The 120,085-nt window shown below is 42.1% G+C and overlaps 11 protein-coding genes across 20 annotated transcripts; 6 read left to right on the top strand and 5 right to left on the bottom strand.

Moving 5' to 3' along the window:
- Window positions 1-433: 433 nt before the first annotated feature.
- On the top strand, window positions 434-11,501 carry LOC147151865 (uncharacterized). Of its 2 annotated transcripts, none has more exons than XM_086021105.1 (7): window positions 434-584; window positions 1,455-1,568; window positions 2,599-3,773; window positions 6,300-6,929; window positions 7,923-8,027; window positions 10,350-10,710; window positions 10,806-11,501. In XM_086021105.1, the coding sequence occupies exons 2-7, from the start codon at window positions 1,466-1,468 to the stop codon at window positions 11,057-11,059; spliced, it is 2,628 nt and encodes an 875-aa protein (XP_085877231.1). In that variant the 5' UTR covers window positions 434-584; window positions 1,455-1,465; the 3' UTR covers window positions 11,060-11,501. The 2 variants fall into 2 exon arrangements, with proteins under 2 accessions (XP_085877231.1, XP_085877222.1); XM_086021096.1 differs by having other exon boundaries at window positions 6,300-6,971.
- Window positions 11,502-12,214: 713 nt separating this feature from the next.
- On the bottom strand, window positions 12,215-15,128 carry cryba1l1 (crystallin, beta A1, like 1). Of its 2 annotated transcripts, none has more exons than XM_086019988.1 (6): window positions 14,951-15,128; window positions 14,701-14,786; window positions 14,491-14,609; window positions 13,873-14,014; window positions 13,667-13,809; window positions 12,215-12,710 (listed from the first exon to the last, which is right to left on the bottom strand). In XM_086019988.1, exons 2-6 carry the CDS (start codon window positions 14,773-14,775, stop codon window positions 12,563-12,565), a joined length of 627 nt encoding a protein of 208 aa, XP_085876114.1. In that variant the 5' UTR covers window positions 14,776-14,786; window positions 14,951-15,128; the 3' UTR covers window positions 12,215-12,562. The 2 variants fall into 2 exon arrangements, with proteins under 2 accessions (XP_085876114.1, XP_085876105.1); XM_086019979.1 differs by having other exon boundaries at window positions 14,947-15,125.
- Window positions 15,129-16,064: 936 nt separating this feature from the next.
- Window positions 16,065-17,743, top strand: crybb1l1 (crystallin, beta B1, like 1). Its single transcript, XM_086019966.1, has 6 exons — window positions 16,065-16,134; window positions 16,247-16,341; window positions 16,420-16,538; window positions 16,629-16,761; window positions 16,860-17,002; window positions 17,099-17,743. The coding sequence occupies exons 2-6, from the start codon at window positions 16,252-16,254 to the stop codon at window positions 17,268-17,270; spliced, it is 657 nt and encodes a 218-aa protein (XP_085876092.1). The 5' UTR covers window positions 16,065-16,134; window positions 16,247-16,251; the 3' UTR covers window positions 17,271-17,743.
- On the bottom strand, window positions 17,505-38,020 carry cabp2b (calcium binding protein 2b). 3 transcript variants are annotated; one of them, XM_086019952.1, is made up of 9 exons: window positions 38,011-38,020; window positions 35,270-35,439; window positions 33,439-33,717; window positions 22,560-22,763; window positions 19,806-19,836; window positions 19,575-19,709; window positions 19,379-19,488; window positions 18,661-18,808; window positions 17,505-18,580 (listed from the first exon to the last, which is right to left on the bottom strand). In XM_086019952.1, the coding sequence occupies exons 2-9, from the start codon at window positions 35,372-35,374 to the stop codon at window positions 18,555-18,557; spliced, it is 1,038 nt and encodes a 345-aa protein (XP_085876078.1). In that variant the 5' UTR covers window positions 35,375-35,439; window positions 38,011-38,020; the 3' UTR covers window positions 17,505-18,554. The 3 variants fall into 3 exon arrangements, with proteins under 3 accessions (XP_085876078.1, XP_085876058.1, XP_085876068.1); XM_086019932.1 differs by lacking the exons at window positions 22,560-22,763; window positions 38,011-38,020 and having other exon boundaries at window positions 35,270-35,440; XM_086019942.1 differs by lacking the exons at window positions 22,560-22,763; window positions 33,439-33,717; window positions 35,270-35,439; window positions 38,011-38,020 and adding an exon at window positions 24,742-26,993.
- Window positions 38,021-41,357: 3,337 nt separating this feature from the next.
- Window positions 41,358-50,372, bottom strand: LOC147151861 (nuclear factor 7, brain-like). Its single transcript, XM_086024454.1, has 6 exons — window positions 49,809-50,372; window positions 46,568-46,663; window positions 44,570-44,803; window positions 44,411-44,433; window positions 42,674-42,789; window positions 41,358-42,588 (listed from the first exon to the last, which is right to left on the bottom strand). Exons 1-6 carry the CDS (start codon window positions 50,352-50,354, stop codon window positions 42,020-42,022), a joined length of 1,584 nt encoding a protein of 527 aa, XP_085880580.1. The 5' UTR covers window positions 50,355-50,372; the 3' UTR covers window positions 41,358-42,019.
- A 4,768-nt stretch (window positions 50,373-55,140) lies between these two features.
- LOC147151860 (endonuclease domain-containing 1 protein-like) lies at window positions 55,141-58,131 on the top strand. The gene is made up of 2 exons (XM_086023076.1): window positions 55,141-56,465; window positions 57,396-58,131. Exons 1-2 carry the CDS (start codon window positions 56,160-56,162, stop codon window positions 57,999-58,001), a joined length of 912 nt encoding a protein of 303 aa, XP_085879202.1. The 5' UTR covers window positions 55,141-56,159; the 3' UTR covers window positions 58,002-58,131.
- Window positions 58,132-58,634: 503 nt separating this feature from the next.
- Window positions 58,635-65,679, bottom strand: LOC147151859 (uncharacterized). Of its 4 annotated transcripts, none has more exons than XM_086024506.1 (6): window positions 65,630-65,679; window positions 65,241-65,470; window positions 64,063-64,381; window positions 62,690-62,997; window positions 61,286-61,397; window positions 58,635-60,025 (listed from the first exon to the last, which is right to left on the bottom strand). In XM_086024506.1, the coding sequence occupies exons 3-6, from the start codon at window positions 64,352-64,354 to the stop codon at window positions 58,989-58,991; spliced, it is 1,749 nt and encodes a 582-aa protein (XP_085880632.1). In that variant the 5' UTR covers window positions 64,355-64,381; window positions 65,241-65,470; window positions 65,630-65,679; the 3' UTR covers window positions 58,635-58,988. The 4 variants fall into 4 exon arrangements, with proteins under 4 accessions (XP_085880632.1, XP_085880630.1, XP_085880633.1 ...); XM_086024504.1 differs by having other exon boundaries at window positions 65,241-65,491; window positions 65,596-65,673; XM_086024507.1 differs by having other exon boundaries at window positions 62,690-62,994; window positions 65,241-65,491; window positions 65,596-65,673.
- A 948-nt stretch (window positions 65,680-66,627) lies between these two features.
- On the top strand, window positions 66,628-69,027 carry mif (macrophage migration inhibitory factor). The gene is made up of 3 exons (XM_086024472.1): window positions 66,628-66,851; window positions 68,522-68,694; window positions 68,795-69,027. The coding sequence occupies exons 1-3, from the start codon at window positions 66,744-66,746 to the stop codon at window positions 68,859-68,861; spliced, it is 348 nt and encodes a 115-aa protein (XP_085880598.1). The 5' UTR covers window positions 66,628-66,743; the 3' UTR covers window positions 68,862-69,027.
- Window positions 69,028-73,361: 4,334 nt separating this feature from the next.
- On the top strand, window positions 73,362-77,352 carry LOC147151857 (uncharacterized). 2 transcript variants are annotated; one of them, XM_086019919.1, is made up of 5 exons: window positions 73,362-73,469; window positions 73,821-74,053; window positions 74,128-74,210; window positions 75,764-75,866; window positions 75,979-77,352. In XM_086019919.1, the coding sequence occupies exons 2-5, from the start codon at window positions 73,858-73,860 to the stop codon at window positions 76,926-76,928; spliced, it is 1,332 nt and encodes a 443-aa protein (XP_085876045.1). In that variant the 5' UTR covers window positions 73,362-73,469; window positions 73,821-73,857; the 3' UTR covers window positions 76,929-77,352. The 2 variants fall into 2 exon arrangements, with proteins under 2 accessions (XP_085876045.1, XP_085876035.1); XM_086019909.1 differs by having other exon boundaries at window positions 73,363-74,053.
- Window positions 77,353-77,492: 140 nt separating this feature from the next.
- LOC147151856 (serine/threonine-protein phosphatase 2A 55 kDa regulatory subunit B gamma isoform) lies at window positions 77,493-103,226 on the top strand. 2 transcript variants are annotated; one of them, XM_086019925.1, is made up of 14 exons: window positions 77,493-77,832; window positions 78,137-78,240; window positions 78,489-78,687; window positions 83,616-83,768; window positions 84,031-84,372; window positions 87,280-87,436; window positions 93,866-93,963; window positions 94,221-94,386; window positions 96,235-96,347; window positions 97,142-97,319; window positions 97,895-98,059; window positions 98,642-98,811; window positions 100,462-100,553; window positions 101,598-103,226. In XM_086019925.1, the coding sequence occupies exons 6-14, from the start codon at window positions 87,355-87,357 to the stop codon at window positions 101,893-101,895; spliced, it is 1,362 nt and encodes a 453-aa protein (XP_085876051.1). In that variant the 5' UTR covers window positions 77,493-77,832; window positions 78,137-78,240; window positions 78,489-78,687; window positions 83,616-83,768; window positions 84,031-84,372; window positions 87,280-87,354; the 3' UTR covers window positions 101,896-103,226. The 2 variants fall into 2 exon arrangements, with proteins under 2 accessions (XP_085876051.1, XP_085876052.1); XM_086019926.1 differs by lacking the exon at window positions 87,280-87,436.
- A 340-nt stretch (window positions 103,227-103,566) lies between these two features.
- Window positions 103,567-113,167, bottom strand: wfs1b (Wolfram syndrome 1b (wolframin)). The gene is made up of 10 exons (XM_086019896.1): window positions 112,985-113,167; window positions 111,718-112,011; window positions 111,159-111,235; window positions 110,910-111,054; window positions 110,657-110,830; window positions 109,635-109,715; window positions 109,317-109,480; window positions 109,006-109,242; window positions 108,797-108,915; window positions 103,567-105,686 (listed from the first exon to the last, which is right to left on the bottom strand). The coding sequence occupies exons 2-10, from the start codon at window positions 112,007-112,009 to the stop codon at window positions 104,150-104,152; spliced, it is 2,826 nt and encodes a 941-aa protein (XP_085876022.1). The 5' UTR covers window positions 112,010-112,011; window positions 112,985-113,167; the 3' UTR covers window positions 103,567-104,149.
- Window positions 113,168-120,085: the final 6,918 nt, after the last annotated feature.

The raw sequence follows: 120,085 nt of genomic DNA, 5'->3' as shown, positions 1-120,085 counted from the left end.
AAACAATCACAAAATTGTGAGGTACATGCTTTTCATTTGATAGTGACAATTACCTGGAATGAATTCAGTTGATACTTTCCAAATTAATGGCGTTTTCCTTTGTTCCTTTATTTTGTGGAGTCTGTATTGGAGACTTCTGCTTCACACAGAAAAAAAGTTGTTGTGTAATTTAGATTTTGTCTATTTAATTTGTATTTGACTTATTATTTTCCACTATTGGAGCAGTTCTGCTGATGAATTGAGATTTTGTGCTAAATACTGCACACCTTTTCTGGCACGAGAGTGCAGCCACAACAAAAAAGGTTTTTAAAGTTTTAAAGATAGAAGTGTCCCCTCTTGTTTTCGAGGTTGGCTGTGTCATCTTTGGTTTGCCTTTTCTCGCTTGTACTCTTACAGGGTGTTAACGCTACTACCATCCAGTGGTAAAGATGAATACTACAGCGACATGACCGCGGAACACGTCATCAAAACGAACAGGGGAAAACAGCGGAACACAAGAAAGTGAACGTTTAGTGTAACCGTAATTTTTTTTTTTAATTGTGTTTTATTCATTTTAAATAACGTGGCTTCCCAGTGAAAAAACGGTGAGTGCTGTTGCAATTTCCACGTTTGTTGACTTCAGCGTATCATGCAAAGGGAAGCTCACAAAAACATGTGAATTAAGTAGTCCGCATGTCATTTCCAGGTTGTATTAAAGTCGTATTTGTGCAGTTCATGACTTGTTAATAAAGTGAAGTGACGACATGCGACACCCGCTTAATGTGACTGCAGAGCGACCTGCACGCTAGCTTGTTAGCAACGATGCTAATTGGTATTTTGCCATAAATAACTTTTGAGGTTTTAAATTGTTGTTTTTTTTTTTTACACCAAAACTCGCCTGCGAACTGAATGAATGAGGAAATGAAATGGAGTGTGTGGCCCTGAAAGAGGGGGGAGACAATTATTCAGTGACCATGCTGTGTTTTTATTTGCGGGTTGTTTTCTGTTGTTTTTTTGGAGGTGGCAGGGTTAGTAAATAAGATCAGTGAAAGGTGTTAGAAAGCTTGACATTTGATCTTAAAAAGTCAAGAGTGTTATTAATTGTAAAAGCCAACCTAAAAAAGTGGTTGAAAAGAAACCAAATTTGTGAGCACTAATTTTAAATCCAGCTTCTATGTGCCCTCTTGTTAGTGTTATTATTATATTTTTTGTTTTTGTTTTTTATGTCACTGATGTGTCAGTTCTATGTGCTGATTCCTTTCTGTCCTTCTATTTATTGGTGTTGTTATTGTAATGTTACTTCTTTTGACCTGCTAGGGACTGCAGATGGAAAGTAGCCATTGCCTAATTCTGGCATGTTTACATGTAAATCTTCATTAATATGCATTGACCCTTTTAAATAAATAAATTACAATTTACAAAGGCACAACGAGGATTACATGTGAATATTAACTCTTCTGTTTGCTCCTCTCCAGTTGATGGGGAGATGTGGTGCTACCAGAAGCCAGGATTCGAAGCCCTCCTCGTGGCCGAGTTGCAGAGACAGCAACAGCGCCGACAGCTCTGTGACACTGTGCTGCGGGCAGAAGGTATCAATAAAACATAGCTTTAATTTTTAGTTTTAGTTACTTTTAGCTTTTTTGTTACCCTCTGCTAAAAAGGTTGTTATGTTTGCCTTTCGTTTGTTTGTGGCCCACTTACCAATAACTTTAGTTGGCATGGTATTCTCATTGAATCACTGTCAGGTTCATCAATTCGACATTTCATAACACAACCCCAATGAAGAGGAAGACACTCGGTTCCTTGTTACCAGCTCATGAGGAAAAACGGAGAAATAGCACCATTTCTGCTTCCCGCTGTCCTCGTGAGGAGAACGCCCCATACGTTCTCACCTTATCTCTCCGTTACCTCTCTTTATTAACTTTCAGAATTCCCTGGTTACATGGGTGTTTCCAAACTAAGGTGCGGGGAACTTATGCAAGCCATTGGAAACACTTGGACTTGTTTCTCTATGTGTGTGTACTTGAATGAAAGATTACTGTCCATGCGCCATAATTACGCCAAAGCATTACATTGCAAAAACATTCAGTCACATCCACAACCTTCTAAAGTTTATTAGATGGTGTCAACATGTCTGCTATTGATAAATATGAAGGCAGAAGCCATTTCTTCATTGCGAGCACAAACAAGAGCGGAAGCAATATTCTTCTTTGCAGGCAAATATCACATCGTTCTTATATTTAGTTTACAATACACATATATATTGTAAACTAAATCACTCAAACATATGTTCATTTAGCATAATCAGCAAATGTGTGATAACTATTTTATAATTATTCCTTCAATCACAATGACAAAATTTAGAAGATATACAGCATGTACAATTTGGTGGTGATCCAAAAAAGGATTGTTCATCCTTGGTGAATAGTGTCTTCTACCAAGGGAATGAAACAATTTAGCTGAAAAATTATTTTTAAAAACTGTAGTTTTAGCTCTTCTTCATTTACATGGAAACCATAATTTCTATGCGGCCCACGTTGGAAGAGTTTGGCACCTCTATCCTGAGCAATGACTAACCATGGCCATACTTCTCCCACCCTTGATCTCTTGTCACTTCAGGTGTTTCGGTGCCAGCACACAGTTGTGTCCTTTCGGCCATCAGCCCCCAGCTGTCAACCGCTCTGTCCTCACCGGCGCCCCCAGCTGGACGAGAGCATCTGGTGGACTTTGGGACCATGGGCGCCAGCTCTCTACTTCATGTGGTCAGGTTGCTGTACTCGGGGGAGATGGCCGGGGAGGGGGAGAGTGAGAAGCAGGAGGCTGTGTCGGCAGCAGCCAAGTTGGGCATCCTGGGGCTGGTGGAGGTCACACGGAGGCAGTGGCGAGACGGTGTGGGCACTGAGGTAGGTGTACAGACTGACCCGGTGGAACTCGGTGAGAAGGAAGTCACATGCTGGAGGCGGGAGGTGAGTGACGGCAGCGCTGTTCTGGGGAAAGAGCCGCTGTCAAGCGGCAAAAAAGACACACTGACCGGGACAGAAGTGCAAGCGAGCTCCGCCCCCTCTTGTCAGTCCGTGCCTGCCTATGAGACCATTGACATGGCTCTGTTTGAGAGTTTAGAACAGGCTGACAATCATGTTGTCCTACAAAATGTTCCGACTCCCCCCATTTGCTCACGAGATGATGCCCAAAATCGTTCAACTTCCTGGGTGGCTGAACACCCGCACACCCCGTGGATTGCTGACTCACAGAGCTACTTGTTCAACAACCCTCAGGCAGAAGCCAGCATTTTAGATGGTGAAAGTGCGGAGGACGAGCACTTTGAGCAGTTTCGTGACGACATCCCAGGATTCATCAGCCACTTTTTTAACATTGACTCCGAAGAGGCGTTGCCCACGGGGCGAGCTAAGAGGAAGCCGCTTGGCAGGCCCAAGAAGCGCGGAGGAGCTGTGAGACCAGCTCGGAGGCCGCAACCTCGCAGGGGAGGGAGGGGGAGAGGTGGCTGGACGCAGACGGTGGACGTGCAAGAAGTGGGCGTGAGCAGGCAGCATAAGTCGCTCCTGCAAAGATACGGAATGGCGACCTCTATGAGGACAGGCCGAGGGGGAGGGGCCACAGGCAGGAAGTTGCACCTGATCAATCGACACGTTTTGGGGTTGCCCTGGAGCCCTCAGAGGAGACGAAGGCGACCCAAAGTATGGGAATTTTGTCTGAGTGGACAAAGTCACAGCCGGAAGTGGCGAGGGGACAACGTGAAGCGTGGCAGGAGGAATGATACACCCCAGCATAAACAGGTAACGTGAAGACATATCGCTGGCGTCGGGCCAAAACCTCCTAAATCACATTTTGGTGAATTTCATATTGTTTCAAAAATGCTATCGGGCGGTTTGCATGCGTGGGTGTTATTTTTACACATTATTGACCAGTCTAAAGTCTAAGTTGAAAATGGCTTGCTCTTCACGATGCAGTGCTAATGGTCGAACAAACTTGCCATTTTTAAAATTGTCTCCTGAAAGGTGACAATTTTGGATGTGCAAGGTTTTAGCCTGCAGCCAGCGAGATACATATATGTGCGTGCACACACACACTTTAAAAAAAAAAAGAATTACAAAGCAAGTGTGTTTATCACATTAAATAATTTGTGGTTCAATTTTTTATATAAATAATACAATTTTTAAAAACTTGTAAAATAAACCATTGTACATTTGCATTTGAAATGTATCATTTCTGATTAATTGTAATTTGCGTTTGTAAATAATGAAATAGAAAATTAAAAGGAATTATTATTTTATTATTAAAGACACATTGTCTAAAATTTAGAGCCATCTAATGGTGAATTAATAGAATGCAACGACCTAAGTTTGAAGCGCGTGCATTTTGAAGCACACGCACTACGGTGCCTCAGAGAGACCACACGTTGCAAGCCTGCCAACAGTTTCTTCAGCAGAGGTGCAAGAAAAATGTCATCACACAAGACTTCTCGTATTAACATAACTGCATTGCATTTGTTACACATGCTGTAGTCTTGATGCGGGGGAACTACATTCGCTAAGTTTGTCTCCTTCTGGTATTTGTAACAGAAAGATGGCAGCGAAACATGACAGCCTCCTGTAGGCTATGTAATATAATTAGCAATTACATTTTTTTTTAATGAACATTGAACAATCCAAAACATTCTACACACTGTCCCTTTAAAATTAAGGATTTAAAATCTTTTTATTTCCAACATTCATGCTTATACTGTATGCGATTGGCTGGCAACCAATTCAGAGTGTACCCCGCCTACTGTCTGAAGACAGCTGTGATAGGCTCAAGCACCCCCGCGACCCTCATGAGGAGAAGCGGATCAGATAATGGATAGATGGATTCATCTTTATATTCATCCATATTTTTTTATTTTGCCAATTAGTTTTGGGCGATATGGCAAAAATATATCACATTTGTAAAAAATAAAATCACAATCATGATTTTATCATGATTCTTTTTTTACATTGTTTTTTTTAGACTAATTTGCAAATTTTTGCCCATTTTCCTCTTGTTAAACATATAAAACATATTTAAGATGTATATAAAACCCTAAAAGAAAAAAAATGACATTTTGAGCCAGCTAAGCTTTCTGAACAAGTTTTAATTTGAATAGTGCCAATTTTTATCAAAATGTGCCGTGAATGTAAACATAAAAGGTAACAACGTAAACATAAAAACACAGCTCGTAACGTGGGTCTTGTACTTTGAAGAGTCTTTTAAAGCCCTCGTTTTCCACTGTTTTAATGGGGATCATGTCTTCAGCAAGGTAATAAGTCACTGCCTCAGTTACTTCTTTACCCTGAGTTGCGTTAGCTTGGAGCTAGCGACTGCCTCTGGCTACCATGTGTCTGATCTCCGTTTGCTTTGGCTGTCGGCGTAGTTTTTTGGGTGCTGTCTCTGTCTCCGCAACTGATTCAACAGGTTTGTCGCTTTGCCATCTGACGTCCGAACCGAGTCTCTGCAAACTTTGCAAATAATTGGTTTGCGCTTTCTCCTGCGAGGAAAAGCCAAACCAAATCGACACTTGTGGATGTGGAGTTTCTTTTCGGGACCAACTGAGCTTCCTGGTGACTTTTCGCTATAGCTTCCCGCTATACAAACAAACAGGGAGCCGGGGAGTGTCACGTACTGTACACTGTGCGTGCTGTGATTGGTTGGTTGGGTATGCGTCAGCGGCTTTGCGCCGCCAAACAGCTAAACTGTATAGAACGTGCCATGTAGACGATCAAACGATCTTTCGGCTTTATGAGATCGTCAACACGTTAAAGTCCTTAACGATCTAATATCGTCATATCGCCCACCCCTATTGCCAATTCACTTATTGGCAGATTTCATATTTATTTATATTTTATTGGCCTATCCTCTCTTTATCGATCAAAATCGGCTTAGGCCAAATCACAGTCAAATTGTCATGTGTCATCTTCCAAACCGCTTATTCTGTACAAGGTCGCAGGGAGATGCTGGGGCCTATCCAGCTGACAATGGGCGAAAGGCAGACTACACCCCGAACTGGTCGCCAGCCAGGCGCAGGGCACACACACACACACAGACACCGTCACTGAGCAGGAATCGATCCCACGCTGCCCGCACACAACTCAGTTGTGTGTACCACTACGCCGTCAGTGTCACAGTCAAATTTAAAAATTGTATTGCTCGGGTGCTATCTTGTGGCATCTTAGTGTCACCGTGCAAACTAACTAACTAATTATAAAGGGGCGGGGGGGTCATTTGTGGATTTTCATTTGCCGCAGGGTTCTGTCTTTTTTGCATTTCTAACAACCTTGTTCTGCCAGGTGTCACACCCTGCCCCACATCCTGCACCTCCGCCTCATGTGGACCCGCCAGAGCACTTTGATCATCTCTTTGAGGAAGTGATGAGGGACATGGAGGTCAAATTGAGCAGCAGCACTCCACGGTCCCAGCTACCTCCAGCAGCCCAGATTTGCACTTGCACCATCGCCTCCTGTGATGGTGACATTGACCTTCCTGCTTGCTCATGTCTTCATGGCTTCACGGGGGGCGTCACTACGGGACGAACAAACGGCGAGTTGGTCCATCTGGAGCCACAGGCGGAGGTAGATCTGACAGCTTTGTTGGAAGACTTCCTGCAGTCCTTGGAGACACTAGAGGAGCAAGATGGCACTCGCTTTGCCCGCCCACATCGCACGCAAGTGGAAACAACGTCCTCACACTCCAGCACTCGAAGAGCAACTCCTCTCAATACCGCTCGGAGAGTAAAAGCCGCAAGGAAGCCCAGAAGAAAGAAATGGCATCCTGTACAAGCAGAGGAGCGCATCCAGGAGGCAGTGAGGGACATAATAACACAACTAGATGATGGTCGAGGAGACAAGAGGTTACGGTGCACGGCGGTGGAACTCCATAGGAGTAACGCTCTGCATCCAGTCAGCTGTCAGGCAGTCAAGGTGTCAGGCAGACCGGGCTCAACTCACATTCTCGATATACAGGTTGTCCCAAAAACTCACTCCTTGACTGGACATGACTGTGTTCATTTGACATAGGTCGAAGTTGAGTCCAGTCTTTCCCAACCTTTTTTTGAGCCAAGGCAACCATTTTAAATGAGAAAAAAACCTCATGGCAACCACAATAAAATGCTTCAAAAAGTCAGAATACCTAAAGAATAATTTAGTGTAAATTTATTCCCAAATCGATTAGTCAGTGTGAAATCTGGTCCCTTTGAATTGAACACAAAGCTGATACACTGGAAGGAAACGTGACTTGTTTTCTTGTATCAATGGCAACAGCTTAGTTGTGCCTTCTGTAATCTAACAGAAAAACATTTACTTGTGCTGCCTGGTGCCATACATCGCTGGCATAAGTAAATACACAAAGGTATATTTGTAATTACTGAAAGGTTTTTCAACAAATAAAGTGAAATTAGGCAATTTCTCGCGGAACCCGGATCGCCTACAGCATCCTAGTTTACCACAGCACCTTGGTTGGGAATCACTGGTCTAGGCTCTTTCATGTGTGCATGTTTGCAAGTGTCCAAAGCTGATAACCTGGACCATGGGATTTGACAACGCTTCTTCTGTCTTCCATTTTCTTCTTTCGAGTCTTTTGCGAGATAAGAATCTTTTAAAAAAATCTGTTTAAAAAAAAAAAAAAAATCCTACGGCATTTTGTCTGGGGAACATGCAGGGAATTCGTTATCTGGATCCATTTCATTTTCATTCCATCTTTGTTTTTGTACTTCCAGTAACATAAGTTAATCGTACGTTTTCTTTTCATTAAGATGTTTTTGTACTTGAAATAGAACTAAAGATTACATTGTATTAGGCAGTCAAGGAGTGAGTACATTTCTTGAGACATACTGTGTATACGACATACATACCGCATATTCATATTCATATATGAAAGATGTTCTGTTTATTGATCGAGCTGTGATTCCTCTCCAGAGTCCTGCACTATCGAAGACCAGGTCATCATCAAAGCTTCAGCCAGTCTCCCTTATCAGAAAGACTTATCCTACCAGGAGTAGATACAAGGCAACCCAGAACACAGTGAGTCGGCTTCTCACTTACTTTTACCTGTGTTATTGCAGTGAATGAACTCTGTTTGAGTGAAGTGATGTTTTGCAATGACAGCTACATCAAGCTGTCACTCTAGTCTATTGTTTGACAACCTTTATTGAGCCAAGGTGCATATTTTATAGTACAAACATCTCACAGCACACCACCATTCAAAAAGAAAAACTCCCGCAAAATTCAGCCAGTAGGCTCACCCAAAAAGGTTTGTAATTGTCTATAGATGCCACAAGAGGGCGACAAAGCACTTTTCTTTGATACGCAGGTTAAATGTACCTTCTGCCCACTTAAAGCGGAAGTCAACCGAAACATATTTTTTTCAAGAATATGTTCCCAGCAGGCCCACTAGTTGAAACACGGCATTCTGATTCATTTAACGTTTGTGGAGTATAAGTTAAGAAGCAAAATGCACTCATTTTAGCCATCTCTGGGGGCGGCCATTTTGTCTTCTGTCGACTGAAAACGATATCACAACTGCTCACAACGACCAATCACGACTGACCTGTTTTCTGAATCTGAGCCGTGATTGGTCGTGAGCAATTTGTGATGTCATTTTCAGTCGACAAAAGACAAAATGGCCGCCCCCAGAAATGGCTAAAACACTTATTTCACAAACGTAATATTTATCAGAATGCCCTGTTTCAACTAGTGGGCTTGCATAGAACATATTGAAAAAAAAAAATTGGGGCGTTGACTTCCGCTTTAAGCTTGGTTTATGCTTGACGCATCTGGAAGGTCTACGTCAGGGGTGTCAAACTCATTTTTGTCACGGGCCACTTCATAGTTTTGGTGTGCCTCGGAGGGCCGTTAAGATTGTGAACCCGTATAAATGTATGGTTGCCTTATATTATGACATATACATAACAAATCGATGGATAACTAGTTTTGAAATCAGAAGCCAATAAATAGTTTGTTCAACAATTTTTCAATGTATTTTAAAGGAGGGATTTCTAACAAATGTTTTCAATACATGTTTCTTTCAAACTGCCTTCACTTTTAACACTACATATCAGTATCCAGTGTTAAAAGTGAAGACAGTTTGAAAGAAAGATGTCAAGTCAACACATGATTTGCCTTCACGGGCCACATAAAATGATGTTGTGGGCCGGATCTGGCCCCCGGGCCTTGAGTTTAACATCAGTGGTCCACGCGGTGAAATTATGTCATTTCAGCAACCACTCCGCACGGTCTCCACATAACTTAAAATTTCCGCACAGCTAAAAAAATGTGTGACTACGCGGACCGTCCCACATGGGAAAAAAAAGCTAAAAGAGCAAGAGGTGTTGTTGTAAACCACAGTATTTTCTACTTCCTGATGCATTGTTTTCATTTATTTTGTTAAATGTATGTAGATCGTTCAGCCTTAGATTTTATATTGCACCTGTAAATTATTGATGCCAATTACGGTAAGTTTTCTACCTCTATTATAGTGTAATACTGTTCGTATGCTGTAGATGCTTTACACTGACACCTATGGACTGCGAGAATATCAGATGACAGCTGGGGCAAACTGCACAGAGTACGAATTCTGCAAAAGCTGTGTCGCCTGATTTCCAGCCTGATTTCCATGCAGAACATACAGTACATGCGTCAAGGAGAAACCAAGCTTCAGTGGAAGAGCATTAGACTGTTCAGCCTGTCACTACATGTCACTGGCATAGCTTCATGAACAATACGTCCATGTCAAGTCAAAATGTTTCTTTACAATATGTATGTATGTCTGTCTTGCGCACTGTGTTGACTGACTTCCACTTTAAGATTGACTTATAAAATCTTGGGCAATTGGATTTGCACAAAAAGCACACTTTTGGAGCGAGGAGGAAACTGGCTGCTTCATTCATGTGGTGAGTGACATGAATATTAAGTGTTTTATTGACAGCTGAACGTAACAAGTGGAAATTGTGTCCATTTGAGTCACGATGCCGTGTGTCGCCTTACACAGCGGGTTATTCAAGCAACTCTGTCCACTCAATCATGTAAACGGGATATTCAGAATGTTTCAGAATTCGGAATTTGGACTTGAACCCGAATATTGACTGCATGTAAACGTAGTCACTATGGTGCTGGGGGCAAAATGGAGGAGGAGGCACAGGCGTCATTTTATTGTTATTTTATTATTATTATGAAAACCCCGACGTACTAGAGAAAAATATAGAGCCGATTCGGAATCAGCACAAACAATCCATCTGCCAAAGTTTACTTGCATCTCTGATTAAAACGTTTCGTAAAAAATTGTTGACCGGTGTAATTTCCGGACGACTTAAGTGAGTGATTTCCCTGACATTGTCTCATCAAAAGGATCAGCCACACCCGGAAAAAACAGCGCGACAGTTGAGCCGTCAGCACGGACGACCCAAGAAGAAGACACAGCTTCCCTGTGAAGGTGATGGTGACTGTGCACCTGAAGTGCTTCAAGAAAACAACGCGGCTGAGGAGGAGGCATCGAGGAGGCCGGCAAAGAGGCGAGCCCAGCCAGAGGAAGGGACTCGGGATTTCGGCAGTGAAGCCAAGAGGAAACACTCGGAGCCAAATGTGCCGCTTGCTGTGAAGTCGTCTGATGAGACCAGCATGCCGGCCAACACAGGAGATAGGAGGAGCGCATACGAAGAAGAGACAAGGGTGGTCGAGCACAACAAAGAGCCGGACTACATGAACACAGGTGCTGATTCGGACTGCAAGGAATGTGCAGAAGAAGGAAGCTGGCAAAACAAGGTGACTCTATGTGTTTGACCGCCTTTTTTTTCTCATCAACAGAGGTCAGCCTGGGAAAAGGAAGCGAGGAGGCGGAGGAGGACGTTGACGTGATTGGAGCGTTGGGATCCATCCCCGATCCGGTCACCATCACCTGGTCACTGTCTTCACAGAGCGCGGAGGAGGACGAGGCAGATGAGGAGATCGACATCGTAGGAGAAGCAGACTTGACTTCTTCGCCAGTGGCCTTCACTGTGAACAATGAATTCTGTGGACAGGGTGTGTCCAGATGCCGAGGGACCCCTATGCTAGTTTAGTAGCTCTGCTCTCTGTTTGAGTTGGATTAGTGACGCTGATGGAGTTAAATATTGACGCTAACAGGATCAGATTTTATCATGTTTATTGTGAGGATAGTTTAATACTTGACAGCACTTCGTAAGTCGCCTCAATTATCACAGTAAAACTGCTTTGTTAGGTAGCTGCTCTTCAGTCGACCAACTGGATTGATACTGGCATGTTCAGTCATTTGTGTCGCATATAAGGAAAGGTTGAGTTGAAAACAACACTAGTCGTATTGTTTAACAGTTGTTCATTTGTTGTAAATTCAAGTGGCTCAGTTTAATCCACAACCATTTTTGCTTCAATAAAAGTTAGTTTTGATCTTTCATGCTTGATTATGTACCTAGATGCCACTGAGGAGAGTTATATCTTTGTGGTGAGTCCATACCTGTCGGAATAAAACTTTCATTTAAAAAACAATTGCAATCGTTCATGAATCTCAATGGGTGGGCAGTCTGTGCACAGGCCCACCCATGGCTCCGCCCCTGATTTGGGACACAACTAGAGGGAGCCCTCATTCCACTTGTGGTACACGCACCACACTTGGAGAATGACAGTATAACAATATATAAATTACAGTAGCATTTTCATATCAACACACATTGTAGTATGTCCACTATGTTTGCTTCGTTTTTCTCAGCAAGGTGCAGCTAAAAAATGCTTCAGTTAAAATATAACGCCTTACTGGATGTGTATTTTGTACTACTTCCTATACCAAACTCTTGTGGCATCAGGTGCACGCTCATGTTAACATGTTGTCACCAGGTCCCTTTAGTCCCCGTCGTGAGTGATGATATTGGGGGAAACGGGAGGGCTTTGTGGGGCTCCCCCTGTGAAAATGAATCAAATAAAATATCACTCAGCACCATGTTGACAAAAGGTGCAAGGGAGGCCCCGGCCAGCTATTTGCTAACGTAACATTATTCACGCTTCAGGATTTATTCTGGGGGTGCAACACCCCCTGCTCTCTGTTTTTTGATGATGCTGATTCTATTGGTTAATTTCCTCAACATTGTCCACTTCATATGACAATACTTGAGTCACTGCTAGAGAAAAGCTGTTCCACACTTTTTTGGGCCATATTTAAGTACTGCATATGGCAAGTATAGGAAAAAAGTCAAACACTCCGCGTATTTGAGGTGAAAATGACTTTATTTGCTATCAACCTGTGAGTCGACCCCCTCCACACAAAACGAGCACACGTGAGTTGCGCCACAACTTTGAAGTTCTCCTCCAAGTGGCCTTCAGTTGCAGCTGCCTTTGTGAGTCGGGCCCTCGTACCAAATAAAAAGACACCTTACCCGAGGTGTCATCTGTGTCGGCGTGTGTGTGTGGACTGGAGAGTTCCCTGTGCTTTAGCAGTGCCATATTGTCTCTTATCACACTCATCCGTGAAACAGCATGAACAGGAATGAAGAGGAGACAGAAGGAGGAGATCATAGGTCGGAAGGAGCTGCTGCGTCAGTCTCGCTGTCCTCCTCTCAGTGCTGGATGCGCCTGATGGACTGGATCTGGGGAGTTTGGCAGTGGGAGCCCCAGCTTTTGCAGTGCTGGTAGTCCCCACTGTGTCTCTCGCACTCCATGATGTACTGCTGGCCCCTGTAGCCAGGGAACTGGTAGCACACAAAGCTGTGGGAGCAAACAAATAGCAGGACTTCACTTTTAGTCATAAAGCCAAACGTTGACGTCCTGTACATGGAGCTGCTTTTGAATCACAATTCAACTTGACCATCACAGAAAAGTCTTCTCACACCTTAATGTTTACGATAGATAGAACGATAGATAGAACGATAGATAGAACGATAGAACAATAGATAGATAGATAGATAGATAGATAGATAGATAGATGGGTAGATAGATAGATAGAAAATCACCACCACAAGACACCGCCAAACAAAATTGTCACAAAGAGCATATAGAGGCGGTCCTCGGGTTACAAACGAGTTCTATTCCTACGCTGCCGATGAAACACGAATTTCCACGTAAGTCGGACGTTAACATTTTGATACTCACTAAATCGCAAAGTAAATACCAATGTTCATGTGCGTCTGGCCTTTCTCGGACCTTTTGATGATATCCAGCTTCATTTCCATCATAATGGCTAGAAGATCCTGCTTTGTTTTTTCCACACACATTATTGGGCTGGAGACAAAATGGCGGACGAAAGTCGGGCGGCGTAAAGTCGAAACGGCGTAGGTTGAGTAGCGCGTAACCCGAGGACCGACTGTACAGCCGTAGAAAAATTGGCCTGTCCGTTTTTATTTGATGGTGTGTTGTGAGGTCTTTCCTTTTTTAAAATGGGTTCCTTGGCTCAATAAAGGTTGGGCAGCACCGGTCTAATTGAACTTGCCAAGATAGGTCGAATTGTGAGGCCCACCCCTTTTAGAGGGCACCGGAGGAGGAGTAAAAAAAAAAGAACATAGTTAGAACTTGCTTGCCATGTAAAAGGCCAAACGGATCAAGTAGGGCAGCCGAGTTCTCTGCGGGGAGGCTCGCTGTGTCAACTTCAAAGTCAGATTAGGAAAGACAGCTCTCTGGGAAGCGTTGTTGGCGTCTATGGAATTTCACCAGGTGCATAGACTTACGCGCCACACTGCACATGCATGGAGCCCACTTCAGGCGTCAGCCAGCCCATGGCCTGCAGAGAGGGGTAGTCGTCACAGACCTCCACGCTGCGCCCCATGAAGTTCTCCTTCTCGAAGATGATCATGCGGCTGCTCTGGTGAGACTGGAAGGACGCAGCTGGTCTTGGATCAAGAGGGACTTGATTCTGAGTGTATCGTGTACTTACGGCGCAGTGGATGGGACGCAGAGACATGAGACGTTCGACGTGGTAAGAGAGGGAGCCGCTGTAGGAGTCCCAGTGGGGGTATTCTCCTCTCTCCAGGATCAACTGCTGGCCTTGGAAGTCATGGTGCTCGAAACCGACCCAGCTTCGCAAACAGATAGAGGACACTTGACGCGATCAATCAAGCCATACCGTGCAGGACAACCATTCACACTTGCATTTGAAATCTTTAATGATCCTAACGTGTTTTTTCAATGTGAGAAAAAGCTGAAGGACCTGGACAGAACCCACTCTCGCACACGAAGAACAAGCCCACTACCGGTACTTAACCCGAAGGTAACAATTCTTAAATCCTAAAATTGTAAGACTACGCTATCTTGGTGCGCCAGGTCCACTGCAAATGGAGTCATGTCTGTTACTCTTTTCATTTTTCATCATTTCTATTACTGAACCTCCTTGCTATCAGGCAGCCATGCTAACCACTCTCAGGTACCGGATTACTTCATGCACAATGTACCTTGAGAGACAGAAACTCTCCTCATGTACAGAACGTGAGCATTTGAAGGTGCTGATAGGGATGATCCATTTCTGTGGAGGTGAGGAAATGGCGACGAGACTTACGCGCCACTTTCTACCCTGATGGAGCGGATGTTGTCCAGACCACACTCCTGGATATTACCACACTCGGAGGTGAACTCCAGGCACTTGCCCTGGAAATGCTCCTGCTCGAACACAGTCACCTGTCGAGGCAACACGAGGTGAACGTGAATGCCAAATGTAAAAAAAAAAAAAAAAAAAAAAAAAAAAAAAACGCCACGCCTTTAGCGTTACCTTGAAGATGGGGGCCAGGCCCAGTCCTGAGTTGCCCAGGGGTTGCATCATTGGGGACCTTGTAGTTCTGAACATCTTTCTTACGCCTTTTGCATGGTGAAGACAAAAAAATGGATTTATGAAGGAATGACCAACAGCAGTTACGCTACGAACAAAAACATCAATATATTTAGTAGTTTGTCCTTTATTCGGTCATACATTCTTTGACACACTGTGCTTGTAGTTGGAACAGAGACAGGACCTTACCTACTTTATTTTTGGAAGAGCTCTGGAGTACAACGCACCTACCGCCTGCCTCGCGCAAAGTTTTGGGAGCACCTGGCGCTGCAGTTTTATATGGGCAGGCATGCCGTGCGGGGTGGGGAGGTGGGTGAGGGGTGGTGCATGGGTGGGGCTCTCCTGCAGCTGCACGTTCACGCGAGGCCACGCGCACTCTTGCACTATTTGCAGCCCGCAGAGGGGCGCGCCCCCGGGCCGCCGGGGGCCGGCTGTGACCAGCTCAGCACATATCATAGAGAAGAGACAAAGGCGCTCCGGTATGTTCGGACCCCGGTCAGCAGTCCAGTGTGTATGCCTGCACAAAGGGCCGCTGATAAGTGCGGAGAGTGAGCAGATTAACAGTGGAGCACAGGGGCACCTCTTCAATTAAGGCCGGGAGGCGAAACGCGACCATGATTATGAATGGAATGTGTACCATTTATAAAATGTTGAACATATGGTATTATCAGCTTTAAAACCTACTAGACATCTCAAGTTTTAAATGACAATGTTGCGATTACATATTTGTACTTCTGTTCTCTAAACAATATCATCTTGTCTCGCCCAGTATAATAATTGGGTGTTTTTTTTTCCCCAACGCAATATGAATTAGATATATAGTTGCTATAATAATTACATGGCATATGGTACAGTATAAGTAATTCATTTGTGGGTTTTTTTTAATGGCATCCACGTTTTTTCCCACATTTTATCAACAGATGTCTATTAGAAAAGTTCCACATGGATTAAATTCAGGTGAATGAAGTGACTTTATGTAGAGCAGTCTATGTTTCACATAAATATTAGACTTATGTACATAAGTAGATCTTAATTAGAAAGCTTATTATGTTGAATATTTTATCCATACGTGTACCCACACTTTTTCAAGTCCATTAGACACATTTTTAAAGACATTTAAGTTCAATTGAGCCAGGTGTGTACACTGCATTGGTCTTGTTTGTATACTGGTATATCTCCCACCCTGCCGCACTGGCTCCGCCCATATCCTGCCCGTCCCCCCTTTGATGATGTGGTCGTTTCTTTTGTGTCGCGTCTCTGACCTCAGCAGGTTCGTTTCTCTCGCCTTAATCCCTCCCCTGTGGGCGCCAGAGTATAAAAGGGAGGGGTGCACCCGGGCCGCACACACTCTTGAGTGAGGATCGGCGTAAGCATCAGGTAAGGTGAAAAACACGCACAGTACACACACCCTCGGTGCTGATATGCGGACACTTTACGGCGGCTTTGACAGGCCGGATTATGTAATTTTGTCCCTTCTTTTTGGACCCAGCAATTATGTCAAGTGATAAATCCAAATCCTCTTCCCAAACTGATGGGAAGGCCGCTCAGAGCAAGAAGTCAGATTTCGGCCTGACTTCTTACAAGGTGAGGGCCTCTCTCGCGTAAACCTCTTCTGCGGAAGCTGAAATGTGATTATGCGTTGCCACTTCCCTCTCTCTGTAGATGTTGGTGTTCGACCAGGAGAACTTCCAGGGCCGCATGATCGAGATCAGCAGCGAGGTGATGAACATCTGTGAGCTCGGCATGGAACGTGTGCGCTCCCTCCGAGTTGAAAGCGGCCCGTAAGTGCACAGCCCCCCCACCCCCCCCTCGCCCTCCCTACCAACTGCTGTCTTTGCGGTGAGGCTACATAATGCCGTTTGATTGCGCAGCTTCGTGGGCTTTGAGCAGATAAACCTCTGTGGTGAGATGTACATCCTGGAGAAGGGCGAGTATCCTCGTTGGGACTCCTGGAGCAACTGTCAGAAGAATGACTACCTACTGTCCTTCAGGCCTGTTCGAATGGTAACCAAAACAAACCAAAAAAATCACGCACTGTTTTGGGTTCCCCTTCTCAGCGAGCCACCACAGCTGAGCTTCTTCCTCTGGCTCTTTCCCAACAGGACCCTGATAAGCACAAGATCTGCCTGCACGAGGTGGGTGAGTTCAAGGGCCGCAAGATGGAGATCATGGACGATGACGTCCCCAGCCTGTTCTCGTACGGATTCACCGACAGAGTTGGCAGCATCATCGTCAGCTGTGGAACGTGAGTGCAGCTCACAAGTGGAACCTTGGAAGTCAAACACCGGATTTCCATTGTTCACTTATGTGTCGCACCCCCAACCCCCTCCCAAATTTTCAGCTTTGTGGGATACCAGTTCCCGGGCTACCGTGGCAGCCAGTACCTGCTGGAGAAGGGCGACTACAGGCACTTTAACGAGTATGGCGCCCGCACCCCTCAGCTGCAGTCCGTGCGCCGTATCCGCGACATGCAGTGGCACCAACAAGGCTGCTACACTTTGGCCAGCAAGTGAGGCTCAGGGAAGGAGAGAAAGAGGAAGAGCGGATGTGAGGGAGAGGGGCGCAAGAAGAGGGGAAGGGGAAGAGATGTCTGAGGTCTTACCTGACTGCCTTTAACGGCCAAAAGGGGGAAGTGTGAGGGTCTTCTAGACCTGGACCTCATCTTGTGGAAAGGACCTCCATTCCTCACTGTCCATTTTTCTCTTTCTCCCCTACGGGCTGAGCTTAGATTTCCCCCCTTTCGCTCCTTTTTTTTTTTTTTTTTTTTTTTTTTTTTAATTTTTAGTGTCTACCTTCATTCGCTACAAAGCCCTGAAGAAGAAATAAGACACCTATTACCGTTTCAAACCAGATTCGTGGTTCAGGGTACAGTGCACTGTGGGAAACTGAGTCCTTAGCACCTCCTGCTCTGACCCCCGTGCATTGAACACACTCTCTGCTGTACAGAATCCTGGCCGAGTTTTCAATAAAAGCGATGTTTCAAAGATGTCGTGAGGTGACTTATTACTTGAAAACCACATATTGACATAAAATCTTCTCATGACTTTAAATGCAAGGTGCTGAGAACGAATGTGATGTCAGCAACCACTGTAGCGCTGTGTGATGACAGTTGGATTGTCTGTAATTGAAGCAAATATTTGCCTCATATGCGTTTTAACATCAAATGTTGGTCTATTAGAGGAAAAAGACAATGAGTAAAACCACAGTGGGTGCATCTATACTTTTTTTTTTTTTTTACAAATCATAACAGAATTTTTTTATGTACAAAATGTGTTTTATTACAGTTTTACAAACGGAATATTACACTCAAACATTTGATGGATTTAATCAAAACACCTTCAGAAAGTCAGCAATGTCGTCCTAACTGTGGACATACACCAGTGTATGGACATAAGTATTAGGACACCTGGCCATGACACACTATGGGAAGTGAAACTGGACAATAGAGCATTTATCCATCCAGCCATTATCGATACCGCTTATCCTCACAAGGGTCGCGGGATAGAGCATTTATTTGTTTTGTTTTTTTATGTGAGAGGATGAGAGGAGAGTATTTGCACGCATTGTATGTTTTTGTTTATCCTAGATCGCAAATTCTTTCACACCAAAGTCATCCAAGCATGCGTTTGGTAGTATTGCTATTATAGAAGTTATTAAAAAAAAAAAAAATATATATATATATATATATATATATATACACACACCCACACACTATACAGTAGCTGCAGACAAAGAAGATGTAGTGTGAACCCTGGTTTGTGTGTTAATGCCATCGCTCATCATCAATGTGTCGCAAATCACCGGGACATCATTCTCACAAACTCTGAAAGAAGCAAATGAGGAGAAAATAAATGTGTCGAGTTTTGATACACAGTCAAAAGGCAAATATGATTCAGCGCTCACCCTCAAAATCCACCAAACCGTCTCCATTGAGGTCCACGTCTCTGAGAATCTCGTTTATCTCTCTGTTGGTCACTTGTTCGCCCATCAATTTCTTCATGGCCTCACGCAGCTCTGTTAAACTAATTTGACCGTCACCATTGGCGTCAAACTGGGACCAGAGAGCGAATGACATACTACATCACTTATTGGAGGGACATTTCAGCATTTAATATCCTTTTTAAGAAGAAGAGAAAAGAAAAACTCCCATAATATACGATGCATGACTATCTGGAGACATAATAGAGACATGAGCGCAACCAAACACGCTAGACTAGACCCCAGACTAGACCCCAGCAGCTGGTGGCACTTGAATAAATGATTTCAAAAGAAAATTTTTTTTTTTTTTTTTTTTTTTTTTGACATCACATCCGCTCTTGGCTGCTTGGTTCATTCCGCTGTCTGCTTTCTCAGGTTTGCCCTGCTACAGAAATACGCTTGATGTGACTGTGACCAGGCTAAATCAGGGGCTCTTCATTTTATAGTACACATGGTTTTAGCCGGATCTTAAAAAGAGCAAATAGTTGAGTTTTCAGCAAATAACTGAGTATACTGTAGATTCCCCCCCCCAAAACAATCGTAAATATCGTTGAATTTGTGAATTACAAACTGCAAATAATGCAGGGCTGTACAGTACTGCTGGTCATTGCCAAAATTTAGCAGAGTAGCAGAATATCCAAACCTCTTTGAATGCATCGCGTAGTTCTTTCACTCCAATCATGTCTGCAGTCTCTGCCAACATTTTGGGTCCCATCAGCTCCACAAAATCCTCAAAGTCCACTTTCCCTCCACCTGTAGGAAAGACACATTTGACACTTTTAGAATGCGTAAAACAGAAAAAAAGTATCCTGCTGAGTCTGTGTTTGTGGCGCACTCACAAATCTGCTGACTCAATTCTATGAGCTCCATTTCAGTGGGCATGTATCCCATGGTCCTCATGCACTCCCCCAGGTCTTTATGGCTGATGTAGCCGTCCTTATTCTTGTCAAACTCCAAAAAAGCTTCACGGAGCTCTTAAGAAGAACAAACATGTTTCAAATGTGGAAGTCAGGAATGTTATTCAGGTTGATGGATAAGAGAAAATGGAGTAAAAAAAAAAAAAAACTCACCATCCATCTCTTCTGGTCTCAGCTCTCGGTCCTGTTGGACGCAATGGTGATCAATTTCATCTGGTTAAAATTTTTCGCTTATCTTACTTATTCAACTTTTTAATTAGCAGGTTTATATGAAACAAACATATTTAAAGAAGAAATCAACCCAAACACATTTTTTTCAAGAATATGTTCCCAGCAGGCCCATATATTTAAAACACGGCATTCTGATTAATATTGCATTTGTGGAATATGAGTTAAGCAGCAAAATCCACCGCTATTTAGCCAATCACGGCTCAGATTCAGAAAACAGGTCAGCCATGATTGGTTGCTACCTGAGCCCTGAGCAGTTGTGATGTCATTTTCAGTCGAGAGAAGTGACAAAATGGCCGCCCCCGGAGATGGCTAAAAACGGGTGGATTAACTCTTATTCCACAAAGGCAATATTTATCAGAATGCCTGTTTCAACTAGTGGGCTTGCATCGAACATATTCTTGAAAAAGAGGTCACAGTAAACGATGAAGAGATGACACTGATCATGAATGGAGTGCCTACATTGTATTTTGTAGTCTGTATTTTGAATCTGATTTACACTCACCAGCATAAACATTGAGCACACTGTCGTGAAAGAACGGAAACAAACATCTACATTTATTAAGATAATGCTCCATTCTTAATAGACAAGATAAGAGCGATACACTCATTTAGTTGTAGTTTGGACTTTTGTGTAGAACTGCACTAAATGAGAGATTATTGTTTTTGATTTAGTTTATTATTTTAAATAAGATATATACAGGTGCATCTCAATAAATGAGAACATCTCGGAAAAATTGATTTATTGCAGTACTTCAGTTAATAAAAAAATGAAACTCATGTGGTTTCATGACACACAAGGTTAAATATTTCATAATTTTATTTGTTATAATTTTGATGCTAACAGTTTATGACTCAAGCATACACCAAATTCACAATCTCCAAAAAATTGAATATTCCATAAGAACTAATAGAACTTTTTTAAATATAGAAATTAGGTAGGAATTGGTATTCTGAAAAGTATTTTACAATATTTTTAATGAGTATATATATGTTTCGCTTTTTAGGGAGCTACTGAAATAAATGAACTTCAACAACAATAACATTCTCATTGAGAAGCAGCGACAGTATACAGACGTTTCCTCCCTCTAGCTCATGTAAGTCAAATTGTAGCAGTTCTGCACCAATGTAAGCATTTATTTAAAAAAATGTTAATTTGTAATTAAAAAATCTGACTGTACTTTGCATTATTGTTTTGTAAAGGCAGACATTTTAATAACACTCTTGTACTGCATCTAATTAGTGTGTAGGTGTACAGAATCGGAAAGTGCCCAACTCTCATTTTCCTCCCGGGTGCAAGTCTACCGCAAAGTTCAATCAATCTGTGTGCATGGGTGTTTTTTTTTCTTTTGGTATTTTGCTAGACTTTGTGCCAGTAGAATTGGATGGAAGTGGACGTTTGCACAATTTTGGGATGGAATGTGGTGTTTTCCCGGCCAATCCTCACACCATTCCTAATGATTGATTGAATACACCAAAATAGACCACCTGCGCTACAAAATAGACCAATTTTCGCAAGTCTAAACTTTTGTCTACTTTTTCTCACCAAATTAGGGGATGTGCTGGGGGTCACGGAAGTAACGCCCAGTGAGGCTTGGCACATTCAAACACGTTCAACTAGACCATTGGCTGGCGCGAAAATGAAGATGCACCCATTTTTATGCCGAGCGCCGACTACTTTCTGTCACCAAATTAGCAGGCGCGTCAGAGGCAAGGCTGGTTCGGAATTCCCAGACAGACTAGATTATGCGCTGGCACGAAAATTAAGTTCCAGACGTTTTTATGGCATGTACACAACGGGTGCCACCCTACCAAAATAGGACTCTCACCTCTCACAGTTTGTGACTGCAATCTAGAATAGATACAACCCTATGAGCTCACGATGCTACCAAACTTAACGCAATTATGATTATTATTTGTTTTTGATTAATTAAAAAAATATTAATGAAATTACATGAACTAATTATATTAATTAAAACATCAGCCTAGAATGAAAATAAATGTCTTCAGCAAGCCTCCTCCCGCTGCATATCATGTGACTACTTTTTCCGGTCATTGACCAGAGAGAGCAAAACTGTGGCTACCTCTAATGCTAGTTCGACTGTGCAAAGAGGAGCCTGGGAGAGGAAGAAAGATAGCTAGTAGCATAGTACTACAAAAAAACAAGTCCCAGGCAACATGTCAAACATGGTAATGCACTTTTAAAGACACCTTTCCATGGGGCATGGAAAAAAAGGCTACTCGGAAAATTTGATTCTATCTTCATTTTATAAATATGATATTGTAATTTTGTGAGTGAGAATGATTGTTTGTTTATATGGGCCCTGCGATTGGCTTGCGACCGGCCTAGGGTGTAACCCGCCTTTCGCCTAGGATAGGATAATCGGGATAGGCCCCATGTGACCCAAATGAACACAAGCAGGATAGAATATGGATGGATGGATATTCTTGCAATGGAAGATCAACTGAGAAGTGGGTCAGTAGTTCAGCACCACAACACATGAAGGGCAGCCCGCAAAACCCCGCGTAGGGGTGAGTGCAACACAATTAAGAGTCAATCATTTTATCCATGGAGCTGAGCGGTCAAGCCCGAAGCGGTGATGCGGTGGATTTCGTCCGTGATGGAGGGATGAAGATGAGCAGGGGTGAGTGGGAGTTGGTTCACGGCTTGTTACGTACGAGTGTCAGCAAAAAGCCTCGCTTGAGGAAGACGCAGGCGGGGCCCGCGATGTTGTGCAGCATGTTGCTGTTCTTCACCAACGTCTTGAAAGGATCTTTGAATGGATCCTCTTTCACTTCCTTGTCTTCCTCTTCACCCTCTTCCTGTTTTTGCTCACCCCTGAGTCCCCTCATTTCACCCTCCAGGGACCCATCTGACACCCCCTTGAGAGGCAGACCAAGTTATATATTAAGTTATATATATATATATATATATATATATATATATATATATATATATATATATATATATATATATATATATATATATATATATATATATATATATATATATATATATATATATATATATATATATATATATACACACACACACACACACACACACACACACACACACACACACATACACACACACATACTCAAGCCCTAGTCTTAAGAACATGCCTGTGACATACTTTCGACAAAATACCCCATGGAACAAGAATTAAAGCGCAGTTTTTTGTTGTTGTTTTTTTTAGCCTCTGTGACATAGCTTGTTTTTATAGCTTTCTTGAGTAAATGAGCTACCCCCCAAGCCTACCTCTACCAGATTACGGCTTTCGTTGAAAATGAAATACAGAACAATGACAATGAGCTCAGAATCTGCTCAGTGTGTGCCTGCACCTCGATCAAATTCACCAAAATCACATTACTCCACCTGTGCCACAGCTTAGACCTACTTCCTGCTAGTCTAGAGTTAATACTACTTTCAGCCACCAAAGATTCACCTGCGACAACTGCAAAACCAAAATGCATTCAGAACGCCCCGCAAGGTTCAGCATAATCTGCCAAATGCTCTAAACTAGGCTTGCAGCGGCGCAAAATTCAAGATATGCCACTTTTTACCAAAGAGCGCATGTTTACTGTCTACGAAAATAGAGCCCTTAGTGTGTCGATCCATGCATCTGGAATCAGTGCATATCGCCATATAAAAATATTCGCTGCCCCCACATCAGCAACTTCGCCAAACATTGAAGAATGTGATGCTACTCATGTCAATGTCAATAATGTTGGCAATGCTGATAACTAATGCTAATATGTGCTAACACTGCATATCTGCTAAGCTCTTGGCTTTGATGCGACAGTACTTCGGCGTAACCAAGATCGTTGCTTTGAAATAATGGGTCTCAGAAACTCTGTGAGGGGGCTGTATCATGTAAATTTGCCCCACTGCTATGTCACAATCTAGCAAAATTCCGAACAGCTTGGATTGGTTGTTTAATGTGACACTTGACCTTAACCAACTATTTGTATACAAGCACTTCAAATACCTTTTTCCATAATATGCCTCCTTTAATTTATGACCACAACCTGAAAAGCCTTTTGCTAAAAATAGCGTGCCTGCTGGCCAATCAATAGCACTCCTGTCGGTGACCCAATTGGAACCATTATGCCATTTGGGTCTCATGCCCTCACTTTTATGAGACGTCTGCTCTTCATGCATCTGACACTCTCTTGAGTCATCTTGTGTCCAAATTACAGTCAAAGGTTGCACTGTGTTTGGAATACTGGTGGAAAAAAAATCTGATTAAACAGTGATTTAGATTGTAGAAGTCAATTTGGGAGTTTTCACTGCCAAGCAGTGGAGAGAAAAATTTTAATACAAACAATACATAATACATTATAATACAAATGTACTAAAAAATCTATTGCAATTAAAAATAGAAAATAATTTGCATAATAAAAAAATGATACAATGTTAGTATTACTTTGTAAAAAGAAAATATGATTTAATTAGCTGATTGCTAACAATATATAAATTCAAATAAGTCAGACTTACTCCATTACATATCCGGGATCGAAATGTTAAATTTCTTATGGAAATAAAAGGTATGGTGATCATACAACCGTTGGGCCATAACATGCCATCATGCATTTCTTGAAATAAAATGTTTAAATCCTCTTACTTTTACCCACAAATGCTCAGAATACATTTACAATCTTTGAATAATTTGCAATACAAAATGGACCTGAAATAAAAACTCAAACGAGCCGCGACAAGAAATACAGTAGGTTCTCTGGGTTGGATGATGCCTAACCCTGCTCAAATCAATTGGTTTGAAATGGAAAACTGATAATAAGTAAATACTGTACGCTGTTAACTATCAATTCTTGCCAATTATAATACGTAGGTTCTTACCTTCCTCATTTTTTCTTTCATGGATGATTTGGTGCAGTTGCCCATCACCCAACCGCCCAACCTATGCGTCCCTCTTCTTCTTTTATGAAACACTTTCCCCTCACTTTCTCCCTTTTTGTCTCCTCACTAGCTGCTCGCCTCAAACGTCCAGCTATTCCACTTGTGTAAAAAAAAAAAAAAAACTCCAAATGTTCCCTCGTATTGTGATGTGATGCCGCACAGTGATGAGGAACGCCTCTAATCTATGCCGGTATTCACAAGGCCGATTGACTCCGCCCACCTTTGCCTATCCCAGAGTGTCACCAAACTAACCGCCCGAAAGCAATGTGACAAGTGGACACTTCACTTGAGTGGTGCATCTCTATTTCTCTTTTTACACTGTTCCACTACTGTAATCTCTCTTCTCCCCATCTATCTCACACATGTTGTATCAGCACCCAAATGACTTCATCCGCAGCAAGACCACTTTTAGGAGGAGCGTTAAGAGGGCAAAAACAGAAGGGGATTAATCCTCGCTGTATCAGATTAAAGGAGAGGATGTGATGATGAAATGGAGAAATGAGAGGGTACAAGTCAAGATTAAAAAAAACTGTAGGAACTTTGCATCACTTTGCTATTTTATAGCAATAATTGAAAAACAATGTTGTTGTGAAGTAAGTGACGACTTTTGCAGCAGGTTGTTTCACCAAACTGAAATTTGCATCGAGTCCTAAATCAGGAAACAATGGTGGTGTCACTGAGGAGTTTTCGTGTGAACAGTATAGATGATGAATGTATGTGAGATAAAGGATAAAAATGAGCACAGCATGGTTGAAAATAGAAAATAGATTCCATGAGAATAGCAGAAAACTGCTTCAACTGTTAGAAAAAAATTAATGTACTGTATTTCTGTTTTATGACTGCTGATGTACGCAATTATTGCCACTAACGAGTGCCATAGACAAAGGTGTCATCATTTATGACGTCTCTCTGACGACCACTGTTGATTCATTCTGACTTGTTGACAAAATAGCGTGTTAGCACGTGACATTTCAATTGGTATTTACCCAGGCTATACACAGCAACCGTTTTGTCAAGACCTCCTTGCTTTCCAAATCCAAAGTGTATCCACACAAGCGAACACATTGTGTTATCTTAAAAATCTACTCTTCTTCGCCATAATAATCTATATTGTGTGCTTGACATAAATTCCTGGCGCTGTCTGGAGATGAAATGTACGAGCGAAAAAAAAGGAATAGCTGATTCAAAATAACATTGAAATTGAATTTTGAAAAGGGTATTAGCCAATTATTCCGTTATTTAAATTGATTAAATCGATCAATAACTTATAAAAATAGTTATCAATATAGCTGATTCGCAAGAGAGACACATGTATACATCAATGAAATAGATATATAGTTATACCCCCACTAACTAGCAATGGTAGGCTATGTTCAATTAGCTATTCATTTATCAGGGACATGCAATTGAGGAACTGTACTGTGCTCAGTTAAATAAAACTCTGCAATGCACTGAGTACACAATAAGCGAACCTTTCGGCAACATAGAGTGCTTCGAGGTATTCAGATTACCCAGAATGCACTGGGGCTGCACAATATATCGAAAAAAATATAGGTATCGTTATAATGGCCTATGTAATATGCATATCGCAAAGACATGCAATAATTTTCTCATGGAATTGTATGCTTTTATCTGAATTTGACCAATCAGAGGCAAAGTTAAATGCGCATCGCCACCCAATAGTTGGACATTATCTTGGGGAATTACAATTAGTTAGCTAAGAGCAAGACCGAGCTTGCTTATTTTGCTGCATAAAAAAATGTACTTCTTTCATTGGATAATAAAAATGACATTTCTTCATTTACATGTTAAATATCGCAATAATATCGATAGCGCTATAGTCAACATCCATATCACATATCGCATGTTTTTTGCAATATCGTGCAGCCCTACTGCCGGCGTCCAGTGTGGAAGTCAAGCTCTGCTTTAAAGTGTCATTTGTTATTTCTCAGCGAAGCATGAAGGAAGTTTTCCATAACTTGTACGTGTGTTTATGTTGGCTGTAAAAGTTGTGGTGAAAAAGGTGCAAAAGGTTTCTTTAGACTTCCGAAAGTCATTACAAACCAAGGATTTCACTTCGACCCAGAAGAAAAGTGAATGACGACGACGACGACTTTGCCTGTCGACCCCTCTGTTTCACCGCCAGCTGTTGCTATGGTTGCAAGGCACAAAAATTGCCGTCGGTTCCGAAAATCATTACAAATGGATTTGACATCCACCCAAGCAAATGACAAAGACAACTTTGGCGGTCCACCTCTCCTTTTCATCGCGAGTTGTTGCAATGGTTACATCACTAGCGGTTAGCATTCTGGGGAGAGCTTTAAACGCAGACGTGCTGTTTTTTTCTCGTGTCCTCATTAATAGTTATTATTGGAGAAAATAAGTATACAACACACTGCTCAAGTTGTGTTGTTTGAGGGTTTGTAATTGACCCTAACCAGAGGTGGGCATTCCATCGGATAATGCATTAAGTTGTCCGTTTTTATTGAACGAAAATTGAACCTGAACCTTTAATTGAAAGAAAGACTTCCACTTCCGTGTCGCAGTTTTAAGTGTGCAGCAGTGCTGGCGTGAGCATGAATGATGGTTTGGAGAGATTTTTTATGCTGTAGAGGTGTCACAGACAAGGACAGGGGATAAGGTATGTAGTAAATGTTTACAGTTAGTTAACAAAACAAAATTGTTTGTGCAGGCAGTAAAAGGTCTTTCTTTTTAAAGGCACCCAATGCAACACGTCAGTCGGTACTTGACCCGGTTAGGCACGATTACAGGGACGGGCGAAAACCCACTTCTGTCCTTGTTTACTTTGTCCTTTAAAAAAAAAAAAAAATCTCGTCCTCCGTCCCCAAAATGGGCATACTGCATGATAGCTTTTAGCTGGTGGATGTTCATTATTTAATCAATTGTTTTACATGCCAGTCTTGCATGGAACAACAGCTTGGAGTGACAAGTAAACTACTTTAAGGAAGAACAATTTGCCTCTTAAAGCAACACTGTGTCATATGTCAGTTTTTGTTGATTATGGCGGCGCCATGTGGTCAAAAGCGGTAGTGTTTTGACAAAACTCAACCACATTTCCCATGCGTGCCAGCGTGTCGTGAAATCCTGAGCCGTCCTTATAGCGAAAGGAGGAAGTGAGTATGCCGTAAAGCAATTCAGGACATTTGTATTTTTTTGTGTGCCAGGGTTGATCTCATCCTCCTCAAAGTTGCTTTGTGCTAGTAAAAACGATACAGACTCCCTCAGAGCATGAAATCCTTTTCAACTACTGTACTCGTAAGTCAATGTTTCATCAAAAGGGTTGTGAAAAATTATTATTAAGGTTGATTTATTGCCCAGTGTTGCTTTAATTGTAGAAGTGGTTGTAAAGTGTCCTACCCTAACGGATACTCTTGAATATACAGTAGATGAGAACACATTAAGTTCATATACCTCCTATGTCTAAACTGACTTTGGATGACTATTACCGTATGACTATCCTGCACAGACTTGTAATACTAATTGACAAGATACAGTTAAGTCATGCTGGGCAGTACTTCGGGTGAGCAATCCATTCTTGCCGTTGAAGTTATATAAATATCTCAATCTCCAATCTATTTAATACGCGCTCACCTGCCTGTCGAAAGCCTCTGTGTACTTTTCCATCGCGACAGATTGACCAAGTTCACTAAAAACGTCTAAACCATTGTACCGGCTTTCGCAAAGAAAAAGCAATGCTGACTGCCAGTATCGGATTATGGGATATGTTATTATTTTTAGAGGCCGGAGCACTCTATTGCCAAGGGATGACTGTGCTGATTGATTTCGATACCAGGCTCACTTTTCTGTGAAAAGCAAATCTGTCTCAAGTCTTGACTGAAAGTGAATCTATTGACTGTGGGGCTGACAAGCTGCTAATCTTGTCCATCTCTTCTTCTCTCGTAGTCGGTGATTCGACTCCTGCTGTGGATGATTTCAAATTATCAGCAGCAGGAGTCATATCACTTCAAATAATTGAATTTGAATCATTACAAGATGGACCTGATTCAAGTGGCATCCCGACTGGTGGTACTTGTGAATTCGAGTAATACCATTCAAATATCACTAGCTGACTGTATCACTTTGCAAATGCCTTCTTCGTTTTAGTTTGATTATACAGTGCTTAATATCTTCAGATGACACCTATGAGTCTGAAATTAGTTAAGTCACTCGACATATTTACTGTGGCAGTTTCACTATTCGTCTTTTCACGTTGGTCAATCAACAACTGGACTCATCAAGGACTCACCCAGATGAGTGTGAGTCAAACTGACACCGCCGGCTAACTGATACCATTATGACTGATTAATTAGCAGCTCAGTTCCCTCTTATCACATTTCAATTCTTCATGTAAATTAGGTTTGTTTGTTTGTGTGTGTTTGTGTGTGTGTGTGTGTGGGGGGGGGGGGGTGTTTGTGCATATTGGGTATTGATCTGGTGTCAGATGTTCAGCAACTGGTGTCCTCTAACAAGAGCTGTCAGTCAGAGATTGAAGATGTAAAGTGTAGGGGTTGAGGGGCGGATGGGTTGGACGGTACTTGATCCTAATTATGTAGGCATTATGTACAGTGATGAACAACAGTAATTTGTTGTGTCTGTGGTTATTGGCACCGTTTATTACGTTATTGTTGGAAGAATGACTGAAATTTCAAAAGCTCATCTAACTAATAGTGAGAATTTGTAGCCTTCCTAAGCAGTGGCACTTCCTGGCATGTGTGGCCACACAGAGCGGAATTGCTTGGGGGGCACAATGCGGCCCAAAATATTTAAAAGACGGGTTTCTATTGTGTAATGTCATGACATGTCAGTTATTGGTGTTGTTAATGGGAATGTGCACTTTCTTATGCAGTTGCTCACTGTAGAAGAAATGCAGGGTGGGGGTAAGGGTCTTGGGGAAGTTAAAAATGAAATGAAAGTTACACTTGTCGCAAACATGGAGTGGTCAGCGCAATCAAGTGCGCAACTTTGAAAGAAAAGAAAAGAGGAGACGGATTATCAAGCAAAGGATTTTAAACATACAGGAGTTGTGTAACACTTTCTGGAATCATTTGTGTGACTCCAATTCACTTTGTGTGGGCTGAGAGTCCATCCGCGCAAGCAGGAAATGAGCTCCTAATTAAATCGAGACGCTTGTTTCTTTCCACTTCCTTCCTGAGTGTGCTGACACTCTCTCACTCTTATTTTAGGACCTACCGCATCACAACTGACATCAGCAATTTTTCCTTTTTCTGGAGATTTCCTGCTGACGTGAGCATGTCACATCTTCTTCAGTCTAAGAGGGAATCAGAATGACTCACAGGCCACAGCGCTATCTTAATCCCCTCTCATTTTATTTCAACGGTTTCAAACTCCTTGATTCTTTGCTTCTGAGCCGACACTGACTGATGCAATATGTATGCGTGTTGAACACGAAGGTGTTATGTGGTTTCCCTCTCTCATTTCTCTTGACTGCCTTGTGCCGTCCTGTGAGTGACACAAGATGCGATGCGATGAAAAGCCAGTGCACAATGTCTGCCGGGGTACGGCCGTATCATCATGTCCCTGGCTGAGCATGGCCCTATCTGTTACGGATTACACTTTCCTAATGTTTCCTAAAGTAAGTAAAGGAGCTTAAATCCTCTCCAACACACGCTACCGCATCCTTAACGTTGAAGCTCCTGCCGTGTACATCTAGGTTAAATGAGATGGAATATAGTTGATGTTCCCGTATTAAATGCAGCTTTGTGCCTTGTAATGTAAGATGGCAGATGTTGGCGATGAATCGCATTGCAAAATCTGCAACTGTATGGATGGGTTTAATGTATGTAACCAATATGGGCCAATGAGTTTACTCAACCGGCAGATGGTGCTGATTTTCACCATTCTGTCCAATATGTACTGTACAGTGGTACCTTGACCGATGATTTTTTTTTTTAGAAACGATAGATACAAGCCTATATGGTGTCCGAGAACACAACTCAATTCATAACAAGCAGCAGCTTTGGAGCTAATGAGCAATTAAAAAAAAGAAATCTGCTTATTGCCACTCCCATTTGGCGTTTTCTGTCCAACTAAACATAAAACAAAGAGAATTACACATTGTGTACTTAACCAGAATTGGCCTTCTGAAAGCCTACTAGCTTAATGCTAACGCATAATAGGGAGGCAGGTTCCAAGATTTTTTTTCTCTCCCGGGGGCTGATTGAGGGTTTGACCGATACATAGTGAGGCTGAGAAACTAATTGGTAAATATATTTGAGAATATCAAACTAAATGTTGGAGGGGATTAAATGGGGCTACACAGATTTCTGCCTGGGTTATAGCCCCCCTTAGCCCCAGTGTAGTGCCATCCCTGAAAATAGGAAAGGCAATAGGTTATAAACTTTTAAAGAGGAAGTCAACCCCAAAATTTTCTTTACAATGATGTTTTTCCATTAGTCTAAATACGTCATTCTGATTAATATTGCGTTTGTGGAATATGAATTAAAGGGGAAAACAACCCAGCCATATTTTTTCAAGAATATGTTCTATGCAAGCCCACTAGTTGAAACAAGGCATTATGATAAATATTGCATTTGTGGAATATGAGTTAATCCACTCGTTTTGAGCCGTATCTGGGGGCAGCCATTTTGTCACTTCCGTCGTGTGAAAATTACATCACAACTACCCAGGGCTCAGGTAACGATCAATCACGGCTGACCTGTTTTCTGAAGCTGAGCTGTAATTCGTCGTTACCTGAGCCCTGAGCAGTTGTGATGTAATTTTCAGTCGACAGAAGTGACAAAATGGCCGCCTCCTGAGATGGGTAAAAAGGGGTGGATTTTGCTGCTTAACTCATATTGCTCAAACGCAATATTAATCAGAATGCCGTGTTTCATCTACTGGGCCTTCTGCTTTAAGCAGCAAAATCCACCCGTTTTTAGTCTTCTCAGGGGGCAGCCATTTCACATCTGTCGACTGAAAATGACATCACAACTACCCAGGGCTCAGGGAACGACCAATCACAGCCCACCTGTAGGATTTTCATTCAATTCAATACGAAAAGATGATTTGAGATGAGCATGGTCACAAAATAAATTAAACTCATTAGTCAAGGCACCACTGTTATTTATATTTTACATAAAACATAGATAATGATTTACTGTATTATTTGACACATTGTATGTATAATGTGCAGTGCTTTACATATTTATTGGACCTCGCCCCTGACTCATCCAACAATTTGGGAACAGAAAGTAATCTGCGCTCGGCATAATAATGGGCGAATCGACATTTTTGTGCCAGGACGATGGTTTTGTGAACTTGGGAGACGCCCCCTGGCGCATCTGCAAATTTGGTTGCAAAAAGTAGACTAGATTTTAGACTCGCAAAAAGCAGGTCTAATTCGAAGTGGAGGTGGTGTAACACAATTTCGTCGTATTTGATCGAGGCGCAGGCAGACAAATTCGGATGTGTGTGGTGGAAGTTATCGGACTTCATTCACAAACATGACACCTGCGTGGTCCCTTAATCATTGTAGAATTCAATTCTTTGAATGGATTCTAATCATTATCATCTTAAAAATATTTTAATAACACCCCGCTCTCTATTGTGGGGAGTGTTGGGTCACACACGGATGCACGATCGTCGGTGCAAGGCGGTCTCAAATCGCCCATGTCACACGCACGGCCGACAAGATCATCCACAAGGGGAGATTTCGCAATTTACCTGCCAAGGTTATGCACGGACCCCAGCGAGTCTGTGTTTGCAATGTCAAGCACGGCGGACTCGGGCACCCTGATTTAGATGCAAAGGAGGGCTTGTGCTAGGATTGGCCAAGAAAAGATGATGTTCCATCCCACAACGGCATACAAAGGTGCAAATGCCCCGTTATGCCCAATTCTACCTGCGCAAAGTCTAGCAAAATACCAAAAGAAAGAAAACTAAAAAAAAATATATATATACATTATTAGTAAATTATTATTCAATTATTTGCTCATTTGTGTTTCGTTGTGTTTTTTATTGTATTGAATATTACGAATGGCATAATTGCGATTGTCTAAGGAAGGTCTGAAGTTGATATTATTTAGTTTGTCATTTTATTTGAATATACGATGTGTCGGGACTGGAGGATTGTGCTCAGTGAGAGAAATGTTCAGGCCCACCCTGATTTGTTCATGCCCACCCTTTAGCCACGTTTTGGCTCCGCCCCTGGCGCACAGAAACAAGCATGGTAGCGATTAAAAACAACAACAAAAATCGAATAGAAAATCGGGGACTGAAAATCGAGTCGAATCGGGGCTTGAGTGAATTGTTACATCCCTGGTTCATAGTGGAAATCACAGAGTCTTTGGATTTCTGGTTCTTTTTTGTAATGAAGCCATATTGATTGCATAATTTATTCCTTAATGTCGTAAGATGAGTTCGAGCTACCGATGTGTCTGTTTTGCATGTTTTTTCACCACAGGCCTCGATTCCTCTCTCCCGCTGGATAGTGGGGATTTACTGTACACTGGCCAGGTGATGCGAATATTTGAATAGCTCTTGGGTGCTGGCTCACATACAGTACTGTACTTGTTGTTTTCTGCATTGTCATAAGAAGAGCAATAGTTTGGGTGCAGGGAGCGATGGCAACACACACCACTGCTGACGTTTAGCTACCTGTCCAAACACAGAGTCCACGATGGGCAGCAAGTCGACAGGCTTCAACTCCTCCACCTGCTCTCTGACGCTGTCTTTCCTCTGCGCTCCCTCCATCATCTGCTCCAGCCTCTCCTCCAGCGTCCGCCCGTTCTCGGAGGCCGTCTTCAGGAGGTGGACGTCTCTTTGATGGTGGCCGGGCTGCGGTGCGGACACTTGGATGTCCGCTGTGATGCCCCCTCCCTGCTCGCCGTTGCGCTTCCTCTGCTTCTCGACCTTCTTCTTGATCGCAGCCTGCACCTGTGGTGAAAAAAGCGGTTGGAGAACCTTGCATTAGTATTAAAACACACAACTTTATACTGCTTTTAATCAGGAGTGGAAAAGAGGGACAACCATATCCCGTATTCACAACCGGGGGCCAATTGTGGCCAAATATCAGCATACGGACCGTCTTGAAGGCCATGTATCGCGATACTATCGTATGTGGCCCCCATGTACGCACTGTATCGTGAGGTTGTTGGCAATAGGCAGGAGAAGCGAAAAAGTTCATCCTTCTTAATTTTCTAGCCAATTCAAACTGAAATGGTAACACAATTTCTATTCATAAGGCCACAACAAATAACATGATTGGTGATGTGTTTGCTGCACTTTCTGCTTTCTCCGCTTCAAGGTCAACTGAGTTCTAGTTGTTTTTGTTTTGGTTGTAAATCTGGATATGTACTGTAATTCTGCTGCTGTTCAATACAAAGGTGGATAAATTCTACTCGGATTGCAGGTGGCCGGCCACCCGAAATCTGGAAAATTTCTTGACTTTTTGCTCTTTTTTTAATAGGATTAAAACAACAACTTGAAATCAAAAGTTTGCACACCCCTGCACTAATCAGACCAACTCACTTTGCTGAAAAATCGTATCGAATTAGGTACATCGACACAATCTAATGAGGTCCAACAGTCATTTAGTAAAATCAAACAATTTAGATAAATAAATAGGAATTAATACATTTGCCAGCCTTTATTCAAAGATACATTTTCAATGACTGTCGGAAATGCACGATTTCAACACCATGTTCGTTCAGAGGTGGGCATTAACACCTGTCAGTCAGTACCAATGGAAGGTTCGTCGGTCTGTCATTGACGGACTCCCGTTTTAAATGGTGGACTGATGACCCCAGACCGACACAAACCCGAAAGCAAAGACGAGGGCCAGTAATAGGATAAGAATTTCAATTGTTTTTGTGTAAAGGGTCAAACGGTTTCTCAATGAATAAATTGTTGAGCTGTTAACCTTGTAAACAGTCCTAAAATAGCGGTGACCAAGGAAGCGCGTTTTAAACAACGACAACGGAGTGATGGACTGGGCCAGCCTAAAATAATGACTTTAATGTAGCTGTAATATAGTGCAGTTCTACAATAAAGAATTCAATTTTTTTTTTTAGCCATAATTTTGAATATATTACATAATCCATCCATCTATTTCCCATTTCCTATAGCGCTCATCCGCTTTAGGGTTGTGGGTGAGCTGAAACCTACTCCGGCCAGCCAATCGCAGGATGAATATAGACAAATAAGCGTTCACACCCACATGCACACCTCAGGACAATTTTGAGTCTTTTGAAATGTGCAGTACTGTATGATCATTACTGTTACTAGTAGTAGTAGTAGTGAGCAACTATTGCATAACATTGCTTATCACCAATCTGCCCAGGTTTGAAATAAGGTCCATATAGATAAAACCAAACACTTAGAATAAATTTCATTAAGATGGAAGTCCATTTTATCTGAAACATTTTTCCCAGTCCAACAAACCTAACATTCAATGATTGTGCGTCGAGGCTATGAAATAAGCACCCACCTGTTTGGCGGTCCTCTCCTGTGGCACGCTCATGGCTGCAGCACCGCCTCCCGCGGCCGTCGACTCTCGAATGATCATGAACATCTCGATGCGGCACAGGCGCATGCACCCTCTCTCTCTTTCACTCGCCCTCCCCTTCCCTATCTCGTCTCTCTTAGCCGCTCTCTGCTCTGTTTTTATTTTGAAAGTGCAAAAATCCAGCACAAAGTCAGTTGAAAAAAAAGTTCAGTAAACATAGGGTTTTGCCTCAGCAGTTACTCCAAATAGTCACGCTCGAGCTCAAATCCAAATGTTTGTCCATCGTGCTTCAACCCGTGGGCCGGTTCCGAGCCGAGCGCTTCCTCCGCCGCTGGGCTTTCTTCTGTGCAAGTTTCTCTCTTCCTGGCTTTTTATCGTCCGCTTTTGTCTTGGCCCCAGGATTAAGTTCCCGGCGCCTCTGCCCTCATTCTCTATCTCACTGCCTTTTAAGCGACACCTTATACCTCCTGCGCTTTACGTCGCGCCCTTTCTAGCTGTAGCACGCCGACATCACTACTTAACTGCCTCCTCTTTTTCAACATGGCCATCTAGGGATACCACTCACTTTACATCCATAATAAGACATCCTGCATGATGCGTTATTTTCACCCTCAAAATACGAATTCTCTGTACCTTTTCCGCTCATATTTGCCATCATTTTAAGTGGAAGGTATGATGCAATGAGTTTCTTGTTGTCATTTTACAATATCAATGAACTTGTCAGTAGGCGACTGTAAAAGTAGCGTTTCCATCAAAGATATATCTCTCCCGTAAAGACGATTCAATGCTGATTTTGATATATTGTAGAGTTGAACGATTCGATGCACTCGCATCTTTTGAATCAAAATTGATTTTCTGATTCAAATCGTTTTTTTTATTACACCCCTAATATTTCCATCAACTTAAAGACCATGTAACGTGAATTCAGAGATTTGTTTCTAAATATGTTAATTCATACATTTGAAGATAAGTGCAAAGATTGAGAACAGTGTAGTTTTTAGGCCGATGCCGATTTTTGGCTGGAAAAAAATAGCAATTATCGATGAATCGGCCGATTAACTAAAACATTTATACTGCATAAGATAGCATACGCTGCCAACGCTTTTCGATGGCTGTCAATTATGCGCCGATTTTCGCTATTGGTGGGCCGGCAAGTTCCCTATTGCCTTCAAATAGCGGGTGTCAACGTGCTACCAGTCGTTGAATGCGTGTCATATTTAACTCATTTATGTTTGATTTTATGTTGCACTATGTTTTTAGTTTAGTTGTTTGTTTGTTTGCTTGTTTGTTTGTTTTAAGGAAACTCTGACTTTAGGTTGTTTGTGTAAAACAGTGACAACACAAGTGCACTACTTGTGCATTGCTCACCTAAGCATTGCTTTTTTAAATTAAAAAGTTAAGATGTGCTTTGTTTTGAATGAGAGTTCCATAGAATGACTTTAGCAACAAATTTTGTTATACGTGCTGTATTTAAGGATACAAGGTTACGGTATACAGTAGATTTCTGTGTAATAAATAATGAAATCAGTGTTGTTTACAACTGCTGTAAATGGTTAGAGAACATAACGTTAAAAACAATCAGCAAACAAGGGCTATTTGTTGCCATTTATTTAGTACTCAATTGTGGGGATATACCCTCATTTTATATACGTAGCAATTTTTGAATCAATCAAATTTGGTAAGGTTGTTACAACACTCTTCTCTGTGGCATGTCAAATGTATAAGACATTCATTTTCACTTCACCAGGACAAAGTTTTCCTATTATGGCCACCCTTCAATTTTGTAAATTTCTGGTATATATTCCAATTTATTGACAAAAACTCCTGTTAATTCTCATGGAACGTTTCCAACTGCTTGGAACTGTGCAACCCAAATATTCATTGCAACTTATATTTCCCTTCCCTTCCTTTCTCTCTACATCTACAGTATCTGCCTTCAAATTCCCTTTTCATTTCCAAAGCCTTTGTTGGCACACAAATTGGATTATTTCCCATTTGCCTAGGTCATCTATCCATTTAGTTACGTGACACGCAGTGGGGATGCTGTGGTGTTATTGTGGTTTTTTTTCATGTAAATTCAGCTGCTCTCAAATAATTTGTTTGGACCTCAAAGTGGTCCTGCATGCATAATCTCATCCCTTCAAGCAACACTGAGCACGCACATGTGTACACAGGTGAATGTTTCATCTCTATTTTTAGATTAATCACACAAAGCCAACCGTGTAAACATATTTTTGTGCTTGTTCTCCCACTCTAACACGCTGTTTTTTTTACAGGGCAGACGAAACAATCAGTTTTCCATATATATGAACACAATGCAATCAGTGACCTCTTGTAGGCGAAAGAGGCGTACGTCTTCTCCTCTTTTAGCGATTATTGATGAGGTGAGGGAGGTAAAATCAGGAGCCGAGGCAAAGATGAGAACTACATTTACAGAAAACAATGACGTAAACGCACGGATGTTTAAAACTAGAGCATGCATTTTTAGCATAGGTCTCTTTTACAATGAGTGAAAAATACAGCAATTTGAAATGATGACTCTATAACCACAGAAGTGGGAAAATGTCACGTCATGCTACAGCTCCATATCTTATATACCACACATTGTATAACAACTGATCACCACAAATGTGCAAATGTTTGTCCCGTATTGTTTTATGTATCTGCAATAACGTCTTAGTCCAGGGGTGTCCAAACTCGGGCCACAAGGGCCGGTGTCCTACCTGTTTTCCATCTATCCCGGCTGCAACGCACCTGTTTCAAAAGATCATGATCGTTATCAAGCTTCCTCAGAGTTTGCTGATGAGCTGATCATTTAAATCAGGTGCGTTGCAGCAAGGAGACCTGGAAAATGGGCAGGAAAGCAACCCTTGAGGACCGGAGCTGGACACCCCTGCCCTAGTCCCTATACCTCTCAAATGCCAGAAGACTCAGAGACAAAAGCTGTTTGATCTCTGGTGTATACGAAGAGGGTAAAAAAAAACAAAATTCCAGGAATGGCATCACAAAAGATATTTTAAATATAAGCCTCAAGCTACAAGTGTTTCCCCTAGAACAGGGGTCCCCAACCTTTTTCATACTGAGAGCTACTTCTTGGGTACTGATTAATGCAAACGGCTACCAGTTTGATACGCACTTCTGAAGGGATAAATTTGCTCAAATTAACGTGACTGTAAATGATCTCCTCATTGTTGTTTTGCCCACAAGCTTTTTCTCCACGAACGCTATGATTTGGTCATGCGCTACATTGTTGACCTTTGACCTATTCTACTTTATCGACTTATGTCTTTTTAATATTGCCATTACCAAACTTACACTAATGCAAGTGATTCAAAACGAATAGCAACAAAAATGATTTAATACGTCTGACTGGTAAGTGTATTATTTTAGAATAGTAACACAAAAAAAATTAAATAGGCGCATATTACTAGTAAGCTATTTTTAGAATGAGCTACTCAATTGGTCCTTGGGGGCTACCTGGCACTCAAGGGCACCATGTTGGCGGCACCTGCCCTACAGTCTACTTACACCCTTGGAAGGATTCTTCTGGGATTCTTCACTTCTTCACTTGCGAATATTCTCTCTTGCAACTCTGGTCCCATCAGCATTTCACTCTGCTCATTGCTTGTTGACCTGACACAGGCAACATGTTTATATGTACGTGGGGAAAAAAAATGTTCAAGGCCTACAGAGAGCTGAGGTCACAGTTTTGTACTCATTCCATTTGATGGGAATAACTGATCATTCTGGTCTGGAAGTGAACATGTAAGAAAATATGGCCTTAGCCCTTTGCCACAAAAACGGTTTCTACTCCTCTGGGAAGACTTTCCCCAAATAGGTGTTTAATGGGGTTAAAGTCAGGGCTTTCGAGTTCTTCCACACCAAACTCACCCATGATCGTCTTTATGGACCTTGTTTCGCACACTGCAACCAAGAAAGAGCCTTCTCCAATACCTCTCATCCTGGCCGTAATTTAGTAGTGAGGGCTTGTGTTACTGCGTCCTCACTGGACTGCAATGATATCAAATTAGAGATCAGGCCACTTTGACTAACCCTGGAGCCCAATAAAAGGAGTCTACAGTCAGCCATGAATAATAGACACATTCTTCTCATTATTTATTTGTTTGTATCACAGGTGACAGATATCCAGTTGGCTCTACTAGCACGAAAGTTATTTATCAAGATGGCACTGGAAAAGAAGCTCTTTGTGCCACCTGATGTGCCGTATGAGGTGACATTTAATCAGCTGATTAACTTGGACATAAGATATTCACAGCTGTAGAATGAAACCGGATTTAAATGGTAGGTTCACCTCAACAATCGATTTAGTTACAACGCTGCCTCTATGTCATGCATTCTAAAAATAACACAAAAACACTGTGCCTGCTATTAAAAGATCAACTCACTGAATGCATTATTAAGTAGTGAAAAGTCCGTTGTGGTCGCCCTCTAGCGGCAAAATATGTAGCAGCACGAATTTGTAATGAACCTTTTGTGGCAAAAAACAAAACATGGAAGTCCATTTAAGCTTTATTTAATAGCTATCTTATGATACATGAAACATACTAGTTCGTGTATCATAAGATAGATAAGCTCTTTATCCTCACCAGTAAGACAGTTCATTGCACTGGTCGAATGACTGTGCCTTACTGTTTTTTCCACCGTAACACTAATTTATGCACACTACGGGGTTTGAAATGGATGTCATCGATGACGATGTCAGCGCATTTAATTCGGAACTTCTGCAATAGCGACTTTTTCACTGTTAAAAGGAAGTTTATTCACCGCCCAGGAACAACATCTCATGCCTTCGCCTTCGATGTCTTTTCACAATCCACATCCACTCCCAGGAATTTATTATTATTATTATATATTTTTTTTTTTTCTAAATGTTTCAAACGTTAGGGTAAAAGAGGGTCTGAAAATGACTGGTATAAGAGCGAGGAAAAACTGCACTAGTTGATGTGCACGCTACTAGTGAATCAATAGATGTTAACTAGTAATTTAGTGGTAGCACACTGTTATCAATTAGTAGTAGTACTACTACTTAGCAGTAACATGTTTTTGTCCCACTAGTGAGAACTACTAGACTAGTACATGCACCTCAATCTGGATATCAAGGATATCGAATTAATCCTATCAAACAGCTTTTTGAGCAATTATTGGGAGAAAGATTACTAGTGGTGAGACTGAAGTGTTGTACTAAAATCCATGGACTTATGCTTAAACTGGATATCAAGGATATTGTATAAATGCTCAAATTAAAATTCACAATTTGTAAAAATGACACATACCATGGAGTTAAAAGCTTCAGTTGCAGTTAAGTATTTGAATAACAATGTAAAGCATATCATGTATTAAGTTAACATATTTCACCGCGGCACGGTGCTCGAGCACGTCTGCCTCACAGTGCCGAGGTCGTGGGTTCGAATCCATCCCCGGCCTTCCTGTGTGGAGTTGGCATGTTCTCCCCGTGCCTGCGTGGGTTTTCTGCAGGTAGTCCGGTTTCCTCCCACAATCCAAAAACATGCATCATAGGTTAATTGGACGCTCTAAATTGCCCCTAGGTGTGAATGTGAGGATGCTTGTGAGAATAAGCGGTTTGGATAATGGATGGAATGGAAGATATTGCACCAAAATGGGTCCTGAAAATTCAAAGGCTGTTCTATCACATCACCCCTCTTCATGTGATCCCACTTTAATATTTTAGAAATGTTTTAGATACTGACCTCCAACAGAAAACCCTATAATGAATCTCCGCCAGTCTTCAAATCAAGGCAAAAAAAAATTGTTGGCCTCAATACTTTTGGTCTCTCTTTCATTGGGGCTCATTTGGGTGAATTTCTGAGTATGAGTTTGACTAGACATGAGCCCTGGAATTCACTCAAAATCAAAATGGCTTACTTCTCTTTGAATTTCGAGTACAGATCCTTGAGACTTTTTTTGTGCGTCATCTTATGATAAACAGGTTCTCTTCCATCAGTCAAACAGGCATCGAAGGCTGCTTACCCCCAGACCCCAACCCATCGCACCCCAACTTAAAAGGAAGCACTGCTTTGTGAGTTTGGAACACCCATGACCCTTGTAAAGGATAAGCGGGTTAGATAATGGGTGAATGACCTCTTAAATACATATTGTACATTTTCACCAGGGTAAACATATTTTTTGCCATGTTGAGGCCCCCCAATGGAAAAAATAACAATAAACAATGATTGCAAGACGTTTTTTTGCACCACCCAGTGCTCAGGGCCTAAATGTATTCAACTTTATTGTGCTATTTGTTTACTTGTATCCATATATATATATATATATTTTTTTTTTTTTTACCAATGCACATTACAATGAACCCCTGCTTTCTGTGGGGGAAAGGGTCTGAGGCCTATCAGCTAAGAGCAAAAATGTGCAAGTGATACCCCCACAAAAGGTTTACAGTACATGTACTGTAATTGCCTATGGATGCCACAAGATGGTGGCAAAGTACTGCTTTCGTCTAAATAGAGCTCCTTCACTCACATATTCACCAAGATGCCACCAGATGGCGGCAAAGCAATACTGTTTCTCATTTTTCATGTACTTAGTAAAGATGCATATACGTCAAAAACAACAAAACACACAATAAGCTAATTTGCAAATGCAAAAATTTCACTGTGTTGTTATTACACTTTTCTCGACACCATTACACTAGCACAACAAACTTGTTTCAACATCTTGCAGCTAAATGTGCTAACTCATCTATCCCCATTGTGGCGAGACAATGGTCAGCGGCTCCCAATTGTAGCCGTTAATAATCGGCCAGGGATTAAAGTATGGGTAAACTGGCTCATCGAATGTGGCATTGTAGAAGGTGAACAAGTGGCTCATGTCTCCGGCGTCGTAAAAGGCCACCTCACCGCGGCCACAGTCCAGATAGACGCCCACCCGCCTGGGGGGTTTGGCTGGATATAACAAGCCATCCTCCTCCGTGTCCGTGCATGCTTCGTACTCGCAGGTGCCATCTCCGTTGTCCCTCAGCACCAGGGTCCAGAAACCGTCCTTGGGGCAGAGGTTGATCTCATCCTTCCTGTTGACGGAGGCTCGGGCCACACCAAGACCCCACGCCGTCTTGGGGCCCACCTCCACCTCCCAGTAGTGTCTGCCCGAGGAAAAGGCCTCCGAGCCGAGGACAATGTTGTAGCGAGTGAAGCGTTCTGGGTTGTTGGGCAGGTTGGGCCGGATTTTACCAACCTGGACGCTGGTGCGACATAAGGACACCCACAGGCAGGGGTAGGCTGTGTCCGGGTCCAACAGCACCGCGGTCACAGCTATGAATATCAGGAAAACTGTATTCACACTCACATCAAAACACTTGCATGTGCTCAATGTGTGTGCATGTGTGTGCATTTGTACCAGGCTGAAAAACGGCACTCATTTTCCTCCAGGTCCTGTACTGCAAAGGTCCCACAAACTCTCCTGACTGTAGATCCACACTCACTTCTGGGGGGCGCGCAAACAAGCTCTCAGCTCTGGAAAGGCAGAAAGAATGACTCAGTATTCCACAAGTGACAACCGAGTCCAAAAACTAGGATGGTAAATGTTTATTAACACAAGAAAGCCAATGACTGACAAATTTGTTGGACTATTAATTGATCTGCAAAAGACTATTGCATCTAACCGTCAACATTTCTGTTGGTTACTAGAGACACGATATATACACATATACACATAATACCAATCATGGCTGACCTGTTCTCTGAATCTGAGCCGTGATTGGTTGTTGTGAGCAGTTGTGATGTCATTTTTAGTCGACAGAAGACAAAATGTCTGCCCCCAGAGATGGCTAAAAACAAGTGCATTTTGATGCTTAATTTATATTCCACAAACGCAAAATTAAACAGAATGCCGTGTTTCAACTACTGGGCCTGCTGGGAACGTATTCTTGAAAAAAATATGTTTGAGTTGACTTCCGCTTTAAGTATTTATTCCTTTTTTATTTGGTTTGGTACGGCGCATTTCCTGAGCGGAGAAGAAAGGAGAGAGAGAGGTGAATTAGAGCGAGGCTGTTCACATCTGAATAAAGACGCAACAAAACTATATATATAGACATACAGTATATACTGTACATACATACATACACATACTGTATATAGCCTACGCATATATACTGTACATATATATACACACAATCAATCAATCAATCACATTTATTTGTATAGCACTTTTCATACACAAAAATGTAACTCAAAAGTGCTATGCAATAAAAATGTACAAAACACAACATAAAAGGAAGACCCCCAAATCCCTCCCTCCCAACAATCCCCAAAACATATATCCACCAGTACATCAGCATTCACACACACGCGACCCCCCCCCCCCCACACACACACACGCACGCACACATACAAAGCACACAACCTGATAAACTGTGTTAAAAAGACATGACAAGGCACAGAGAAACCATATGAGGAAAGGGTACCCAAGGGGAGCTCATTCACGCTGAGGGGAATGACAGCCCCACGGCCACAGGGAGTGCCAACATCACAGAGACCCCCGGCCCAGATTAGGCGGGGAGACCCCACACCTAGTGTAGAGGCCCCTGGTCACCTGGACCTAAGGAGCCCCTGCTATGACGCCCCCCACGCGGAGGCCCCCCATGAGGAAACACTAGAGCTAAAAGCTAACAACAACAGAAAATAACAAAACTAAAAGACAAAACAGTAATATAATCTAATAACTAAAATCAGTAAAATAAGGTAAAAATAGTCCCCAATCCAAAAAAAAAGATACATTACTTCAAATTATTTAAAAGCCAAACTAAAAAGGTATAGCCTATATAGCCTACACATATACATATATACACATGTATACATATATAATATCGTGCGGCTGTACTTTATGTTGAGGCTTGGGAAAGGATATGAACCCTGTTCATTTTTATCGTTATTTCATTAAACATTATTTTAGAGGTCCTTGCCTATTCCTTGGCCTATGTCAGTCTGCCCTCTAGTGGTAAATCAGCTGTAGTACAAGTCAAATTCAACCAAAAAATGTTTCAATGGATGAATGTCAGATTAAAAATGTTATGACATGTGATCAATCATAAAGTACAAATATGACATAAATGTATCATACAGTGATGGTACTCACCCGCCAATAAAGTCTTTAATCCCCTAAAACAGAAGAAAACAAAAATCGGTTGGTAACACTTTTTATCACTTCCTTTGTACTTGCATGATACATTGCATGCACTTATTTCACATTAACACATCAACACACTGAGATCACTAAACATTTCCGCTCTCTCACCTTGAGTTGCTCAGGGTTTTCTTCCTCCATCAGTTTGAGGCGGAGCTGGTCGGCTGTGCTTTCCAGCTGACTGATTTGCTGCGTGGACTCTGTTAGCACCTCCTCCAGCTCGGTGAGTTTCTCCTCCTTTTGCTTCTGAAGTTTCTGCTTAATGCGATCCTCCTCCTCCTGGAGGAACTCCCTCAGACGGCCAAACTCGGCACTGACCATCTCGTCCAGATCCCCTGCTCGCTCCTGAATGGAAACGAGTCACACATCCACTTCATTTCACCACTTATTAGCTTAAATTATAGTTACTTTTTAATTATTTTCCCCGTAGTGCTTGCCTACCCATCAAGTAGTGTGAAATAAAACAATCAAGTTAATCTTTTTTTTTTTTTCAACTAATTATAACGGTTAACTGTTGCACACCACACTGAAACAGATCACACACGTGCAAAGAGGTATGTCAGAGTGGAAGGAGGAGTTCATTTTCCTTGCTCAAGGGCACTTCAACTGTAGTCAGGCGGTAGACTAGCAACGAGTCAACATGTAGTGTCGACATTATCGCCGTGCAGTGCGGGCACATTGCCATTCAAGCTCTGCCCCTATTCTTCGTGGTGATGAAATCCCTAATTGCCACCGGTCCAACAGAATACTGTCCATTTACAGTACAGTACAAACTGTAAAGTATGGATGGCTTTTGGAAAAATGATCACCCAAAACGTCATTTAAAAAATGGCAATCACGGCAGCGCTTCCAAGTTTTCTGCGATTTTAGCGGCACATTTTCCCCTCCAGCATTGTGAATTGTTCGACCTATGTCATATGACTTAAGAGCAGCATTTCCCAACCCAACCTTAGTGAGCCACGGCGCATATTTTACATTGGAAAAATCTTACGGCACTTGAAAAAACAAAAATGTCATAAAAACTAGTCATACAGTAAGCATGATAATCTTGGCTCAATTTTTTTCACAAACGGACTTAGTTTGAAATCTGGGCGAGTTTAGTTGAACACAATACTGGGACTTGCAGGAAGCCATGACTTATTCAGTAGTATGATTGTCAACAAGTTTATTGTATTGCCATCTAATGGAAGAGCATTTAATTGTTCAGTCTACTACCGTATTTATACCACTGGCATTGATAAATGAACAATGACATGTTGTTGGAAGAAATAATTTTTGGACCAAGCAAGTGAAAGTGAATGATTGGCAAAGTGGTTAGAAATCACTAGTTTCAAAGTTCCTATATATTTCCCATGTATAACAGTGCTTTCATACACTAAATGTTGTACCTGTGAGATGCACTGTATTGGAAACACATGACACCAAATCAGAGAAAAAAAACCACCAACAAGAAACACAGAGACAGGAAGAGGAGAGTTGGCAAACTTCCCCTTTGCGTTGTTTACTCACGTCCTTTCACAGAGAGAATTAGAAGTGAAAATGTGTGAATGTGCACTAAAACTGGGTCAAACAGCGGAGAGGCCTGAGAAATAGGGTTCAACTTCTATAAGGCAATTCTAAACAATACTCAGAAGTGCTGTCGCTTTGACCAAAGATAGTGTACATGTGGACTTATCTGGTACTATTCAAACAGTCACCGTGCTACTTACTGTCATATCTGTTTCACACATGCACACAAAATGTTGCTCCATTTTGAACGATGGAGGAAAAAGTAGCCCGGCCTAACTGAAGTCAGTGTGGTGTGCAATTTTAAATATGTCCGTTCGGCTTCTGTGTGTGTGTGTGCGTGTGTGTGTGTGTGAGAAAGACAAACATGACTCGACGTGTTTCTGTATCACCTGCAGTGCGTCATGTCTTAGTCTCCATATGCATTTTGCAAGGGTGTTCTTGTTGAAAATATTACTGTTATGTAATTGTGAGCTTTTTAATGTTGTGTAATGAATAATGAGATGTCCATTCGTATTTTTAATTAAGGCAGGCTAGGGTGGGTGGATGTGATTTTATAGTGAGGTTGAACAAGGATCGTTGTCACCATCCAAAAACTCATACCTTAATGAGAAGGATTTTTTCGTTTGTGTGTTTTTGGAAAAGTGAGGCGTCCTCCGACTGCTGCTGAACTCTCTCCAGAGCCACAGACAGTTTGTCCTGTAGGAAGGAAGAACCACATTTTAAATACTGCAGCAATAAACTAGATTAAAGGATGAGCTACAGCCCCCCCCCACCTATCCTCGTTCGACAACACTCATTCTTAATGGCACTCATGTGACACGTCTGACCCAGAAACTCAAACAGAACCGCCATTTCAGCTCCAGAAAAAAAGAAAAAACTAAAAAAAAGGCACTTTTTATCAGATGGGTCCAATAGGAGGAGTTGCAAGATCTCACACTGGCTTGTTGAATTCCTGTAAAGCACTTTAGTGGCTGAAGGCTGCAAACTGGCTCATCTGCTTTTTGAAAAACATTCAAACCATGCGACGGTTTATGAAAGATCTGTTTGTCAGTGCCAAAAGAGACATGTGAACATAATTACAAAGCAGGGGAGGTTTTCAATCAGAGGAAAATGGCACACCCATTTATTTATTTTTTTATTTTTTCTAAATTTGCTCCTAGTAGTGAGTATTTTTTTTTCTTTTATTTAGTACAGGGCTACACACACAAACTACCAGTCAAAAATCTGGTTACAATTTCTAGTGCCACTGGCCAATTAAGCCTATTTATTTGTGAATTCTGTTATTATGTACAAAAAGCAGAATATTGTGATGTTCTTTTTTAATATGAGTTCTTTTTTCGACAATATCGTGAGCTCTTATATATCGAACAACCTCTCACAATATCATGCTAATTATCGTATCGGGAGGTTCATTTCGTGATATTATCGTATCGTTACATTTTGATATTGTGACATCCCTATACTGTATGTGTACATACTGCAAAGATATATGGGTGCAAGCAATGCATATACAGTATCATCACTGTATGGCTGAAACCTTGTATGCCCAAATACTGTACGGACAATTTCATGGGGTTTTTTTTCACAATACAGTACCATTGGTATGTCCCATTATTAACCAATTAAAAGTGTTGTAAAGAAACGTAGAACAAATCTATTAAGACTCTTGCACATTTTAACTGTCTGAGAAGTGTCCTAATAATTCTGCGGTAGCCGTGTGGCAATGTTGCCTCAAGATTGAATGTCTGGATGTTTTATAGACAATAACGAAATAGTTGGGTTAGATACTGTACATTTGAGTAAGTCTGTTCATGTAAAAAAGTGATAGCTGTTCATTGGTGCAGAAGGAAGTGTATCAGCTACAAAGGTAAAGCCTGGTACACATAAGGATTTTTCACATCTTAAAAGATGTTTTATCTGTGACAGACCCCACACAAACATAGAAAATCAGCCTTTGACTAGTTTTGGTCATGTTGTGTGTAGTCAGCCTCAATTATTTTAACACAGAACACCACACACAAAGATTTTGTTCCACCACCGGTCTAGCATCCAGTTTTCCAAAATTGGGACAAAAAAGCCTGATTATCTTTATGTCAGTGTTGTTTCGACCTGCTACACTGCTTAGTCAGCTCATCGTTTTATTTGTTGCGTCACTCATGACTCTAAGACCTTTGAAAAAGAGTTTGAGAAGATGACGTTAACCACAGACGTTTGCTTTTGACAAGTATGAAAGCATCGCTGTCCTGTGAAAAACACTTTTGTCTATTCTTTTTCATTTTTCTCATTTTTTTGTGACTGGTGTTTCTGCTTTACAGACATCACATTAATGTGAAAATTAAAATAAATAAATAAATAAATCCAGAATTAAATATACGTGTTTTTCACAGCAGAGCGACGAAAGGCTTTTTGTCTGGTCAGTGGGTTAACGTGCATTTGCAATTAGCGATGCAAGGATTCTGCTTGACAGCGATGATATGTACGGGTACTGTATGCATACGCTAGCATTCTAAAGTTTAGGTTCACTTTTGGGGTCTCATTTTTTTAAAGCACTGTTTTTTTTAATGAAGATTAAAAAATCCATTAAATTAAAATAATTTAAATAAAATATACAACAAACTAATCAAGGATTTAGTTTAGACACATTGTAATGTGTTTCAAGAAAAAGAGTTTTCCTTAAAAAAAAAAAATCATGTGACCCTTAAACTTTTGAATGGTAGTGTTGGTATACACAGACACAACCGTGTGATTTCATGGAAAACATGAAATTGTCTGGTTTACCCCAAACTTTTTTTTTCTTAATTATGTACAGCAATGATTCTCAGTACGGTACGAGCACAACTAGTGGGCCTCCCTCTGGTGGCATGTCAAAGAATCACTGTATCACATACAAATAAAAATTGACATTCAAAACATAAAACACTTTATTGAACATATTACAAATAAGCTTGTAGCTATTCATGCAACCTGAAAACGTTTAGCCTATTGATTAAGTACAGTACATTTTTAATAACTGTTTTTAAAACATTATTCAAGTACAATTACCTTTTAATTGAACCACTATTAAGTTGATTTTTTTTGTCCTATATTCGTGAGCAGCATTAGTTCTCAAATTGTGTTTAATGTTACAGTAGCTTACTGTAATATACTTTTTGGGTCTGTTATATGCAGCATTAGTTCTCAAATTGTGTTTAATGTTACAGTAGCTTACCGTAATATACTTTTTGGGTCTTTTATATTAATACCGGTATCAGAGTTGTAGCCAGAACATTTTCAATGGGGTGGCCATGGTGACACAACACCTCAGGCTAGGGTTGGCCGTCCATGCGTCCGTTTTTGGTTATAATAAACAATGACTTCTCGGCTTGCTATGGTGTGAAAGTAATGATTTTGTTTGACGATGACTTTAAGAATTGAATGTTCTTTAACTTCTTTACTTAAAACAGATTATTTTAGGTTTCAATCAGCTCGATTGCATATTTATGCTTTAAATATGCAGTTAATACAAAAACGTGGCAGAGTAGCAAGGGGTCTAAGAATACTGCATCCATGTGAAAATGGCAGAACAATCACTGATATCAATATTTTACCCTCGGTGTGAGGGTGACCTGGGGGATGGCCACAGAGCGATAAGGGCCATAGCCACATCTGGCCACCCTGTAGATCCGCCCCTGACCTGAATAATTTACTCATAAAGTCATGTTGTATTTCGTTACCCTTATAAAAATTTAGATAGATAGATAGATAGATAGATAGATAGATAGATAGATAGATAGATAGATAGATAGATAGATAGATAGATAGATAGATAGATAGATAGATAGATAGATAGATAGATAGATACCTTATAGTTTTCAAAGGCCTCGTTAATGGGGATGACGTTGTGCGTCTTGTGGTCCCGGGACATGCCACAAACCAGACAAATAGGCAGCTGGTCGTCCTCGCAGTAAAGCTTGAGTTTCTCCTCATGTTCCTCGCACATGTCCATTCCGAACAGGCGCGGCCAGTGTCCGATGGACGAGGCGACGCTGCTCATGCTGGACCCAGGCTCCCGCTCTTCCAGCTCCTCCGGCGGACCTTCCGGGTCCCAGTCGGTCGACTGCGCCCCTGCCCCGCCCTCGGCGGCGGCGGCAGTGTCCATGGCCCGGGCTCGACGTACGCTGTCCACCACGTTACACAGGAGCGAGTTGGGTCGCAGTTTCCGCGCACAAGTTTTGCGGCACTTGGGGCAAGTGGACTGCTCGTCCGCCTTAGCCTCCCAGCACTGAACGATGCAAACCTGACAGAAGTGGTGTCCGCACTCGAGGATGACAGGGTCGCGGAAGAGTTCTAGACACACCGGACAGGTGAGTTCCGACTGAAGTTCTTCAAGTGTGCCGGCCTCCGCCATTGTCCTCCTGTGTGCACATAGTCCTTATTCGGGGACAAGAACCGACTCGACTTGTCCTTTAGCGCAACACTGAAGTCTGACTGCTCGACTAGTCCACGCAAGAGTTGACAACAGGGCGAGAGGCAAAAAAGGCGTGGTCTGAGCTGTTAGTATTTTTCTAAGACAGCCCCCGTCAGGAAGACGTGCAGCAACAGGCTCGGCGACTGCTCGAGTTGCTGCTAAATGCCTGACAAGCGGAAGATATTGAGAGATATTCACAGTTGAACAACTTGTTCTTTCGAGTTAGTGTGTACGCTAACGGGGAAAAAGGACAAAGGAAAAGCCTGCATTTTGGGGGCAATAACTCACTAGAGTTCTGGGTAAATTATGGCCCTTATAAAACCCACCGAGTATTTCCAATATACTATATTTAATCTACACAATCTCAAACGATTGGTCAATTGATATATTGAACACCATACAATAGAAATATTAAAAATTAATACAATAATTAGGACATTAAATTCACAATTGTAATATTAAAATAAAGTACAAACCACAATTGCTGCAATGAAGTTGGCCGGTTTGTGAAACGTAAATAAAAACAGAATACATCCATTGTCTATACTGCTTATCCTCACAAGGGTCGCGGGCGTGCTGGAGCCTATCCCAGCTGTCTTCGGGCAGTAGGTGGGGGACACCCAGAATTGGTTGCCAGCCAATCGCAGGGCACACCGAGATAAACAAACAATTGCACTCACAATCACACGTAGGGGCAATTTAGAGAGTCCAATCAATTTACCATGCATGTTTTTGGAATGTGGGAGGAAACCGGAGAACCCGGAGAAAACCCACGCAGGCACAGGGAGAACATGCAAACTCCACACAGGGAGCCCGGAGCTGGGATCAAACCCACAACCTCGGAACTGTGAGGCGGACGTGCTAACTAGTCGACCACCGTGCCAGAGTACAATGATTTGCAAATGTTTTCAGCCTATATTAAATCGAATACACTACACAGACAAGATATTAAATGTTCAAACTGATGAACAAAAAAAAATCACATTTTGAATTTGATGCTTGCAACATGTCCATAAAAGGTTGGCACAGGAGGAACAAGACTGGAAGAGTTGAGAAATACGCAAAAAGTCCTGTTTGGAGCATTCACCCCGTGAACAGGTTAATTGGAAACAAGTGAACGTCAATCAGGGACGTGTAGTCAGGGGAGGCAAGTGAGGCAGGGGCTCACTGTCACCATCTGCTGGACGTTCTCTGCATGTGAAGAATAAAAATAAAAAAAAGGGGGGGGTTAAAATGATTATGTTTCATTTTAGTTCTATTCAGGGGCAGAGCCAGAACGTGGCTCATGGGTGGGCCTGGAAAAATCAGGGTGGGCCTGAATATTTCTCTCACTGAGCACAAGCCTCCTGTCCCGACACAAAAATATATTCAAATAAAATGACAAACTGAATATGAAGTTCAGATCATCCTTAGACAACCACAATTATGCCATTCTTAATATTCAATAAAATAAAAATAAAAACACACACGCACACAAGGAAACACAAATTTTAAAATAATTTAACCTCCTAAGGCTTAGTGGCCACATATGTGGACAGCATTTTCTAGCTCTTGTGTCCACAAGCGTGTGCACTGTCTAACTGTGGGTGTTTTGGACACATGTGGGCACTTACACTGCCATCTTGTGGTCTCAGAAGAGTATTACATACTACAGTCAAAATACAGTATACAAGATACAGTACAATACAATACAAAAAAACTAAAAGATTATGCTTAGTTTTTCTTCTAATTGGGTTCCAATAAGCCCAAATAGCAAAAAGAAATAAAAAATGCATGTAAAAAAAAAACAGCTTGGGCCTTAGGAGGTTAATAATAATTTACAAAAAAATTAAAAGTATATATTTCATGAATCTCACTGGGTGGGCAGTGTGTCAATCTGGGTGGGCCTGTGCACACCCAAGCCCACTCATGGCTCCGCCCCTGGTTCTATGGCCAATGCTTTCCGTTGATTTTCTTTTTCAATGCAATAAATATAAATTATTCCCTCAATAAAATAACTGAATGTGCCTATTTCCTATGGAGGATGGGCAGGAAGTGAAGTGAAGCATCGCAGGCTCAGTGCCTCAACCTCCCAAAGGTGCACTGTCAGACAGGAAGTGGTGGTAGATTTGTCTACCACCATTTGTTTTGGTAAAGGATTGAAACAGATACCTGGTATCTGTTTCCCAGGCTTGTGTCACACACTTTCTAGGAAGTCGATGCGGTGAGAGTTCATACATTCACACTTACAATCACACCTAGAGGCAATTTTCAGTGTCCAATCAACCTACCATGATTGTTTTTGGATTGTGGGAGGAAACCGGAGTACCTGGAGAAAACCCACGCAGGCACGGGGAGTACATACAAACTCCACACAGGAAGGCCGGGCCGGATTCGAACCCACAACGTCACTTTAAAGTCGGAATTCTGACTTTTCTGAGAATAAAGTCAGAATTTTAAAGTCAGAATTCTGACTTTAAAGTGAGAATTTAGACTGTGATAAAAGTGAGAATCTTGCCAACCTATCCCACGGGAGAATATGCCCCATACTGTGTGCGTGGTGTACTTGAGAGGACCAACGGTGCAGAACAAGTTACATTTATTTTCAAGGCATAACAATCTTAACATAGTGAATTAGTGATGCTGCTATTAGTATTATAATGATAGATGATTATTTCATCCAAGGAAGCATAAACAGTTACGTAAAAGCCAGTGAGTGGCACAATAAGGCAAGGCAGTTTTATTTATATAGCACATTTCCTACACAATGTGCTTTATACAAACAAAGACACAACACCTACAATCATTTACAAACACAAGTTAACAACATTCAAAAGCAAAGCAGAAAAAACAAAAATAGCTTACAAAAAATTACTAGAATGTACGGTGACAACATTTAAACTAAAAGAACTAAAAGAAAAAAATTGTTTAGAGGACCTTAATCAAATGTATGAGAAAAAAACAGAGTAGCCAAACTGTGCAGGAAGGCAACACTTAATTCCAAAACCAAGAGAGGAGTAATATGTGCCCAACTGGGTCAAGGGAATCATGGATGTTTTTTTTTTATTACGTTTTATATGTTTTGTTAAATTATTGTAAAGCTTGCTAATTATTTGTCACCAACCACAACACAATAGACACAAACATGTCAAATGCAACTTACGTTTACAAAAATGTCTTCCAGAAGTCCTGATATCTTCTGCAGAGAGCAGCAATGACAACCCGGGTGTTAAGCAGGAGAATAAAAAACAAAAACTCTGACTCAAACATACGAAGCATGATGAATGGCTGACACTCAGCTGTCAAAGCATCTTACTCAGCAGGTTCTATCTGGGACTATAACAAATGATAAATCTCTGCTCTTCCCGTCTTACATAATCACCAGGAAGTTCCAAATTATTATAAAAGGTTTTACGGATTATTTTTCCATGATTCATTTACATGTCCAGAACGCTCTTTAGATATTGACCATAAACTGTCAAACCCTACAGGAAAGTATTTTCAAAGACACATTATTGTCTTTGGAAAGTCATGCTTTGATGCAAAAATCCAATACACTGCTGACATCAATACCTTTGTAATCCATTTCTCTAATACACTGCAACACATTTATTCATTCGTTATGCTGTGAAATTTTTTTTACCCAAAACCGCATGAAACGCTGAGAAGAAAAATCCAGCGGAGAAGAAAAAGAAGTCAAATGTGACTTAACGTCAGACGTATGCTGATGCCAACACATTGCCTCGTGTCACATTCTACTCATGCGGCAAATCAAGGGTGTCTTTTTGCTCTAGCTGTGATTTCGCACATGTTGACCCATGTCTGTTAAACAATGCAGAAATTCATAAATCAAGTCGGGAAAAAGGTGTCAGAAAGAGAGGGTTTCCCCACAAATAACACAACGGGAAATAGACTGAGCTCAAGCACTATTTTGGAAAATGTTGTATGGTTCCCACGATAAGGGAAGTTTTGATGACTCAATGTAATAACGAGAGTCGTAGAAAGGAAACAAGACGGGACAAAGAAAAGCCTCACATGAGTGTGACAGTCATGCACACTAAGCAGGAGAAAAGATACTTTAAACTCAGCCCTCCACCAAAGCAGCCTAATTCTGGACTCGGAATGTGTATAAGAATCGATTAGTCAATGAATTTATTGTTAATTCTGTCAATGATGTAGAATTGTGTCATGGTTCAAGTGGAAATTTCAATGTTTTACTCTCAAGTGGCACAATTTGGATATGTGTCATGGCAGCGTAGGTAGAAAACAAACTCATGGGGTCTCTTCCAAATCTAGATAAAAAATACGATACGCATTGGATATGAACCAAAGCGAGCGCACCACATAAAATCAGCTATAGGCTACCCGAGACTGATGTCAAATCCCGGGCAACGCTTGCCCAAACAACACCAAGAAAGGCAAATCTAAACTTCAGTGACAGCATCGACCATTTAATATGGTCTAATTATGCTACATTAAAGGCCATGTCCATCATAAAATAAGCAAAACAACTGCTGGTGGCAATCAGAGGAGTATTGTGGCAGTTAATCTCATTTAAATCAAATGACGGGAAGAGTTAGGGAACAAAATGATCTTCGTATTTATATTATCAATGTATTAATATTTACTTCCATGTTGTCACTGCTTAGTGCTGACACTTGTGTAATTACTTGCATGCAATTTCAGCATCTATATTTTGGAATTAGACAGTCAGAAAATGGTGTAAAGGCACTTAATCGGAATTTAGCTACAGTTCCCGGTATGAGGCCGCATAACACTGGCATGGAAACAAGAAGAAATTGATTTTCTAGCCCTTTGAAGCTCAAAGCCTTTAAAGTTTTGGCAGCCTGCTACAAAAGCTGCTAGTTGTTCACTTTCATTTGCATTTTTCCACCTTTTTTGTCTACGTAGCGTTATCGAAAGTCGTGTGGCCCGTTTGTTGACTGTTTTCAGCATTTCCGCCCATGGCAGTCAATGATACTGGTGCTTGATGGTCGCGCCATTTTGGCAACGCGCGCTTGAATGACCGCCATTTCTGTTGAGGGGAATGTCGACACTATTTGACTGTACTTGTTTTGCGCGCTTAAATGGGCAGTATTTTTGCAACACCCCGACGTCGTTGGACTGTTGGACTGTCTGCGATGGTACAGGTGGATGGATAGATGGCTGGGGGAGCTGAGTAGGAAGCGAGGAGCATTGTGAACACGGGACAAGAAGATGTGGCGAGGAGTCCGTGTTTGAAAAGTGAAGCGAAATTTAGCTCGTAGCAGACGTGAGTGACGTCATGCGTGCTGCGATCATCATCTGTGATCTCTGATCACCTGGTGGAAGGAGACTTCGAATCGGTCCGCTTTCATCTATAACCGTTTCAAACAACAATGTGTAGCCTATGTAGGAATGGAGAAAGGGATGTTATTGGTTTGTGTTTCTATTACTGTTAATGATTTAGCTCTTGCTGAAGCTGTTGTGAAAGTGATATAGAAATATATATATATGTATATTTTCATTTTCATTTACCAGCCTCACTTAGGCTTGGACTGAATTTACCGTGTGACTTTTGTTATACGCCTTGCCAAATTCTTCTGAGGTTGGGTGAGCCGGTAAGGATATTCTATAGTTCCCAGAAGACACTGAGACTGCTGGTCAAGAGGGGAAGTTTGCAAACCAATTTTGGGGGCTGGATTACCCGCAGGGTTCCTTCTGTCTGCATATAAAGGAAAAACCTGATGACCTCCAAGTGTCTCACTCTGGCAGACATTGCGCAGAATGTCCCTTTCACACAACATGTGTTCCTCCATTGGAGCTCTCTTTCTTCTCTTTAGCTGCTTTGACGGTCTGGTCCTTGGAGAGCTCCACCAGGACTTCTCCAAATGCCACGGTTTCTTCTATAAGGGAACGCCACCAAAAGGTGTGAATGCAGTGGGCTACCAGCCCATATGCCAGCGCTTTGAAAACCACTACCGCTTTGCCAGCATGTACCACCGTCAGCATCGCACGCCTTTGTATTCGGCATACATAATCAGCTCTGCTGATGGGAAACGTCCCAATTCCACCTGGATGTATGAGCCACAGGTGAGAAAAACTACACTGAACAACTGTCTGTTGAATGCTACACTGCAGGTAATGTGTATAGTTTGTACTGTCATTTAGAATGAAGCCAGATGATATTGTTAAATATAACAAAGTAGTCCCTGACAAGAGCTTTTGTTTGTTGTGCTGTTAGAAATACATCTCAGGATGATACATCACAGTTTTATAGCAACAGTAGGAACATACATGCTAAAATTCTCTAACAGTGTCAGTCCAAAGTGAGCGCAGCCTAATTTTCCATTTGGTAACAAGAAAATCCTTGCAATATCTCAATGTTATTATTTATTACATATGACAGTTTTGAAATTTTGTTCCAGATTTGAACATATTTGATTTGCTTTCGGGGGCCACATAAAATGATGACACCTGTGATTTAGACAAACAGTAGTACTTTGTTGCCATCTTTGCACACATTTGTGCCAAGAAACTATTGAAGTTATAGTTAAGGAGTTTCATTTAGACTGAAGCCTTGCCACTGTCTTGTGGTATGTTTGTGACAAGAAACGATGTTGAAGTGAATTGAGGAGCTTCATTTAGAGAAAAGTAGTGGTTTGCCACCATTTTGTGGCATCTTGGTGCCAAGAAACTGTGTTGAAATGAGTTTAGGCACTTCATTTGGACTCAAGTAGTGCTTTGACACCATCTTGTGGCATCTGTGGGCAATTAGAAGCCTTGAAGAATTTCACTATTTGCAACAATGTTTTATAAAACATTATTTCCTTACTGGATAGTTTAGACTTTTTTTTAAGTATACTGTAGTTATATATTTTTTTCATTATAGATTTTATTCTTAAAATACTAACTTTTTGTATGCACCATATAATGACAATAAAGGCTATTTCTGTACCAAACATACAGTGCCTTATGGAACGATGTACTGACTCAATTTTTTTCCCCATATGACTAAAACAGTTGGCATTCTCCCGCGCCAGTCCTGAAATGAAACCATTCAACGCACCAGTGGATCAGAATGTGATAGAAAGTCAAGCAGTGCTTCAGGATTACAAGAATTCCAACTACACCAGGGGCCATCTCAATCCCAGCATGCACCAGAAGACCAGAGGAGACCGTGTGGCCACGTTCACCCTGACCAATGTTGTCCCTCAGCGGGCGGGCTCCAACTCGGGCCCCTGGAATTTGCTGGAGAACGAAGTGCTGAGGAAGTTCAAGGCCTTCTGTGAGGGTCCCATGTATGTGATCACAGGAGCAATGCCTTACGCGAATGGCTCTCGCTGGATCAGTAACAGGGTGTCTGTCCCTGAGTATATGTGGTCCGCCTACTGCTGCCCGTCTTATAAGGCCAAGCTTCCTCAGGCTGTGCGGCCACTCTTTCCAACATACGCCGCTGTGGGCAGAAACGACCGCAACAGTAACGAGGAGATTGTGCCAGTCAACCCCAAAGCGAGAAGGGCGTTGCGGGGCTACGATGTGAAGAAGATGCCTCTGGACAGTCTGGAGGGCATCCTGGCACAAAGGTTGGCCATGCCCATCAGTTTGTTTGAGAACCAGTGTCAGTAGCTATGCGAACAACCAGGTCTGCGGTCACTGTCTTTAATCAACATAATCATTTGGTTCTGAATGGCTGATTATTGCAATTATTTTCTGAATGTAACTGATGACTGAAAGGTACAATTGTTCATATTATTGATCCTACAATAAATTTAAACTGCAAATGGCCAAGTTCTCCCCCAAGTCCTATTTTTTCCCCAAACATTTCAACGCCAACTCCAAGCTAAGCACCCCCTGGCGTCAAGTCTTAAAATGTTGAACAATGTATACTACAAGTATCAAACTCATGTCCTCAAGGGCCGCTTTCCTGCATGTTGTCCATCTCTCCTTGCTGCAACATGCCTGATTCAAATGATCAGCTCATCAGAAGGAGTCTCAAATTATCCTGATCATTTGAAACAGGTGTGTTGCAGCAGGGAGAATTGGAAAACATGCAGGAAAGCGGCCCTCCGGGACTGCAGCTTGACACCTGCGCTTTATACGGTGTACACTGTACAGTTTTTACTTGCCGTCGCCGATGGTGCTGGTTCACTCGCCTGAGTTCTCACTGTGTGAATGGTTGTTTATATTTACCCTGTGATTGACTGGCAACCAGTCCAAGGTGTAATCCAGCTATATAAAAAATTTTGCGTGAGAAGTGTGTTCGAATGGATTGAAATGTTTATTTCTCAATGCAGACCATAGACAAATACTGTATACAAAATACAGCCATTCCTCTAATGGGGAAAAAAACAGTCTTCTTCCAAGGGAGTTAAGTGTCAAAACAAACATAGAAATGTTTTTTTTTTTTTTATATATATATATATAAATAAGTACAGCCTTTATACAAATAGGAATAGCTTCAGTTAAAATGACAGCTTGCCATCTAGCTCATGGCCGCTTAGCTTCCTTTAAGTCTTGTCAGTTGAAGAACTGCTAACCACTGAGGAAAAACTCGTTAGCCAACTAAATGCTACCACATTCAGTTTAAAAAGCTGCTCTTTCCACAGAACTTTTCTAAAAACACTGGTGGCTTTTCAGCTGCTCCACATCGCGGAAGTTCACCCCGCAGGCAGAGCACTGCATTGAGGCCTTCTCGCCGTTGTGAATCAGCTGGTGTCTTTTTAAGTACTCCACTCGACTGAAGCGCTTCCCGCACGCCTCGCACCCGTAAGGACGCTCGCCCGTGTGAATCCTCTGGTGGCGCTCCAGGTTCCCGAGGCGACTGAAGCTGCGCCCGCACAGCGGGCACTGGTGCGGCCTCTCGCCCGTGTGCACCAGATGATGGCGCTCTAGGGAACGCGAGTGTGTGAAGCGCTTGCCGCAAATCTCGCAACAGTGCGGCCTCTCGGCGGCGCAGGCGCACTCATGGTTCTTGAGTGCCCACGCGTGGCTGAATGTATTTCCGCAATGGGCGCAAGGGAAAACGTTCTCCTCACCTCCACTATTCTGTAAATGGGCGCCACCTAGCGGGCAGGGGTGCTCCTCCATCTCAGCTTCTGTAGTGAAGCCTCCCCCACACTGAGGGCAGAAGTGGAGCAGGTCGGGGGCAGCGTCCTCCTCGCCAGCGCTCTCGCCCGCGCTTCCCGCGGCAGACGGCTGCAGGTGCTCAGACTCCCCTTGCTCCGCTCCATCCTCTCCACTCAGAGCCGAGTCGCTCTCTCTCGTCTTCCTGAACCTGCCTGACCCGACGCTCCCGGGCCTTGCGCGGCCTTTCGCGCGGTCCTTCACCCGGCCTCTGCCTAACTGGTCTTCTCGCTGCAGTGTGGGCGGCTGTGGCTCCGCATCGCCGTCCTGCTCCATGCCGTCCAGTCCGATGTACTTGGGAGGCAGGCTGAGCTTGCCGCCTAACACCACCTCCGCTGCGGGGACAGCGGGATGGGAGGCCGTCAAAGCGGCCTGCTCGCGGCCTCTCTCGGCCCGCAGTGCAGACTCCAATCCCCTCAGCTCATCCATGGTCATACCGCCCTCCGATTGCTCCATTGTACCCACATCCCAGTCATCGTCCTCTTTCTTGGCGGAGGTGAGGCTCAAGGGACGATCTGCCAGGTCTCCTGAAAGGAAAAAGCAGATTCATGTGAAGAGAGACCACCAACAGTTTGACCAATACAGACAAACACTATGACCATTAGCACAATATAATCATAATAAGAGTCAACATCAGTTGTGAATTGAATTCGGAAGTTTTACAAAACGTAGTGAAGCACTGACCAGTTTAACTTTGCTAATAATTGAGCGTCCGTTATTCCTCATCCGTCTGCAGCGTGGGTACGCTTCCGTTGTCCGTCATTGGCCTCTTTTTCCGGGGGGAAAAAAAATAGTACCCGTCTATAGGCCGGTCCGACTTTAATTTTAAACGCACTTCCGTCGGCGATTCCAACCAAACTTTCACTTAATGCAGGCCAGTAAGTAACGTAAGGAATTAAACATCCAACTACTGAATGTTAAAATAAAAAGACTAAATAAAAACATTGCTTGATCAATTAACAAAATCCAGATAAAATCTTATGTGGATAAATACAGGAAGTCCTCGAATTACGACGTACGCGACCTACGACGCCTGTGCCTCTTCTGCCATTTTGTCCCCTGCACCATAGTGACTACATTTATATTCAGTCAATATTCGGGTTATGGTCCAAATTCCAATTTTTTAAATATATGGAAAACATGTTTGCATGAATGAGCAGATAGAGTTGCTCCTGCATTTGAATAACCCACTGTGAACAGCGACGTGACTCAAATGGGTGTCATTTCCGCTTGTTACTTTCAACTGTCAATAAAATAATTGATATTCATGTCATTCACTGCAGGAATGAAGTAGCCAGAGCGAAGCACTTTACCCTTTTTTGCGGGTCCGTCCTCCGTCCGCGACCTGGGTAGTACCCTTCTGTCTACGTTCCTCCATCCTTATTTATAAAAAATATTGTCCTCCGACCCCATCTGTCCTCATCCTTTTAAAGCATGTCCGTCCGCACATTCTGTTGATACTACCCCCGACCCATCCAAGATTTAATGATCATTTGCTGGCTAAATTTGCTATGCACATCCACTTACCGGCTGGGAGTATCCTGAGTGGATTGAATTGTTTACAACTGTTTAACCCATTAAGGACAGAGCGCATAACCGCGTTTCTACCATTAAAGCCGGGAGCGCGGCTGCGTGTTTCTCCCTTTAAAGCCAGAGAGCGTATTAGTCATTTTCTTTTTTTAATCCAATTCTCGGCCTCTTAGCCAATGAAGTGCATCAGAATATAAATGTGACAGTGTCGTGAGTTGTCGGAGGATACCCGGAATTTTTGCGCTGGGGCTCGTTACCTTCACTGGGAGCTCTGGAACTATCACGGAAGTTGTGATTTGGCCGCTCTATCTTGAGAGCCTCCTTGATCAGCCTGAGAGAAGCCGGTTGATATCCCTCATTCTGAGGAAACTGTATGGAGAAGCACAGAACATAGTGGGAACATTTCCAAGCAACATCAAATAAAGTGTAAAAAACATACTGCATATATTGCAGTATCTGTGTGGTAGATGGGGTGGTGTCGGACGTGGTGAACTAGATGGTGATTGGGTGTGAGCGCCTGGGTATGAGCTGTGGCCGGCAGCAGCCCCTGCACAAGTGTGCCCAGTGTGTTTGTGTTGAACTGTTCTCTCGTCATTCAATAAAATGCAGAGAAGTGGACTGGTGACATTGATGTGAAAGATTACGTGATATAAACTGGCATTGTAACTACATGTAAAATTCTGTGCTATTGTGATGCCATTCATTTGGAAATCGGAGTCTCTCTCAATCTAGTTTCAGGCGGTCTGCATTGACTGAATTGTTCAATTGCGTCGCTTGGTGTGCAGCTCGCTTAACCCATTAAGGCCGGGAGCGCATATCCGCGTTTCTACCACTAAAGTCGGGAGCGCTGTTGCGTGTTTCTCCCTTTAAAGCCGTAGAGCGTATATAAGTAATTTTCTTTTTAAAATCCAATTCTCGGTCTCTTAGTCAATGAAATGCATCAGAATATACATGTGATGGTGTCATGACTCCTTAGTAATGGCGGACGCCGTCGAAGTGAAAAAGACGACACGCTTGCGAACCGGTGATATATGTATATGGTTAAGACAATGACGATATTGACATCTTTGTAACGGAATAGGGGATGGTATTTACCACTCGATTTATTTAATAAAATTAAAAATTCTCTTGCACTGATAAAAAATTAATTTATTTTTAAATCTTCGACTAATAACCTCGGGCCAGTTTGAAAGCCACGTCTAAGCTTTCAATTTCTTTTGAAATTATCTTTCTGTCTGCTACAGTGGCTGAGATATTGATTATTTTCTAGGTGTTGAATTTCCGGGAAAACTTCAGGTTTTCGAGGGTGATTTCAAAGACGACCTTAGTTTTTAGAGAGATGTTTAGCCAGGCACTCTAGGCTTTAATGGGTTAAGGAAAAGAAAATGTTTGGCAATGGTTCTAGTAAGACAGTTGGCATATTATTATGCTTTGAATGCTTATGCAGTGCGTGGGCTTTTTATTTGGACATCGACACTCAGTGCTCTTGTGAAGTGGAGAGCTCCCATTCCGATCTCAAATCACTGGTCCTCCATTTGTCCACTACACAGCCGCAGTGATTCAACCACAAACAAAACTCTCTTGTTGCATCTTATTCTGTGTGAAGTTTTGAAGCAGTCTTGCTGTTCCACTTTCTTCTCCTCCTCCTCCTCATTCCTCACCTCCTCTTTGATGCTGGTCGTCTCCTCCCCCTCACCGCTGAGGCTGCCCTCCCCTTCCTCATCCTGCGCCATGCCTTCCTCATCCTCGTCACCCCTGGGGAGCTGGATGAGGTACATCTGCCTGGAATCTTTCCCTCCTTGTCCTGCTGCCATCACCGCTGCTGCTGCTGCTGTTGCTGCTCCTCCTCCGCCGCCGCCTCCTCCGCCGCCGCCTCCTCCGCCGCCGCCTCCTCCGCCGCCTTCCTCCCACATGCCTCCAGGCCAGCCTCTGCGATAGGCTGCTGCAGAGCCCTTCTTTGATTTGCCTGCTGAGGAGAAAAGAAGACATGAGGAGAGGATAGACGGTGCAATGTGAGGATGAGGAGGAGGGAGAGTGAGTGGGAGAAAGTGATTAGCGAGCCAGGAGCGTTGGATGAAGGAGAAAAAAGGTGGGAGTGAGACTGAAGGAGGCAAATGAGAGAATAGGAGTGACAGAGTAGGAAGGACAGGAAGAGGAGAAGTGGCGAGAGAATGCTTAATTGCGGTGGAGGAGGAGGAAAGGAAGAGGAGCGCGCGAGAGACGTGACGAGGAAGCGAAGCGCACAAGGGGCGGCGGGGGCAGGCAGGAAGGGAGGAGGAGAGCGGGGGCAGGGTAGTGAAGGAGGTGGGGGAGGGAGAGGAGCCATGACAAGGGGGAAGGAGGAAGAGCTTCAAAGCACAGAGTGAGGAGGGGGGAGGTAGAGGACAGATGGAGGAGGAGGAGGAGGAAGAAGGAGGAGGGAACGAGGAAGAGTGTGTCAAAGCAGAGGAGAGAGATGGGGGGAGGTGGAGGACTGGGAGAAGGCAGAGAGGAAGGAACATGAGGAGGAGGGTGGAATAGTGTGTCAAAACGCAGAGTACAGGGAGGAGGAGGCAGGGGGTGAAGCAAGCAGAAGAGGAGGGAAAGCGGAACAGTGTGTTGAAGCACACATGAGAGGACAGAGATAGGAGGAGGCAGCAGAGGATAAGGAAAAGGAGGAGGGAGGCAAGAATAGTTGGTGAAAGCACAGAGAAGCGAGAAAGAAGACGGAGGAGAAGATAAGAGTGTCAAACCACAGAGGAGAGAGAAAAGGGGGAGCTAGGGGATAGAGGGAGGAAGCTAAGGAGGGAAAGAAGAGAGGAAGACTGTGTCAAAGCACACACACAGCGAACGGGGGGGGGGGGGGGGCTTGTGGCGGGTAGACGGAGCAAGAGGTGGAGGAGAGGGACTGATGAGCTCTTGCCAGATGCTTTGCAACAAATAGTGTGTCTTGGTAGAAGACGCCTTATGCAGCAACATCCCCGTTTCTCAAATGTAAATGTTAATAATCATACAGTCACAATCAGATGACTGTAGAAGTGTCTCATCCACTTACGTTCCTTCTCAACTTTCCGTTTGTGCCGTCCTGTCTCCTCAGCCGGGGGTCCGGCGTTGCGGCGGCTGGCGGCCCAGCCGGCGCCGTACATGCGCTCCGTCCTCAGCTTATTCTCTGTGAGCCTCAGGCGCAGCTTGAGAGCGTCGTTCTCCTTGCGGTTGAGGGAAAGCTCCACCAGGTAGTTGGCCACCGTCTCCTGGAACAGTTTGGTGATCTCGCATACGGACGCCCGGATGAGGCCATCCATGACTGCCGTCAAATGTGTCTCAAACGTGGTCACTGATTCCTCCATCGTCACGGGGACAAATCCGAATGGAAGCTGGACATGATGAAACGTTGGTTACCATGGTAGCATTATTACAGTAATCAGAGACAGAGTCATGTAGCCATTGGCAAAAACACAAACATACTTGACGTCCCCCGTGTGTGTATTTATTTATTAAATCTAGTGTGTTCTTTTCTTTCTTCTTACACTTCATTGTTTCATGAAACATGAAAAGTTGAAGTGATAAAGCCACAGAATTATTTTATGGGCGTTATTTAATATGAGCGGGAAAAAATGAGAGTAACAGTCCTCTTTCAGCTGTTTACTTAATGGGAGAAACACGCAAACACACAAGAACACTCGCAAGGAGCATGGAGAAAACGCAGAAACTCAAATTAACCACGCAGTGCATAACCACCGTCAGCAGCAATCAGAGCTCCTAATGTCAATTACGAGTTTCATCACTTAAAAATAATTATTTCATACAAATCAGTATTTTCTCTACAAGGTTTTGACACTATTTTGTGGCATTTTAGCAATACAGAATATGAGAATTTTTAGGGAATAATGAGATAGGCTTTAAAAAAACGTGAAAACGTTTATTTGCAAATTGTGAAACTTTTCATTCTCTCGCCTTATAAAACGAATACGACACGATGCTACATTATGTTACAACTACAAATGAAACGTAGTTACAATACAACAAAATATTGCTCATGACGCGTCATCAACCGAACCGTTAGATCCGATAATTTCCGGGACTCGACGACTCAAAAATGTCAAAACGGAGCATTCTGGCGTCATGTATTGAAGTAGAATTGGAACCATGCACAAACAGAGTAGCTACAACCACCGCGTAACGTTACGGAGTGGTCCGATTAGCCAGAAGGCTAATTCACCTCCAAACACACACCGTGTTTTTAGATCCCTGTGTTGAATGCGTGGAAATCGAAGAAAGGCAGCTTGTGTTCAACGTTTTCCATGCAGTCCGAGTCCCATTCGAAAGCAACGGAAGACGGCTACAAAGGAAAGCGCCATCGAACTTCTGCGCTGCTTCCCACCGCGACTGTTTTTCCCTTCGCCTCCCTCAACGCTGTCGACTGATGCTTGGGGACACTGCGCGTGCTCAGAAACGTCATCGGTCTACAGAGGAGAGCAGTTGCGCTAAGAGCAGGCAAAACATTGATTGGGAATCATCATTCTTGTCGACATGAGGTCTAAAACCATATTTCGTTACAAAAGAAAAATAAATAACGTAAAAGACCCACGTCAATCTCGGTGTTGTGTTTGTCGTAACAGTACCGTGTTCTCCAGGACAGGTTGTGACGCTGTGGAGACCATGTGTCCGAATTATTTTAAAACACGAAAAAGCAGTCACGGTCGCTCCTAGACATTTTGCTATTTTGTGTTACCTTAGCAGCTGCAGCGTAGGTCGACGTCGCCGCCATATTGGATGTGACAAACTCGCGATTAGAATTTTTTCTATTCGTTACTACTTGAAGATGTACCAAATGTTTTACAGTCAAAGCAAAGTCCCATAGGAGTAAAACTGAATCTGAATCTGACTGAAAAATTACTTCTAATTGTGTTTGGCCACTCTTGCATCATCTTGCCAACACAATTTTCTGATTTTGTCAAAAACATTATAAACAAAACACTTAAAACAACCCCTTACATTTTTAAACATGTATTTGTAGTCAGTGAATATGTGGAAATTTATTGTCACCTTAAAATAATACACAGCCATATTAATGTCTAAACCGCTGGCAATAAAAATGAGTGAATGCGAATGTCTGTCTCTGTGTGCCCTGCGATTGGCTGGCAACCAATTCAGGGTGTCCCCCGCCTACTGCCCAAAGACAGCTGGGATAGGCTCCAGCACGCCCCGCGACCCTTGTGAGGAGAAGCGGTATGGATAATGAATGAATGAATGAATGAATGAAGCTGCTCATACTTCAATAGAGTTCCTTGGCTACAAGATGCCACAAAATGGTGCCAAAACAATACTTTTACATTAGACATTGCTTTGGCCTGAGCACACAAACAAACAATAATGGAGGATATCCTAAATATATTTGCAAATGTGTCAATATGCTGGGGTTCACTGTAAACATGTGTAATTATCAGATTTGAAGTGACATACTTTGTTTATGGTGCCTATTTACGTCCCAAATATATGTGTGAATGGGTTCAGTGAATCGGTCAATGTAATCATTTGATTTGGAATAGTTCTGTCACATTAAATATGGCGGACGCGCTGACGTATTGCAACAACTGGCCACCGGCACAATGAAGCATCTTTGAACATATATCTGTGACTCCGTCGCCCTCAGCTTCCGAAGCAGATTATACCGCGAGGCAGAGTTGCGTTAGTTTTGTCTTTTGAAAGAAGACAAAGATTTTCTACTTGGAAACCATGCCGATGTTTGTAGTTAACACCAACGTAGTCAAAGATAGCGTGCCGCCGGCTCTGCTGTCAGAAGCTACCGAGGAGCTGGCTAAAGCTATGGGCAAGCCTGCACAGGTGTGACAACGCCATGTTTACTGAACATGACACGCGTGTGCTTTTTTATTTAAACACGATATGCTTGTGAAATGCCTGTCCACCATCTGGCCTTTTTGACTTGTTTCACAGATATCAGTAGATAATGTCTTTGTTACCTATAAGGACTAACACGTCGTATTTGTGTACGTATTTTGAATGGCATATGGGTGTGTTGATTGCAGCTCAACTTGCTTTTCAGAACCTGCTTCACTCTCAATTTTCCTAAACACCAATAACACTTTTTGCTCATTGTGGTTTGAGGTTATTTAACTGTCTGTTCATGACAGTGGACAATACGGACAAATATGTCAACTGATTTAGCAGTCTCCCCATGGTCTGCGCCATCTACTTATGCCATTTCTGCTGGGTTGTGCAGTTCAAACGACCCCCCACCCTTCCAATTCAGTGGTGTCAAATCTACTGCCCGCGGCCCATAAACGGCACGTTAGGGGGGTCCAATCCAGCCTGTCTGGATGGATGTTTTGTGCAGAGAGTAACACACTAACTGCATTTTTTAAAGTTACTGTTGTTGCTATTTTTCTTCACTGGAGGTCGCAGTGACGTAACATTTCATGTTAACGTGAGGATAAGCCATTTGGATAATGGATAGATGGATGGATGAATACCTAGTGCAGTGATCCCTCGCTACTTTGCGCTTCAACTTTCGCGCCCTCGGTGCATCGCAGATTTTTCAGAAGCATTCACAACAAATTAAAAATGAAACAACACAGCCATATCGGCAGCTATATTGCAGAAAGACGCATTGTTTCAAAGATATGAGTTGACTCGGAGGCTTTGTACATAGACGCAGTCACTCATAAAAGGCGGTGATTGGCTCCCAGCGCGAGCTCGACCAACGAGAGAACAACTGGATTTACTTTTTCCACACACTGTACTGTACGTAAGCTGACTGGGTGTGCATCATCGCAGCCTCTCGCATACTCTCGTCCACTATTCAAATGTGCCGTTGATTTAGTCAGAGTCAAGCCGGATACTTTCTCGTCCGTATTTGTAATGATGTGTTTGCTCTAATAAAGTTTTGTAAAAATCCGATAGTACAGTACAACAGCTGGGTTTATGTCGTGAGCGCAGTGAATAATTTTTACTTATAGCTTATTAGGCCACGGCTGTGCTGGACCAGCCCGCTTGAGATCAAACTTGGGTGAATGTGGCCCCTGAACTTGACACCCCTGGTGGCTAAGAAGCTTTTAATAACAAGTGCATGTATGTTGAGAGACACAATTTAAGAGCATAATTGCTACTATTTAATATATACAATACAATACAACTTTATTTATACAGCACATTTAACAACAGCTACAGTTACTGTAACAAAGCACTTTACATTACAACAACAAAATTGCAATAATATAACAAGTGAAAGCAATAAATTACACAAAATACATAATACACACAATTAGGGCTGAAACGGTTCACAAAAGTCACGTTTGTTTGTTTGTTTTAACAGAGAGCAAGTTACAATTCAGTTTTCTATAAACCAAAAAACATTCCCTGTTATAAAAGCACAAAATAGAATAAAAACACGCATAGTGGTTCATGCATGTTTTTGGTCCAAATAGATTACCTCGTGTGATCTTAATTGAATGATCCGCCCATGTTTTCTGTCTGTTTTTTTTTGCATTTGTCAGTACATTGCTGTGCTAATCAACCCAGAGCAAATGATGATGTTTGGAGGGAAGGGAGACCCGTGTGCACTCTGCTCCCTCCACAGCATTGGAAAGATAAGCGCGGCTCAAAACAAACAGTACTCTAAACTACTGTGTGGCCTGCTCAAGAAACACTTGGGTGTATCTCCTGACAGGTATGCTGAACTATTATGATGAGTTAAGATGGTGACTATCATGCACAGTTGCACACATTGTTCTCTGCTCACTGTTTATGCCCCCTTTTGTCTATTTCAGGATTTATATAAATTTTGTAGACATGGATGCTTGCAATGTGGCCTGGAACAACTCTACTTTTGGCTAAGATGGAGGTTGAGGTTCTGAAAGAAAACATTCCAGCTGTCATGAAGAGTGGTAATTAAAAAATGACCAAGAAGCCAAAAACACACAGTAGCTTGTTGATTGATCAGTAAAGCTTTGCACAGATTTTTTTCCCCTTCTGCATTAAAGCACATCTGGTAGTTCAGAAATGTGTTTTCTCATTGTCTCACCTTCCTGAATTGTCTTCCATACATCAAATATACACAAACCCTGCTTTGACAGAGAATTTTGAATGTCAAATGCTATGTCGAAGTGTTGTGATGGGTGAAGATTTCACGTTCATTTTCTGCTTGAAAACGTAACTGTTTTTCTCTCAAAGCAAGATCTCATGAGATTTAAGACTTGTGTTTGGCCTCACCATCCTTTCGTGAGAAGCTGGTGACCAGTCTAAGGTTGTACCCTGCCTTTAGCTACTAGTTAGCTGGGTTAGAGTCTCATTCGCGAGCGACCCTAATGAGAAGAATGCGTAGAGAAAATGAATGGATAAAATACAGTTGAATTTGCTGAATTTATGGCTAATACTATGTAGTTTTGTATTATTCATCTGGTTGGAGCGATTCGCAGCAAGAGTGAAGTGGTTTGATGAGAATCAGCACCTCCAAATCTGAGGCCATGCTCCTCAGCCGGGAAAAGGGGGTGTTGCCACTCCGGGTTGTGTATGAGTATCTTGTGGTCTTGTTCATGAGTGAGGGATGAATGCAGCTAGAGATCAACAGGTGAATTGGTAATATAGTGTAAAGTTTTCATTTCATGTAAGAGAACAGCGTTGTCCTTTGTGAGTAAACCATAATGATTAAGCTCTTTTGACCTTAATTTCTTAATTTGTATGTAATTTGGGTACTACGTTTCAAATGAAATTGTTAAAAAGGTTTCTGTGTATATTTAAATGGTGAAAAATAGAGTAGATGTAGCAGTGTGTTTCATTCAAGGCAACTCAATTAACTTTATGTACTGAGCACGTGGGTAGTAACGAGTTAGATTTACTCCTTTACATTTACTTGAGTAAGTTTGGGAAATGTTGTACTTCTAGGAGTAGTTTTGTATCACTATACTTTTTACTTTTACTTGAGTAGATTTGTGAAGAAGAAACTGTACTCTTACTCCGCTACATTAGGCTATATTGAACCCGTTATGTAAGCGTCTCGCTCGCGCTCAGAGAAAGGCGCATTTTCTTTGTCAGAGACCTGCGCCAGGCTCTACAATGTGACTGTGTTTCACCAATCAAACGTAGCCGTATATAGCCGTATAGCCCTGCAGTCTCGTCACGTTATCATATTCAACTTCAGTTGCGGGAAAGATTTGTTTTCGGATGCACGCACACACGCACTATTTATACGAGTTCATGGGCTACCTTGTTGTTCTGCCTGCGGAGCCTGTTAAAAAAAAATATAGTCCAGGGGCTGACATTTTGTGCTACTTGTGCTTAATTTATTTCTTTTATTTATACTATTATTATTTTATTGTTTATAAAAGTACTTTAATTTACCTTAAGATTATTTTAAGATTCTTTAATTAAATGTAATTCATTTTATTGATTGGATGGACTTTAATTTGCCTGAAGATGATTATTTTGTATTTTCGTCTGATTGAATTGTTTAAAGAAAAAAAAAAAAAAAGACCCTACAGTTACTCAGTACTTAAGTAGTTTTTTCACCTAGTACTTTTTTACTTTTACTCAAGTAATTATTTGGATGACTATTTTTTACTTTTACTTGAGTCATATTATTCAGAAGTAACAGTTCTTTTACTTGAGTGCAATTTTTGGCTACTCTACCAACCTCTGCTGAGCACGTTAACAACCACAACAAAGTGCTGTGTATGTAAGATTGAACATAATCCACAACAAATAAATAATAATAAAACAGTTTTAATGTAAATAGATCAATAAATAAGTAAAATATTTTCTCATTAATCTATACGAGCTCCTTTCTTACATTCGCAAATGTGCGGCCCACCATGGATTATTATTACATGAACCATTGCATGTGTGTTATTATATAGTACATTTGAAAACGATTTAACAATAATCTCAAATCTTATTCACACGTTTTCCCCAGACTAAGACACTTGGGTGATATCACACGACTGCAAAACAGTTTGGTGTTGGCAACACTTGACCTACTCACTATTACATACCTTACCAACCTATCTGACAAGAAATGTTGTGCTTTCCTTTCCCTATATTCTGTGTATACTTTATATACATAAATATATACAGGGGTGCACGCAGGTACGCATGCGCAACAGAAATTACAGATGCCGTCATTTGCGTCACGACTCACATTTGCGTAACTGTTCACACTAGTAGTAAACGAAAAAACAAAAACACCAGTGGTGCATTGGAACGAATCATCTTTGATTGGTAAGGATCAAGTATCGGTTCAGGATGGGCACGATACGCAGAATGGTTGGTGAAAAAAACTGCGTTCACAATAAGGCAACGTGACTAGACCACATTCAGTAGAGGAAGTTGAAAACCCTAGATCACTAACTTCAAAATAAAGCTTACCAAATAATACATTGAGTCATTAATGCCAATGCAATAGCCTTAGTCAATCTTTACTTTGAAGTTAGCCCGCGTGGTGGCGTAACGGCTAACTGACTTCCGTTTTCGACGTATTCGGCAGTTTTAACGCTAACACTAACACAACGTTGTCTCGAAATCATTTTCAGTCGCTAATTTGGGACACGAACAAACCGCTGGTTAATTACGTTGTCATTGTATGATACGGCACAAGTCTCCGGCGTTAGTGTCTAGCAGGTGTTGTCATTTGCTGGTAGAACAGCTGCCTCTTGGCTTACTTTTTTTTTTTTTTTAAACGTATTTTTCTATATTGTGGACCTAGATTACTTTGTAATGTGCTGTCCATGTTTTAAGAAAGGTGTCTTGAATTGCACTTCAAGTCTTTTTCATGATGAAAAAAATACATGTAGATATAAAAATAAAACGTCTTAATTTAATTTGTAACAACACGCTTGTCCAATAATTGTAAGACATTCAGCTCAAAATGTCTGGCAGGATACCTTGAAATGTATACACTGTACCACTCACAAAATTGCGTCCGGCCATATTAGACATTAGGAGTTGTTTTTTTATGGGCAAAAGCGTTTTATAAAATAAATGAAGACAAAGTTAACACGTCCTCCTCACAGTTCAGGGTCGTGGATTCGATCCCGGCTCCGGCTTCCCTGTGTGGAGTTTGCATGTTCTCCCCATGCCTGCCTGCGTGGGTTTTCTCCGGGTACTCCGGTTTCCTCCCACATTCCAAAAACATGCATGGCAGGTTAATTGGACACACTCAATTGCCCCTAGGTGTGATTGTGAGTGCAAATGTTTGTTTGTCTCTGTATGCCCTGCGATTGGCTGGCAAACTGTTCAGGGTGTCCCGCCCACTGCCCGAAGATAGCTGGGATAGGCTCCAGCACGCCCCGCCACCCTTATGAGGATAAGCTGTATAGGTAATGGATGAATGGATAAAGACAAAGTTCTATTTAGGTTTTTCTTTTCTTTTCTTTTTTTTTTTTTTTTTTTTTGCTAAAAAAAACGATCCGAGACTTAAAATCCGTGACTGATCCGAACCGTGACTTTTGTGATCCTTGGATCACTAGTGAGTACCAAAGACAATCTCCTGGTACTCATGCGAGTACCGCATGAAAAAAATTATCCATCCATCCATTATCTGTACCGCTTCTCCTCACAAGGGTCGCGGGGCGTGCTGGAGCCTATCCCAGCTGTCTTTGGGCAGTAGGCGGGGGACACCCTGAACTGGTTGCCAGCCAATCGCAGGGCACACAGAGACAAACATCCGCACTCACAATCACACCTAGGGGCAATTTAGAGTATCCAATCAACTTACCATGCATGTTTTTGGAATGTGGGAGGAAACCGGAGTGCCCGGAGAAAACCCACGCAGGTACGGGGAGAACATGCAAACTCCACACAGGGAGGCCGGAGCCGGGATCGAACCCACGACCTCTGAACTGTGAGGCGGACGTGCTAACCAGTCGACCACCGTGCCGCCGAAAAAAATTATGTATTATATATATACATATATATATATATATATATATATATATATATACATATATATATATATATATATATACATATATATATATATATATATATATACATATACATATATATATATATATATATATATATACATATATATATATATACATATATATATATACATATATATATACATATATATACATATATATATATACATATATATATATACATATATATATATACATATATATATATATATATATTCTATAAAATATATATATATATACATATATATATATACATATATATATATATATATACTATAAAATATATATATATATATATATTCTATAATATATATATATATATATATATATATATATATATAGTAAAAAATTCCAGTACTGTAATTTGATTATGCGAGGTTACCTGTATTCTCGCGTGATTTGTCGTGAGTCGCACAGACTTGAACCTCCCAGATTGACTGACGGCTGATTTTGTCTTGACACTCCCTCCTACACGGCAGCTGAGTAGGCTGACTGTCACTTTGGATTTAGGGGAACACGATAGATGGTAAAGAACTCCTAGTGGGTTATACATTTCCTACCTTTTTACATTATGTATATTTCATTTAATGTTAGCGAACTCTCTTTTTACACGTTAGCCGACGGTATTGCTAGCAGCCACTCGTTAAAGTTGTATGTGTAGTACCGATGCCTTCACGTATAAATTGTTCTAAAGATATGAAGTGAAAGTGGAATCGGGTTAGCAAAAGTCGAGAGACGGCGGAAATGACCTAGGTTGGTGTGTCAACATCTAGTGGCAGATTTTCAACTGTCAATCACATAGCCCCATCTTTGATCTGTCAAATCACTTGGCGGCGGTCATTTGCAACATTTGGAATCGAACTGACACAATGGACAGTGTACGGAGCGCCTTCCATACTCAGCTGGCCGCTGTCATGGACTCTCTGCTTGCTGCTGCCGTGTGCGAGATCGCCAAGATCTTCGAGAACAGCATGTGTGAGCAGCAGGCGGAAATCTCCAGCCTCCTCGCCAAGCTAGAGCAATTGGAGAGGAGGCAGAGGACCAAGGCAGGAGGAGGGGCCACGGCTGGTGAGGAAGGGGACACCTTGAGGCCAACCTTGACGGAAGCAGGTACAGTACTTCAGTATTTCCTAAACATGTTGTTCACTTGGGAATTATAGAAGGGAATGCTGTGTTCTACACAGGAAAGGAGCCAGATGGTGCAGACAATAACAGCCCGAGTGAGCCGAAGGAGGTCACAGATTCTATAACTTCTATAAAACAAGAGGTTTGACAGTCCTATTCATAACTTCATCTATGAGTTCCAAGTTGAAGAAAATGTCTGTAGTTCCCTGTGGAATCTAAGTTTCCATGAAAACAATTGGAATTACCACATATATATTATATCTATATATATAGTAAAAAACGAAAAAAGTGCCTTTTACTTGAATTACCTCATATGGGGGCGGCATGCCTCAGGTAGAGTGGTTGTTTCCCAACCTGGAGGTTGTGGGTTTGATCCCCGGCCATTTTGACCATGTCAAAGTATCCTCGAGCAAGATACTGGAATCCCCAGTTTCTCCTGATGCCGCGTCATCAGTAGGTAAATGAGGTACAGTGTGAAGCTCTTTGAGTGCCAAAGGTAGAAAAGCGCTATACAAGTGACAGTCCATTTACCATTTACCATTTACCATATCATACACAACACCACTCCAAATTTATGTTCAATCACAAACAAACAAGAAATCGCTAGTTTATTACGCTGTCATTGATTAAAATGGTAGGGACACATCACCTCTGCCAATCATGCACATCAAATGCTAGGTTCACACCGCAGGTATAAATTTAGATTAAAAAAAAAAAAAAGTCAGATTTTTTGGTGCTAGCGTTTATATTACATTCTAAACGCGGTCTTGTCTGCTGTATGAACACATGTGTCACCAAAGAGACCCGTATGAAAGCGACCCGGGTCAGATTTTAAAAAATCGCAATTGAGCCGTCCAGCCTGTCATAAAATTCAGATACAGGTCGCATATGGGCAAAAAAATCTGATCTGGGTCGCATTTGCCTGCGGTGTGAACCTAGCCAAAGTCTGTGCCCACACTGACCCCATTCCCAGACAAAAAGCTTTTATTTCATCTCAAAGCTAACGACTGGCGCATCATCTTCCCCAGCTCTTTTCAAATGAGTGACGCAACAAGTAAAACGATGAGGTGAGTAAGCAGAGGTGACTAAGAAGTGTAATAATAATAATACTACTACTAATAATGATAATAATAATAATAATAATAAACATTTAAATAGGCAAAATAAATATGTAGCAGCTTTACCTACTTGGTTGATGCATTTCCTTCTGCACTGGTTTACACTGGAAGCACAGGTTTATTCAAATATATATTAGACTGACTATTGACTATTTTCATTTATTGTGTAAAACGCATCAATATTTTCAGTCTCAGGGTGACACAATGCCTACCCCACGTCTCCTGCAGAGTGAGAAAGCGGCAGAGTGGTACAATACTCCTCACACATTTTAAGTATCCAAGTTAATAGATTTGTTTTCAACATTAAATCTATTAAGAATGCAGAAATATGACAGCCATATTTGTATATACAAGATTTCCACACGCCAGTGACGATAGGTAAAGAAATTGCTCCTTTGAACTTTCTTGGAACATGAATATGGATCAAACAATTGGATGATTATGAACATGTGGGATAAAATGTTTGTCTGTGACCAATGCTTTTTTGCAATTTTATGTTGTCCATTCTGAAGAAGCAATTTATTACTAGCCATAACGTACATAGTCATCTTGTACATTCTTATGTGATCAATCTCAGCCTCCTTTGGGGTCTTTCATGGTCCAAGTCCCAGAGGAAAGCCTCGTCATCAAAGACCGGAGGACGACTGACCCACTGACTGACACACACACTCAACCCAAATGTAAGAAGTTACTGGAATTATTGTCAAATCGTCAATCCGATTATACAGTAATTTTCGAGGATAAGATTTTGTTACAGGTAACTTTTTCCTCTTCCCCTCGTGTTGTCTGTAGTGTCTCAGTGGCATCAGCGGAGGCCTACTGAAGACCACCGAGCACAACAGGAAAGTGCTTCGCCCACTTTTCTGGCCATCTCACAGACTGGACATTGCTCCTCCAGACATAACACCAGCCTAGCCCAACCTAGGCAATGGTTGCCTGTATTGGATGATATTCGAGGTGGTCAGGAAGGTTTGGAGACGACTGACACAAGTTGTTTTTTTACAGCTGGCACCAGTACAGGCACTGACATGACTTGCCTCCGACCTGAGACCAACTCCAAAGAAGAGAATGCCCTTTTTGTCTTCAAGGAGCAAAAACCAGAGAACTTCAATCAAAGGTCAGAGCACGACCAAAGTTCAAAGCAAACCGAGGCTCAGCAATGTCAGCCGCAGGTTCTCTCACCATGGAGACATAATAGTGATGACAGGAGTGGCCCATTTAGTCACATTAGGCGGACCTTATTTAGCAACAGAGACCCCCTACGCCTGCAGTCAAATTCAGAGTCTGTCAAAACACGACAAGAAAACCTCTTGAGCCAACGTGGAGCTCCCAGTGGAGGGAGCGGTCGCCCATACACCTGCCCATACTGTGCCAAAAGCTTCACTTATCCCTCGCATCAACGCAGACACCTGTTACGCCACACAGGGGTCCGCTTGCATCCCTGCCAGTTCTGCGACAAGAGCTTCCTCACCCCTTCGGAGCTCACCGTCCACACTCGCACGCACACCGGCGAGCGGCCTTTTGGTTGCGCGCAGTGCGGCAAGCGCTTCGCCCGTAGCGGCAACTTGAGAGCCCACCAACGGGACGTTCACATGCGGAAGAGGCCCTTCGCTTGTGCCGAGTGTGGAAAGAAGTTTGCTCACAGAGGGAACCTTAGGGTGCACAATCACAGAGTCCACCAAGGTGATCCGTATTACATGGATCATCAACAGGAGCCAGACATCGCCAGTAATCCCACTTAAAACTACTGGTTATGATCTCGATTAACCACCAGAAAACATCGATTTACCATGACTAACTGTTATATTTTACATTTTATATCTGACAAAATCAATGTAACTGTTGTCTGGAGTCTTCTCAGTGTTGCTATTGGGTTTCATTTTAATTGTGCATTATTGGATGTGATCCACATGAAGCATTATTATTATATCATCCCATTTATTTTTTCATTTGTGGAAAGGCAGTACCTATTCTCCATAGCGACTCCACTGTTGCTCTCAATTAAGTTTTTCATAAGCACTAAAGGAAATACAGTTGCTAAGTTTTGATAAATAGCATGCAAATGTACGTAAACTATATGTATAAAATACTGAGTAGTATTGCACAAATACAATTGATGAATTTTAAATTCAGAGCCAGAGGAATTAAATGTACTGCATATCTCAATTTGAAACGTTGTTGACTGCCTTTGCGCTATCACCACATGGTGGCAGCATTTACACACAAGTAAATCTGTATTTTACAGATGTGGCCCTCAGCATGTTCCACACTGTGCCCTATATTTGTTGATATTTTCCCCTGATCTTTGCACATATTTGTACGATTGTCAGCATCAAATGTCTCTTAGAGTCGGTCTCGACACAAGTGCATGCGAGGCCAAATCATTGTTTTTGTGCTTGAATTCTTTACGTGACCTGAATGTTATTAACAAGATTATTTAGTTCATTTTAACAAAATGATGCTGTGACGCCACAATTACAGCCTTGAGGTATGTATTCAAATGGTAGCAGTCAGCTGTTTTGTTCACTTGTGCATGGATTGTGACTACTGTATGTTTCTCTCCCAGGCCGTAGCGTCTCATAGGACCCTCATCTCTTCCTAAGAGTCATCTGTCCAGAGGAATGGGAAAAGACAATCAACCAGAAAGTGAGACAAAGTTTAATGGTTGTGTGCTGTATTCATGACTCAGGACAATGTGTGAGGACTACAACTTGGTAGATGATTTGAATTGCAGCTGAGTAAAGCTACAGGTTTTTAGACCAATTAACGCATTGCAGCAACATACCATTACTCACTGTGCTCGTAAAGGCCAGATGAGACCCAAATCCTTCCACAGATTTTGTCGAGGAGTACCTTTATATACTCGTATGTATTTAAAGCGGCTCCTGGTGGTTTTGCAGAGTTTTCTGTTTACACAATTGTTTATATGTAATCTCCTTTTGGCTCTAAGAAGCTTTGCACCAGCAGGCACAACAACAAATGAACAGCTGACAAATGGAGGACTGAGTTGTGTGGGAAGAATCCCGTTGAGCAAATCCATGTATGATGATGCAGGTACGAGTATATTATATTGTAAAATACACATGGACACTAATGTTTGCTTTCTGTTCTCGGACATTGAGTAAAAGCAGACAATATAAATTATGTTTTAATGGCTTCATAGGCTATTCTTTGCTGTGTAGGTTGATTTGGTATAAATGAGTTCTGAATGTTAGCGCTCACAATAGATGTCATAATCATTATTTCCCATGTCTGGCTGGGCTCTAATGTTCTCTTTACCTTTTTATGTGCCCACGTTTCAGTTTATTTCTCCCAGCCTCAGGCAGCTGCTTTAATTCGCCAGGGAAGTTAAAGGAAAAAAAATGACTCTCAACCTCCTGCCTCTGGGCCATGCATCGTGTCATTCCATCACCATCCTATGATCCCCCAGGAGTAAAATGATCCCCCAGACACACCAGTTATTGCTCCACTCTCCTGAAATATGTCATACTGGTGTAAAATGTGAGTGAATATTTACCCGTGCGCCACAGGAGGCACTATAGGAAACAGCTCATTGCTCACATCGTTTGCATTTTCATGCGTTGCATGTAACATACTTCTCCCTCCGGTGCATTTTATGTGTTGTGAGCCTTTGCTGATGCTCAGGGATTTCTGATCGTAATCTCTTCTTTCATGTGGGCTGCCATTCCTGTAGGGAAACTTCTCTTTTAAGGGATTACACATCCCCCCTCAGGCCACTGGGTTGATCCAATGTCTGCAGTTGGTATTTAACTACTCACTTAATATTGCAGTATTATTAGACTGGGGAAAGTTGCTGCATATATTTAGCTTTAAAACACGTTAAATCTCATTGATTTCATGAGTAATCAGCCAAAAATGTATCCATACATTTTGATGTACATATTAGTGCTATTTCAGGAACACTAACTAGATTAGGTGATGCCTCTCATGGTGAAAGGACTAATTTGTCTATTATTTTACCTTGCCTTTTTTTTCTTTTAGAAAGTGCTTGCACAAATGAGTGCGTTCATTCTATATCAGCGGGTCACAGGTTGCTAAGCGACCAGCGCAGAGGGGGTTTGGCCTAAGAGAACAAGCACCTGGTCAACACGGGCACAAGGTCACAAGCATTACAGGACACAATGGTGCTCCTGATAAAGGATACTGATTGTTATCATTTAGAAAGGATGCGGGGAAGAGCAGTCCCACTCCCATACCTCCACTTAGTCCACTTATTTATATTTGTCAAAAACTCATTTTGACATTGAGTAGCCCTATACATCACATCAATGAAAAGGTGTTGACTGTAAAATGTCAGTGAGCACTTTCATCACTAAAGATAAATCAGTGGTGATTGAGCAGATGTGAATCACCATTTCATTAAGCTAAAACAACTACGAAGGATTTTTGTCCCCTGAAAAACTGTAAAGTAACTCTCAGCACATTTGGAGCCCTGCATCCGTGCTTGTAAATAATGTGAGCACACAATGTTCACTCCAGGGCATATCCATGTCCAGGTGATGATTGCAACGCCTGACTCTTATAGTTCTCTGTCGCCAAGGTAACAACACTAGTCCAAGGCTTAATGGCTTGGTCGCTACAGGAGACAGGCCAGGTCAGGCACGCTGGGTCATCAAGGACAAGTTGTCCTGATATACTGTTACAAACCTGTTATGTGCCCCGATGAACAAGGTGGTAATTATCATAGCTTGATCATTTTCAGTGTGGAGAGATCATGAAGCCTTCTGCGTTGTTTGACTGACAATGTAATTGATTTTGTTCCTCTTTCGCTATGAACATTTTTATTAAGTCGTCTTTTAAGTGCAATAAGAAGTAAAAAAAAAAGCTAAAAATGCACAAAATGGCAGTGGGATTATAAACAGCGGAGAATTCGTTGGCTTGTTGTTGAAGATGAATATATGTGGATAAAACCAAGTACAATGTGTGAAGGTGTTGGTGGGTTTTGAGTGAATGGGGGATGTGCATGCAGAAAGGAATGGCTGGCAGCTCTGTGTGGCGCTCATCGGAGTTCAGTTGAGGTTTGGGGGGAGGGCAATGCCGGCGGCATGCAAAAGAAGTCAGATAAACAGCTCTACGTGTATCATGCTGTGGGGGGGCGAGTGGGGGTGTTAATTCCCGGTGGCGTTCAGCCAGCAGCAGTGATGGTACCAACTGTTACTGGCAGCCGTCACTCTGCTGCCACAGTGGCACAGGAAGTCTTAGTGTGTGTGTGTGTGTGTGTGTGTGCATTCATTTGAAGGGTTTTCAGTCAGTGGTTTGCTGGACTGCAGTGATCAAACTAATGAGGGATTTGCTTGTTATCTATTTTCAAAGCATTGCCAAGCCCAAACTGATGGCATCTAATTGATATTCTAGGTAAAATTAGGTAGGCTTTGAGAGTCATTTGCATTTCAAAGATCTAGTTGAAACGTGTCATTTCAACCTCATCTCAATAATCATACTAAACGTTTCACATGGTTGTACATCAAGACATTTTGAGGAAAATTGACAGCTTGTTGAGCCCAAAAGTGCGAGAGCTTGATTTGCCATCTGTTTGTTGTTTAGTTTGTGTTTTTATTCGGCAGGAATATGTAAATATATCTACATTCAGTGGATGTAAAAGGCCTACACACCCCTGTTCAAATGGTATGTTTTTGTGATGAACAATAACTTAGACCAAGATAAATCATTTCAAAAAAGTTGTCCACCATTAGTGTGACCCACAACCTGAACAACTGAATCAATTTTGATTTGAATCTTTTCAAGATCATAAGTAAAAATACAACCCCCAATTCCAATGAAGTTGGGATGTTGTCTAAAATGTATAAAGACAAGAATACATGTCATGTCATGTCATCTTCCAAACCGCTTATCCTATATAGGGTCGCGGGGAGTTGCTGGAGCCTATCCCAGCCGTCAATGGGCGAAGGCAGACTACACCCCGAACTGGTCGCCAGCCAGTCGCAGGGCACACATAGACACTGTCACTGAGCGGGAATCGATCCCACGCTGCCCGCACACAACTCAGGCGTGTGTACCACTACACTATCAGCGGACTTGTTGAAGCTTTGTAGGTGGAATTCTTTCTTGATGTGCAAGTTCAGTTGCTCAACAGTCTGTGGTCTCTTGTATTTTGTGCTTCATGATCCCCACACCTTTTCTATGGGAGACTTGTCTGAACTGCTGGTAGGCGAGTCTAGTACTTGCACTCTTTTATTATGGAGCCCTGCAGTTGTCACACGTGCATTATGTGGCTTGGCATTGTCTTGTTGAAATAATTCAGGGATGTCCCTGAAAAAGACGTTGCTTGGGTGGCAGTATTTGTTGCTCTAAAACCTGCATGTACCTTTCAACATTAATGGCTTGACGGATGTTCAAGTTACCCATACCACCACGGATGCTAGCTTTTGAACCTTGCACTGATAAGAATTCAGATTTTCAGAGTTTTGTTTTTTTTCTCTTTAGCCCGGAGGTCACAATGTCCATGATTTTCAAAAACAATTAGAAATGTTGACTCGTCAGACCGCCACACACTTTCCCACTTCATATTTGTAGATGGTGATGATAATGGTTCCTGAGTCTACATGCCAATATTCTTAACACAATGATGTTGGTTTTCCATGCAGTGCCATAAGAGGGATCAAAGGACATGGGCATTCCGTTTTGGTTTTTGGCCCTGCCACTTATGTGCAAAGATTTTTCCAGAGTCTCTGAAACTTTTGATGATATAATGGACCATAGATGACGACATCCCTCAATGTCTTGCAATTGTATGCTGAGAAAAAATGTTCTTAAACTTATGGACTATTTTGTCACACAGTTATTTACAAAGTGGTAAATATCTCAACCCATCGTTGCTTGTGAACAACGGAGCCTTTTGGGGATGCTCCTTTTATAACCAATCATGAAAATCACCTGTTTCCAATTAACCTGTTCACCTGTAGATGTTCCAAGCAGTTTTAAAAAATATATATATATTTTTTTAGCACTCCTCAATTTTCCCAGTCTTTTGTTGCTTCTGTCCCAGCCTTTTGGGCCATACTGCAGGCATCAAATTCAAAATAGAGAATATTTGAAAAAAACAATGTAGCTTTCATGTACCAGGAAAAGCCTACTTGAACAGCTGAACTATATTTGTGTTTAATAAGAGGGTACTTCAAGTGGTGTTAAGTGTGTACTGACCTCCATTCAAAATGAGTTTGACATTCTGAACACAGCCACATTATCTCAGTTGTTTATAGTAGATTAAGATTTTGAAGTTGCACGGCTCAGTGGTAGAGTCGTCGTCTCTCAACTCAGAGGTTGGGAGTTCGATCCCCGGCCATTGTGACCATATTGAAATGTCCTTCAGCAAGATACTGAAGCCCAATTGCTCCTGATGCTGCATCATCAGTAGGTGGATGAGGTCAATGTGTGAAGTGCTTTGAGTACCAAAGGTAGAAAAGTGCTCTATTGATAACCCATTTTAAAAATGAATTAGAATTTGTACAGTTTATAGTTCATTTAATGGTCACAAAAACCAGAAATTTGAACAGTGGTGTGTGCACTTCTTAGATCCACAGGTAGTCTGGTAAAGAAAAAACCTGTAAATGTTGAATATCCTGAGACGCTGTCGTCGTTACTGTCCACTCCTATTAGGGGCAGGTGGGATAGTGATCTAAAATGTAGCAGATATAGTAGCTGTGTTCAAAAATGCTTTCTGTGTGTATCAGTTGGACCCACTTTGTGAAGCTCATTACCAATCACAACAATCACCTGGCACCTCATTTTTCATTCTCGTGTCTGATGGACACTTTTAATATTGTTTTGTCTTGGTGGAGGTCATGAGCGGAGTGTCTTTGTGCTCAGTATCAGAAAAACAAAACGTACTTGTATGGAGAGCCCTGGATCGTCGAAATCTGACCAAAAAATGTGTCCCACGGTACGGTAATTGGATAAGACACCACTCTCGTAAAACACTTCCCGTCACTCTCACTACATAGGACTCAATTTCCGATTGAAGCATCGTTTTGTAATTGCTCGGCCTACGTCCACCTAGAAGAGAAAAATCACTTGGGAGACTTTTATAGTTATTAAATTGATATTTAATTGACACGTCTGTTTTGTTCTTTTCGTTATGGCGGTGGTAGTTCATGTGTGTAATAAAGTATGGGATTTATGTGCTATTATGTCTCCAGGTGACTACCTGCCTGTGTGGTGACACTCATTAATGTGCCTTATCTCTTGTTAATTCCCTTCCGCTGCTCACGCCTATTTCTGGTCTTTAATAACCTGTGCTCAGTGGTCAGGCAAGATCCCGTCTTTGTCAGGATTGGCTATGCTGCAAAGTGGGCGTGTCCCGATTGGATGCATCACATACTTACATATCACACAGCCGCTTTCTCTCCCTCCCTCTCTCTCTACCTTTCACTCTGCCTTTTGCATACCAGAGTGCAGACTGCAGCAGGAGCGGCAGGCTTTCCTCATCCTCGACGAGCAGAGAATCGAGGGACCGTTATCAGCCAATGTGAAAGGAGTGATTTTTTTTTTTTTTCCTGAAGGAGCTTCCAAGAGTTTCCAGGTCCCACCGCAGATAAGTGCAGGTGGGTGTGTTTGTGGTGTTGAATGTGTGTTTCCATGCTTGTGAGTTTTGCTGCAGAAGCATCAGCACTGCAGAGACACCAACCATGGGCTCATCCGACACTCCCCTCCCCCCACTCCCTCTGCTAGATCACCTATACATGATTAGACTATACTTGATTATTTCTGTCTGATAGGTCCTCTCCATATGCGTGTGTATTGGCAGGCCGGTGTCTTCAATGAAGTTTTCTAAAATAAACTCACACATACTCTCACTCTTTGCAGGTTTGCATCTGGCCCCCGCTTGCCTGTGTTAGGACCCTCGCTCAACCCTTGGAACGGGCCCACTCTCACACCGGCTTGCCCACCTCATCCTCATCAGCTGTAGGATGACTGCGGCTCTGTGCTGACGAGGCGTCGGCGAGCAGCAGTAATGGGCGCTGCGCTGACCGGATTCCCCACCACCCCCTCCGATACCGCTCTGCCACCCTCAGCACCACCACCCCCACCACGCTGCCCCCCCAGGACGGGCGCTCCCCTAAGCCCCGCTGATGGGCGAAGACACTGACGCCACCCCGACGCTCAACCACCGCGGCTTCCTCCCCGACCACAATTATGTGACTGAAGGTAAGCAGACCGGAGAGTCAACGTTTGTGTGTGACAGGGCTATGTTGAAACATGCTCACATGTGCGACTTACGGCGAGTGTGTGTGTACAAATGTGTGTGTTTACTAAGGAGGGCAAGACTGCCCCGTAATCATTCTCTAAATCTGCATTGATCGATGAAGAGCTGACAGCAGCAGCAAAAAGGAGTAACAGCCTCTCTCCAATGTACAAAATTGAACTGTCTTTTGCAAGTTTTCCTCATTCATTAATTCTCCGAACCGCTTATCCTCACAAGTGTCTTCTTCTTATTTCATTGTGTTCCTGTTCTTCTTTTGGTCCTTGGTTTTTTTTCCTCAGCTTTTGAAACCATTCTATTCTATCGTGTAACACACTGTAGTTGCACTGCAGGGAAGAATTGATCTGCCCTGCATGTTTGTGTTTTTCTAACTGCAGACCTCGGGCCCTATTTTCGTCTAGCGCAAAGCAAGGTCGAACTGTGCGCATGGGTGGAGTTTTCTTTCTTTTGGTATTTTCGTAGATGCGCGCCTTAGAAACGGGCCGACTTGCTTCCCGCCCAATGGAAGCGGCTCATTCCCTTTAGCAGAAGAGGCACATGGTCTGCATGGCGGAAGCAGAAACGGACTCGCTGGAGTCCATGCAGGAGATCGATGCGCAAAGTACATTTATAAGGAACTGCGAGAAGATCTCCACTCTCGGATGATGTAAAGTTGGCAGCTGTGAAGTGGGCTCTTGGACACCACCTTCTAGCCCTGATTGTGCGACCCACACGTGCGCCGTCTACAAAAATAGAGCCCCTAGTCTCCAATATCACCACTGTGAGAAACATGTGCACCGTCTCCTCCCAAATGTAATAAAGCGGGATGTCAAATTGAATAGATAGCCTATCAGATTTGAAGCAAGGGGAATATTAAAGCCAGTCCAGCTGCACACACAAACGGTTTTAGTTTGTGTTCTGCTCCCCCACACCTTCTGTTAACCGCATTTACAATGCGAGTCTCACTTTTATGATGGATTTTCCTCCCCGTCACTTGAATTGAGGGTTCTGGGTCTGTGCTGTGAAATAATTACCTTCACTTAGCATTAATCAGAAGAGACCTGCAGAGCGGCCTGTTGAAGGTGTTAATTTTTTTGCAAGTGACTCCCCCGTTGTGTTTGGTAGGCGTTTTTTTTTCCCTGCCTTTGACCTTTCCTTTGACATGCTTCCTTAGTAATAATGTCTTTGTCCAATGGGCCACAGAGCTGCAGGAAGTCGTTGGTAACATCCGTCACCAGCAAGCATGTATGATTGCCATAGCAACAGTCTGTGATAAAAACATGCTGCTTTTCATGCTTGACCGGTATGACTGACAGGTTTTCTCCGCCCACCAATAATGGCAGGATTAATTATTGCCCGCCCCTCAGACAGGCACTATTCCGGTTGAATTACTGATGAGCTCTTAGCATGGTGGCCACGCACGCGCACGCGCGCACGCACGCGAACACACCAATTGCACACCGAGATGGGATAGTGCAACACTTTGCAACCTGCCTGCTGACAGATCGTTTCAGAACAATAAGTAAATCAATGTCTGAGGACCACTCAGTTATAGCTTCTGTCACAAATAAACAAAATAATGAATTACCTGCTTCTTCTTCCATGGCTGCTCCCCTTCCTCCATCCATTTTCCATGACGGCTTCTTTCCCCATTCCCTAACATCCTCCAAAGCATCTTGCAGCATTGCTGAAGTGGCGCGTCTGCCACATAATTAGCCAACATTGCTGACAGGTTGTATGTTAGTGCTGAAGGTAGATAGAGTGAGAGGTGTGTGAGTTCTTCTGAAAGTGTGTATTTTTTCTATATAACTGTTATGTTTTCACCCATTTGCCTATGTGGCATTCTTATATTCGAGAACATCCTGTGCTTCTTTGTTCACTCAGGTTATATGAGTGTGTGCGTGCGTGCGTGCGAGCGTGTCCATGTGCATACATAAAAGTACATCCCAAGACCTTCCCATGGGGAGTTCCCTGGCCTTCGAAACCTACAAAGAAGGGGTGCTTAACCTTCCTCCACAATTCACAATTCCTCCCCTCCCCACTTCTCTCCATCTCTTACACCTTTTCTCTTTTATTCCCTTTTCCCTCCTCACTAGCTCCCTTTGTTACACAATGCTGGAGTAGAATTGTCTCCAGGGATGGATGAGGCTTTGCTTTTTAATACTCATAAAATATTAGTCATCCAAATATTGTGCCTTGCCTTCTGCTTTTCCCCAGCGCTTTTGGGAATAACTTATTTATGATAGATGTCTTTAAAAGGCTCACGATTGTGTGCACCCTGTAGTTGTTGGGCTGTTGGATTAGCCTGTTAAAACAATGTTGCACCTAAATGAGCCCATTTAACAGCTAAAATCTGTTGGTGGCTCTCACGCGCTATGTCATATGAACATTAAACGTCTCGTGATTAATATCGCATATGTGCGAATGCAAATATTTGATCAAAAAAATGTGCCTTAGTTGGAGTTCAATATCATTTGTAATTGCAGAGCCAGGTCTTTAGCATTAAGGCATTTATTGATAAGGAAGCTTTTTTATTATACGAATGCATTTCTTGATTTTTAAAAAATTTTTTTACAATAGTATTTTTGTTGAATATTAATTAAATTATATCATGTATATATGTCAACTGTCCAGCCTGAAATGACTACTTCTCCCTGCAAAACCTAACCCCAAAGCATACAATGTGTCATAGATAAAGTATGATCATGCATGAATACATCACCTATTTGGTGAGTACTCATGGCCAAATGTGGTGATGTAGTAACCCAGACCCCACCTTAACTCTCAATCCCCACTTCCTTCCTTCCTTCCTTCCTTTCGTCCTTCCCCTTTGCAACCCACGTCTTCCTCCTCCAACCTTGCTCCTGTTGCAGGGCCGCTCCTGGCTATAGCCTGAAGAGCTCCGCCCATCCTGTCCACCCCTCTCCACCCTGGAGTCCTCCCCCAGGATGTTGAGCCCCATCCAGGTGCTGTGCTCCGACATCACTACCCTTTCTCTGGAGCCAGAGCCGTTTGCCTCTTATACTGAAGGTGTGTGTGCTCTATCCTCTTCTTTCCCCAAGGGTCACCTGTACAGTACACACCTAAACAGTTGCGTCGCATGACATCAGTCCGAGACATGTGAGCGTGTGTGTCTCGGGACAATTATTCAGTCTGAGTCTGAGAGTCGCAAATATTTCATACCTCGCTTTGTCAGTCTGCATTATTCCTTTTGTGTGCCACTTTTGCTGTACCAGCCATGTTATTTTTATCTCAGACTCGTGTGATGTGGAATGGGTGTGAGCGCGCGCGCGTGTGTGATTGATTTCCTTAAATAGCTTGACCAGACGAAGCTCAGTCTCCTTTTAAGGCTTCTTCTCCCAAGTCAAAGATGCACAGGATTACATTTAAGTATTTATAAACTGTTGATTACAGTTTTCAACATCATTGGGTGCTAAACTGGGCACGAATCTCTAAACTCCAAACCTTTTGTCATTGTATTCTGACAATTCTCTCTTAAGGATTTTTGTTTGACGTGACTAATTTCAGCACTCAGCAATCCAAATGGTCTCAGCAGAATTAGAGTTGTTTTTCCAGCATGTTGCGTCTAATTGTTTGTGTCAATGACTATTAGGCTCACACCAGCTCTGCTCCACCGTGTCCAAGATGCCACGCTGTGCCATCCCAGAATCACTTCTTTCCTTTCATGTGCATTTCCAATACACGCACACACACACACCATTTTTTTTCCCACATACAGTAACTCCTAAACTGCAGGACAGGGATCAATTTAACCTCAGACAGTCATTTCCCTCCTCTCCCCAACCCGTTTATTTATTTTCTCAACCAGGTAATTTGAGTACACGCGGTTGTGCACACGTACGCTACATGCCGGGTGCACATGCTGCACACGCGTACTAGCCGGCACACAAACATCTCCTGCTGAGCAGCGTCTTGTCCTTGCTTTTAAGGAGTGTGTGTTTTTGGCTGTGCATTAATGGTCGATGTATTCCCAAAGCTGACATATCCGTAATTGGGACAGTGGGAAGTCTGCTCCCCTTCCTGTCCCTATTGTATCTCTTCTCATAAAAAAGGAATTACCCCTCCCCACCTCCAACACCCTCTCTTTTCCCCAAGCCATTGCTTTTCTTGTTTTTATATTCCTCCTCATGAGGACTACACTGAACCCCCATTTATCATTGTGGAAACATTCCAGACACACCCACAATAGATGAAAATCCACTATTTAGAGAGAGACCTTTCAAACAAAAAGTGTAACGTGTAATGTTTTCGATTTTCCATAATAGTTTTTAGCTTTTTTTTATTTTTTAAATTTACTTTGTTTTAAGTAATTTTCAGATCAGGTTTTATTTTTTTTCCAAAATGCTTCATTTTAGTGTAGTTCTTATTAGTTTTAGTATCAGGTTTTTTTTTTTAATTACAGTATGTGGAGTATTGTGCAAGACAAAAAAATGTCACTAGTACACATGTTTTGTGTAGTAAACTTAAGTAAACTACAATTCACAAACGACTGTTTGACCTTCCTTTTTCTGTACGGACGTACAGCAGTATCAAATACTACATTTTACAAACTTAATATGTAGTTTCAGTTTTTGTTTTTTTAAAGTATTTTCATTTATTTCGTTAATGAAAATGTTTTTTCAAGTTAGTTAGGATGGTCCTCTGGCCCTTTGGCTTGAAAAGCCTTGGAAGTAGCGTTATACTTGGGAGCCATCAAAAGACTTAAAACATAACTAAAAGTGTCCTGTTTGACAATGTGTTGTGTTACCAGCAGCCAGTCAGAGCCCAAGAGAATGAAAATCCTGCGAGACTGCTTATATAATCAGATACTATACATTTCGCCTTTTTACGGCATTTTACTCAATAGTTATGTTTTTGACTTTGTACTGTATTTATAGTACAGTACTTAACAAAACAATTAAAAACCATTAAGCAATCACAATAAAAAGCAGATTGAATTCCCATGACAGACAAATACAGTGGATATAAAAAGTTCATACATACCTCTGCAAACGCTTGATTTTTGTGATGTAAAAAATGCAACCAAGATAAATCATGTCACCATTTTTTCCATCATTGTGACCTATAACTGTACAAGCTTTTTTTTTTCATTTTGAGGGGAGAAGTAAAAATAAATATGGTTGCACAAATGTGCGCAGCCTCTTATAAAACTGCAATGGGGCTGTGTTAAGAGTTGACCAATCAGATCCAAACTCATGTTAAATGGGAGTCAGCACACACGTGCCACTGTTTAAGGTGCCTTTTTATATCCTAGTACGTATTTCCAGATTTTTTTTTTTAATTAAAAAAATTTTTTTTGCTTTCTAGCCTTTTCTAGCGAAACTGAAATGACTGACTATAACACATTTTCCCACGTTTGGGAGATTTTGTTATTTTCTAATGAAACCAAGGTTCAGTTTTGGGCCGTAATTCCTAAAGGTATGTTTGGCATGAACACAATGCTGCTCATCACCAAAAGATACACCAAAGCCACTGTGAAGCATTGTGGTGACAACAGTGTTAAACTTTGGGCCTGTTTTTTTTCAACTGGAACTGGGGCCTTAGGCCAGGTAGACTGAATTATGAACAGCTCAAAATACTAGTCAGTGTTAGCATAACACCTTCAGCTTTTGCTAGGAAAAAAAAAAAAAAAAAAAGCCTACAAGAACATCTGAGCTTTTTATTTGGGTTTAATCAGTCAGGTGCAACCACAATGTTTCAATTGTTTTTACGCCCCCTCTAAAAAAAATGAAAGAAAAAAATCTGTTGAGCTGTAAAGGTTATAAGTAGGGATGCTCCGACTTAATCCGACATTTGAAGAACAAGCAATTGGAAGACTAAAACCTGATCGGAACATCCTTAGTTGAAAGTTATACTGTGAATATTAATGGAAGAAAAAGGTTTGAAATGATTTATCTTTGTTTTTTGGATCACAGATATCTGTCAGTGAAGCAGGTGTGTGTAGACTTTCTATCCACTGTACATTCCACAAAAGCTTCTACGACATATCATGGCCAACTTAGGTAAAACGCAACCTAACCGGGAAACACTGTTCATACTTTTCCCAATTGACAATACATGCTAAATGATGAATTTGTTTCCATGTTGTTAGGTTCACTCCTGTTTGAGTGTTGTGCTGTGTGATGTGTTGTATTGCCTTGCATGTGTGGACACAGCAGTGTGGTGGTGAGTCAGAGTTGCCTGCTGATGCAAATGACTGTAGGAGGCCGACACAGCTTGCTTGCAACAGCACAGACATCCACAGTACTGATAACCTTGCAGATATGCACACACACACACAGTTTATGATGAAGCACTTGTCTTTTCTGCACCTTGACTGTTCAGAAGTTAAAGAGATGAATAAGGTTATAAGATGGAAAGATGCTCGCAGAGGGGTTTGTCAAACAGGGAAAGATGAAAAGAATGTGTGCTGCCTATTTACAATTTGTGCCGTTCTGGCAGTTTTTGCTTATCTTAGCTCTTCTCTGTGACTGGGAAGACAATGTTGTCTCACTTCTACACACAGACACACATGTTGGCTTCCCAGCGTTGCACAGTAGTGTGTAGCACGGCCTGCATTCTAATAATTAGCTGCAATATGTTGGTCTCTCTCCTGGATTTAATTAGTTTGTGGTCAAAACTGAAGTGGCTCAATTATTTCATCTTGCCCCTCTTCCCGGATTGATTTAATCCCACTTCCTCCTCCACCAGAGTGCCATGTACGGCTAACCGTGTCGAGTTCCACTGCTACTCGTTGGCTCAGCCTGTTACCAAGGCAACCCTGCTCATTGGAGGACACCCCTCCTCCCCGCCCACCCGCTTCCTCCACCGCCTCCGCCCAAGCCCTTCTTCCCTCTCCATCTTTCCCATTTCGCCACTGCCAGCGTCACCGCCACCAGTGAGTGTGCTGCCGAGCTGCAGAGTGCTGTGGGGGAGGGATGAGCGTCAGACTTGAATATGGAGGGACAACCACATAGATGAGAAAGGAGTGGAATGTGCACTGTCTAATGTAGAAGAGCAGTAACAACGGACAGTGGTGTGGGTGTGTGAGTAAGAGAGTGTCAGAAGCAAGACTGTGGGGTGCTTGTGTCTGGAGATGGAAAGGCAGAGAATCGACGCTTGCCCTCATCATGAATTCAGCCTGAGTCGAGCCCGCCACGAAATTGGCAGCGCTACAGCTTTGAATCTCAACACTCTCAATAAATGCTCCCCCTGCGCTCTGCTTTTATTACAACCGCAGCTTATTGAGGACTGCTTTCTTTTCTATCGAAACTCTGTGGACTCTTGTTGAAGGCATGATAAGCTCAGCTATGACCTATTTAACTGACTTATTTAATTACTGTGTAGGATCATTTGGTAGCTTTGCACTTTGTTTTTTTTTTTTTGTTTGTTTGTTTTTTTTACAAATCTCACTGAGACGGAAGAAGCCATTTGAAATAATGCGAGGAAACCGGATTAGATGTACTGATTTTAAACCGCATTTAAATAAACAGATTTTTACTGAGGGATACATCTTCATACACTGAAGATATTCTCCCAAAAACACAGATTGTTTTCATTCAGTCACAACGGCAAAAATCACTCCACCCCTTGTTGTTGTGTTAGAAAAATGGAATATAACTTACCGATAGAACCGCCTAGTAGTCTAATGGTGCTCATGTGAGGACAGCAAAAGATAGGTGGGTGACTATTGGTGAAGACAACTCAAGTTAAAGGAACTATGTTGTCAAGATGGTCCATTTGTCACGAATAAGCTCAATGTACAATGTGTAGTTTTTGCGCAGGAAAATAAAACTGCCGTTAGTTTGTAATTAATCAGTTTTGGACCTATCTGTAGCTAAATACTGTAATTTCCTTTGGAAAACACTTTTTTTATCGCCAAAATTGATACTCCCCCACATCTTAGTGAACAAGGCAGTGATGGAACTAGACACCAAATTCACTATATCGTTATATTCAAAAAGAGTATCGCATGTTTTTCCAACGTCATGCAGCCCTAAAGGCAAAAATCCAATCCGACCAATCCGACGTTGGCCAACCATGACTGACGCTTACCCCCTGTGGCGTCGGGCCAACTGTCGGCACGTCGCTGGAAAAATACACCACAACGAGAGACAGCGATGTTGACCATTAAAGTAACTCCTGCGCATGCGTGAGATGTAATACCCCTTCATACCATTGGCGGCGGTAGTCACTATTCCTCATGGTTAGAAAACCCCAACTGGAAAGCTATTGGCTGGGGGCGGATTATAAAAACGTAAACAACGCATTCAGCTATATTTTTTCGCTCACGCGAAGCAAGCCCTTACGCTCTTGACACGTGTATCGTGAAATACTTACATTGTCAACCCTCGCTCTTGTACTTGTAAGACGATTATTAAGGCAGCAAAGGCGTGCTCACTGTTTATCCGCATTTGTCACGACGCCGATTCAACATGCGTAAACGCCCACCAGACACTTCCTGACGGGTTTCCGATGTTACGGCGGTGTTCGCTACATCAATCAGACGGCGCAATCCGACACCCCGACGCTTACCGACGTCCAAACTCGGATTGGTGTATCAAAGCCTTACGTTTCATTACTTCGAAATTGGCTAATATTACTTTGTATGTAAAAATAACAGACAAAGTATTTGACACACGCACACATACTACATACAGTTCTATGGCAAAATTCGCTCATGTTCTGCCTCTCACCAGTCTGACATCGCAGTTTTCAACTAACCGGTAAAATGTGGGCGTTCAGAAATCAGCTAAAAACATTTAAAAATTATCCTAAAATTACGACTATTTCGGGGGGGTGGGGGTGGTGGGACTTAATCATTTTAAGCCCAGTACTATTTGTGCAAGATATGTGCCCATGTTTGGGCCATTACAGAGTCCCTTTGAAACTCTGCTAATCCTAGTTTGTCATCGTTTCCAATTAGACTATTCAGCATTGCAAAACGTTTATAACATAATTTCATTGAAACAGCAACAGACTAACACTCCATATTCAAGCCTCAGTTGTTTCATTCAACAATTGATGACATATTCTGCATATTGTATGATAGAAAACATCTCTGTAAAAGTAGCCTCTAATTGCCAAGTGGGCACAGTGGCAAATGAACACATCAAACTATCTAGTTTGAGTGATGGATGATTACAAATGCACTTCAGCTCAATGTTGTGGCAAAAAGAACATTGTAAAAAAAAAAAAGAAAAAGTACACTTATGATTACTCAAGTGACACTACTCTTGTGGGCTGCAGTGTTTCAATGGGGGAATCGTAATGATGCACATTTGTGGCGTGTGTGTGTTTCTTCACACCATCAAATTGGTTAATTATGATGCAGACAAACTGGTTGTGTATGCTCAAATAATGAATCTTTTCTTGTGCCTGATGCATCACCCACATTGACCGAGTCACTCATTGCCCCATCCCCCCTTCGTCATTGTCTCTCTTTCTGTCCCCGTGCAGCCGACATCATCTCCACTGTTGAGTTCAACCACACCGGTGAGCTGCTGGCCACTGGGGACAAAGGAGGCAGAGTGGTCATCTTTCAGCGAGAACCTGAGGTAGGCGCACCATAACGTCTCACACACACAATTAGAGTAGTTTCACCTTAGTCGCAAGTGGAGTGATGTATGTGGCCCGGTCCCCCTCCAGCTACAGTCTAGTTTGCTAAATAGTTGATGCGCCTGCTGTGTGTGAGCTTGCATCGTTACAGTTCTGCAAAGTCGGCAGCACACTGCTTCCTCATGATGGATTTCACTGACGTTACACATGCTGTTTGACCAATATAATGCTTCAAACCCCCTTTTTTTGTCCACAGAGCAAAACCGAACTGTTCTCCCAGGGAGAGTACAACGTCTACAGCACTTTCCAGAGCCATGAGCCAGAGTTTGACTACCTTAAGAGTCTGGAGATCGAGGAGAAGATTAATAAGATCCGTTGGCTGCCTCAGCAGAACGCGGCACACTTCCTCCTCTCCACCAATGGTGAGTTTTGCCGTTAGATCAGCTGGCACTGAAAACAAGTTTGTAATTGTCTAGATCAGGGGTGTCAAAGTCAAATGGACGGAGGACCAAATAAAAAATGTTGCGACAAGCCGAGGGCCGGACTGATAGAATGTTCATTGAATTTTTTTTAAAATGTCCAGATAGGCTCGGGTCCTTCGCGCCTGCTGATGATGTCACGCTTTATATTTCTGTCATATATTTCTTTGCCTCTATGTTTGTCACCCCCCTGGCTGTTGTGTTGTGTTCTGCCTGCTCACAGTATGGGACATCTCAGCACTGCGTCGAAAACTCAAAGAATAATAATAAAGCAATATCATTCCAGGGGCCGTAGAAAACCTTCTCGCGGCCGGATGTGGCCCGCGGGCCGTGCCTTTGACATAGGTGGTCCAGATATTGCATCACGCAAGTGCAAAAATGTTTATCCCTGAGATGTTTAACCGCTAGTAGACTATCTGAGGTCAAGGCCTCAGTGGAAGTGATGAAATGAAGAGCATTAGAGGGATAAATGGTATTAAGGTTACATTCAAATCAGAGTTACAAAACCTAAGTAGATTTTCCTTCAGATAAAGAGATTTATTAGGCTTCCGACTTCCCGTTGTGCAAGGGGATTTTCTGTCAATGGCTGACAGCCTTGGGCTGTGTGTGTGTTATTTTGAATGAATCCCCATCTTTTAATTCAGTTTCAGAGTATATGACTGAAAGAAGAGCACATTATCAAAATATTTATTGAAAAATAGCTGTCCCGATCACGCGTTCGGAAATCAGGACCGATCACATCATTTTCTGATGCGCGGTATTGGCTGCAAAAGATGGGCACCTTTTTTTTTCACAGTGCTCTGTAATGGGTGACGCCTTTGTCCTCAAATCTTGTCTTCGTATTCGGAGAGAGAAAGATTGGCAAGCTTTTGTGCTTGTCTGTAGCTCATTCAGGAAAAGGAGGCACTTAGGTAAGATGTGCAAACATTTTGCTTAAATGGCGGACAGTTAGGGCAAGCCTGGGGATACAACAAACTAAGTCTGAAAAGCCTGATAACGTGTGTAATACACAGTGCGGCCAAAAAGCTTGCTGAACAGCATCGTCAACAAGTTGAAAGAGCAACAGGTGAAAAAATGTGACACATTTAAACGACTTAACCTTTAATAGAATGAAGCAAAAGAAAATAATTTTGTGACAAGTAAACTTGTGCCCCACTGGATGCATTTGATGAGGGAATTAATCAATAGTGTTGTTACCTGATAAGCACTCACCCACAGGAGGGCTCCAGACTAACCTTTTTTTTTTTTTTTTACTATTCAGGGGCGCAAGTAGAAAACTCAGGAGCACACAGTGTAAATTGACTTATTAAATATTCATCCTTCTCATTTTCACTATCTTACTGATAAATGGGCTGAAATGTGTAGCAGATGTTTGTCAGCAAAAAATAATATTCAAGAATAGTAATTGTAAACAAAACAACCCCAAAAAAATCTGCAAATTTACTGGTTACCCCGGCGTGCATAGATGAAAATCGTAGTCGCACTGTGCCTCAAATTTTAGGGGCAAAATGTCTGTAGCCCTGGACTGTGCAGAAATCAAATACTCTGTATGAGCAATATGTTTTTTTTTTCTTCACATTTTACTTGTACAGGTTTACTAAGTGTATCTTACCCACACAGAACTTTCCGTCCACCCTTTACAAAAGTGACCAAAATCAATAAAAGTGAAGTTCAATAAATAAATAAATAGACTAATCACCCAAAAAGTTGAGGGCCCTACATACATTTGAATAATAGACACAGAAAAACAGGAGCTCATCAAAAATCATATTTTTCTGTTTCATTTACCAGATAAAACCATTAAGCTGTGGAAGGTGAGTGAACGAGACAAACGTCCGGAGGGGTACAACCTGAAAGATGAGGAGGGTCGCATCAAGGACATTTCCACTGTGACCTCCCTACAGGTAAATCAGCAGCTCCCTCTATATCTTCAAACATTTTGGGGATATTTCCTGGAAGCAAGTTGTACCTCGCTATACAGTATACATAATTTGAGATCTTTTGTATTCAACCAGATCTTTAATGTTCAATACTCCAGATTAAAAAAAAAATGCATTGGCGTGTTCATGGTACCCTGCATTGTACACAGTTCTTATATCTTCTATAGGGTACTTTAATACGAAGTTCCCCAAACGTCAGCAGAGTAAGTCAAATATGGTAGTACAAGAGTACAATATAAAGTATATAGTTATTTATAACTTAATGTTTTTGTGTTTTACTCTTCCTAAATCTCCCACTTGTGCATGAAAGTTTGGACCTGACATATTGTATGTTACGTTTCCAGCTCAAGTTGTGATGATTAAACTCCCCAAAATGTCTGCTTGATAAAAACATCCACTCAGTGAACAGCAGCGTGACAAGTGTGTACTTTGTTTGGATTTGTCAAGTTGTTTCTGGTTGCATTAACTTGTCGTGGCCATGAGTGTGTGGCGGTGTAGAACAACAACACACAAATTATGTGGTAATAGAAAAGCAGCCAAATGAGCTTTTCTCCATCGAGCTCAGCACTGCAACTCCATTGCACCATCAAACAAATGAATTTGGGCACTAGCATGAATGAATTATTAATGCCAATGGAGGCAGACGGTTAAATATTAATTTACAATCCAATACAATTGCTTAAATGGAATCTACTGTCTGTATTTATACAATTTGTCATCTCCTAATCTGATAGTAAATATTTCCCTCTGCTTCGCAGGTGCCTGTTTTGAAGCCCATGGACTTAATGGTGGAGGTGAGCCCGCGACGGGTGTTTGCCAACGCCCACACTTATCACGTCAACTCCATCTCGGTCAACTCGGACCACGAAACCTACATGTCTGCCGATGACCTGAGGATAAACCTCTGGCATCTGGACATCACAGACCGCAGCTTCAGTATCCTTTGTTGACTTCACGAGGAGACAAACAAGACGCAGCAGAAATGGCGCACAATGAGGCTGTAAATGAATCTTTTACTAATGTACACGCACGCATTGAGTACCACTTTGCTGCACAAAGAAACAGTATTGGGGGAGGGGATTATCATTCTTGGGGAGTGAAAACGCATCTTAATGAATAATTCATCGGCTGCATAAATATTTCAGAGCCTTTCTGAGCTTTATTGCAGCTCAATAGGTTACAGTATTGCCACGTTCCTGACCCTGACAGGATTTATTACATTACAAATGATCTGACTGTCAAGTGCATTTTCTCACAATCTACGGTATACTTGTATTGCTTTTGCTTTTTTCTCTTGTAATGATTTTAATGATTTATGTGGGGGGGGCAGGGGTCTTTCTATTTCCATAATACTTAGACTACTCGTATTTGTATGGACTTGGGTGGATGTGTAATTAGTTTCTCAGGGACTCATTTAGTGAATAAATTCAACAGATTCATGGAAGAAAGTGCAAAATCAGTCCCGGTGAGCCGACTGTTGTTTCCTTGAGCGATGCCGCCTTTTCTCACAGACATTGTGGACATCAAGCCGGCCAACATGGAGGATCTGACAGAGGTGATCACAGCGGCGGAGTTTCACCCCTACCACTGTAACCTGTTTGTGTACAGCAGCAGCAAAGGCACCCTGCGCCTCTGTGACATGAGGGAGGCGGCGCTGTGCGACCGACACTCCAAATGTGAGCAAACCTGCTGAGATGCCTCATCTACTAGTGTCCTAAAAATGTCAGATAAAGTATAGTGGTTTGTGAAGGACAAATGGAACGACAACTCCAAGTAGCGGAAAGGAACTACAGCTTTACTTTTGCTCCTCGGCTCCCCCTCCAGTTGTGAATGGGCATTTGTCAAAGAGAGTGTATGCATCAAATACTAACGGGTATTCCTCAATGAATGTTAATTTTGGGCTATCATAGAAGCCCAGTTAGCCATCTCAAACTTTACTATAAAACACATAAACTGAATGAGCAATTTTGTGTTTCTGTTCAAAATGGTAAAATGCTGAGAGCATTTGAGCACTAAAGCGCTTCATGATGTTGGATTGTCTCTTGTAATTTTTATGACGTTTGGGCTGATGAATTTAAGCACTGTGCTATTTCAATGTTATATTTCGCTGCTCTTTGATCATTGCGACATCTGGACCAGAGCGCCTAATGATAAATTTAATCATAGCCTGTGTGGCTTATTTTCACCCGTTTCCGTCGATTCGTCTCAATTATGCAGCGTGACGCTGCACACATTTATCAGGTTTGTCTCCCCTCCAGTGTTTGAGGAGCCCGAGGACCCCAGCGCTCGCTCCTTCTTCTCCGAGATCATCTCCTCTGTGTCTGACGTCAAGTTCAGCCACAGCGGGCGCTACCTGCTCACCAGAGACTATCTGACTGCCAAAGTGTGGGACCTCAACATGGAGAGCAAGCCCCTGGAGACCTACCAGGTGAGGCAATAGCCTGCTGTGCTCAAATTGTTAATTTTTCTTCATGTTCGACCCCAATGAAAGGGAACAAGGTGGACTACGCTGTTGTCAAGGAACGACATACACCAATGTTGGTCCATTGGTGGCTATCATCCAATTTAAAGATACTGTACAATTCTTGAACAAAAATCATTGACTAATGGCAGAAATGCGTGCATGCATTGAATTACAAGTACAGTAGAAATGCATTCAGTTGCTGAGACTGAATACAGAATTTTTTCATTAATTTTGGTTGTTAAGGTTGGTTGTAGTCATGGCGTCTGAGGGATCTAAGTAGTGTTATGAGCTTTGGTTCCTCAATGAAAAAAATACATTCAAAAATGTCGTAAATATTCATTTGGATGAGTGACCTTGTCACCTTACAATTGTCAAGATGGCCTTGAGCAAGGCACTGAATCCCCCTTGACTCGTCTCGGCGTCGCAGCTCCATTTGTGCGGCTCATTAATTTCACATCGATCTCTCCTTGCTCCTGCGAAGGTGTTTTTTTTTTCTCAAACCTGCTGTTTTGTATACAGTATTCTTCTCTTTTCAGGAATTTGAATCAAAAGTTTGATCTTAGTGGCCGGTTATAGGTCTGAAAAGAATAAGTGCAATCATGCCATACGGGTTTTCTAAATGCTGTCCCATTACAAAATGAAACCTCTCGTCTTTATTTATTTTGTGTGGTTTGTTTGTTTGTTTGTTTGTTTTTTAATATGTGGTCACAACTCCCTCCAAAGGCGTCTGTGTGTCTTGAGTGCTCGGGGGCACATGGGGACGATGAGGAGCTATTTACATGAAGATTAACAGGAAGAAGGGATACTTCACCCAGTGCCTGACACCTAGATCTGCAATGCAGCATGGAGGAGGAGGAGGAGGAGGAAGAGGGGGAGGGAAGAGGGCCGAGGGGTTGGCAAGGAGAGGAAGTGAGAGGAAGACTTTTAGGATGTGGCAGAAAGACGGTAGTAACTGTAGCAAGGTGACTTGACGAAACAGAGGGAAGTCCCTTTAAACTGCCCTGTGGTCCAAGAATGCTTAAAATGGTGGAACATGTAGACACAAGAATACAATTTAAAAGCCTAGATGCCACAGTAGAAAGAGACCGTTGGTGGGGGAAACTAAACTGTCACCAGGTTTTTGACGTACTGCAACAGTGCCACCTCAGCTCGGGGAGATGACTTACTGCTGACTGGATGCAGAATGAGAAAAGAGGGCTCAGTGCAGAGCATAGTGGCAAGAGACGGTGTACCTTTCAGCCCCTCGTAGCAGTCGCACACTGCTGACACAGGCAGGTTGCATGAAATCACATTGGGCCGGATTATTAGTCAACGCGTGTGCGCGCGCGTCTCGATTACCACGGCCTTGGTGTGTGATAATAGCTGGCCGTTAATGGCCTTTTAGATTAAAATGTACTCCTGGTACTTCATATTGCCGAGGGCGGGTGTTTTCTCATTAGCGATGCCTTCAGGGAAGTTTAGTGTTACGACTGTGCACTGTTGATGTGTTTCCGCTATGTGTGTGTCCCCCTTTTCATCTTCTATTTTTAGTTTACCTGCAGTCAATAGCCAAGTGAAACGCGCGTGTTGGATTCATTTCATCGACATTCATTTGTAATCTTTGTGCTCCTCCAGGTTCACGATTACCTCCGCAGCAAGTTGTGCTCACTTTATGAAAACGACTGTATCTTCGACAAGTTTGAGTGTGCTTGGAACGGCTCGGACAGGTTAGTCTTTTATTTTCATAACCCCATAGCTAAAGCGCATTCACTACAATGGTTTGATCATTTCGTACCATGAAAAACATTTATACTAATTGCATTGTGAATGTATGGAAGACAGAAAGTTACTAATCTTACGAGGCAGATGGCGCTGCAAGAACACAGTACAGTCGTGTCTTGGGATACAAGGGACCACCTGACCGTCTGCCTTAAACTGATTTTCCCCCCCCCCCCCTTTGAATTAGAATCAAAATTTGAGATATGAGCGCTGTATTAGTGGCAGTGAACCCAACTCATTTCACAAAAAGCAGCAGTTTGACATGTAGTCTCACAGCACACCAAGAAAAATGTCCCTAAAAAGCAGAAAGTATCTACTTAAATATCGATTATCTCAATTCACTCACATTTTTTTTTCTTTTTGGGAAATCTAGGCCAGCTAAGTTGAACACAAAGCTATATTAATGTTGTATGAATGGCAAGAGCAGCTATCTAGTGGCAGGGTATTTAATTGTTCTGCCTGACACGATACGTCACTGGCATAAAATGCGTTATTTGTAGTAAAGAAAGAAAAGGGGTGACTAATTAAGTGAAATGAGGCACACCTGATTGATTTCTTACAACACACTAACCCTAACTCAACGGTTGGCGGAGATAGGAAATCCAGGACCAGAAAGTAAAAACACTGGCAAAGTTTGGCTTCAGCCACAGGTGCTTCTACTCAACCGACAGGTCAACGAGCTCAGTTGATTGGCGGCACCTGTGGCTCAAGGCAAACTGTGGGAGAGTTTTTACTGTCTGGAACTGAGTTCCCCATCTCTGGCGGTTGGGAATCACTGACCGAAACTCCGAAAGGAACAAAATGAAAACTTTTGATCGCTCAGGCTAAAATCTCCTCCCCCAATATACCTAACCTCCATCCAGCCATGGAACATCAAGTAGCCCCTGATCACAAACCACCTGCATGAAATTCATCTACATGAACCCCACCAAGCCCACTAGAATGAGTTTTGCGTATAACTGGACCCCTCCACTCCTCCCGTGTGCGTGTAGCGTGATTATGACAGGAGCCTACAACAACTTCTTCCGCATGTTCGACCGCAACACCAAGCGCGATGTGACCTTAGAAGCGTCCCGGGAGAGCAGCAAACCCCGAGCCGTGCTCAAGCCGCGCAGGGTGTGCGCCGCCGGGGGCAAGCGGCGCAAGGACGACATCAGCGTGGACAGCCTGGACTTCACCAAGAAGATCCTGCACACGGCCTGGCACCCAACGGAGAACATCATCGCCATCGCCGCCACCAACAACTTGTACATCTTCCAGGACAAACTCAACTCGGAGATGCATTCGTGAGCGCCGGTCGAGATGCAACGATGCCAGAATGTACGCAATCATACACGCTCGCGGGACGAAGACTCAAGTGACAGGATGGGCATCCTACTTCACGTACAAAAACGCTCACCTCCTCATCAACCTCGGACAAGTGGAAGGACCTCACGTCAGGCCGTGATTGAGCCTCTGAGGAGTAGGAACCGCAGACTGGAGAGACGTTTACATGTTCTTTTTTTCCCCCCCCCCACCTCATCTTTCTCTATTTTTCGCCATGGACATACTGTCCTCCAATTCAAACCCAGCACCAGTGATGATAAAAGGGCCATTGATATTACTGGTCGTCTGTTTAATTTAAAGTCATCTCCTCCACTTATATTTTTGTCCCTTAACTGTAATGTATGTTGACAATGACAACACGATGGTGGTTATTAGACATCTCTTGATCCAAGATCTCTCCGATTCAGGAGAGTCTCACATTCCTTCAGACAGAAGCAGAAGTGCGGCTTCATGTGTGGATGCACACAATTATCTCCCCCCACACATTTGCAAATCTGACAGGTTCTGCTTCTGATCTGTGGCTGCATTTTGCGCTACTTTAATACAATTATAGCAAAAAAAATAAAAAATCAAAAAAAGGTATTTTTTAATTTTTGAATCAGCAACTAAGCAAGAATATGCTGCATGTCAAAACAGATTTAGCCTACTGTAGACTGACTAAATGACTTGGCTGCCTTCTTAACCATTTAGACTCAGCTGTACAAAATGCTTAGAGCACGAAGAAACCACGGATGACCGAACTCTCTTTACCTTTGCGTCTGTGGATGCTAACGCATGTTTACTGATGTTCGGGTCATACGCTTACATGTTACCAGTTGGAATGAAGCTGTGCGGGGATCCAACCAGTGTAAAGGAGAACCAATACAAATGTTTTGGGTTGTTGTTATACTCTAAAAGAAAAAAAAAGGGCCTAAATGGTGTCTGTATGTATCAACCACATTTTTGGACATGTATGAGAGTTTTGTTTCAAATCCATAAACTGACTGTGGACTCAATGATTTACAAGATGATTGTCTCCAAAGCGACAACAGAGAGAGAGATGCTACTTTTATCTCTTCAGCCTTCCTCACTGATTACTTTGCTAAAGTCAAGAATTGTTTATTTTTGGAGAACAATTTATTCTTTTATTTCACTTTTTGAATAAAAACAATCCAGTTTTCTCCATGTGCTGACCAAACTAATGTCAATTTTTGCATATTTTTGTGCTCATGTACGTTGATGACAAACCTGTCAAACTGGCAGGGATGAAAAATTGTGGGTGGGGGGGGTTTGGAATAAAGATTTCAACAATTGCATCCATTGTTATCGTCCTATACATTACTCTCTGTTGCGTTTATTCTCCTCTAGTGGGAATCGGCGTTACTTCGGGCTAGGACGCCACCTAGCGTTCTTACACAGTACTTCAGCAAATACTATGGATGTTTTAATCCAAATATCTTTATTAACCCACTCCCCATTATTAAGAACATGCCCAAAAAAATCCTTATCCGCTATTCTACCAAAAAATAATAATACAAAACAATTCTCATGTTTTTCATGGGTTTGTCCATTTCCAAACAGGGTTACCCAATTCTTTGTAAAGCTCTGCATTTCTATGTGAACTCAATACAACACGTTAAATAATTACAAACAAGACATGTTTGTCAAATTTTTATGGGTCACAGAACAGGAGATACTGCTGATCTCAATTCAGACAATCACTCAAGGGCGATAACATTTAACTACACTTTACACTTTAACGCACACTAAACACTTTAATTTCGGTTTGATTCCTGCACAGCAGGCTTTTAAACAGACGTAAGAGGAACAGAAGGCACCATAAATAATTGGAATAATAACCTTTGAAATGAAAAGGATCCCCGAAACGTTTAGAGTATTTGAAATGCAATTAAGGCACTTGAACACCACTTGCTAATATCAACCACTTGATTAAAGCCTTACTTGAACAGATGCTTCTGTCATTTGACTCTGTGATAGCATAAAAAAAAATACTAAAAATGATGACAACATTGTTCACAAGATCAAATGTGACTCCAACCAAGGAAGCTTTAGATGAGTCTTTTAGTGTTGAAAACGTGGTAAAATGCACTACACACAAAAATTCACTCAAAAGCTGAATATTCCTGTTTGTGAGGAATGCATGTATTCTCAGAATAGTATGTTTCAGAAGCCAAATGAATCAAACCACACCTGGTTGGATTAATACACGTGCGGCGTTCTACCCTGTGACTTCCGTGACAGTGTCTGTTTCGGTGTCGGAGAGTTGGCGTAGTCGCGCGGTCAGGAAAGGGTTGAAGAAGAAGTCGAAGCCAAACTGCAGGGCGCTCTGGGCCGTGCGCCTCCAGTCGTGTTCGATCTTGTACTGCCTGCGGCTGAACAGCCGGGCGTTGCCGCACGATAAGCAGTGAATAGCTTTCAACTCGAAAACGGGCCACTTGGAGCCCAGGCGTCCCTCCAGGATGGTGCTGAACTCCACCAGGCTTCCCGCGTTCAAGTGCAGCAGCACCGATTTGAACTCGTTGCTGGCACGCAGGACGATGTCCTTGGTGGCGTCTTCGTCCTCCACGACGGTCCCGTTCTTGGTCTTTCTCTCTTGCGGCATGCCCATGGTGACTTCGAACTTGTAGCGGTCGAAGCGCTTCACGTGGCACTCGTGCTTGGCGAGGTGTTTGAGTTTACAGAGGGGCTCTTGGAGCGGCGAGGCCAGGAAAGGGTGAGGTCCCACCGGGGGGTCTTGCGTCCTGTCGCACGCAGGATACGGCTGACCGTACAGACAACGCATCCAATTCCCCACCACGACGGGAAGCAGGTTGATGACCGACTGCGCCCCGTTCTCGATGTCCGTCACGCGCACGTACTTGAAGCGGCCCGTCCAGGTGACCCTGTGGCCTTCGAGGTGCGAGCAGAGGATCTGGGTTTGGGCCATGTTGGACTCCTTCCACGCCGACGGGCCGCACGTGTTGCTGTACTCGGGCCACGTGAGGGTGGAGTTGTACACCTTCATGCCTTCCGACCTGTACACGTACATCCAGCAGAAGAGCAGCACGGCGCTGAGCCACACCAGGATGAGTTTGACGATGCTGCTCCTGGACAGCGAGCGAAAGACCACGATGGGGTTCAGGCTGAAGCGGGTCCAAAGCCTCAGAACGACCGGCACGCAGCACACGGTAAGCGTGACGGCCATCTTGGTGATCTCCAGGGCCACGAACCACTGCAGCAGCTGGATGGTGAGCATTGCGGCCAGGCCCAGGGAGAGAACGGGCAGTGCGAACAGGAAGAGCAAGTAGCCGGCACAAGTCCGTATTAGGCCGATGGCGGTGGCGTTATTGAGGAACACCAAGCAGAGCTCGCACCACGTGAAGCAAACCAGATACGGCACCAGGCACAGGTAAGTCCCCTTGAAGCCTCTCAGCTGGGCCATGCGGAACAGAAGGTAAACCAGGTGGCCGTAGAGGGCGCAGGGCAGCCCGATGTTCAACGCCACGATGTCGCCCAGAGGCACCGAGACGAACGTCCTTCCCAAGATCCTGAGCGCCCACAGGGAGTCCGGCAGCAGGTAAGCCAGGGAGCAGGCACCCGAGAGTACTTCCGTGAGCAGGGCCTTGCGAGCGAATAACTTGGCCGAGGCGTGGAGGCTGAGGAAGGCGGTGACGGTGAAGAAAAGGGCCACCGCCGCCAGCTCGGAGCACGGGATCCACGACTTGTCGGCCACCGGGAAGGAGAACACCACCAGGACCACGGACAGCAAGAAGTATCTGAGGTAAAAACAAGTATTTTCTTCTCAATGTAATGGACAAAAATGGACGAAGATCCCAAATAATCAGCACCGATAACAATGTAATGTTATTACGTTTCACACGTTTTTTTAATGGTAGCCCTTTAAAGGGCAACGAACCAACCACGTGGGACACTTTTAAGGCATGAGAACCATGCGATTTACCCCAGCCAATCAGTGAGTAATGTTAATTATCATTAAATCAAATCAAATTTTATTTATATAGCACTTTTCACACATAAAAATGCAACTCAAAGTCCTGTACAAAAAAAACAGCAAAATACAACATAAAAAGAAGACCCGCTCGAAGACCCACTTCCTACTTCCGTCGCATTATACACAAAGACGGATATCCACGAGCACACCTGCACTCACACACACACACACACAAAACACACATATAACCTAATGAACTATGATTAAAATATATAAATAAAAGACATGGCAAGGCACAGAACTGTAATCATGAAATTCAATCAAAGAAAAATGAACCGGTATTCTACTGCTTATCAAAAAAAAAATAATAATAATAATTCTTCGCAGTCTTTTTTTCTTTTACCGGTAATTTGGAGAATGATTAAAAAAAACATTTTTTTCATGTTCCCTTTATTGTAGCATTTCAATAACTGAGTTTAATTTAAATGTATATATTAAAAAGACTAAACTGTGATGCTATACAATTACTTAAAACACTTTAACGGCTCGTATTCAGAAAACAGGTCTGTCGTGATTGGTCGTTCTGAGCAGTCGTGATGTCATTTTCAGTCGACAGAAGACAAAATGGCCGCCCCCAGAGATGGCTAAAAAATACGAGTGCATTTCGCTGCTTAACTTATATCCCACAAACGCAAAATTAATCAGAATGCCATGTTTCAAATAGTGGGGCTATTCTTGAAAAAAATGTGTTTGGGTTGACTTCTGCTTTAAATGGAATTATGAACACCGGAGCAATATTTTTCATAGGATATACAAAAATATAAATACAATTAATACAATCCAGGCACCTGCAAAGACGTAGTTTTGCACACAGAAAACGAGAGTAAAATAAATATGAATGAATAATTAAGACGATAAATGAACATTTGACATCACTTTTACCTTTTCTGAAGGCTCTTGAAAGCGCATAGAGGACATGGGAGGAAGGAGCCGTGTTCTTACTTTGCTACGGGTTTGTTTTGCTACGGCTTGCACTTGGAACTTTCTGACTTATTGCGTGGCAAGGGTTCAACGGACGGCAAGGCCAATTCCACAATTCAAGCCTTTATTAACAACTCAAGGCAATAACAACCCTCCCTGCTGGTCTGCTCGGCAATACTGAGGCAACATTGGCGTAACGCATAAAAGTGAGACCTTGAAAATAAAAGCCCACCAGTGTAACAGTTTCATCACATTTTCTTTGGCGCCATATTTATCATTGTTTATTGAGTGGGACTGCAAAATAAGACACCATGAGGCCAAAGAAAATGCGGTGAAACGGTTATACTGATGTGCTTTTATTTTCATGGCCTCGCTTTTGACAAGATCTGTTATGCCAATGTTGCCTTCGTATTGCAGAGCAGACCGGGAGGCTTGTTATTGCCTTGAATTGTTTATAAAAGCTTGCATTGGTGACTAAGCTTTGCCATCCTTTGGACCTTTTATACACAAATTACCAAATGCTTTAAATAAAGGGAAGTAGGGCTGCTCGATTAGGAAAAAAAATATTAATCACGATTATTTTGGTAATAATTGAAATCACGGTTATTCAAAAGAGTATTTATTTTTTGCTACAAAACAAGAACAGGTTTAAACATGTAAAAAATATTAAGACAAAATTCTTTGAAACGCCATAATAATTTAAGTTTGTTTTGGACCAAACAACATTTATTAAATTAATTATTTAAAAAAAAATGTAAGTGCAAATGTATAAATTAAAGTATGGTTTCCTTGTATAAACAAACGAGTTAACTTGCTATGCACTTATAAATTGCCAAGGTAGTAAAAGGCTTGGATTAAAATGCCAATTTTGACAAAATAACAGACATGCTATTCATCTATACATTTCGACCTTTGTCTGGAGCCTTTTTTGTTTTGTTTTTAAAGTCATATTTACATATAGTAAACAAAGTTAAAGTAATTTGCTTCTGATAAATTATAAATTTAATATACTGATTGGGTTTAAACTAATTTAAATGTTGACTGTTGCATACGCGTACACAATACTTTACAGTAGGCCATATATCAACTGTATTACAATACAATGACCAATAATATGTTTGCAAATTGCATTTGAAGCAATTTGAAACAAAAATGAACACAACAAAATTTGACTTCATATCATGGAAGAAATGTAACTTAAGTCACAGTAATAATGTTTAGCATGGTTTCTATTTTTGTGATTCAATGACTGAGATTTGCATTGCGGACGACGCCAAATCTAATCTCTGTGTTTTCTTGCTTTGGTGTATCATAACATCATCGTAAACCAAACGATGGTTGAATAGATTTGTTGTGTTGCCGGTGGATGCAGAGACAAGTTGCACTTTTTACATCTTTGCTCGCCATCTTCCACGGCAAGCCCAAAATGTAACCAAATAAGCGATTTCGACTTGCCTTGCTTGTTTACAAGTCGTTCCTGTGGCGGGTCTTGTGCCATTTTTAGGTCTGTGCAGTATGACTTGCGGGGTGCGGCGTGCGGGCTGGCTAGCTAGCTGTCTTGGAGAGGGTGGCGCGGCGGAGTAACTCATGTGTGCATGCCTCAAAACAACTCAAAATTAGTATTAATAATCGTTTTTTTACGATTATGCCAATTTTGTAACCGTGGAGTGTAATAATCAAAATCGTAATTGAATTTCGATTAATTGCACAGCCCAAAAGGGAAGTATTGATTCGAAAATCAATGGCCAAGTCACGCAGGGTTTGTTTTTGTACAAAAGCCGAGCGATTAATGAAAAGCTGATACAAATTTGGCCCAAAAAGTTGAAAAAAAAGTTGCCCAAAACCGAATAGCGAAGAAAACATGGAATATGAACACAGAGGTTCCACTAAGTTGACAACAGAGAGTAGAGCTAATCAATCACTAATTGCATAGTTGAAATAAGATGTCCTTACAGATAGGGCTCCAAGTGTGTCCATCCAAAATTGGTCTCAGCTTGCTCCAGATCAAGACCAGGCTCAAAGTGAGCCAACAGGTCGGTTAGGGCCCGGAAGTTCTCCCAGGCTTTGGAATTCTATTGGGTGGGAAAAAAAAGACACTCTTTAAAGATGTGTTCCGGGTTCTCTCCTGAGATCATGGGCAAAGTAGAAAATGGTGGTCTGACCTGGAATACCCGCAGCGTACAAATAATCATGGAGAAGAAGGAGAGGTAGAAAACCAGCAAAGGAATGAGAAAGATGAAGAACTCGATGGTGAGGTTGGAGATGATGAAGAAGAAGATGAGTGCGTTGACGTGGTGCGTGGGGATGAGGGCGCTGAGCCACTGCATGCCCGCCCGCGACGCCCAGTCGATCAGGTGCTCCTTGATCTCCAGCAGAGCGTGAAGCGGGAACTTCAGCAGCTGGTGCCAAGACAAACGGACGAGTTGAAACGCCGTCTTAAAGACCTTTCTACCCGCGACTGTGACACTTCTACCTTTTGGTGTAGGGGCAGCTCATCTGGATTCTTTACCACCACGTCGTCGTCGTCGTCGTCGTCGTCGCTGGTTGACACGGCCGCCATGGCGGGAGGCGGCGCGATTCCCTGAGCGTACTTCTTCGTCATCTCCACAAATTCATCCATCCCGACGTAGGAGATGGCTACAAAGATGCAAGAGCACAAACTGTGTCCCTGCTTAATACTTTGTTTGCAATGTTAATAATTTCACTTTTAATTAGCAGAGACAATGTGATTATTGGAGCTCATTCTGGTTTTAGCACAGACTGAATAGTCAATATCGGCGATGCTACTTACACTCGCTGGTCACCATTGTCTGAAGAACTCTCCTCTGTTTCTTAGCAGAGCTGCTTAGTGGGCCTTGGGGGACTGGATTGTCTGGAAATGGAGGAAAACAGCACACGATATTCATGTTTTCTTTTGATTAACACTGTCAGAGGCGTGGGCAGCATGACTGCCTCGCAATTCAAAAGCACTGGGTTTGAATCTCAGACCAGATATTAAGTTCACTAAAGTAGGGCTGAAGGATTTTGAAAAATAATCAAATTATTCTTGTCACGGTCCTCGTCCCTTATATTGTTTAAACAAAGACAAGCAATACATTAATGTGTATGACAAAAAAACAACATCAGATTTATTATTAGGGCTGCAGAATTAATCGATTTCAAATCGATATCAATGTAGTAGAATGCCATTTTCAAATTGAAAGGCTGCAATACGGGGAAAACAAATCGCAGCTTCATTTCAGTCTGTCGGTTGCTTTTTAAAATAAATGTATAGAGTCTAAGTTGAGTGCTTAAGGAGTGAAGTGCACATTTACATATCATTGAAAAGTTTAAGTGATAAAGCCATCGATTTGTTTACATTATTGTTTAATCTGATTTATGATTTACTGACCTGGGCTTACGCCACACTTGTTTGGTAGATTTTTGTGAAGTTGTTGTGAATAATACTTTCTTTACAGACTGTAAGCCAAAGTGTTTAGTAAGTTCCATCCATCCATCATTCATCTACTTCAATTTGAGTTTTAACCTACTACACACTTTGACTTGCAATCTTTTAAGCGTTCACTATGACAGCTTCACAAAATTTGTGGACGGTACTTCTTGTAGGAGAAGTCAAGCCAAACAATATTTTTTTTTCCAGAAAATGTTCTATGCAGGCCCACAGGTTTGAATTCAATTACTATTCAGGCCTACTCTAAAGGCTATAGTGCATTTGAGGTTCTTCTGGATATCGCACCCCAAAGCCCAATATCCTTAACTTTTTGTGAACAGTTCTGCACCTAATGTTGCCAATAGGTAACTCCAGCATCATACCTTGATCTGTGTGGACGTGTTCTACATTCTCCAGCATCTCCGAAACCGCTACCAAGCTCTTCTTCTCTGGGTTCAACTTCCAGTACATGAGCAGAGCCGCTTTCCGAACTCCCCTCTCGTAACGGGTTTCCGTGCACAGCTTCTTCACCTCCTCGTAGTTCTCAAGAGTAATGCCTGCAACACAGGACGCAGCGCCGCACATGTCAGCAAGTTGCTAAATGAATAACATGATGGCAGAGGACATCTTTGGTACCTTGCCTAGAGGCTAAGCATTGTTGCAGTAGCTTCACGGCCTCCTTGCGCCCCTGTTTAGCAGCCTGGATAAACCAGGTGACCGCAGTGCAGTGGTTCAGTTCCTCATCTCTTTCTCGGGCCAGAGCCAAGAAGAAGCGGCCCATCTGGAGGGTCACATGACACAAGGGCACTTTAGCTGTGCCACGGCCGGACCCTTCTCATTAATATGTTCCTGGCACAGCAAGTCCACCATCTGGTTGACACTGACCTTGGTCTGCGCTTTAGCGTCACCTGACTTTGCTCTCTCAGCCACATCCTCGAGACTGACCTCCTCCTCTGGTTCCTCTGAAAGGAGACACGACATTTAAAAAAAAAAAATGTATATATATATATATATATATATATATATATATATATATATATATATATATATATATATATATATATATATATATATAATTTGTATTGACGTACATGTTTAATTCATTCTGTTTTCATCTAAATAAATCTTTCCCCATTGAAATCAATGCTAATGGTGTTAATCCCTTCCAGCCTAGCATAGAGCCCCTTCTGTTGCGCACATATTTAGACTCATATGACAGTCAAGAATATTCAAATGCTACTTTAAACATTGCACATAGCTTAATACGGGTTTTATGACGACCGCAACCCTAGAAGAGGTATGAGAATATGTACATTAAACATATGTAAATGCATCTTATAAAGTAGTGCAAATCTTCCAGATTGTTTTTGATTCTTCCTTTTCTCCAGATGACAAGGCAGGAAGGAAACTGACTATTTCAAACTGGGAAAAAAACTATATTGACCTGGTTCAGGTGTGGGAGAAGCTGTGGCTGACGTTCCGGCGTTGAGTTGCGCTCTCCCCAGCTGAGAGGGGCTTCTGACGGGCGAGCGATGCGATGAAGTGGTCGGCGCGGGGAGGGAAGAAGATCGGGAATAAGGATGTGTCGCAGGCTGAGAAGAGGTCGTCGAGGAGGACGGCGACAGCGTGGTCGGCATTGTGAGTTTAGGAGAAAATCTTGGCAAAGGAGGTTCTGTCCGCACAGCGGCGGCATCAGAACTGCTGGGCTTTGGGATGCCTGATGGTGATGTGTCCATAACTGAAAATAACACAAAACTAGTAACATTAAGTAACTAGTAACAAGTAACATTTTTTCTCAAGACATTTTTTAATTTGGAACAAATTCCAAAAGGGGTGCTGGTTTTTTATTGTGTTCACCACCTCTGCCTCAAATTTCTATGATTCCGGAGTCGAAGCCCTCGTCTGTGGACTTTGCATGTTCTCCCTGTGCGTGGGTTTTCTTCTGGCTATTCCAGTTAAGGTTAATTGAACACTAAACTGTCCATAGGTATGACTGTGAGTGTGAACGGTTGTTTGGTAAGCAGTCCTGAGTCCAGGGTGGACCACACCTCTTATCCGAAGTGAGCTAGCTGGGACAGGTTACAGCTCACAAGAGCTATAGAAAATGGATGGAAGTTCCAATTATCTCTCACGTCAACACCTTAGATTACACACTCGGTCTTTAAAAATGTCATTTGATATTGCTGATGGGTATTATTACAATATTTAATCAGTTTCCAATAGTTCCAGGTGAATCTAGCAACACGACTACATTTTTCCATCCTGTAAATGCCTCGAATTTGGACTGTCTATACAGTTTCTATTATATATTTAGATATTGGGTAAGTGTCTTTGCAGGTGTTCCACGTTGCATTCATTTGTCGATGCCAAATAACACGTATCATCACAAGCACTCTGTTCTATCTGTACAGTCTGCAATCTGTTATAGACTGGAATGCTAAATCGAGAAGGTGACATCGTTCAAAGCTTCTAAAGTGAAACCCTGCTTTGTCCTTTTGGAAATACCCCCTCGCAGCTCCAAATGACCTCGATTTAAATTAACAGGTGGAGTGGACGTGAGAGCAGTTCCAACGTTAACTGTTACGAGAGTCCCTTTGGTGCAAATCGAACAAACAAAAAACATGTACTGTATTAGGGGTTGACTGGTTCGTTGCTAATGCTACTATATTTTCGCAATATATGCCGCCGCAACAACGGTATATTCGGCTCACCTTAATGAGAGAAACAAAGTGCTGTATATGTCAGCCTCCCTGAAGAGGAAAAACAACCTTGGAGAAGTACTGTCTTTGTCACACAATTTCCAGAGTCATGTTATCCTTTAGACTTAGAAGAATCTCTATCACCGAAGAGACCACTTCAGTCACTGCTGTGTTATCAGACGCTAAACAGACTGTACACAAATCTAACAGCTGTTTCCGGCCTCAAGAAAAAACTCTCTTACGATTGGACAGAAGTGACATCTACGTCTTACGTTAAGAGATTTTAATTGGCTACAAAAACAGGAAGTTTACAGTTTGCCTCTCAGGCAAAAGCAAACGATCGTAGATTTAAAGAGAAAACGTTAGATTTTGGAGAGGTTCACATTTTGGTCTGCTACGTTTATCAATTTATGGGTGTCAATATAGAGAAAATGCCACAAATAATTAAAATATTTTGTTGAACGCATTTTCAGCTTTAGTTTGGCAAATTATTATGAAGTTTGTGTAACACATCTCGCCTGGTGATGGCAGCATTGCTCTTGCTTTTTATTAATTTTGAACATTGAAAATTACAAACACTCACAGAGGATAACACAATTTTGGTAACAACATGTAAACTAAAATAGATGTATACAACACGTAAATAAAGGGGATTCATAAGTAAAAAACAAAAATCAGGCATTTCCATTCAAAAACACAAAGGAGCATAAATAAGAAATCCAAATCAAAACAATAGATATTTAGCAACGTCTGTACATATTCTCCTCACATAATTGCTTTTTTCTATTTTCTTAAGGCATAAGAAAAACATTTTAAAGTCAGTCATAAATCCTGAGACGTTGGGCTTATTAGTTCTCCATTTGGCACAGTGTATATTGTATTTACCCAACAACAAAATTATCTTAATCAAATCTGAAACAGGACATTCTAAGTTATCCATGAAGAAAACAATATGACATAATTCAAATTGTGGAACATTATTAATTTTCAATGACAACCAATTATTCATATCAGTCCAAAAGCGTTGAGAAATGGGGCACAGAAAAAACAAATGAGTTTCATCATCATTATGGCAGAAGGAACAATTCTCTATTTCAAATTTAAATCTTTTTTTAAGAAATTCAGCCACAGGATGGATCTTATTTACGATTTTAAAGTGTGTTTGTTTGACTTTCATTCAAAAACAACCTACATTCTTACATTTTCTCCAAAGGAAGCTCTGTTGTTTTAGTTGTTTAACCCTTGCATGGTGTTTGTATTTTTGTTACTCAGCTAGTGTTGATGAGTCTGGTGGACCCGCTAGAGTTTTGGGTTTTCAAAACAACACAATCAAATAATTTTGTGTTAAAACACTCAACAGATTCCCAATTGCAAGTCATATGAACAGCAAACATTGTCAATAATTGCACTTTACTATTGTTTGATCACATTTATGAATTAATGTGCTACTCCTTTTTAAAAATAAAATGTAATAAAAAAAATATCCCATGAGGAGAAGGTTTAAGATATGCCTTGGATAAGTTTTATTTTATTTTTATTTTTAAATAAAAACTGAACGTGGGTCCCACAGACCCGTGAACACCATAAAAAGGTTAAACATAAAAATATACTGTATCAAATTTTGAAAACAAGATAGATAGATAGATAGATAGATAGATAGATAGATAGATAGATAGATAGATAGATAGATAGATAGATAGATAGATAGATAGATAATGTGCACATACAATGGCTTGTGAAAGTATTCGTCCCCCTCAAACCTTTGACGTTTTGCCACATATCATGCTTCAAACACAAACAAGATATAATGTTGGAAATTTGTGTGTAGAATCAACGACAAGTGGGACAAAATCGTAAAGTGAAACAAAATGCAGGAAATATTTTAAACTTTTTTAGAAATAGGAAACTGAGTGGGGCGTGCAATGTTATTCGACCCATTTATTGTCAGTGCAGCCAACTGACTCCAGAAGTTTCCTGATGATTTCGGAATGATCCAATGTTGACATAAATAAATGATGATAAAAAGAGTCCACCTGTGTGTAATCTAGTCTTGTTATAAATCTAACTGCTCTGTGATGGTCTCAGAGGTCTATTAAAAGAATATTGGGGAACAAACAACATCATGAAGACCAGGGAACACACCAGTTAGGTCTGGGATAAAACTGTAGAGAAGATAAAATCAGGATTAGGATATCAAAAGATTTCACAAGCTTTAAACATCTCATGGAGCACTGTTCGATCAGTCATATCAAAATGGAGAGAGATCAGACCATTGCAACACTGTGTGTGCAACAACATTTATCCAAACATTTTGCGTTGCTTTGCCTCAGGCACATATTCATAACATCACTAGGAAATATTTAGCTTACAGGGGGGACGGGGGGACTAGCAAATACGGCGACTTTAAAACAACCTCTGGACTCTGGGGAAACACAAAGATTAAAATTCCCAAGAGTTAAGTGTCAATGGCAGGCATAAAAATGAATTGGGGACAGGCTCAACTGCAGCTGCCATGAAGTAGTTATGTAAATGTATTCTTGATGAGTAGGTTAGCACGATCCAATTGAGAGGATAAGTAGAGGCCTTGTACACAGTCAATAGAAGAATCTATATTTTAAATGGACACACATGCTCACCTCTAAATTAGTTAAAACTGTGGATATTTGGAAAAATAATCTTATTTGCATTCAAAGTATTGTGATTGTGATTTATGCAAATATTGGTCATTGCGGCTCAGGCCCTCCTATGCAGAGTTCGTATGTTCTGCCTACCTATGCTTTCGTGGGTTTTCTCCAGCTTCCTTCCACTCTCCAAAAACATGCACATTGGGTTATTGAAGACTAATTGTCCATAGGTCCTACATGCTTCGTGATTTACTTGCAACCGGTCAATCCAGAGTGTACTCCACCTCTCGTCCGAAGTCAGCTGATATTGGCTCCAGTTTACCCAAGAACCTAATGAGAATGAGCATTATAGAAAATGCATGGATGGGTGGGTCATTGCTTATCCATTGCAGTGAGTTGTTGTTTTTCTACTTGTCTGTGTTTTCATGCCGTTGTGTATGTTAATACATTGACAGACACAATGTTGATTATCTTTTACTGTATCCATAAGATAATTGATGACATTATAGAATTGAAACTATGTTACATTTATGTCCTCATCTCAAAAGTGTCATTACACTCTATCAGATTTATATTCTGTTACACCATAGGTATAGTTTCGGCAGAAGTGCGGCCATCAGCATTTGACAGCTCAGGCTTTGGAATTTTTAAAAGCATTACCCATGGCTTGCCAATTGACATCGGCTCATGCTCTGTCTCTGACTGCAATTCAGTGCCAGTTTGAAAGGTTTTATGGTCATCTCAATTCCAACGTGGAACACAATTTATGCTGGTATTCAGGTTTCTCGAAACCTTAGTCCCACTCCTACCTGATGAAAACGCCAAACCCCTTGAGCAGGCAGCCAGGGAAAGTCTGTGCAGAGGACTGCACTCAACATCAACAAAAGTTTAATTCAGTCGATGCTTAAGTGATAAAGCTTTACCCCTATCGATTTCTGGTTATCCAAAGATTTCAAGGGGAAGACTACGATGCTCAACAATCTTAAAGCAGGGGTGTCCAATTTTTTTTCACTGAGGGTCACAATCATAAAAATACAGAAGGGACAGGGCCACTTACTAGAAATTATGTATATAGCCTTAACTTTAATGTATTAAAATTCGAAAAATCTATTAAAAATGGACAAATGTGTTATATTGTTGAATATAATTAAAGACAAAACTGCCTTCATCACAGCTTTCCATAAATGGATCTTTAGTGATTTATTCAGAAAAAGCTTTGGTAGCTCATTCTCAGAACAGCCTCAGATTTCTTCTTAGACAGAAGATTTACACTACAGTACAGAGAAAAACAATTAGGCTTCGCAACACACCTATTAACGTGTCATGTGTTAATGCTGGACTTAATGACAGGAGCTTTTATAATTTTTGTAAATTATTCTGGTGAGTATCAGCTAAACTGGCCATGTAAATCGGTCCATCCAGCCACGCTGCTGATCCGACGCCACTCGTGTAAAAAATCCTGTGTTCCGCCAAACTGTCCTACCTCATCAAAACTTCCTACCGGAGTCTGATTAGACAGCCTTCCCCTCAACCTAACCCTAAACTCAATTTAGCCGCACCTCACTATCGGCGCTGTGAGCATGCGTGTGCTGCAAGCATGAGGTAGGACGTCTCGATGGGTAAGAAGGAATTTCAATTAATAATGTTCCACAATTTTAATTATGTCATATTACTTTCTTCATGGATAACTTACAATGTTCTGTTTCAGATTTGATTAACATCATTTTGTTGCTGGGTAAATACCATTGTGCCAAAGGGAGAATTAATAAGAAACTCCTTCTCAGGATTTATGACTGACTTTAAAATGTTTTTTATGCCTTAAGAAAATAGAAAAAAGAAATTATGTGAGGAAAATATGTACAGACATTGGTAAATATCTATTGTTTTGATTTGGATTCTTTATTTATGCTCCTTTGTGTTTTTGAATGGAAATGCATGCCTAGTTTTGTTTTTTTTCTTATGAATCCCCTTTATTTACGTGTTATATACATCTATTTTAGTTTACATGTTGTTACCAAAATTGTGTTATCCTCTGTGAGTGTTTGTAATTTTCAATGTTCAAATTAATAAAAAGCAACAAAAAAATAAATAAATAAAAGGAATATCAGAACACCGTACAAATGTTACTTGATCAAGGATCAAATCTGCAACAAATGAGATCAGCTGACTTTGTGGTCGCAGTGAGTGCGCTGTGCACAGCGGTGTGTACTCTGTGAGTTAAGGAAACCCCTCTATAAGAAAGTGGTGCGTGGTAGCGACAGAATTTATGCTTCCATGAACTATGAACTTGGTGGTTGTGATGCGAAGGACATCATGGAGATGGCTGTCGGTGAATTTGGTTCTCATTCTGCTCTTGTTCAGTGTTAACAGAGAACACATTTGCTCATAATGTAAGTTGAGCAACTGCATTGATCAACAGCAGCTTCCCCTGGTGTTAAAAATAAGAAGTGCAATACACTCAAGAAAAAGTTAAAGTGTGGGCTATATTCTATTCTATTTTGAAAAATGATTGCGGGCAATTAAAAATGGACCGCGGACCGTAGTTTGGACACACCTGGTCTAACTTATTAACTGTTTTACCCTTTGGAGAAGTGCCATAAAGCTTCTCAAAGTTGCACTGAATTGCAGTCAGGGACAGAAAAACCTCTTGAAAAGCGTAACTTTTCCTTGCAACACAGTTCAGTGTATCATTTGGGAATGAATATTGAGAAAAGAAATTATTATTATTATCCATCCATTATCGATACCGCTTATCCTCACAAGGGTCGCGGGGCGTGCTGGAGCCTATCCCAGCTGTCTTCGGGCAGTAGGCAGGGGACACCCTGAATTGGTTGCCAGCACACAAAGACAAACATCCGCACTCACAATCACACCTAGGGGCAATTTAGAGAGTCCAATCAACTTACCACGCATGTTTTTGGAATGTGGGAGGAAACCAGAGTACCCGGAGAAAACCCACGCAGGCACGGTGAGAACATGCAAACTCCACACAGGGAGGCCGGAGCCGGGATCGAACCCACGTCCTCTGAACTGTGAGGCGGACGTGCTAACCAGTCGACCACCGTGCCGCCCATTATTATTATTATTATTATTATTATTATTATTATTATTATTATTATTATTATTATTATTATTATTATTATTATTATTATTATTATTATTATTATTATTATTGTTTTTCAGATTTGTTTGGAAAAACAAATGATAATCGGATACAGTTCCACTGTCAACTAAATGATAATGATAATGAAAAACTGCAAGCTGTCTAATGATGATGGTCTCACATCTGTCTGAATGATACCTGAAACGAAATAAGGAAGTGCATAGTGACAGTTCCCTGCTGGTTTTCTCTAAATTCACTTCACAAATTTAATGACTTAAGCCTGGTTCACACGGCAGGATAATCAGCCCGATTTTATAGCTACGAATCACCCTTCCCAACAATCGTAGGTCGGGCCCGACTCGCGTAATGGCTCCAAAGATAATCTTAGCAGGTAATCCTGCTGTGTGTGGTGTGCTCAGACGGATCTCGGCCACGGCGGAAATCCAAAATCAACAGACATGGCGCAACAGAGACCAACGTCTTTTCTTTTTTGTGTCTCTTTTTTCCCCTAAAAATAATTCACAAACTATAGTGCCGCCGTCAAGACATGATCTGAGACCCGTCCTACCTATTAATCCACCATGTTTGTTTACTCCGAAGTATCGATTTTTTTCTCGAGGGGTTTTACGAGATTTTCCATGTGACATTCAATATCCGTGAATGAATCAATTCGTTGCAGCACGGTGGATGACTGGTTAACACGTCCGACTCACAGTTCAGAGGTCGTGGGTGTGATCCCGGCCCCGGCCTTCCTGTGTGGAGTTTGCATGTTCTCCCCGTGCCTGCGTGGGTTTTCTCAGGGTACTCCGATTTCCTCCCACATTCCAAACATGCATGGTAGGTTGATTGGACATTGTAATTGCCCCTAGGTGTGATTGTGAGTGTGAATGTTTGTTTGTCTCTGTGTGCCCTGCAATTGGCTGGCAACCAATTCAGGGTGTCCCCCGCCTACTGCCCCAAGACAGCTGGGATAGGCTCCAGCACACCTGCGACCCTTGTAAGGATAAACGGATTGGATGGATGGATGGATGAATCAATTCGTGTGTGATGTGTTGATCTTGCCGTGTGGCTGCACACCACACACGGTCATATCTGTGTTTTTTTTCACGTTACGTGTGGGGTCTCTCAGAGTTTGGAAGTCGACCGACAATTTTAAAATCTTGCCGTGTGAACCAGGCTTAACTCTCCCAGGAAACTAGACTGGAGGCGGAAGCGGTATGGTCAGCAACTAGGGCCGTGTGAAAATGGACATACAGTGTACAGCATTGAAGATGCTTGCATCAGCATCACTATGGGAGATCAAAATATCAAGTGACACTTGACAGTTAGCACGTGGTCTCTTTTTTTACTGTACGATTTTCAGTGATGTGTGTTCCAATTTCATGA

The sequence above is a fragment of the Filicampus tigris genome, chromosome 2 (genome assembly GCF_054856515.1).
Source record: "Filicampus tigris isolate MCC_2025a chromosome 2, RoL_Ftig_1.0, whole genome shotgun sequence".
NCBI lineage: Eukaryota > Metazoa > Chordata > Actinopteri > Syngnathiformes > Syngnathidae > Filicampus > Filicampus tigris.
Note: the sequence above shows the minus strand (reverse complement) of the source record. Positions and strands in the feature narration are given on the sequence as shown.

Bases quoted from the DNA above. Each gene is read 5' to 3' on its own strand.
- LOC147151860 (XM_086023076.1), top strand. From the start codon at position 56,160: ATGTCCCTTTCACACAACATGTGTTCCTCCATTGGAGCTCTCTTTCTT. The intron at 56,466-57,395 runs GTGAGAAAAACT...TGACTAAAACAG, and splicing joins CCTGGATGTATGAGCCACAG to TTGGCATTCTCCCGCGCCAG.
- wfs1b (XM_086019896.1), bottom strand. From the start codon at position 112,009: ATGGACACATCACCATCAGGCATCCCAAAGCCCAGCAGTTCTGATGCC. The intron at 109,716-110,656 runs GTATGATGCTGG...CTCCATTTCCAG, and splicing joins ACACGTCCACACAGATCAAG to ACAATCCAGTCCCCCAAGGC. The intron at 109,481-109,634 runs GTAAGTAGCATC...GCATCTTTGTAG, and splicing joins GACAATGGTGACCAGCGAGT to CCATCTCCTACGTCGGGATG.
- LOC147151859 (XM_086024506.1), bottom strand. From the start codon at position 64,354: ATGGAGGAATCAGTGACCACGTTTGAGACACATTTGACGGCAGTCATG. The intron at 62,998-64,062 runs GTAAGTGGATGA...TTTTCTCCTCAG, and splicing joins ACGGAAAGTTGAGAAGGAAC to CAGGCAAATCAAAGAAGGGC. The intron at 60,026-61,285 runs GTAACGAGCCCC...TTTTCCTTTCAG, and splicing joins TTCCAGAGCTCCCAGTGAAG to GAGACCTGGCAGATCGTCCC.
- crybb1l1 (XM_086019966.1), top strand. From the start codon at position 16,252: ATGTCAAGTGATAAATCCAAATCCTCTTCCCAAACTGATGGGAAGGCC. The intron at 16,342-16,419 runs GTGAGGGCCTCT...CTCTCTCTGTAG, and splicing joins TCGGCCTGACTTCTTACAAG to ATGTTGGTGTTCGACCAGGA. The intron at 16,539-16,628 runs GTAAGTGCACAG...TTGATTGCGCAG, and splicing joins CTCCGAGTTGAAAGCGGCCC to CTTCGTGGGCTTTGAGCAGA.
- cabp2b (XM_086019952.1), bottom strand. From the start codon at position 35,374: ATGCGCCTGTGCCGCATCGAGATGTTCATGATCATTCGAGAGTCGACG. The intron at 22,764-33,438 runs GTAGCTAAACGT...CTGCCTCTCAAG, and splicing joins TGGACTCTGTGTTTGGACAG to GGGGTGTCAGATGGGTCCCT. The intron at 19,710-19,805 runs GTGAGTTTTTTT...GTTCTTCTTAAG, and splicing joins GAGACCAGAAGAGATGGATG to AGCTCCGTGAAGCTTTTTTG.
- LOC147151856 (XM_086019925.1), top strand. From the start codon at position 87,355: ATGTTGAGCCCCATCCAGGTGCTGTGCTCCGACATCACTACCCTTTCT. The intron at 93,964-94,220 runs GTAGGCGCACCA...TTTTGTCCACAG, and splicing joins TCTTTCAGCGAGAACCTGAG to AGCAAAACCGAACTGTTCTC. The intron at 100,554-101,597 runs GTTAGTCTTTTA...GTGTGCGTGTAG, and splicing joins GCTTGGAACGGCTCGGACAG to CGTGATTATGACAGGAGCCT.
- LOC147151857 (XM_086019909.1), top strand. From the start codon at position 73,813: ATGGACAGTGTACGGAGCGCCTTCCATACTCAGCTGGCCGCTGTCATG. The intron at 74,054-74,127 runs GTACAGTACTTC...TGTTCTACACAG, and splicing joins GCCAACCTTGACGGAAGCAG to GAAAGGAGCCAGATGGTGCA. The intron at 74,211-75,763 runs GTTTGACAGTCC...GATCAATCTCAG, and splicing joins TAACTTCTATAAAACAAGAG to CCTCCTTTGGGGTCTTTCAT.
- cryba1l1 (XM_086019988.1), bottom strand. From the start codon at position 14,775: ATGTTCAGAACTACAAGGTCCCCAATGATGCAACCCCTGGGCAACTCA. The intron at 14,610-14,700 runs GTAACGCTAAAG...TTGCCTCGACAG, and splicing joins GCCTGGCCCCCATCTTCAAG to GTGACTGTGTTCGAGCAGGA. The intron at 14,015-14,490 runs GTAAGTCTCGTC...CTGTTTGCGAAG, and splicing joins ATCAGGGTAGAAAGTGGCGC to CTGGGTCGGTTTCGAGCACC.
- LOC147151861 (XM_086024454.1), bottom strand. From the start codon at position 50,354: ATGGCGGAGGCCGGCACACTTGAAGAACTTCAGTCGGAACTCACCTGT. The intron at 46,664-49,808 runs GTATCTATCTAT...TCCTTCCTACAG, and splicing joins AGGCCTTTGAAAACTATAAG to GACAAACTGTCTGTGGCTCT. The intron at 44,804-46,567 runs GTATGAGTTTTT...GTTTCCATTCAG, and splicing joins AAAAAATCCTTCTCATTAAG to GAGCGAGCAGGGGATCTGGA.
- LOC147151865 (XM_086021096.1), top strand. From the start codon at position 1,466: ATGTGGTGCTACCAGAAGCCAGGATTCGAAGCCCTCCTCGTGGCCGAG. The intron at 3,774-6,299 runs GTAACGTGAAGA...TTGTTCTGCCAG, and splicing joins ATACACCCCAGCATAAACAG to GTGTCACACCCTGCCCCACA. The intron at 8,028-10,349 runs GTGAGTCGGCTT...TCTCATCAAAAG, and splicing joins ACAAGGCAACCCAGAACACA to GATCAGCCACACCCGGAAAA.
- mif (XM_086024472.1), top strand. From the start codon at position 66,744: ATGCCGATGTTTGTAGTTAACACCAACGTAGTCAAAGATAGCGTGCCG. The intron at 66,852-68,521 runs GTGTGACAACGC...TGCATTTGTCAG, and splicing joins CTATGGGCAAGCCTGCACAG to TACATTGCTGTGCTAATCAA. The intron at 68,695-68,794 runs GTATGCTGAACT...TGTCTATTTCAG, and splicing joins TTGGGTGTATCTCCTGACAG to GATTTATATAAATTTTGTAG.